General features: G+C 45.7%; 1 protein-coding gene across 2 annotated transcripts; it reads left to right on the forward strand.

Annotated features, from left to right (window-relative positions):
• Positions 1–24,650: 24,650 nt before the first annotated feature.
• Positions 24,651–117,343, forward strand: LOC147125096 (sushi repeat-containing protein SRPX2-like). 2 transcript variants are annotated; one of them, XM_085997287.1, is made up of 12 exons: positions 24,651–24,708; positions 25,054–25,195; positions 74,490–74,573; positions 78,902–79,093; positions 99,051–99,227; positions 100,745–100,871; positions 103,800–103,921; positions 106,013–106,192; positions 109,437–109,570; positions 111,185–111,306; positions 116,266–116,364; positions 116,983–117,343. In XM_085997287.1, exons 2-12 carry the CDS (start codon positions 25,126–25,128, stop codon positions 117,161–117,163), a joined length of 1,488 nt encoding a protein of 495 aa, XP_085853413.1. In that variant the 5' UTR covers positions 24,651–24,708; positions 25,054–25,125; the 3' UTR covers positions 117,164–117,343. The 2 variants fall into 2 exon arrangements, with proteins under 2 accessions (XP_085853413.1, XP_085853404.1); XM_085997278.1 differs by lacking the exon at positions 116,266–116,364.
• The last annotated feature ends 5,966 nt before the right edge of the window (positions 117,344–123,309 follow it).

The following is a 123,309-nucleotide window of genomic DNA, read 5'->3' on the forward strand; positions in this document are numbered from 1 at the left end:
TTGAACCGCTGCAGTCCGTGTGGTGAAGGTTCTCACACAGTGCTGTTAGGGAGGGAGTTCCAGGATTTTGACCCAGCGACGATGAAGGAATGGTGATATATTTCCAAGTTAGGATGGTGTGTGACTTGGAGGGGAACTTGCAGGTGGTGTTCGCATGCACCTGCTGCCCATGTCCTTCTAGGTGGTAGAGGTTTTGGTTTGGGAGGTGCAGTCGAAGAGGCTTTGGCGAGTTGATGCACTATATTTGTAGATGGTACATACTGCAGCCACGGTGAGCTGGTGGTGGAGGGAGTGAATGTTTAAGGTGATGGATGGTGTGCCAATCAAGCAAACTGCTTTGTCCTGGATGGTGTCGAGCTTCTTGAGTGTTGTTGGAGCTGCACTCATCCAGACAAATGCAGTGTATACCATCACTCTCGTGATTTGTGTCTTGTAGATGGTGAAAAGGCTTTGACAAGTCAGGAGGTGAGTCACTCACCACAGAATACCCAGCCTCTAACCTGCTCTTGTAGCCACAGTATTTATGTGGCTGATCCATTTAAGTTCCTGGTCAATGGTGAGCCCCAGGGTGTTGGATGGTGGGGGCTTCGGTGATGGTAATCTTGTTGAATGTCAAGGGGAGGTGGCTAGACTCTCCCTTGTTGGAGATGGTCAGCGTTCCCACTAAGGTGCGTGCACACAGCCACGCAGTCATCTGAAAGGTCCTGCACAGGCTGCTCGCCAACTTTTACATTGTAAATACTGCCCATGCACAGAAATTTAAAGACACCGCGCATTAAAAAAAACAGGCCGCGCAGAACAAAGCGCAGCTAACAGGGAACATTGGAAATAGTCATTGCCTGGCACTTGTGTGGCGCGAATGTTACTGCCACTTATCAGCCCAAGCCTGAATGTTAACCAGGTCTTGCTGCATGTGGGCATGGACTGTTTCATTATCTGAGGAGTTACAAATGGAACTGAACACGGTGCAATCATCTGCGAACATCCCCATTTCTGACCTTATGATGGAGGGAAGGACATTGATGAAGCAGCTGAAGATGGTTGGGCCTAGGACACTGCCCTGAGGAACTCCATGAGCAAGCTCCTGGGGCTGAGATAATTAGCGTTCAACAACCACATCCATCTTTCTTTGTGCTAGATATGACTCCAGCCAGTGGAGAGTTTTCCCCCTGATTTCCATTGACTTCAATTTTACTAGGGCTCCTTGATGCCACACTCAGTCAAATGCTGCCTTGATGTCAAGGGCAGTCACTCTCACCTCACTTTTAGAATTCGGCTCTTTTGTCCATGTTTGCACCAAGGCTGTAATGAGGTCTGGAGCTGAGTGGTCCTGCCAGAACCCGAACTGAGCATTGGTGAGCAGGTTATTGGTGAGTAAGTGCCGCTTAATAGCACTGTCGATGATACCTTCCATCACTTTGCTGATGATTGAGAGTAGGGTAATGGGGCGGTAATTGGCCGGATTGGACTTGTCCTGCTTTTTGTGGACAGGACATACCTGGGAAATTTTCCACTTTGCTGGACAGATGCCAGTGTTGTAGCTGTACTGGAACAGCTTGGCTAGAGGTGCGGCTAGTTCTGGTACACAAGTCTTCAGCACGACAGCCGGGATGTTGTTGGAGCCTTTCCTGTATCCAGTGCGCTCAGCCGTTTCTTGATATCATGTGGAGTGAATTGAATTGGCTGAAGACTGGCTTCTGTAATGGTGGGGACCTCAGGAGGAGAGCGATATGAATCATCCACTTGGCACTTCTGCCGAGTGGATGATTCATATTGGCCTCCTCCTGAAGATAGTTGTAAACGCTTCAGCCTTTACTTTTGCATCCACATCCGCATTATTGAGAATGAAGATTTTCATGGAGCCTCCTCCTCCTGTGAGTTGTTTAATTGTCCACCACCATTCATGACTAGATGTGGCAGGACTTCAGAGCTTTGATCTGATCCATTGGTTGTGGGGTCGCTTAGCATGTCTATAGCATGCTGCTTCCAGTGCTTTGCATGCATGTAGTCCTGTTTTGTCGCTTCACCAGGTTGGCACCTCATTTTTAGGTACGCCTGGTGCTGCTCCTGGCATGCTCTTCTACACTCCTCATTGATCTAGGGTTGGTCCCCTGGCTTGATGGTAATGGTGGAGTGAGGGATATGCCATGTCATGAGGTTACAGATTGTGGTGGTATACAATTTTGCTACTGCTGATGGCTCACAGCGCCTCATGAATGCCCAGTTTTGAGCTGCTAGATCTGTTCTGAATCTATCCCATTTAGCACGGTGGTAGTGCCACACAACACGATGGAGGGTGTTCTCAGTGTGAAGACGGGACTTCGTCTTCACAAGGACTGTGCGGTGGTCACTGCTACCAATACTGTCATGGACAGATACATCTGCGACAGGTAGATTGATGAGGACGAGCTCAAGTAGGTTTTTCCTCGTGTTGGTTCTCTCACCACCTGCCGCAGGCCTAGTCTATGTCTTTCAGGACTCAGCCAGTTCGGTCAGGAGTGGTGCTACCAAGCCACGCTTGGTGATGACATTGAAGGCCCCCACCCAGAGTACTTTCTGTGCCCTTGCTACCCTCAGTGCTTCTTCCAACTGGTGTTCAGCATGGAGGAGTACTGATTCATCAGCTGAGGGAGAGCAGTTTCCTTGCCCATGTTTGACCTGATGCCATGAGACTTCATGGGGTCCGCATTCAATGTTCAGGATTCCCAGGGCCACTCCTTCCTGACTGTATACCACTGTACTGCCCTCTCTGGTCTGTCTTATCGGTGGGACAGGACATTCCCAGAAATAGAGATGGAGGAGTCTGGGACTTTGGTTGAAAGGTAGGATTATGTGCATATGACTATGTCAGGCTGTTGCTTGATTAGTCTGTGGGACAGCTCTCCCAATTTTGGCACAAGTCTCCAGATATTAGTAAGGAGGGCATTGTGGGTTGACTGGGCTGGTGTGCCTCGGTCTGCCCGGTTTTATTCTTAGTATACTGCTTTGTAGCAGTTTGTTACAACTGAGTGGCTTGCTAGGCCATTTGAGAGGGCAGTTAAGAGTTAACCACATTGCTGTGGGTCTGGAGTCACATATAGGCCAGACCAGGTAAGAGCAGCAGATTTCCTCCCCTAAAGGACATTAGTGAACCAGATGGGTTTTTATGACAATCCGATAGTTTCATGGTCACCATTACTGATACTAGCTTTTTATTCCAGATTTATTTAACTAACTGGGATTTGAACTCATGTCTCCAGATCATTAGTCCAGGCCTCTGGATTACTAGTCAGTAACATAACCACTATGCTACCGTTCCCGCTAAATGAAGGGACATTTCCCCATCCCTGCCGATTTTGGCAGGGTCAGTGGCGAGGTCCAGGGCGGGCGCATGGCAAGACTTAAGACAAGATGTGCCGTCCCGTGGATTTTCAATGCCAGTAACTTTAAGTATATCAAAACTGATCAGTTCAGGTATAGCTCAACCTGAACTTTCCAAGTATAAGCTGATGAGAGAGATCATCATCTCATCACATCATGAACTGTACAGCTGGGAGCAAGCAGCCCTATCAAAGGGAAAAAAATCCAGTAAAGTTTTTCAAAAGCAAATCATCTGTGTAATGGTAGGAAATTTTACATATAGTAAATAGTGAATTGATAAACTGCGATTCTAAAAATATCTCATAGTCTAGTCATTTGACTTCATGACTGATGATCAGTACAGCTTGTTCAAATCTGTGGACTATGGTTTATGTGTCAGACTGCCATCTAGTGAAGACTCATATACATCAGGGAGTTTTAGTTTGCAGAATATTTTCCAGCAAGTGCCTCATAGCCCACAAGCACCAAAAGCTGGTAAGAAATACTACTTTTAAATGTGGTAGGATTGGATGCATGCTGCCATCTCCCTAGCTCAACACCAGGAGGCAGTAGCCTCAAGGTTTTACCGGCAAGGTTCATGTTCAGTAATGTGGGGCTGGAATCTCCTCCATGATGGAAAGTTTGGGCATTGAGACTTACTGCTGCCTCACCCACTCGACCTGCATTTCTCTCCCCCGGCCCTGCCACTGGCTGCTCCTTCCCTGCCTGTTACATGCAAATAGTGGCAGAGTCCTGGTCCCCCGTGGATTTCCCTCCTACTCGAGTACTTTGTTACCATGTCCCATAGCTGCTACCAGGAATGTGGGTTAAGCCCCTGGAAGTGGCGGTAACAGCCCTGAGGTTTCCCTGTGGAGGGAAAGGACATTGTAATGGCCTTTTCTCCTTCCACCCTTGCTTTGTAGGCCTCAGTCTGCCCCTTTCACTGTCTGGCTACCTCTTTTGGTGCTGCAGTGGCAGTGTTGGGATTTTGCAGCCAGGCAATGGCAGGCACCGTCTTGGCGGTAGGCACCCGGGTGCAAGCTGGGGTGTACATGCTGGATGAAATCTGACCCAGGAAACTGAGTGGGGGGTTGTGGCAGTGTCACAGGGGCGGGTGGAAGTCCTGTCCCATTGGAACACCACCACTGGGAAGTGAATCGCAGTTGTAACATGCATTATTCTCCAATGCATGGATTCAGATGGTACATGCCTAAATAAGAAGAACCTACTGATTCTTTTTCAGATGCTGATTATTTTTCATATCACAGAGTGTGTTGGAAGATGGCGCAGCATTGGATCAGCTAATCCCCCCCATGTTCTATGTGGATTGTGTTTAGGGAACAGCTACACACAAGTCAGATCCATTGACTAGAACTTTGAATATATAAACACACTACTTTTTCTTTTAATTCACTTGCCCAGTTTTCTGTTTTTTTTCTTTTCACTCCTCTCCTGAAGGCGTTGACTCTTGCTGAGGTACAATTCAACAGGTAACCCGCCAGACCCTTACCCAAGTGGCAAATCATCATAGCCCTATTACTGACCTGCACATTTTAAGATGTAAATATAGCTAAAAAAAGGCCCGACATCATACCTTGCGACTGTGGGCAAAGCATAGCATTTTGCTTGCCCATAAATGAAGAAGTCTCGACCTGGCTTGCTCAAGTTGACATCTTAAAGGCAGATGGTAATTTCTGTCATAGAATCACAGAATGATACAGCACATAAGAAGGGCATTCGGTCCATAGTGCCTGTGCCGGCTCTTTGAAAGAGCTGTCCAATTAATCCCTTGCCCTTTCCCATAGCCCTGAAAAATTTTCTTCTTAAAGTATTTGAAGTAATTATTAAATCTGGTTCCACCACCCTTTCCAGGCAGTGCATTACTGATCATAACAATTCTCTGCATAAAAAATATTCTCCTCATAGCCCCTCTTTTGCCAATGACCTTAAATCTGTGCCCTCTGGTTACCGACCCTTCTGCCACTGGAAACAGTTTCTCCTTATTTACTCTATTAAAACCCTTCATGATTTTGGACACCTCTATTCAATCTCGCCCTACCTTCTCTGCTCGAAGGAGAACAACCCTAGCTTCTCCAGTCTCTCCACGTAACGGAAATCCCACATCCCTGGTATCATTCTAGTAAATCTCCTCTGCAATCTCTCCAAGGCCTTGACATCCTTTCTAAAGTGTGGCGACCAGAATTGGACACAATACTCCAGCTGGGGCCTAACCACTGATTTATAAATGTTTAGCATAACCTCCTTGCTTTTGTACTTTATATGCCTCTGTTTATGAAGCCAAGGATCCCATTTGCTTTTTTAACAGCCTCCTCAACTTGTCTTGCCACCTTCAAAGACTTGTGTACATACACCCCCCGGTCTCTCTGTACCTGCACCCCCTTTAAAATTGTACCATTTCGTTTATATTGCCTCTTCTCGTTCTTCCAACCAAAATGCATCACTTCACATTTCTCTGCACTAAATTTTATCTGCCATGTGTCTGCCCATTTCACCAGTCTGTCTAAGTCCTCCAGAAGTCTGTTACTATCCTCCTTACTGTTTATTACATTTCCGAGTTTCATGTCATCTTCAAACTTTGAAATTATGCCCTGTATACCCAAGTCCATGTCCATGTCATTCATATATATCAGGCTGACTTCTGGGCGGGGAACTTGTCCGTGACATCACATGCACGCTGTGGAGTTAAAGCTCACAGCGTGCGGGAGGTTCCGGGTTTCCCGTGCTCTATTGCCCTGCCCCACCCCCCACCCTCATCCCCGCTCCTGATGGGTCCAAACATAAAAATTCCGGCCGATGTTTCCACTTGTGGGGGAGTCTAACACTAGGGGCTAGAAATATAAGATAAAAACAAAAAATGCTGGAAATACTCAGCAGATCAGGCAGCATCTGTGGAGAGGGAAACAGAGTTAACGCTTCAGGTCGATGACCTTGCAGTTGATGGATTGGCAGAGTAGTCCTCTATTTTTTCAATTATTTCCCTACATGCCAATACTTAGCTTCATTATTTTTCATTGCTGCTCACTTTGAAATCACACTGTACAAAGTGATGAAGATGGGTATTTATTTGGGGTTCCAATTGAAATGAGGAACAGGAATTTGTGAGGGGTCAATAAATGCAGCTACAAAGACCCATGAGGCATTTTAACCACACATGTCACCATCCCAGGACCTGTGTTTATAAATCCCTCCACGCATACCTGGACATATCAGAGGAGACCGATGTTTGCCACCTCTGCTTCACAAGACATCATGCCACAGAATTGTGCCAGTTAATGCACAATGACCTACAAGCAACATTTGTTTCAGGAACGGTGTTCCCTATAGAGGTGAAGGCTACTATTGCATAAAGCTTTCATGCTACCGGATCAATCCAAGCCACCCAGGAGACATGGGCTACATCTGGCAGTCTGCAGTGCACACATTTCTCAGGGAAGTGACAACAATTTTCCTGTTAAAAAGAAGTATTACCTGGAGAGGATGCACATCTTTCACTTGGTGACAGGCTTTCCCCAAGTGCAAATGTTGTAGACCCATGTGAACGAAAGAACTAGCATTTATAAGGCACTTTACAGATTCTCATGAAGCCCCAAACAAATAATTTTGAAGTGTAATCACTGTTGTTATATAGGCAAATAGAGCAGCCTAATTCCACAAATGCAAATGAGACAAATGACCATACTTGAGGGACATTGGTGTTGGTTGAGGGATGAATGTTGACCAGGACATTGGAAGAACTGCCATGGACCTTTTATGTCAAATCCAGTGTTGCCGGAAAGTTTGATCACCACTTTGATGTTTGAACTGGGAGAACCGGAGGTCCTTAACAGGCCAAAAGAGATGACAAAAATATTTAATGTAATGCCAGCTTTTGAAGGTAATCTATCCCCTCTGGGATCAATTACCTTTGATCACTGCAATGTCTGGGACCTTGAGAAGGCCTTGTATCGAACCCACACTTGCTCTCAGCAAGTATGGCTTCTGCTGGGCTAAAGGAATCCATAATGAGTGGACTTCCCAGGGTAGTCCAGGCATGCCACCAGACACGCCTCTAAACTGGCAGATGAGCAGAAGATTCATCTGCCCTCCCCATATCTCAATCTGAGCCAGAGCATAAATCAAAGGGATGCTGCCCTAAATTCCTTTCCCCTTGACTGTGGGCGATCCATTCCGAGTTGTGACTTCTTTTGTCGTGAAATTTAGAGCTCATTATTTTTATTTCAGTTTGATCAGTAATTCAGAGAGACCTTGGAGATGATGGCCTCGATCTTATCTTCAGGGTGTGTTCAATGCTGGGGCGGGGGGTGCAGAGGGTAGAGTTAGGAGCGGGCAACCTGGAAGTATAGGTTTCCCGAACGACCTGCAGTAAAAAAAAAATTCTGTGGGTTTCACCTGCAGCACAAGGCCGTAGTCAAGCTGAGAGCAGGTAGGTGTAGTGCCGGGGTGGGGGTTGATGGTCAGGGGGTGCGATCACGGGCGGAGAGCAGATGGTGGTGGTGGGGACCGATCATTGAGGGTGGGAGCAGACAGATTGAGGGGTGGGATGAGGGTGGGTACAGAGGTAGGCTTGTTGTGCCTGGAGGAAACATCCTGCTCCTCCTGGCCCACAAGCCCTGCAGTAAAGGCACTTACCTCATGGATTCAGCCCTTTCGCCTCCTTTTACCCGCTGGGTTTCCCGAGGCCAGGGATACCTGGCTGACTGTGGTTAAAAATAACATCACTCTTAAAATGAAGGCACGCAGCCTCATTAAAATAATTAAATGACCAACCTGCCTCCTGCGAGCGGATTGGTCACCTGCCTCTTGTCCCGCCTCCGTTAAAACTGGAAGTGGGCGGGTTCGAGGCGGGTTGGGTTTCTGTTGCAAATTTTTAGTTTTTAAACCTCCCACTGGAAACAAACCCCACCCGCTTTTGGGGGTTAAAATTACCCCCAATATGGTCAAATAAAAGTCGATAATAAAATAAACCATGCAATTTAGACATTTCTCCCTCCCGGATTGGCAACTGTGAGTGCCAAAAGCTCCCTTTCCCTTCACTGGAAAATTCCTGTATAATTTTTCAGTTGATCTGCTAACATGTAACAGTTCATGCCATCTAACTTTATCCATATTGTTGTCATATATCAAAGTAATGATTGACCTCACTTTACATTATTTGTTGTAACTCACTTCCCCTCACAGCATTTTCTCACTAGCATGGAAGCTGTGCTTTGCCTTCACTTCTCATGAATTCTTTTACAGACATAATTTAAGCCAAACAGCTGAGTGGAATCAGCCAATTTCTTTCTGTGCCAAATGATAAGTCAGTCTGGCAGAAAACAAAGAAGGAGACTAGAGAATATCCAGATAGTTACATCCTGACAGTATCATTATTTGGACTAGCCTGGATGATTTGGAATTAAATTGCATTCCTAGCCAAGTGAGAGCAATACATATTGTTGCCAATTAATCTGACATTGAATCTAAAAAAAAATGTGCATTTTTAAAATTGTATTTATAATACAATAACAAAACTCTGATGTCAAAGTGTCGCCATATGGGGTTTGAAAACTGGTAACACATGTCTACATCTGTAGGAGAAGACTGTAAAAATGGAGTTTCACCATCAGCAAATCTTACTATACTTGTGATATTATCTTAAAATTCAATGGTCCCATGCTCCCAGCTGGGAGCTGTACTTAAAGCAAGCATGGGTCGGAGGTAGGGTTCCTACACGCTAGTCCCCATTTGCCAACCCAAGATCTCTTTGAGTATAGTTCCCTGTTGGAATCATGGGGTTACTAAATTTACCCAATTGACACCACGGGCTGGATTTGCCAGCGTTCAGAGTGCGGGTTTGGAGGCGGGTCCGCTGTCAAATTGGCAAAGATTGACAGCGGGTAGGAAACCCGCTGTCAACCCACCTCCAAACAATTTTTCCAAGTGTCGGGTCCCCGATTTGCGAATGGACCTGACACCTGCCTATTAACTGTTAGTTGCCAGTAGTTGACAGGCTATTTTTGAATTTTGCCGCTTCTGGCTCGGGCTTCCCGACATCTGGACACCACGCCAGGTAAGTGTGGCGTGTTGTGAGTCTGCTGTAATGTTTCTGGATTGATGACAGCTGCAGAAGTGGTGCGAAGAATCCAGTGTTGCACTGGTGAGTCTCAGAGGAAAGAAAATGTTGGGAACTGCATTTTTAAAACATTTACACTTCTTCAGGTTACAAGTTTTTAAATCCATGTCCAGTGCCATCTCATTGGGAGAACCTCTCCCACTAGTGACAGATCGCTCCTGTCACCTGCAGCTGCCATCTATTCCAGCCTATGGAGGGAGTAATTGGAGAGTCTGGGTGCAAGAGGTCACCTTTTTCCAGTGATTGTCAGTGTTTTCAGCACCTCAATGCTGTTAAACACTGAGAAATCAACTGTCAAAAAAAAATTGTGCATGGTCCCTTTAAGGAAACTGACAGAGGACGCATCATCAAATGATGTCATCTGACCCGCTCCCCCTTAATTGGCCAGCAAGCCCGCAGGGCGGGCTTAACAAGGTCAATCAAGGTAAAATCACGTCTGTGGACCGGATGAAGTTGGGTGCGGGACTGGAAGCTGGAAACCACCTGACTCATACCCTACCCGCCTCTATTGATTAAATCGTGGCCTACATGTTAGCTAATAGTGGTTTTACAACTAAAATGTTTTTGGCTAAATAAATGGTTGCAAGGTGATTGACCGAAGAGTATCACCAATATTAATTTGAGTGAAGTCTTGCTTAATTGAGAATACTTTGTTCAGGTCATAATGATACCAAGATGGTGAACATTACCAGAGGTAAGTCAAAAGGGCAAAAATTCTTAGTTGCAAAGTAATCCTTCTATTCCATTATTTACTGTTATGCTTCATTTAATTCCTGCAAATGTTTCCCTGTTGTTTCTCATTCCACTTTGATTACTGTTTAGACTTGACTATTCCAATGTTCTCATATCCCCCTCTGAATGTCTCTCCGAATTCGGCAAAGTTCTCTGCACCCTCTGGCTCATGCCCCAGGCCTGTATCCACCTCTGAGTGTCTCCCCGAATTTGACTCAAATCTTCTATCCTTAACCCCTGCTGAGGTTCTCTTCTTATACCGTCAATTCAAACCTATGGAGCTTCCCTGGACCTATCACTGGCTGACACTCAACCTTCCTTTCTTTCTCCATAGGGTCTCTCGTGTCACCTGATCTTACCCAGTCCTTCCTTTTTTGTATTTTTCCACAGCAGTTAAACTATTTCAAGAACCTTGGTTCTACACTTAGGCATTTTCCCTATCTGTCTGGTTTCTATGTCGTTATCAGTCTAGTTGTTATGTTTCAGCAGATCCCAGCCTTTTCCAAGGTCCTGCTGCAATGCTCTTTCAATGTACCATTGTTCAGTTATATTTATATTGTAATAAATGTTTGCTCTTTATTTTGTTAGTCAAGCTAAACTCATTATTTTCCAATCTGCCTTTTTGCTAAGCTGGTTACTTTGCCTTGTAAGCTAATTATGATTGTCTACATATATATATATATATATAAAAGAGAAATAAGTATTCACAGAATCACAGAAACCCCACAGTGCAGATAGAGGCCATTCGGCCCATCGAGCCTGCACCGACACATATCCCACCCGATCCCCATAACCCCTACACCAACACATATCCCACTCTATCCCCGTAACCCCATGTATTTAATCACCCTAACACTAAGAGTCAATTTATCATAGCCAATCAACCTAACCCGCACATCTTTGGACTGTGGGAGGAAACCGGAGCACCCGGAGGAAACCCACGCAAACACGGGGAGAATGTGCAAACTCCACACAGACAGTCACCCGAGGCCAGATTCGAACCCGGGTTCCTGGCGCTGTGAGGCAACAGTGCTAACAATTCTTTTAAAATTCGCTTATGGGATGTGGGCATCGCTGGCAAGGCCAGCATTTATTCCTATCCCTAGTTGCCCTTGAGAAGGTGGTGGTGAGCCACCTCCTGGAACTGCTGCAGTCCGTGTGGTGAAGGTACTCCCACGGTGCTGTTAGGTAGGGAGTTCCAGGATCTTGACCCAGCGACGATGAAGGATCGGCGATATACTTCTAATCCAGGATGGTGTGTGACTTGGAGGGGAACTTGGAGGTAGTGGTGTTCCCATGCACCTGCTGCCCTTGTCCTTCTAGGTGGAAGTGATTGTGGGTTTGGGAGGTGCTGTTGAAGAAGCCTTGGCGAGTTGCTGCAGTGCATCTTGTAGATGGTACACACTGCAGCCACAGTATGCCGGTGGTGGAGGGAGTGAATGTTTAAGGTGGTGGATCGGGTGCCAATCAAATGGGCTGCTTTGTCCTGGATGGTGTCGAGCTTCTTGAGTGTTGTTGCAGCTGCACTCATCCAGGCAAGTGGAGAGTATTCCATCACACTCCTGACTTGTGCCTTGTAGATGGTGGAAAGGCTTTGGGGAGTCAGGAGGTGAGACACTTGCCGCAGAGTACCTAGCCTCTGACCTGCTCTTGTTGCCACAGTATTTATGTGGCTGGTCCAGTTAAGTTTCTGGTCAATGGTGACCCTCAAGATATTGATGGTGGGGGATTCGGCGAGGGTATAAATGAATAAGCAATTAGACTATAAAACTACACTCTCCTAGCCAGCCTCCCATTTTCCACCCTCCATAAACTTGAGCTCATCCAAAATTCTGATGCACGTGTCCTAACTTATACCAAGTCCTGTTCAGCCACAACCCTGTGCTCATTGACCTATATTGGCTCCAGGTGCGGCAACATCTCGATTATAAAATTCTATTCCTTGTTTGCAAATTCCTCTGTGGCCTTCTCCCTCCCTATCTCTGTAACCTCCTCCAGCCCTACAAGCCTCCGAGATCTCTGTGCTCCTCCAATTCTGCCCCCTTTCGCATCCCCAATTTTAATCATTGCACCATTGGCAGCCATGCCTAGGCTCTAAGCTCTAGAATTCCCTCCCTAAGCCTCATCGCCTCTCTACCTCTCTCTCTCCTGCTTTAAGACGCTCCTTAAAACCTACCACTTTGACCAAGTTTTTGGTCACCTGTCGTAATATCTCCTTATGTGGCTCAGTGCCCAATTTTGTTTGATGATGCTGCTGTGAAGCACCTTGAGATGTTTTACTACATTAAAGGCTCTATATAAATGTAAGTTGCTTTTGTTGCGTTAAATGTTTGGGCCATCTGTGTTGCCATGGCAATTTTTTTTTGCTGAGAATTATAAGTAAACAATGTCCTTCACAAACTTCTCCTGTGTAACTTGGTTCATTTTTAGCACTCTTGCCTCTAAGTCTCATGGTTTAAGTCCCAATCCCAGACTTGGGAACATAATCTAGGCTGACACTTCAGTCCAGTATTGAGAGACAGCACTCGGAGCAGCGGGAGCAGAGGAGGAGCAGCCGGGTATAAAAACCCACGACCAGCGAGGCCCGAGAGCACTCGGAGCAGCGGGAGCAGAGGAGGAGCAGCCGGGTATAAAAACCCACGACCAGCGAGGCCCGAGAGCACGCGGAGCAGCGGGAGCAGAGGAGGAGCAGCCGGGTATAAAAACCCACGACCAGTGAGGCCCGAGAGCACTCGGAGCAGCGGGAGCAGAGGAGGAGCAGCCGGGTATAAAAACCCACGACCAGCGAGGCCCGAGAGCACTCGGAGCAGCGGGAGCAGAGGAGGAGCAGCCGGGTATAAAAACCCACGACCAGCGAGGCCCGAGAGCACTCGGAGCAGCGGGAGCAGAGGAGGAGCAGCCGGGTATAAAAACCCACGACCAGCGAGGCCCGAGAGCACTCGGAGCAGCGGGAGCAGAGGAGGAGCAGCCGGGTATAAAAACCCACGACCAGCGAGGCCGGAGAGCACTCGGAGCAGCGGGAGCAGAGGAGGAGCAGCCGGGTATAAAAACCCATGACCAGCGAGGCCCGAGAGCACTCGGAGCAGCGGGAGCAGAGGAGGAGCAGCCGGGTATAAAAACCCACGACCAGCGAGGCCCGAGAGCAACGGGAGCAGAGGAGGAGCAGCCGGGTATAAAAACCCACGACCAGCGAGGCCCGAGAGCACTCGGAGCAGCGGGAGCAGAGGAGGAGCAGCCGGGTATAAAAACCCACGACCAGCGAGGCCCGAGAGCAGCGGGAGCAGAGGAGGAGCAGCCGGGTATAAAAACCCACGACCAGCGAGGCCCGAGAGCACTCGGAGCAGCGGGAGCAGAGGAGGAGCAGCCGGGTATAAAAACCCACGACCAGCGAGGCCCGAGAGCAGCGGGAGCAGAGGAGGAGCAGCCGGGTATAAAAACCCACGACCAGCGAGGCCCGAGAGCACTCGGAGCAGCGGGAGCAGAGGAGGAGCAGTCGGGTATAAAAACCCACGACCAGCGAGGCCCGAGAGCAGCGGGAGCAGAGGAGGAGCAGCCGGGTATAAAAACCCACGACCAGCGAGGCCCGAGAGCACTCGGAGCAGCGGGAGCAGAGGAGGAGCAGCCGGGTATAAAAACCCACGACCAGCGAGGCCCGAGAGCAGCGGGAGCAGAGGAGGAGCAGCCGGGTATAAAAACCCACGACCAGCGAGGCACACCAACTCCGCAGCGGGGAGAGAGGTAAAAAATAGTCAGTGTGTGACGTCACCAGGGAGCAGGTAAGTGATTGGTTGGTGAGTATTTCTCTTTTTTAAACTTTAACTCTGTAGTTTATCGTTACTAGAGTCTTTTCTGGTGTAGCAGGTACTGTTGGTAGACTATACAAGAGCCTTAGAGATATCTTTAAATTGGTGATAGTAAATTAATTTAAATTAATTAAGGGGAAAGTCATGCCAGGAGAGCCCAGCCCCGTGATGTGCTCCTCCTGCTCCATGTGGGAATTCGGGGACACTGCCCCTGGTGACTACGTGTGCAGGAAATGCATCCATCTGCAGCTATTAGCAGACCGCATTGAGGAGCTGGAGCTGTGGGTGGATGGGTTGTGGAGCATTCACGAGGCTGAGAAGTTCGTGGATAGCACGTTTAGTGAGTTGGTCACACCGCAGGGAAGGGCTGCACAGGAAGAAAGGAAATGGGTGACCACCAGGCGGAGCAATAGAAGTAGGCAGGTAATGCAGGAAACCCCTGTGACCATTCCCCTCTCAAACAAGTATACCGTTTTGGATACTGTTGGGGGGAATGACTCACCAGGGGAAGGCAGCAGCAGCCAGCTTCCTGGCACTGGGGGCGCTCCTGCTGCCCAGGAGGGGAGGAAAAAGAGTGGGAGAGCAATAGTCGTAGGGGATTCTATAGTAAGGGGAACAGATAGGCGTTTCTGTGGCCGTAGACGTGAATCCAGGGTGGTTTGTTGCCTCCCTGGTGCCAGGGTCAAGGATGTCACTGAGCGGCTGCAGGGCATTCTGGAGGGGGAGGGTGAACAGCCAGAGGTCGTGGTCCACATTGGTACCAACGACATAGGTAAAAAGAGGGATGAGGTCCTGCAGCAAGAATTTAGGGAGCTAGGGGCAAGATTAAGGAGCAGGACCTCAAAGGTTGTAATCTCTGGATTACTCCCGGTGCCACGTGCTAGTGAGTATAGGAATAGGAGGATAGAACAGATGAATGCGTGGCTAAAGGGATGGTGCAGGAGGGAGGGCTTTAGTTTCCTGGATCACTGGGTCTGCTTCTGGGAAAGGTGGGACTTGTACAAGTCGGACGGTTTACACCTGAACCAGAGGGGAACCAATATCCTTGCGGGGAGGTTTGCTAGCACTGCTGGGGGGGGTTTAAACTAATTCGGCAGGGGGATGGGATACAGAGTGGAGCTATAGTAGGGGGTGATGTACAGCCAAATAAGGAGGAAAAAACAAGTCAGCAGGGAAGGCAGAGCAAAGATGTGAAGGCAAAAGGGAATATGGCAGGGCTGGAAGGCATTTATTTTAATGCAAGGAGTCTTGCAAATAAGGTGGATGAACTGAAGTTGTTGTTGAACACATGGGAGTACGATATTGTTGCTATCACGGAGACATGGTTGAGGGAGGGTCAGGACTGGCAGCTAAATATTCCGGGGTATAGAATCTTCAGGCGAGACAGAGGGGGGTGTAAAAGGGGAGGGGGTGTTGCAATATTAATTAAGGAGTCTATTACTGCTGTAAGGAGGGATGATATATTAGCGGGTTCCTCTAATGAGGCCATATGGGTAGAACTTAAAAACAAAAAGGGGTCAAGCACCTTGCTGGGAGTGTACTACAGGCCCCCAAACAGTCAGGGGGAGATAGAGGAACAGATATCAGAAAAGTGTGAAAATAATAGGGTAGTAATAGTGGGGGATTTCAACTTCCCCAATATAAATTGGGATAGTCAGAGTGTGAAAGGCTTGGAGGGAGCAGAATTCTTAAAGTGCATCCAGGAAAGCTTTTTGAGCCAACATGTAGAAAGTCCTACAAGAGAGGGGGCGGTACTGGACCTAATTCTAGGGAATGTAGCCGGGCAGGTGGTGGAAGTGTCTGTAGGAGAGCATTTTGACGATAGTGACCACAATTCGGTGAGATTTAAGGTGGTCATGGAAAAAGACAAAGACGGCCCGGAAATCAGGGTTCTAAATTGGGGGAAGGCCGATTTTAATAAGATAAGACAGGATCTGGCAAAAGTGGACTGGGAGCAGCTACTTATAGGAAAATCCACATCAAAACAGTGGGAGGCTTTCAGAAGGGAAATAGAGAGAGTACAACACCAACATGTTCCTGTAAAGGTCAAGGGTGGGACCAACAAGCAAAGGGAACCTTGGATGACAAAGGATATACAAAAATGCATTAGGAAAAAAAGGGGGGCTTTTGGCAGTTACAAAAGACAAAAGACGGTGGAAGCCCTAGAGGAGTATAGGAGGTGCAGGGGCATACTTAAAAAGGAAATTAGGAGGGCGAGGAGGGGCCATGAAATAACACTGGCGAGCAAAATAAAGGAAAATCCTAAGATGTTTTATAAGTATATTAAGGGCAAGAGGATAACCAGGGAAAGGGTAGGGCCCATTAGGGACCAAAGTGGCAAGCTGTGTGTAGAGCCAGATGAAGTAGGTGGGGTTTTAAATGAATTTTTTGCCTCAGTGTTCACTATGGAGAAAGAAGATGTAGATATAGAAGTCGGGCAAGGGGACTGTGACATACTTGAACATATTAGCATCGAGAGGGAGGAGGTACTAGCGGTTTTAGCAGGCCAAAAAGTGGATAAATCCCCAGGCCCGGACGAGATGTATCCCAGGCTGTTGTGTGAGGCAAAGGAGGAGATTGCAGGGGCTCTGACACAAATTTTCAGAACCTCTCTGGCCACAGGGGATGTACCAGAGGACTGGAGAACAGCTAATGTAGTACCATTATTCAAGAAGGATAGCAGGGATAAACCAGGGAATTACAGGCCAGTGAGCCTAACATCTGTGGTAGGGAAATTATTGGAAAAAATTCTGAGGGACAAAATTAGTCTCCACTTGGAGAGGCAAGGATTAATCGGGGATAGTCAGCATGGCTTTGTCAAGGGAAAATCATGTCTGACCAATCTGATTGAATTTTTCGAGGGGGTGACTAGGTGTGTGGATGAGGGAAATGCTGTGGATGTGGTTTACATGGACTTCAGTAAAGCTTTTGACAAGGTCCCGCATAGGAGACTGGTCAAGAAGGTAAGAGCCCATGGGATCCAGGGGGCCTTGGCGCGTTGGATCCTAAACTGGCTGAGTGGCAGGAGGCAGAGGGTGATGGTCGAAGGTTGCTTTTGTGACTGGAAGCCTGTGTCCAGTGGGGTACCTCAGGGATCGGTGCTGGGTCCCTTGCTGTTTGTGATCTACATTAATGATTTGGATGAGAATGTAAAGGGTATGATCAGTAAGTTCGCGGATGACACGAAAATTGGTGGGGTGGTAAATTGCGAGGAGGAAAGCCTCAGGCTACAGGACAATATTAACGGGTTGGTCAGATGGGCGGAAAAGTGGCAAATGGAATTTAACCCGGAAAAGTGCGAGGTGATGCATTTTGGACGGACAAATAAGGCAAGGGAATACACAATGAGTGGTAGGACCCTAGGAAGTACAGAGGGTCAGAGGGACCTTGGTGTACATGTACATAATTCCCTGAAGGCAGCGGAACAGGTAGATAAGGTGGTTAAAAAGGCTTATGGGATACTTGCCTTCATTAGCAGAGGCATAGAATATAAGAGCAGGGAGGTTATGATGGAGCTGTACAAAACGCTGGTGAGGCCACAGCTGGAGTACTGTGTGCAGTTCTGGTCGCCTCACTATAGGAAGGATGTGATTGCTTTGGAGAGGGTGCAGAGAAGATTCACCAGGATGTTACCTGGGATGGAGCGCCTCAGCTATGAAGAAAGACTAAACAGGCTGGGGTTGTTTTCCTTGGAGCAAAGAAGGCTGAGGGGGGACCTGATTGAGGTGTACAAAATGATGAGGGGCATAGATAGGGTAGATAAAGAAGAACTTTTCCCCTTAGTAGGGGGGTCAATAACAAGGGGACACAGATTCAGGGTAAGGGGCAGGAGATTTAGGGGGGATTTGAGGAGGAACTTTTTCACCCAGAGGGTGGTTGGAAGCTGGAACTCACTGCCTGAAAGGGTGGTAGAGGCAGGAACCCTCACAACATTCAAGAAGCATTTGGATGAGCACTTGAAATGCCATTGCATACAAGGCTATGGACCAAATGCTGGAAAATGGGATTAGACTGGACAGGGAGGGATGGGCGGCGCAGACACGATGGGCCGAAGGGCCTCTTTCTGTGCTGTAAAACTCTATGACTCTATGACTATGATTGTCAAAGGTGCCATTTTTTATGGATGAGGTGTCTGCCTGATCAGGTGGACGTAAAAGACCCCTTTGCACTTTGTGAAGAAAAGTAGAGCTCTCGCGTGTGTCTTGACCAACATTTAGAATCATAGAATCATAGAATCATAGAAAGTTACAGCACGGAAGGAGGCCATTTCGGCCCTTCGTGTCCGCGCCAGCCAACAAAGAGCTATCCAGCCTAATCCCACTTCCCAACTCTTGGTCCGTAGCCCTGCAGGTTAGAGCATCCCAAGTGCACATCCAAGTACTTTTTAAATGTGGTTAGGTTTCCTGCCTCTACCACCCTTTCAGGCAGTGAGTTCCAGACCCCCACAACCCTCTGGGTGAAGAAATTTCCCCTCAAATCCCCTCTAAACCTTCCCCCAATTACTTTAAATCTGACTGGTCTGTAATTACTCAGTCTATCCTTTTCTCCCTTTTTAAACAAGGGTACCACATTAGCAGTCCTCTGGCACCACACCTGAAGCCAGAGAGGATTGAAAAATGAAGGTCAGGGCCTCTGCTATTTCCTCTTTTGCTTCGCTTAACAGCCTGGGATACATTTCATCCGGGCCTGGAGATTTATCCACTTTTAAAGCTGCTAAACCCCTTAATACTTTCTTTCTCACTATGTTTATTTCATCTAATATTTCACACTCCTCCCCCCACGATAGCAATGTCTGCTTTGCCCCTCTCCTTTGTGAAAACAGACGCAAAGTATTCATTGGCCCAGAAATTCGGGTCCCAACGCATGAGTACGCACGGGGTACTCACGCGTGGACCCGATGGAAGTGCTGGAATCTTGCATGCACTACGCATGCGCGGGAAACCGGCACTTCCAATCCTCTGAACCAAGGGGTTCAGAGGTCGAACGCGTGCACGCGGGAGTCTGCGCGTGCGCGTTGAACTTCCTTTATTTTTCAGGCTTTAACGTGCGGGTAAGTCTGTACATTTTAGAAATGTAAAAAGCAGCCATAAGGACTTCATTTTCAAAGGTAAGTGGTCAATTATTTAAAATTAAAACATATTTTCCACAGGTTTTTTACTTTTAAATACTTTAAAGCAAGGTAAGTTTATTTTTAGCCCCGTTTTAAAAAAAAATTATTTTTTTCAAAAATTTTAATTTTTGTTTAAAATAGTTATTTAATGTCATTTATAGTTTATTTACAAAGTGTGATTTAAAAAAAAAATTATTTGAAGGTAAAGTACAGTTTTACAGCCTCAGCATTTATACGTTTTGACAGGTCTATCTGTCAAGACTTATGAATGGAGCATTCCCTGCTCCGATTGGCTGCCTGTTGCTCACGTGATCCCAGGGGACGCTTCGCACTAACTATGCCCCTGGGACATGCCAGCATAGCGCGCCGGTCTCTGGGACAGGCCTCGGAGGGGAATTCCACGCAGGCCAAGAGGTCAACTGCCGGCGCGCTAGGTAAGTGTAGGTCGGGGGCTTGCACCCGCGGGAAGCCCCCGACCTGAATTTCTGGGCCATTAAGAATCCTAACGCCGTCGCCCGCACTGACCGCGCATGCGCCGCCCGCACTGACCGCGCATGCGCCGCCCGCCCGCCCACAGCGGCCGTCCATCAGCCGCGCCATACGCGGGGGACCTCAGCTCCGGACCTCAGGCGCTAGGCAGGGGGAGGGGCCGGAGAGAGGGACAGAGGGGAGTGGGGGAGCGGGGTAGGGGTGGTGGGGGAGCGGGGTAGGGGTGGGGGGGGAGCGGGGTGGGGGTGGGCGAGGGGAGGGAGGGAGGGAGACAGGGGAGGGGAGGGAGGGAGAGGGAGGGAGGGAGGGAGAGGAGGGGAGGGGAGGGAGGGAGAGGAGGGGAGGGGAGGGAGGGATAGGACAGGGAGAGGACATGACAGGGAGAGGGGGGACACACAGGGGCAGGGAGACCAAGCGCCCCAAAATTGCCCTCGCAACGCGGGGCTCCCCAGCTAGTATATTTATAAAACATCTTTGGGTTTTCCTTGATTTTACTTGCCAAGAATTTTTCATGCTCTCTCTTTGCTTTCCCTATATCATTTTTAATTGCACCCCTGCACTTTCTATACAGCTCTAAAGATTTTGGAGTATTTAGCCCTCAGTATCTGTCATATGCCTCCCTTTTTTTTCCTTTATCCTACCCTGTATGTCTTTAGACATCCAGGGGGCTCTAGATTTGTTAGTCCTACCTTTTTTCTTTAAGGGCACGTGTTTGGTCTAAACCCTCCAGATCTCCTCCTTGAATGCCTCCCACTGCTCTGACACTGATTTACCTTCAAGTAGCTGTTTCCAGTCCACTATGGCTAAATCCCCTCTGAGCTTAGCAAAATTTGCTTTTCCCCAATTTAGAATTTTTATTCCTGATCTATCCTTGTACTTTTCCATAACTACCTTAAATCTAACAGAATTATGGTCACTAGCACCAAAATGCTCCCCCACTGATACGCCTTCTACCTGCCTAAAACTAAGTCCAGAACCGCCCCCTCCCTTGTTGGGCTTGCTACATACTGGCTAAAAAAAAATTCCTGGATGCATTTTAGGAATTCCGCACCCTCTAAAACCTTCACGCTAATTTTATCCCAGTTAATATTGGGGTAATTGAAATCCCCTACTATTACTGCCCTATTGTTTTTGCACTTCTCAGAAATTTGTCTACATATTTGTTCTTCTATCTCCCTCTCACTGTTTGGGAGTCTGTAGTACACTCCCAGCAGTGTGATCGCCCCTTTTTTGTTTTTCAATTCGACGCATATGGCCTCGTTTGATGATCCCTCCAACATATCATCCCTCCTCACAGCTGTAATAGTTTTTTAATCAATACCACGACCCCCGCTCGCTATCCCATCTGAAAATCCTGTAACCAGGAATGTTGAGCTGCCATACCTGCCCCTCTTTCAACCACGTCTCTGTAATAGCTATAATATCATAGTCCCAAGTATCTACCTGTGCCCTCAGCTCATCTGCCTTGTTCGCTGTACTCCTTGCATTGAAGTATATACCATTTAGTACAGGCAAACCTCCTTGTTGACTACTATGTAGCCTTTGATTCCTGTGTCCTTCCAATTTGCTTTCTATGTTTTTGTTTTCCAATTCCAGTTTTTCTTCCCTCCCTATTGACTCTATACTTAGCAGCGCCTATATTTCCTAAGGAGGCTGAAGGGATGTAACCTGTCACCCCTGATCCTCTCTAACTTTTACCGCTGCACAATAGAGAGCATCCTGACGAACTGTAACACAGTATGGTATGGCAGCGGTAGCTACTATGACCGGAAAGCCCTGCAGCGGGTAGTCAAAACTGCCTAACGCATTACCGGCACCCGGCTACCGACCATAGAGCACATATACCAGAAACGCTGTTTACGGAGGTCACAGTCCATCATCAAAGACCCTACCCACCCCAGCCACAGTCTGTTCGCCCTCCTGCCATCTGGGAGACGCTACAGATGCATTTGCACCCGTGCGACCAGATTTAGGAACAGCTTCTTTCCCAGGGCTGTCATCCTACTGAACTCCACAAATAAACTCTAAAGCCTGCACATCTGTGTTGTATCCGTGTGTTAATGGAGACACGGAATGCAGGAGTTGGTTTAACAGGTGTTTACTGGACAAAGTCTGGAGGTGAACTAACAGATACAAGACACTATACAGGCTTATATAGCCCGAGTGGCCACTACCGGCATTACAGTACACAGGGGCTCTTAAAGGCACATACACCACAATCTGCCAATGTACTTTATTATGGTTATGTTTATGTTAATGTATTACAAGCCAAATGTATGTTGAATGTTTAAATGTCTTAATCTAAATGTACATTCTCGGGAGCCGCAAGCCTACATTTCATTGTACTGCACTTGTGCACTAACAATGACAATAAAAGTTGATTTGATTTGATTTGATTTGATTTGATCCCCCTGCCAAGCTAATTTAAACTCTCCCCAACCCTTCCTCAACTATTACCACCAATTTAAACTCTCCCCAACCCTTCCTCAACTATTACCACCAAAACAGATTAACTGGTTATTTGTCATCATTGGGATCCAACTGCAATTTTTAATAGGCGGATTCAGCAGGAAGCGGCAGTTAGTTTCTTGCCAGGCCAACCTAGTGAGGGAGTGGACTGGAGCCAGAAGAGGCCCAAAAAAGTAAGTATTAAATTTCTTTTTTAACTTTCCTTGTGCGGAAAGGAAGTTCAAGAGTGCTCCTCTAGGCCCCACAAAGAAAGCTTAATCCTCCCCTACCACGATCCAGAGTGGGGAGTGGGGAGGCTCAGACCTTTTAAACAGAGTGGAACTAGAACTTCAGGCAGCGCAGTAGCTTTATTATAAAAACAGACAATACAGCAACTGTACAATAAGTCAGTCAACATCTGAAAAAAGGATAAGTTAATGCCTCGCATTGGACTGAATAAGCTAGTTTTAGTGGTATTTCTGTTACTTTTCCACTGGCAGTGCTAAATGATTACCGTTAGTGAACTAAAGCCAACAATTATTGTTGTGTGGATCACATTGAACAGGAAGAAATGTCTAAAGGGATTACTTTTTGTTCAAAATTAGAAAAATATTTGTCGATATTTTTTGATAACAGTTATTTCTTTTACCTTGAGGGAGACCTGCTGTTATAATGTTGTTTTTTTTTTAGAACTGTTTTTCTTTCAATGGTTTCACAGTCAGCTTTTGCTAGTTTTTTAATCTGGCATGTCTGTAATAAGGTTAGCTATTGTGGTTTTATAATAACCACAGAACTGCTGCCCACCTTGTGGCAAAACAGACAACAAGTGCTGTAATCTAAATCACTTTAGGGATGAAGATTGACGAGAATGTTGTCACCGAGGAGAAAAATGACTTTGTAGGAACCATCCATTTCTTTCACTGCAGGTAAGGAATTGGAGGTAAAGCCTAACTTTAGTAGACAGTGAAGGAAAATTAAGTCAGATATTGGGACTTAAGGGAATATTATGACATGTTTAATGAGCTCAAAAATCAAGAAACATTTTCAACTTTAAAGAAGCAGCTAACTACTTTCACCAGGAAAAAGCTTCAGGTCAAAGTTAAATGTTTGTTTATTGTCCAGTACACAACAGGCGATCTGTTATGGGACTGAAAGTATGTGAGCAATTAAATCCAGCAAAATCATTACAGGCAGCTACATGTTAAAGTGAGTCAGGTGTATTGATTATCCGGATGTTAAAAGTTAAAAGAAAGCACATCACAGCAAGGCTGATAATAAAGTTGAGCCTGTGGTTTACTTGCAGTAATCTGTGATAAAATGAAAGCACTTATACTGCATAGAAAAACTACGAAATAATGCAACAAACTGAAGACTGGGCTAGTGCGGTAATAATGATATTGGAAAGTCAGATAAAACTTTACATATTGCCTTCACAAGAGAAATTCGATAGCACCGTTAAGTGGGAAAATGACCAGCTACTTACTATTGATAATGTAGTTTCCAGAGGAGAGGGGCAACTGACAGAATTTACACAAACCTGTAGTTTACTGGTGAAGAAAGTAAAATTGACTCCTTTTACTGTTACTTGTTTTTTTTAAGTGGTTTGTCTGCAATGTTACACTGCAGAGGAAAGAAGAAATAATTTGCATTTATAAAGCACCCTATCATATTACTTTAAAAATCTCAAAGTCCTTCACAGAGTGCAGTATTTGTTGTAGGCAAATTCAGTAACATTTTGCATACTGCCCAATCTCACTAATAGCACTGCACTGAGATAACTGATTGGTTAATCTGTCTTTGGTGGCTTTGGTTAAAAGAGAAATGTTTGTCATGACACTTGAATGACTCCCTGCTTTTCTTCAAATAGTGCAATGAGATCTCTAACATCCACATGAACCACCAGAACAGACAGGCAGGACAGGCCTTGGTTTAATGTCTTAACTAAAGGACAGTTCCAAAAGATTGTGTGCTTGAGTTCTAGAATGGGTCTTGAATCAATGATCTTCTGACTCTGAGGCAAGCGTGTCACTGACTGAGCCAAGCAGTATAACCCTATATAGGATCAGCTTTTGGGGTGGCAGACAGTTTGTGACCATGCCAACTGCTGCATAGTGCTCAACCTCTATTATAAAGTGTAGGAAAAGGCAAGAAAAGCTTTCAGAGAGATAATTACCACCATAGGGTCTGCTCTACCTACTGAATACTTCACATTTCTGGGAAGATGTTTGCTGTTCAGAAAAAAAGTTTCAACTTTTTTTTAAACAGTTTTATCCAATCCGATTGCTGTAGCAGGACTTAACATGTACAGGCTCTCATTCAGGACAGAGTACTACACTTTTAAACTCTACCAGATTTTGCTATCTTTACTTAAAAGCTGCTTCCTGTTAACTCATTTAAATTCATAAAGCTACATGATTCATATCCAACACAAAATGTTTTATTTTCCTCGCAGTCAATTAAAGCAACTCTTCAGTGTAGTTTATTTAAGTTACTGGCAATGTTTTATGCATGTACAGTGTAGCTTTAAGGGGCTGCTCAACGCTCCAACAGAATGATGTCATTAGCTCCTCTTGCCAGCTTCCTTGCTTTCCACTTACTACAAACTTCAGGGTTGGAATTTCTACCGTACGGTAGCATGGAAATATAATCTAAAGGTAATTAATTATATTTTGTCAGACCTTGGAGAAAAATTAGAATTTTCCATCCTAACCTAACCGTAAGGATATTTTTCCCCTTTCGGCAGTTGCGGTTTACCCTAAAACCTTTTAGTACTGTTACTGTTTAGAGAAGATTCCTTAAGTTTTTAAGTGACCCTTTCTTCAGCGGAGTAAAACTAAGTCAGTGAGCAATTTTGCTTGTGGTGACTGTCCTAACAGTTGAGCTCCGTTAGTTCAGTGTATGATTTGTGCATTACTACCCTCTTTGGGTGCTGTTATTCACTGCCATGGTGACAACAGCTTTACGGCACAGCTGAATTCTTTTCTTAATCTCATTCATAGATATAACATACTTGCGAGATTTCCAGAAGTTTCAAACAAATTTGAACCAAAGCATTAGTTCAACAACGAGACATGAGAAGACTATTTTTTTGGCTCACTTTATCTGTGAGGGCAGCTTTTGGATATAGATATGGATATGAAGGTAAGTGAGTGAATTTTGTTGATTTTGTTTTTCTTGTGGTTTTGAGGGAATCGATAGGTGTTGGAGAATTTTTCATTTAATTGCAATTTTCTCTGCTTTTTTTTCTGAAACCATTGGTTCCTCTGACGTGCTGCTGCATTGGTGTCAGCAGTCCTCCAGTGTCTCACGTAACTGGCCATTCTGTGGGGTACTACAATTGGGGCTCAGGATCACTCCCCTACTGAGTTCAGCTAACAGCACAGACTGGGAATCTGTTGGTGTTGGGGGGGAGGTGGGGGGTTGAGGCAGAGGGGGGTTGGGGTCTAGGTGGAGGGGGGTTGGGGGTCGAGGTGGGAGGGGGTTGGGGGTCGAGGCAGAGGGGGGTTGGGGGTCGAGGCGGAGGGGGGTTGGGGGTCGAGGCGGAGGGGGGTTGGGGGTCGAGGCGGAGGGGGGTTAGGGGTCGAGCCGGAGGGGGGCTGGGGGTCGAGGCGGAGGGGGGCTGGGGGTCGAGGCGGAGGGGGGTTGGGGGTCGAGGTGGAGGGGGGTTGGGGGTTGAGGCGGAGGGGGGTTGGGGATCGAGGCGGAGGGGGTTTGGGGGTCGAGGCGGGGGGAGGTTGGGGGTCGAGGCAGAGGGGGGTTGGGGGTCGAGGCGGAGGGGGGTTGGGGGTCGAGGCGGAAGGGGGTTGGGGGTCGAGGCGGAGGGGGGTTGGGGGTCGAGGCGGAGGGGGGTTGGGGGTCGAGGCGGAGGGGGGTTGGGGGTCGAGGCGGAGGGGGGTTGGGGGTCGAGGCGGAGGGGGGTTGGGGGTCGAGGCGGAGGGGGGTTGGGGGTCGAGGCGGGGGGGGTTGGGGGTCGAGGCGGAGGGGGGTTGGAGGTCGAGGCGGAGGGGGGTTGGGGGTTGAGGCGGGGGTGTTGGGGGTCGATGCGGGGAGGGGGGTTGGTGTTCGTGGCAGGGGTGTTGGGGGTCGAGGCGGGGTGGGAGTTTGGAGATCGAGGCGGGGAGGGAGGTTGGGGGTCGAGACGGGGGGGTTGGGGGTCGAGGCAGAGGGGGGTTGGGGGTCGAGGCGGGGAGGGAGTTTGGGGGTCGAGGCGGGGAGGGAGGTTGGGGGTCGAGGTGGGGGTGTTGGGGTCGATGCGGGGAGGGAGGTTGGGGGTCGAGACGGGGGGTTGGGGGTCGAGGCAGAGGGGGGTTGGGGGTCGGGGCGGGGGGGAGGTTGGGGGTCGAGGCGGGGGTGAGGTTGGGGGTTGAGGCGGGGTTGTTGGGGGTCGATGCGGGGAGGGAGGTTGGGGCTCGAGGCGGGGGTGTTGGGGGTCGATGCGGGGAGGGAGGTTGGGGGTCGAGGCGGGGTTGTTGGGAGTCGAGGTGGGGAGGGAGGTTGGGGGTCGAGGCGGGGGTGTTGGGGTCGATGCGGGGAGGGAGGTTTGGGGTCAAGATGGGGTGTTGGGGTCGAGGCAGAGGGGGGTTGGGGGTCGAGGTGGGGAGCGAGGTTGGGGGTCGAGGCGGGGGTGTTGGGGGTCGAGGTGGGGGTGGGAGGTTGGGGATCGAGGCGGGGGTGTTGGGGTCGAGGCGGGGGTGTTGGGGTCGATGCGGGGAGGAAGGTTGGGGGTCGAGGTGGTGGTGTTGCGGTCGATGCGGGGAGGGAGGTTGGGGGTCGAGCGGGGGTGTTGGGGGTCGAGGCGGGGGGGTTTTGGGGTGGGGTTTTGCGAAGGGGGATTGGGGGTTTTGGGGTGGGGGTTTGTCAGAGGGGGGATTGGGGGTTTTGGGGTGGGGTTTGTGGGAGGAGGGGTTAGGGGTTTTGGGGTGGGGGTTGTGGGAGGGGGGATTGGGGGTTTTGGGGTGGGGGTTGTGGGAGGGGGATTGGGGGTTTTAGGGTGGGGGGTTGTTGGAGGGGGGATTGGGGGTTTTGGGGTGGGGGTTTGGGGGGGATTGGGGGTTTTAGGGTGGGGGGTTGTTGGAGGGGGGATTGGGGGTTTTGGGGTGGGGTTTGTGGGAGGAGGGGTTGGGGGTTTTGGGGTGGGGGGTTGTGGGAGGGGGAATTGGGGGTTTTAGGGTGGGGGGTTGTCGGAGGGGGATTGGGGGTTTTGGGGTGGGGGTTGTGGGAGGGGGGATTGGGGGTTTTGGGGTGGGGTCGAGGCGGGGGGGTTGGGGGTTTTGGGGTGGGGGTTGTGGGTGGGGGTTGTGGGAGGGGGGATTGGGGGTTTTAGGGTGGGGGGTTGTCAGAGGGGGGATTGGGGGTTTTGGGGTGGGGGTTGTGGGAGGGGGTTTGGGGTTTTGGGGTGGGGGTTTGTGGGAGGGGGGATTGGGGGTTTTGGGGTGGGGGTTGTGGGAGGGGGGATTGGGGGTTTTGGGGGGGGTTGGGTGTTTTGGGGTGGGGTGCGTGGAGAGCATGGGGGTGTACCGAGAGTCTCGCAGCTGGTGGGGAGGGGGCACAGGGCAGTAGAGGCCCAGATTTCCCCTGTGAAGCCTGAAGGAGCAGTTCTGCAGGTAGGGCTCCTCTGAGTTGGAGCTGAGTTGAACTGTTGAATTTCACTAGACCAGAGTGAAGATTTCTGTGACAAATCTTAGCCTTGGTGTCTTGTAACGGGAAATGATTTTCGCTCTCTCTCTCTAGCTTATAATAATAATTCAACTTTATTGTCATTGTACAATGCACAAGTACATGAACAACGAAATGTGATCTTGCAAGCTCCCATGAGTCCAGTACAAATAACATTAACATTAAACGTAAATAGCACCGTCCTGGGAGAAGCAAAGCCGCTGCGTCTGTGCGCGCCGCCATTCCATTTCCACCATTCCTCCTGTCCGACAATCTTCAGCCCAACGCCCAGGCCTGCTCACCAGCCGCCCCTCCCAACGACTCACATTTAATGCTAAAGAAAACCACATGCTTATGAGTAGAATTATATTAAAAATCCAACAGTTAAGGGTGCTAATTGATAGAATTGCTAGCTCTTTGCTTTCTTGTACAGTGCTTTCGGATTTGGTGCTTTTCCATTCAACTCCAGCTTGATGAATTGCCAAAGGGTGATTAGCTAAAAAGTTAGTTGTAAAATATTTTTGATTGAACACAGCTGAGATGTATTGAGGTTATAAAGCTGTGACAGTCTAATGAATTAAAATGAGCATCAAGTGTCACCAGGAGGTTCAGAAATATAGGAAAATGAGAAAAATAAAGGCCTAGAAATTCACTTGGGCGCGGGCAGCTCGCTCGTGCCCAAAAGTTAGCGCTGGGCGGGGAGGCATTAGCGCACGCCGTATATTCGTCTTCTGCGCCCCAATTCGGAAGCGGGCGCTATACCAGGGTGTGCCCACCTCCGTTTGGGGCGCTGCAACTGAATATCAGCGTGCTAGTTGCCGCAGCGCCACCCGATGCGGTGCGGCAGGCTGCGGTACTGCAGGCCTCCTCCTTCTCTTAAGGGGGAGGTGCCTGCAACGGCTGGAGCCCCGATCGCGAGTGCCGGTAAAAGAGCCCGGCACAACGGAGAAGTGCCGGGCTCCACGGAAACCAGCCGGCAATGCCGCGGGGGGGGGAGGTGGAGGAGGCCGGGGAAGGAGGTGCGGGCAGGCGGCCGCCGGAAAAGCGGCCGGCCGCACCTTCAGCTTTAAAGCGCCCCACTATGGCAGCAGGACGGCCCCGTTTTCTGTTCGCTGTTTGCGCCCGCTTCGGAGGAGGCGGGCGCAAATAAATATGGGGATCGGCGCGGTTTCGGGGCGTTAAGGGCCACCGCGCACACCGATGACGTCATCGGTCCCGGCGCAGCGCTAACGGCTACCGCCGCCAATACCGCTGCACTCAATTTCCGCGCTACCACCCTGCCGGCGCAAAAGACCTCTTTAGGCGCTAAGTGGGCGCAAGGCCCACTGAATTTCTAGGCCAAAAGCTTTTGAGATCTGAATGACTAACAGCAATTGATTTTAAAACGTCTTTCTGAGTACAGGCGGTTTGAAAAACTGCAACCCATTCCATCCAGGTTGTTTTCAACAAGTAATCTGATTCTTTCCAATGGGAGGAAAAATGCTTCAACCCATAATTTAATTACCTAACTGATAAAATATTTTTTCAGGAGGGGGGAGGGAATGATAATTAACAACTAAAATTCACAAAATCACTTATCTGACGACAATACAGGAAGCGCTATAAAAATGCTAAAATATAGTTGGTGAGATCTTGGATAAACTGTGGCAGTGATTTGCTCTCGTGTGTGTGTTTCATAACATAACATAGAGATAGGAACAGGAGTAGGCCATTCGGCCCTTCGAGCCTGCTCCGCCATTCAATGAGATCATGGCTGATCCTCGTCTGAGATCATAGCTGATCTTACCAGTTCAGTACCCCGTCCCCGCCTTTTCTCCGTAACCCTTAATCCCCTTAGCCTTCAGAAATATATCCAATTCTCTCTTGAAAATATTTATTGAATTAGCCTTCACAGCCCTCTGTGGCAGGGAATTCCACAGGCTCACCACTCTTTGAGTGAAGAAATTCTTCCTCATCTCTGTTTTAAATGATTTGCCCGCTATTTTTAGACTGTGGCCCCTGGTTCTGTGCTCCCTGGCCATTGGAAACATTCTCTCTGAATTCAGCCTGTCCAGGCCTGCCATAATTTTATATGTTTCGATGAGATCCCCTCTCAATCTTCTAAACTCCAGTGAGTACAAGCCCAAACTATTTAATCTCTCTTCGTAGGTCATTCCCGCCATTCCAGGTATCAGCCTGGTGAATCGCCGTTGCACTCTTTCCATGGCAAGAACATCCTTCCGCAGATGGGGCGACCAAAACTGTACACAATACTCCAGATGCGGTCTCACCAGCACCTTGTACAGCTGTAGTAAGGTATCCCTATTCCTATACTCGAACCCCCTTGATATGAAGGCCAACATACCATTTGCCTTCTTAATCGCCTGTTGCACCTGCATGCTCTCCTTCAGTGACTGGTGCACAAGAACACCCAGGTCCCTCTGCACTTCCCCATCTCCCAATCTATTGCCATTTAGATAATAATCTACCCTCCTGTTTTTACCCCCAAAGTGGATAACCTCGCATTTATCCACATTATAGTGCATCTGCCACGTATCCGCCCATTCCCCCAACCTGTCCAAATCGCACTGTAGCCTCCTGACATCCTCATCAGAGCCCACCCCTCCTCCTAGTTTAGTGTCCCAGACTTTGAATTGGTTAATGTAATGATGGTTTCAAGCTTTGACCTGGTCTTGTTTTTCATTCAGAATACTTGCTGTCTGTTATTCCTTTTGTGAGCTTTCTAACATTTTGCTGTTAAGATTTGTTATAACTAGCCACAATTTATTTACCTTTGTGCTCTATTGCTCCTTGCCAAAAATGCACACATTTGAATCCAGAAGCAAGTCTGCCACTCAAAACGAATTGCTGCTGCTGGGAATGGTTTTTTCACCTGTTTGCAAGGGTATATGAGGAGAATGTCACTGGGGCAGGATGCTTCATCTGCAGAGTATTAGTGAGAGTCAGTGTTAACCCTTGTTGAGGTAAACTCAGAATAAGCTCCTCGTCTCTCAATGGATGACCATCTTCGGAGTTCAGGAAGCTGTTAGACAATAAGCAATTCCTATAAGCAGAAACATGCCCTTCCAATATAGATATATCAACTTTTATTTTCTAAAGGGGAGACTATAGTCTTCCGAGGAGCACAGTTTTGATGATTTATTTTGTGTGCAAACACATTATGGAGTACCAAAGCATGTTAAATCTATCATCATCAAGTTCATGTGATGTTGTTATGATGAAAATGACAGATGGTGGCTTTTCTCTCTCTGGAAGCCAAAAAGATTTGCCAAATCTTTTCATGAGGAAAACAGAGCTCCTTTAATTAAAGCCTGGTATTCCCCTAGCTTTTCTTTCCATTTTGTAACTTCTGCCATGCTACACAAAAATCTGTGTCAAGAGCTCTAAGTTCCAGTGAGGATGTCCCTAAATAGTAAATACCATTGTGGAATGGTTAATGTATGAAGTCAATTTCCTAAGATTCCAAAATTAATTTGACACAGACTACAATAGTAGAAATCAAGAATTTTCTCTCCCCCAAAAGGCTGTGGATGCTGGTACAAATTGAACTTTCAAGACTGAGGTCGATAGATTTTTGTTAGGTAAAGGTATCAAGAGGTATGGAGCTAAGGTGGGTAAATGGAATTGAGATACAAATCAGCCATGATCTAAGTGAATGAGGGAACAGACTCAAGGGGCTGAATGGCCTACTCCTGTTCCTATGTTCCTACAATTCAACTCATATCATTTTTACCTTACCCACCTGGCAGAAACTGGGTGAGAGGGCAGTTGAAATTGCCCAAGTTACTTACCCGCCCTAGAGCTGTGAGGAGCTGACTGGTTTGGATGTTCACCAGCTCACCTGAGCAGGCAGCAAGGCAACTCCCCCAAAGCCAGCGGGGTCCTTTTTAACATATGCGGGGTCCTTTTTATCCCGCATGGGCAACCCAGCGGCAGCTCAAGGCCAGTAGATACCCAAAGATGTAAGTTTACATTTTTTTACTTTCCTTGAGAGGCCAGCAGGAGCAGGGGTGCTCCTCTGGGCCCCACAAGGAGAATGTAGGCACCCCTGCCAGAATCTTGTGCCCCCACCCCCCATTTTGTAGGTGTCCCAACAGCAGTCACTTAGCTGGTCTTGCCGATTTTCTGCTACTTCCCACTGGCTTCCTGCTTGGAACAGGTGGGAGGTAAACTGGAGGCTTGGAGTAAAAGTACCCTGGGCCTCATTTCTGGAGCAGTGGGTAAACCGCAGCTCACCCGTTTTAAACTGGCCTGGAGTTAAAATTGAGGCCAGGATTACAAATTGAAAATAAAGGCATCACTGTTTTGTTCGCGTGTGTCTGTGCACCTATTTTGCCTCACATACTTGGATATTATTGAGTATGCTGAGTTTTTTGTTTTTTATTGATCTGCTAAGTCATTGGTGCTGAATTTCTTCAATGTATCCTCTTTCGTAAACTGGGGTCTGAACATCAGACATGTCCTGTGTGTTCCAAAACAACAGAACATTTACAATCTTATATTAACTGATACATTTATGTTGAGTTTGTTATGTTCATTAATAACTAGTCGTTTTTATTAAGAACAGCTAGCTTTTGCTAGACACTTTATTGAGCACATGTGGACTAGGTACAGTATCTGTAGAGGCCTCCATCTTGACTGCTGCCTTGTGGGTAGCCTAGTGCATCGTGGGTAGCCCACTCTTATATACATACAGCACCACCTAGTGTACCATTCCAGAATGACAGGTTACTGATCATTACATCCCTCTTTCTTTGAGGTTAAACAAAACCAGTATCAATCAATATCAATCAATAACAACATAAACATCTTCAACAGTCAATACATTTTCAAAGTAGTTTTCTTTGTACTCAAAGATTAAGTCTATCAGGCTTTTTTACTTCACGTGTGGATCTTCTCAGCACAGGTAAGTCTGATGTGTTTTCATGAGAGCCTGTATGTGTATTTGAGTTAGATTGTTCTGGTGGTGAGTGACAAGATTCAGTTGTGGCATTGTCATCGATTTGCTCTTCGATAGTCTCTTGTGTTTTTAGGAGGGAATGGCGGTTCCTCCTGAGAATCTGTCCTTCCTCAGTTCTAACACTGTATGACTTTGATCCTACTTGCTCAAGAACTGTAGCTTTCCTGTTCCATGCATCTGGATCCTCAATCCTGACAACATCATCCCTTGTCAATGGTTTCAGAGTTTTGGATGACTTGTCATAGTATGATTTTTGTTTCACCTTTAACAGTTGAAGTCTCTGTCTCAGTTCCTTACTCTGCTTTTCTTTTGCACAGCAGGGTAGCAAGGTACGCAACTTGCGACCCATTAGGAGTTCAGCAGGTGAAGAACCAGAGTCTAAAGGTGAGGCTCGGTAGCTCAGCAGGGCGAGATAAGGATCAGACTTGCTTTCTGTCGCTTTCTTCAGTAGCTGCTTGAGAACTTGAACACCTTTCTCTACCTTACCATTCGACTGAGCATACAAAGGACTGGATGTGATGTGTTGAAAGTCATAATGTGCTGCAAACTGTTGCCACTCCTTACAGTTGAAGCACGGACCATTGTCGCTAATGGCAATCCTGGGAATTCCATGTCTGGTGAAGATGGATTTCACATGCATTATGACACTGCTTGCTGTGGTGCTTGAGAGCAGCGCCATCTCAGGATAGTTAGAATAGTAGTCAATCACTATTAGATAGTCTTTACCATTTAAATGAAAAAGGTCCATACCAACCTTTTGCCATGGTGCTGTTGGTATGTCAGCTACTATCATTGGTTCCTTTGCTTGTTTGTTTTGGTGTTTCTGACATGTCTCACATTTGCCTATCATGTTCTCAATGTCCTTATTTATGCCAGGCCAATAAACAGTGTCTCTTGCTCTCCTTTTGCATTTTTCAATTCCGAGGTGTCCCTCATGAATCCTTTTGAGTATGTCTTGCTGTAGAGCCTGTGGAATGACTATTCTGTTCTGTTTTAGTAATAGTCCACTTGCGACACTCAATTCTGACCTTATGTGAAAAAAGTTTGGACAGGAACTTTTTAGCCAACCATGATGAATGTTCTCTATTACTGTTTGTAATACTGTATCTTTTACTGTTTCTTCTGCTATTTGCTTTGATTTTGTGTCTGACACGGGCAGCGCAGCAGTGACCATACTCACATGAACATCCACGTCTTCTTCAGTAGAGCTCACATGACTCATTGTGGGTGCTCGGGATAGTGCATCTGCTAACACTATGTATTTGCCTGGTGTGTAGATCAGTTCAAAGTCATATCTTTGCAGCTTCATCATGAGTCGTTGAATCCTTGGAGACATCTCATTCAGGTTCTTTTTTATGACGGCAACCAGTGGGCTGTGGTCTGTCTCAACTGTGAAGGTGGGAAGTCCATATATGTAGCCATGAAACTTTTCTCGTCCAACTACCAAGCCTAGACATTCCTTTTCAATCTGGGCGTATCGACACTCAGTATCAGTCATAGACCTGGAGGCATAGGCAGCAGGCTTCCAATCTTCACCCTCTGCTTGTAGCAAGACCGCACCTAGGCCATCTTTTGATGCATCCGTTGACACTTTGATTCTTTTTGTTGGGTCAAAGAAGGTGAGTACAGGTGTGGTTGTCAGCACTGTTTTGAGGTTTATCCACTCTTGTTCATGTCTTTCTGTCCATGCGAACTCATTTGTTTTACGTAGCAGGTCTCGTAGACAGGCTGTCTTGGCTGACAAGTTAGGAATGAACTTTCCAATTAAGTTTATCATCCCCATGATGCGTAGCACTCCTTTTTTGTCAGTGGGTCGGGGCATTTTGAGTATAGCGTTTACTTTTTCCATATCTGGCTCTATTCCTTTACCAGATAGATTATCTCCTAGGAAAGTGACTTCCTGGACGCCAAACTGACACTTGGCTTTGTTGAGCTTCAGTCCATTCCGGCGTATGCTCTGTAGCACTTTAGTCAGTCTCTCATTGTGTTCTTTCAATGTGGCGCCCCAGATGATGATGTCATCAACATAGACCCGAACTCCTACCAGACCTTCAATTATGTGTTCCATCGCTCTATGAAAGATTTCAGATGCAGATATTATCCCGAAAGGCATTCTGAGGAAACAATACCTGCCAAATGGTGTGTTGAAGGTACAGTATTTGGTGCTCTCTTCATCCAGTTTTAGTTGCCAAAATCCTTGTGAGGCATCGAGCTTTGTAAAGTATCTGGCACCTGACATTTCACTGGTGATTTCTTCTCGCTTGGGAATCTGGTAGTGTTCGCGTTTTATGTTTGCATTTAAGTCCTTTGGATCCATGCATATTCTTAGATCATTGTTCTTTTTCTTTACACATACCATGGAGTTAACCCAGTCTGTTGGCTCTTCGAGTTTCCTGATGACTCCTAGTGTGGTCATTCTGTCCAGTTCATTCTTGAGCCGGTCACGCAGGGGTGCTGGAACTCTTCGTGGAGCATGTACCACTGGCTGAGCATCCTCCTTTAGCTGGATCTTGTAAGTGAATGGTAGAACTCCAAATCCTTTGAACACATCCTGGAAATTATTCACTACAGAATCCACCGAGTCATCTGGTCTGCTTATGGCACAGTTTATACGGTAGACTCTCTTGACCAGTTCTAAGTCCTCACAAGCTTTGTCACCCAGTAGTGAATCAAGTCCTTCAGCCACAACAGAAAACATGAGATGATGCACTTTGTCTTTGACTGTCACTTTAAGTCTGCATACACCTAAGCTATCTATTTTCTGTCCATTATAGTCCTTCAGTAGTATTGACTTTTTCTGTATTTTGGGCTTTTCTTTCATATTGTTAATGTCACTCATACTGATTAAGTTTGCTTTTGCCCCAGTGTCTAGTTTCAATGTAACTAATGCTCCATTTACCTGCAGTGGGATCATCCATTTGTCTCTTTTACTGCATTAACTTTATGTTCAGCATTGTTAATTCCTGAGGGCTGCACATTTTCTGTATCCTTTTTGATATTGTCACATGACACCATTCCTACAAAACATGTCTCACTTAAATCAGTGTCCTCAATTACATTAACTCGTTGCCCTTTCTTAGTTTTTACTTTTGAAAAGCATTGTTTGGCAAAGTGATTCTTTCCATGACATTTTTTGCACATTTTTCCAAACGCTGGACATTGTTTTAACTGGTGTTTGTAACCACAGTATTTACAATTAAAAATTCCTTCCTCCGATTGCTTTTCACTTCTGTTCTGCCCATGTTTCTTCCCCTTGTAGGACACAGCACCGACAGCAGCACTTACTGCAATCACATCATCATTGATTTCACTGAAAGTCTTGGCATGCTTTTGAGCTAGCTTGCTAGCTTGGCATATTTTCACAGCAATTTCCAATGTTAGTTCGGTTTCTCTCAACAGACATTCCCTGACTTTTTTATCATGAATACCAAACACAATCTGGTCACGAATCATGGATGCTTTCAGTTCAGAGAAATTACATGTCTGTGCTTTCAGTTTCAGATCAGTCAAAAAGCTATCAAAAGTCTCATTTTGCTGCTGTGTCCGAGAACGGAAGATGTACCTCTGATAGGTTTCATTCCTTTTGGGAGAACAATGTGTATTAAACTTCTTTAGCACATCGTCTAATTTTTCTCTGTTCTCCTCTGCATTAAATACAAATGTATTAAATACCTCTATCACCTGTGGGCCTGCAACCGTGAGCAGCAACGCTATTTTCCTTGCGTCTGGCTTCATACCGTACCCGATGGCAGCAATGTAGAGTTCGAATTGTTGTTTAAAAGTCTGCCAATTGTAGTCGACATTTCCTGTGAGTTTCAAACGCTCTGGTGGCTTCAAATTCTCCATGTCGTGTTGCACAATATTCAGCAGATCTTACCAATCCTGGTACCATGTTATGTTCATTAATAACTAGTCGTTTTTATTAAGAACAGCTAGCTTTTGCTAGACACTTTATTGAGCACATGTGGACTAGGTACAGTATCTGTAGAGGCCTCCATCTTGACTGCTGCCTTGTGAGTAGCCTAGTGCATCGTGGGTAGCCCACTCTTATATACATACAGCACCACCTAGTGTACCATTCCAGAATGACAGGTTACTGGTCATTACAGAGTTGTTGTTTTTTGTGCTCATCAAAGTGAGGGATGCATTGCAAGGAACTGGAACACTTCTCCAGGTTTGCAGTCAGTCTCAACATTAGCATGGACAGATATAGGTTAAAGCTCCTTCTACTCTGTTGCAGCAATGTATCTTAATCCAACCTTCTGGAGAGGAGGGGCAAGAAAATGTGTCAATAAAAAGTGCTGAGAGAAGTGAATAATGTAAGCTTTTGGACTTATAGGGCAGGATTTTCACTAGGCCGTGGAGGTGGGATTGGAAGCGTGTGGGGGGTTAAAATCCTGAAATCGGGGGGCACGAACCCATCCTGCCCCCAACCCGCATCCATGCCAGTTTCAAAGGAGGCGGGTACCTGTCCCGCGCTGGGACCCGCCTACCCGAGGTGGGAAGGGGATTAGTGCCAATTAACTGCCTGTTAACAGGTAGTTAATGGGCAGTTTTTAGCCTAATCCCTATTTTCATTGTTGAAATGTGGGATTCCCGATGACTCCAAACCACACCAAGTTAGCGAGGCGGGCCGTCGGGATGAAGGGCTTGGAGGGGTCGAAATGTCCGGTGTTCAGGTGAGTGCTGGGTGCATGAGTGCAGAGGTAAGTGTGTTTGGTGTGTGTAAAGTGTTTAAAGAAGTTGTACTTGCATTTACTTACCTTTACAGCCTTCCTTCCTTCAGGTCTCGGGAGTCCCTCATCTCACCGGCACAGAAAGCAGAATGGCCGCGATCTGTCAAAAGTTCCAGCATTCATCTTTCTGTTCTGGGGAGATCTCTAAATCATCCTGACAGGAAGGAATTAACTTAGAGTACAGATTGTCAGTGTTTGACAGCTTCAAACAGCTGTCGAACGCTGATATTTCATCTGTCAAAAGGTCTTGACAGATGAAATATCAATCTGTGATGTCACCTGTTGCCGGGTGGCCCTTAATTGGCCTGCTGAGCCCGCTGGGCGGGCTCAACAAGGTCAATCAAGTCAAAATCGCGTGGGTTGGCTAGAACTCGATGGAGGTGGGACTACAACCCCGAAAGTTGTAGACCCGCCTCCTACCCGACTCCTCAATGAAAATCCAGCCCATACTCTGAGTGAAGAAGGCGAGGACACAGGCTTAAAATGACTAAGCCTCACATATTGGATGAAACCTGGGCCCATAATTCTGATTAGTAAGCCTTGATAGAACTCTCACCAGCTAAGAGTTGTGAGAGTTCCGTGAAGGTGTGTGCAGGTTTGGTCACCTTATCTGAGGAAGGATGTTCTTGCCATGGAGGGAGTGCAGCGAAGATTTACCAGACTGATACCTGGGATGGCAGGAATGACGTACGAAGAGAGATTGGATCGATTAGGCTTATATTCACTAGAGTTTAGAAGAATGAGAGGGGATCTCATTGAAACTTATAAAATTCTAACAGGGCTAGACAGACTAGATGCAGGAAGGATGTTCCCGATGGTCGGGGAGTCCAGAACCAGGGGTCACAGTCTAAGGATAAGGGGTAAGTCATTTAAGACTGAGATGAGGAGGAATTTCTTCACCCAGAGAGTGGTGAACCTGTGGAATTCTCTACCACAGAAGACAGTTGAGGCCAATTCATTAAATATATTCAAGAAGGAGTTAGATATATTTCTTAAGGCTAAAGGGATCAAGGGATATGGGGAGAAAGCAGAGACAGGGTACTGAATTTGGATGATCAGCCATGATCACATTGAATGGCGGAGCAGGCTCGAGGGGCCGAATGGCCTACTCCTGCTCCTATCTTCTATGTTTCTATGTTAGGCCCCAAGTAGGACCTCAGACTTTGTGCAGACAATGGCAATCGATTTCAATCTTGCCTTAAAAATCGCATTGCATGTTTTCTTAGGAACTGAAAATTTTTACCACCTATGGAAGAGCATCTGTGGGCCACTCCACCTTAAAATGGTAGATTTGGGGTGGCCACCTCTGAAGTGCCTTTACGCATGTCGGTGGCCACCCCGACCATGCAAATGGCTCTCTTGCTGCAATTTGGGACAGGACCTACAGCTATTAATTTGGGCAGCAGTGAGGCCCACCTCACCGCATTTGCGCTGGCAGAAAAGAATCCATTGGAATCTTGGCCCCTGTCCCTCTTTGTATTCCCCAAGTATACACACACAATTGGAAATGTGGAACAAACTCCTAGCAAAAGCAGTTGAGGCTGAATCGCTTAACTTTTTAAAAAAAAGAGGTAAATAAATATCTGATACAAAAGCAAAATACTGTGGATGCTGGAAATCTGAAATTCTGACGGAAGGTCTTCGACCTGAAACACTCTGTTTCTCTCTCCACAGATGCTGCCTGACCTGCTGAGTATTTCCAGTGTGTTCTGTTTATATTATAAATAAATATTTGCTTGGGAATGAAGTTAGGATTATAGTCTTGGATTAAATACCCATGGGACATGATAGTCCGTCATAATTGGAGCTCCGGGTGCGATGGAGTTAGGGTGATAATATTGCTTGTGGAGGGCAGCAGGCCAAGGATGAATAGTGAAGATGTGAGGGAGAATGAATATTGCATAAGGGTGTTTTCCTTGATTACTTTTGTGGATCAGGATGTAATTATACAGAATGATACCTCAGGAGATTAAATGAATGAGGCAGACACCCTGAAGGAGGAATTGTGCATGATCTGTGGAAGAAGTGGGCTTGATGGGCTGAATGCTTTTCTTTTATTCTGTGCTTTCTTGAGTAACACAATGAACAATAGTGCCATGAGTGTGTGCTGCAGGCATCTATTTTTTTTATTGTGTGTCAATGTAAAGGAAAATCATTTACCTCACACCAGAATTGGCAATGTGGAAATTGCAGGGATGCTGCTGAGACAAGATATAGCCATGTTTCACAGGTATCCAAGCAAGACCAAAAATCCCCAACTGTTGCCTCACATATGTCAAATATCCACTTTTCTTCTAAAGCTCTAGTCTTACTAGTAAAACCTGGGCAGATTTAGAAATGCTTTGACTGGTTACATGATACTTCTAGATGTTTTATAACTGGAATCTCTGATATTTCAGGATTAGCCACCCTGTTCCATTATGTTTCTCGATGCATTTCCTGGCAAGTTATTTGCTTATTCTGAATGATTTGAGATTGGATGTTTTTATGTGAGCGTTTGTGTAAACAACGATACCTAATCCTTCTACTAGAGCTAGCACAGTTTCACTTTCCATCACTGAAGACAGTTAACAATGCCCTTAATGGAGATACCATCAGAGATGTGTATCTTGTAAATGAATCCAAACTTCCCTCATCTCAACATGTTTATGAAGTATCAGTGGAGATATTTGCTGAATTAAAGGGCCACAGTCTTCATAAAAAAAATTGACAAATCCATTTCTCTTAGAAGGGAAAAACCCATTTTTGTCAGGATGATGTCATGTGCTAATAATGCAATTAGCAACTTTGTTAGGATTTACGACATTGCATTTGTAATCAAACAATTAAAGGGTTGTAAAACTATTTCTTCGAAAAATGGTGTTCCTTTATCAAACATTATTGCAACTGTAATCCAAGGTTAGCCAAACAGAATATTAATCACAAATCTTGTTTTGCTCTATTGCTTACTCATGGTTATAGTTCTAATTGAAAATGCTCTTTATCTGAAACTGCGTACTGGAATTGATCATCAATGTAATCAGCTTGCAGTTAATAATTTGTAAACTGTTGTAAATTTTGGGCTGGAACTTGCTGAAAACATAACGGCATGTGAATGACGCATAACATTATTAACGTGCAAATCAACCAGCAAGTTCAGGGGATTAAGAGATACGCTGTGAGTTGCGAATCTCCAGAACTTGCCGGTCGATTTACACCGCTTCGCTGTTTGCTTCGCACAAGCAGTATCTCGCCCTTAACCTCCCATTATTTTTAAGAACTTGCTGGATTTGCACATTAATTACCCATTAAACTCGCCACAGAAAGTCAAGTCTGGTAATTAACAGTGCAAGTATCTTTTAACGATGTTAATGACTGCCGATCAACGTCACTGGCCTAGAAATTGAACAACTTAAACTGTGGAGTTTCATTCCTTCAGGCAATGAATTGTTGGAGATTTTAAAAATATTAAATTAAAAAAAATCTTTCTTTTCCTTCCTGTCTCTATTTTCCTCTCTCTTAATCCAATCTTTCTTTCACTCTCTTTATTTCTCTTTCTGTATCTGATTTGACTCTAATTCACCCATTTTCAGCCATTCCACTGTTTATTTCTTAACTCTTAAATGTCATTGGTTAAGGAGATAGACTGTTGGTCCCGCTATTCACTAAGGTCCCAGATGCCCTGTTGACCTCACCCCGTTATCAAGGTGCAAAACATTTTGAGCTTAAGGGTGCAGAAAAAAGTCAAAATAAACGGTTACCCCGCACCAGCAACATTCGTCCCATTGTCAGGGTTATACTCAAAGATCCAGACCAGCTCTCCTAGTCACCTTGCATTGGGCCAGTCTGATCAGTACTAGCTTGATGTTTAATTTTAATCAAAAGCTTTTCTCTCATTCCATAAGAGACTCCACCATAATAAAATAAAGGTAGATCATCTGAAGAGATAACATCTGTTACAACATTCTTTGTGCCATCGCTCTCAGCTCAGCAGAAAATACGAGTTCATAGAGCCAGAATGGAGGAGACTGATGGGGCAGAAAAGCCAGGTAGGGGAAAGAAGCTATGGTTTCTATTGTTTGCTGGAGTTTCAGGTGCCCAAGAAGGGGAAGTCTAAATTTTCAGTTAGGTGCAGCCTATTGGATACTGCCCCTATAATAGGTAAAGTACGAAGTTAGTAAATTTGCTACTAGTCCAGTTTTGGACTGGACAATCCATATATTCAGGAGTCTGTAAATTTCTAAGAAGAAACTAGACATTGTCTGATTTGTAAAACAGAAGTCCATTTTTCCTTTTTTGTTTTATGATAGAAACATAGAAACATAGAAGATAGGAGCAGGAGCAGGCCATTCGGCCCCTCGAGCCTGCTCCGCCATTCAATGCGATCATGGCTGATCATCCAAATTCAGTACCCGGTCCCTGCTTTCTCCCCATACCCCTTGATCCCTTTAACCTTAAGAAATATATCCAACTCCTTCTTGAATATATTTAATGTATTGGCCTCTACTGCCTTCTATGGTAGAGAATTCCACAGGTTCACCACTCTCTGGATGAAGAAATTCCTCATCCTTTCTGTCCTAAATGGCCTACCCCTTATCCTTAGACTGTGACCCCTGGTTCTGGACTCCCCGGCCATCGGGAACATCCTTCCTGCATCTAGTCTGTCTAGTCCTGTCAGAATTTTATAAGTTTCAATGAGATCCCCTCTCATTCTTCTAAACTCCAGCGAGTACAAGGCCAATCGACCCAATCTCTCCTCATACGTCATTCCTGCCATCCCAGGTATCAGCCTGGTGAATCTTCGCTGAACTCCTTCCATGGCAAGAACATCCTTCCTCAGATAAGGCGGCCAAAACTGCACACAATACTCAAGATGTGGTCTCACCAAGGCCCTGTACAACTGCAGCAAGACATCCTTGTTCCTGTACTCAAACCCTCTCGCTACGAAGGCCAACATGCCATTTGCCTTCTTAACCGCCTGCTGCACCTGCATGTTTACCTTCAGTGACTGGTGCACAAGGACAACCAGGTCTCGTTGCACTTCCCCTTCTCCCAATCTATTGCCATTCAGATAATAATCTGCCTTCCTGTTTTTGCCACCAAAGTGGATAACCTCGCATTTATCCACGTTATATTGCATCTGCCATGCTTTTGCCCAATCACCCAACCTGTCCAAATCATCCTGGAGTTTCTCGGCATCTTCCTCACAGCACACACGCCCACCCAGCTTTGTGTCATCTGCAAATTTGGAGATATTACATCTAGTTCCCTTGTCTAGATCATTAATATATATTGTGAATAGCTGGGGCCCAAGGACCAATCCCTGCGGTACCCCACTAGTCACTGCTTGCCACTCGGAAAAAGACCCGTTTATTCCAACTCTTTGCTTTCTGTCTGCCAACCAGTTCTCTATCCAAGTCAATACCTTGCCCCCAATCCCATGTGCCTTAACTTTACACGCTAATCTCTTATGCAGGACCTTATCAAAAGACTTCTGAAAGTCCAAATACACCACATCCACTGGTTCTCCCTTATCTATTTTACCAGTTACATCCTCAAAAAATTCCAGTAGATTAGTCAAGCACGGTTTACCTTTTGTAAATCCATGTTGACTTTGACCGATTCTGTCACTGTTTTCCAAGTGCTCTGCTATTACATCTTTTATAATGGACTCTAGCATTTTCCCCACTACCGAGGTCAGGCTGTAATTCCCCGTTTTCTCTCTACCACCTTTTTTGAATAGTGGGATAACAATAGCTACCCTCCAATCCATGGGTACTGTTCCAGATTCCATTGAATGCTAGAAGATGATCAGCAATGCATCAACTATTTCTAGGGCCACTTCCTTAAGTACCCTAGGATGTAGATTATCAGGCCCTGGGGACTTATCGGCCTTCAATCCGATCAATTTCCCTAACACCATTTCCCTACAAATACTGATTTCTTTCCGTTCCTCCCTTTCATCAGACTCTATGATCCCCGACATCTCTGGGAGGTTATTTGTGTCCTCCTTTGTGAAGGCAGAACCAAAATATGTATTTAATTGGTCTGCCATTTCTTTGTTCCCCATTATAAATTCCCCTGATTCTGACTGCAAGGGACCTACGCTTGACTTCACCAATCTTTTTCTCTTCACATATCTATAAAAGCTTTTACAGTCAGTTTTTATGTTCCCTGCAAGCTTACTCTCATACTCTATTTTCCCCTTCTTAATTAATCCCTTTGTCCTCCTTTGTTGAATCCTAAACTGCTCCCAATCCTCAGGTTTACTGCTTTTTCTGGCCAATTTATATGTCCTCTCCTTGGATCTTATGCTATCCCTAATTTCCCTCGTTAGCCACGGTTGAGTCACCTTTTTTGTTTTATTTTTATGCCAAACTGGGATGAACAAATTCTGTAGTTCATCCATGCGGTCTTTGAATGTTTGCCATTGCCTATCCACAGTCAACCCTTTGAGTGACATTCCCCAATCAATCCTACCCAACTCGCGCCTCAGACCATCGTAGTTTCCTTTATTTAAATTTAGGACCCTAGTCTCTGAGTCAACTACTTCATTCTCCATCTTAATGAAGAATTCAATCATATTATGATCACTCCGACCCAAGGGGCCTCGTACAACAAGATTGTTAATTAATCCTTTCTCGTTACATAATACCCAGTCTAAGATGGCCTGATCGCTGGTTGGTTCCTCGACATATTGGTCCAGGAAACCATCCCTTAAACACTCCAGGAATTCCTCCTCCACAGTATTGTTACTAATTTGGTTAGCCCAATCTATATGTAGATTAAAGTCACCCATGATGACTGCTGTGCCCTTATTGCACGCTTCTCTAATTTCCCTTTTAATACCATCCCCAACCTCCGCATTACTGTTTGGAGGTCTGTATACCACTCCCACTAATGGTTTCTGCCCCTTGGTATTTCTCAGTTCTACCCATACAGATTCCACATCATCAGAACTAATATCCTTCCTTACAATTGTGTTAATCCCTTCTTTAACCAGCAATGCTACCCCATCTCCCTTTCCTTTTTGCCTATCTTTCCTGAATATTGAATACCCCTGGATGTTGAGTTCCCAGTCTTGGCCACCCTGGAGCCATGTTTCCGTAATCCCAATCAAATCATATTCGTTTACCTCTATTTGCGCAGCTAATTCATCCACCTTATTACAAATGCTCCTCATATTAAGACACAAAGCCTTCAGGTTTGTTTTTTTAACGCTCTTACACCTATTAGAATTATTATTTACTGTGGCCATGTTTGATTTAAACCGTTGATTTCTCTGACTGCCACTTTTGTTTTTCTCCTTGCTATCTTTTGCTTTTATCCTTGTTTCCCTTTCCTCTGTCCCCTTGCTCAGGTTCCCAACCCCCTACCATTTTAGTTTAAACCCTCCCCCAGAGCACTAGCAAACACTCCCCCTAGGACATCGGTCCCGGCCCTGCCCAGGTGCAAATCGTCCGGTTTGAACTGCTCCCACCTCCCCCAGAACCGGTTCCAATGTCCCAGGAATTTGAATCCCTCCCCCTTGCACCATTCCTCTAGCCATGTATTCATCTGAAATATCCTTCTATTTCTACTCTGACTAGCACGTGGCACTGGTAGCAATCCTGAGATTACTACCTTTGAGGTCCTATTTTTAAATTTTCCTCCTAACTCCCAATATTCCGCTTTTAGGACCTCATCCCGCTTTTTACCTATATCGTTGGTACCTATATGTACCACGACAACTGGCTGTTCACCCTCGCCTTCCAAGATGTTCTGCAGCCGCTCTGAGACATCCTTGACCCTTGCACCAGGGAGGCAACACACTATCCTGGAGTTTCGTTTGCGGCCGCAGAAACGCCTATCTATTCCCCTTACAATAGAATGCCCTATTACTGTAGCTCTCCCCGTCTTTTTCCTCCCGTCCTGTGCAGCAGAGCCACCCCTGCTGCCTTCCTCTGGTAAGCCATCCCCCCCAACAGTACTCAAAGTGGTGTATCTATTTGAGAGGGGGATGTCCACAGGGGACCCCTGCACTACCTGCCTGTGCCTAGTACTCTGTCTGTTGGTTGCCCGTTCCCTTTCTGCCTGTCCAACCTTTGCCTGCGGTGTGACCAACTGATCAAACGTGCTATTCACGACCTCCTCAGCCTCGCAAATTGTCCAGTATGAATCCAGTCGCAGCTCCAGCGCCGCAATGCGATCTACCAGTAGCTGCAGCTGGACACACTTCCTGCACACATAGTTGTCAGTGACACAGGAAGTGTCCCTGAGTTCCCACATAGTACAGGAGGAGCATACAATGGGGCCGGGCTGTCCTGCAATGACTTACCCTTTAATTAATTGCAATTAAATTAAATCAAATCAATCCCACCAATTACACTACCATTAAATAGTATATTTAAGGGCACTGGTTTATAAACAGTCCCCGCTACACCATAGAGACTTTAGAAACTATAAACCACAGAGTTAAAGTTTATAAAGAGAGAAATACTCACCAACCAATCACTTACCTGCTTTCTGGTGACGTCACACTTCGATTACTTTTTACTTCTTTCCCTCTGAGATTGGAGATTGGTGAGGCCAACTGGTCTCTGGGGCCTTTAGTACTGTCACCGCTCCGCGATTCCCGCTGAGATTTCGCCTGCTGACGCTCTGAGGCCTACCTGGTCTCTGGTGGCCTTTTGTACTGCCGCCACTCTGCGATTCCCGCTGAGATTTTGCCCGCTGACACTCTGAGGCCTACCTGGTCTCTGGGGGCCTTTTGTACTGCCGCCGCTCTGCGATTCCCGCCGAGATTTCACCTGCTGACGCTCTGAGGCCTACCTGGTCTCTGGGGGCCTTTTGTACTGCAGCCGCTCCGCGATTCCCACCGAGGTTTCGCCCGCTGACGCTCTGAGACCTACCTGGTCTCTGGGGACCTTTTGTACTGCCGCCGCTCTGCGATTCCCGCCGAGATTTCGCCCGCTGACGCTCTGAGACCTACCTGGTCTCTGGGGGCCTTTTGTAGTGGATCAATTAAAAAAACAAAACAAATAAAGTGCTAGATTTTATAGTCCGAATAGTGGAATGCAATTTATAAGAACATAAGAAATAGGAGCAGGAATAGGCCACTTGGCCCCTCAAGCCTGCTCTGCCATTCAATAAGATCATGGCTGATCTTGGGCTCAAAGCCACTTCCCTAACTGCTCCCCATAACCTTTCAATCCCTTTCCTTGCAAAAATCTGTCTATCTCCACCTTAAATGTATTTAATGATCCAGCCTCCATGGCTCTTTGGGGCAGAGAATTCCACATATTTACAACCTCTGAGAGAAGAAATTCCTCCTCATCTCAGTTCTAAAAGGGTGACCCTTTATTCTGAAACTATGCCCCTGAGTTCTAGATTTCCCCACAAGGGGAAACATTGGCCCCGATTTTCGGCTTGTGTGGGAAATGGTCGGGTTTCCCTGAATGTGGGGTTTCTGACACATATAAGTGTCAGCCAGCTCCACGCAATTTTCCCTCAAGTGGCCAATTAATTCCCAGCATGTGGGAAGCCTTGCTAATTGTCCAATTCGAGTCAGAAATCCCCACAGTATGATGTCATCATTCGTGGTGCTTTCAAGGTCCATAGCAAGCACTGCATCCTCTGAAGGCTTCCAAATGAACCATACAGGATGGCAGAGGAGCCTGCAGCAGCTGTGGCCAGTGCCAGACCCCGAGCTGCCTTCAAATTCGACGAGGCTTCACTGCAGGCATTATTGGATGGGGTTAGGGCCCACAGGGAGGTCCTCTTCCCTAGGTCAGGGAGGAAGAGGCCTCCCACTGAGACCAATGCTGCATGGATGCAGGTGTCAGCAGATGCCAACTCGCTGTGAGTCACCAGAATAACCTTGGCATCACATCTCTAACTCCTTCCTTTACTCCCCCACAGTACCATCCAGAGCCCCCATCCTCACTGTGGAGGAGGAAGAGGCTGTGCAGCCAGACTCCTCAGTGGAAGCTCCAACCTCTGAGGGCGCAGCGTCAGCAGAAGTAAGCGCACCCAGCACCAGCGCAGACACTCACACCTCGGGGGGACCTTCGGGACATAGAGTAGTGTTGTCACCTGGTGTTTCACAGCTCACAAGTGAGCCTCAGCAGATTCTGGAGACAGGGACAGCAGTGGAGAGTCCTCGTCGGAGGGCGCAGGACTCTGCCAGCTCAGCTCAGCTGCGCTGCATGTCGACCCTCTGCCTCTGGGTCCATCCGCAAGAGAAGAGGTGATGGATCTCCATGCACAGATGCAGGAGTCTCTGGCAGGTTTTGTCTCCAGGGTTGCTGCGAGTGTGTAGCGAATGGAGGAGTCCATAGCGACCATGAGCAGAGCCTTTGTGGACTCATTGGCGCATGAACGCATCACCATGGAAACGTTGGCAACCTCCATGGAGGAGATAACTCGCCAGGGTACGGAAAACATGGTGAGTGCTCATAAGAGAATGACATCTCTTGAGGAGTGTTGGCCATCTGTTGAACAGAGAAACCAGATCTTCATGGAAGTCCTTCTGAGTAGGACTGCCAGTGCAGAAACGGGTCCCCATGGCCCCCTAAAGCACAGCAAGGTGCTCTCAAGCCACTTCCAAGCGCTGGCCCCTTCTGGCCTGTGCAGCTTCAGGTGAGTGAGCAGCAGCCTGGTGCTCCTGGTGCTCATCCTGCTGTTCCTGGTTCTGCGGCTGCCGCCTCTGCTGCTGGAGATCCTCTAATGGCAAGAAGGGAAGGAAAAAAAGGCATCCCATGCTTCTCGTAGATGCCTCCGCTGAGGAAGCGCTGAGTGAGGGTGGCAAGAGGGGCTTCCCAGGAGATCGCATTGGAGGAGTGTGTGAGGCTCCAACCTTCCACAGCTGTGCCTAATCTTGAAGAAGTAGCCCCAAGCCTGCAACAACAAGGTCCTTCAACATACAAGTGCTGTCCCTTTAAATCGCAGCTTCTCCGATTGACCTGCAGCTGACAGCAAGCAAGCCGGCAAGCTTCACGCCAGGTCTCATCAGCGGGGTTCCCCGCGGGCGGGTTTGATGTGGGGAAAGCCGCAAAGTTGCAATGGCCCCGGAATAACTACCTCAACAAGCTGATAATTGGTAATTAGTGTGCCGACGACCAGTCCCGCCAGTGGCGGCCGGGATTGAAGCGGGTCGCGGGGAAACGGCGGTCCGAAAGTCGGATGGGGCGGGGAATCCGGCATGGGGGGTCCTGGCCCGCTTTTTCGCCGATTTTCGGCCCCCGGCTGCATGAAAAGCTGCCCGATGGCGGCCAGAAAATTGACCCCATCTTCTCTGCATCTACCTTGTTGAACCCCCTCAGTATCTTATATGTTTCAATAAGATCACCTCTCATTCTTCTAAATTCCAATGAGTATAGGCCCAGCCTGCTCAACCTTTCCTCATAAGTCAACCCCCTCATCTCTGGAATTAACCTAGTGAATCGTCTCAGAACTGCCTCCAATTCAAGTATATCCTTCCTTAAATAAGGAGACCAAAACTGTACGCAGTACTCAAGGTGTGGTCTCACCAATACCCTGTACAGTTGTAGCAGGACTTCCCTGCTTTTATACTCCAACCCCCTTGAAATAAAGGCCAACATTCCATTTGCCTTTTTGATTACTTGCTGTACCTGCATGCTAACTTTTTGTGTTTCATGCATAAGGACCCCCAGGTCCCTCTGAACTGAAATCTCTCTTCATTTAAATAATAAATTGCTTTTTTATTTTTTCTGCCAAAGTGGATAACCTCGCACTTTCCCACATTATACTCCATCGGCCAAATGTTTGCCCACTCACTTAACCTGTCTATATCCCTTTGCAGGTTCTTTGAGTCCTCTGCACAACTTGCTTTCCCACCCATCTTTGTATCATCCGCAAAGTTGGCTACATTACACTCGGTCCCTTCATCCAAGTCATTAATGTAGATTGTAAATAGTTGAGGCCCCAGCTCCGATCCTTGTGGCACCCCACTAGTTACCGTTTGCCAACCAGAAAATTACCCATTTATCCCGACTCCCTGTTTTCTGTCAGTTAGCCAAATCTCTATCCATGCTAATATATTACCCCCCAACTCCTTGAGCTCTTATCTTATGCAGTAACCTTTTATGTGGCACCTTATCGAATGCCTTCTGGAAATCCAAATACACCACATCCACTGGCTCACCTTTATCTACCCTGCTCGTTACATCCTCAAAGAACTCCAGCAAAGTTGTTAAACATGATTTCCCTTTCATAAAACCACGCTGACTCTGCTTGACTACATTGGGGCAGGAATTCCTCCCCAAACGCGTGAGTACGGAAGGGGTACTCACGCGTCTGGCTGGAGGAAATGCCGGTTTTCAGCATGCACAGCGCATGCGCTGAAAACCGGCATTTCCTCTCCTCTCACCCAAGAGTTGAAGAGGCTAGCACGTGCGCTGTAGGGGGCAGCGCGTGCGTCTTGGATTTCCTCTGTTTTGGGGGATTTGCGCATGTGTAAAGGCCTCCGGTCTTTACGCTTGTAAAAAGTACACGTAAGTATTTATTTTTACAGGTAAGTGGTGTTTTAGTGCAATTTAGAATTTTTTTTCCCTCAGGTTTATTATTTTAAAGAATCTACAATAAGGTAAGTTTAGTTTTAGACCCTTTTTATTAAAAATTTATTTTTTTCAAAAAAAAAAATTATTGTTTAAATTATTTTTTTAAACTTATTTATACTTAATTTAATGATTGGGATGTTTTTTAAAATTTTATTTAAAGTTTAAGTAGTGTTTTGCGGTGCAGTACTTTTCATGAGTTTGACAGTTCTTACTCTCAAACTTCTGAATGAAGTTTCCCCTCCCCTGATTGGCTGAACAGTGCTCACCTGATCCCAGCCGGCACATCGCACTAACTATGCCGCTGGGTCAGGTTAGCACAGCGCGCCGACATCAGAACCGGGCCACTGACAGGAAATCCACTGCGGGCCAGGTTTCAGATGTTGGCGCGCAGGGTGAGTGCACAACGGGGGCTTGCACGCGCGGCAAGCCCCCGACACCAAGTTCTGGGCCAATATGATTTTCCAAATGCCCTGCTACCGCTTCCTTAATGAAGGACTCCAGCATTTTCCCAACGACAGATGTTAGACTAACTGGTCTATAGTTTCCTGCTTTCTGTCTCTCTCCTTTCTTAAATAGGGGTGTTACATTTGCAGTTTTCCAATTCCACAGAGGTTAAGCTAAATCTTTACAATGCACTGTTCAGACCTCAGTTGGAGTACTGTGTTCATTTCTGGGTACCGTGTTTAAAAAGGATGTACAGACATTGGGGATGGTACTGGGAAGAGAAACAAAAATGATTCCAAGGGGTTAATTTATTAGGAAAGATTATAAAATCTCAGTCTATGGTGTAGAGAGAAAATGGTTACGGAGGACAATGTTAAATTGTTGAGATCGGGTAAACCATGAGTATTACTTCAAAATATGACAGATAAGTCGAACCAGAGGGAAATAATGTTTAAATTACTGTAGAATAATATTAAAATGGATATTGTGAAGACTAAATGGCTGGAATAATTGGCCAAGCAGGGTTGTAAAGACTAAAACAATAGGGCCTTTGAAATGCAATTCGATGCTAGGCCAATAGAGCTAAAATACTAAAGCAGGGACGTTCAGTGGGGCCAAACAGCCTTTGCTTGTCCAAGAATTTTCTTATGTTCTTACGCTGTGACATTAGTTGTAAAGTAATCATTGTATGCTACAGTTTTCAATTAATTTTCAGCAGCAGCAAAATATTCATCAGGAACCACATTATTTTCCCACTATTGCCCAGGGCCTATTCTGCCCCCATCTTGTTTTGGACTTGGCAAAAGTTAGCAACCCTAGAGATTAATGTTAACCAGGAGAGAGCTAGTGTTGGGGTTTAATATGTAGGTTAAAAAGTGTTAAATCTTGCTACAGTGGGGATATTAGAATGCACAACTTTTTAAATTTATTTTGGGGATGACCCAAAATATTCTGCACAAAATATCAAGTAAATTTCAAAGCTTTTTTGACGGTGGTTTAGAAATCAGTGTTGATTATCTCCAAGGGAAAGCAAAGGTTTTTTTTTTTAACCTCTGGTCAGCTGGGCTCATTTGGTAGCATTCTCACCTATAAGTCAGAAGGCTGAGAGGTAAAACCCCATTCCTGGATTTTAGCATATAATCTAGTCTTGCATTCCAGTGTAGTATTGAGGGAGTTCTGCATTTTTGAGGTGGTGTTCTTTGAATGAGACTTTAAAATTGAGTGCATCTCCTTCTTCGGGTTGATGTTAAAGATCCTATGATACTATTTGAAGAAGAGCAGAGATTTATTCTAGTGTCCTGGCCAACACCCCTCCCTCAACCAACACCATCAAAAATATACTGGCCTGGATTTTGCTGTAATAATAACAGCAAGGCTATCAGCGCTCGCCGTTATTACAGGGTAAATCTGACAGCAACTTCTGGGATCCATACATGCACAGATAAACATGGAAATGCAGAAGATGCATTCAGAGATACCTTGCTCCTCCACAGAGTGCGTTCTGCAGACTTCACCGATAGACTCAGCATTGAAATGACTGCAACAGCATGAACTTGGGGTACTTACGGACTCTACTTCTTCTTAGGCAGTCCCTCGGAACCGAGGATGACTTGCTTCCACATTAAAAATGAGTTCTCAGGTGACTGATGAGTCCAATGCGGGACCTACAGTCTCTGTCACAGGTGGGGCAGACGGTGGTTGAAGGGGCGGGTGGGTGGGGTGCTTGGGTTGACGTGCGCTCCTTCCGCTGCCTGCGCTTGGCTTCCGCTTGCTCCTGGCGAAGAGACTCGAGGTGTTCGGTGCCTTCCCGGATGCTTCTCCTCCACTTTGTGCGGTCTTGGGCCAGGGGGTCCCAGGTGTCGGTGGGGATGTTATACTTTTTCAAGGAGGCTTTGCGGGTGTCCTTGAAGTGTTTCCTCTGCCCACCTGGGGCTCTCTTGCCGTGCTGGAGCTCCGAGTAGAGCGCTTGTTTTGGGAGTCTTGTATCGGGCATGCAGACAATGTGACCCGTCCATTGGAGCTGATCGAGCGTGGTCAAAACTTCGATGCTGGGGATGTTGGCTGTAACGTACCTTTAAGTGGGGAACTATCTTTTACAGCTCATGTATACTGCAGTACCGGCAGTGACCACACCTGTATATAGCCCTGAGTAGTAATCTGTACAGATCAGTTCAACTGTGAGCCACGTTGAGTAAACACCTGTTGTACTGTTTCTGCTGCAGTCTGTATCTTATTATACACGGACGTAACATTGGCGACGAGGCAGGTTCGAACCTACCTGCAACTCTGCACCACCTCCCGGGGATTCGTTCCTGGAGATCAGTGGATTGGAGGTCAAGGCCAGAGATTCGAGAATTGCGGGGGAGGCTGTCGAGAGCCAGGCTTGGCTTTCCAGTCGAGGTGGTCCAGCGAAATGGGCTGGCAACAGGTAGTGCGCAGACCCTTCCCGGACAGCGGCGGGCTAGAGCCCGACCGAGCGGCACAGCAAAGGGCCGAGCAGCATCGACGGGGGAGAGAGATAGAGAGGGCAGAGCGCACAGGGCGCAGCCGGTGTTCAGGGGCCGAGCAGCGTCGGAGAGAGGGAGAGAGAGACGCGCAGAAACCCACGAGGACCGCCGAGAGCGGCGTTGGCAGCAGCGCAGGAGAAGCGCGCGAAACCTACAGGGCGCCGCCATTGCCACGAGAACCGCCGGGAGCGGGGGAGGAAGGAAAGCGCGGGAGACGCCATTTTAAGCCATTGGGAGACGCCATTTTAAACCACACCCAAAATGCCGAAGAGTGGCAGTATCACCGCATTTGACAATGAAGTCGAAGATTGGACTACATATGTCAAACGAATAGAAGTGTACTGCAAGGCAAATGAGGTGGCAGATGACAAGAAAGCGTCGGTATTGTTAAATTTAATGGGTGCAAAGACGTATGGTTTATTATGAAATCTAGTAACACCAACGAAGCCAATAGAAAAGAGTTTTGAAGACATAGTAACGATACTAAAGGAACATTTAAACCCCACACCACTGCTGATAGCAGAAAGATTCAAGTTTCACAAACGGAACCAGCATAAGGATGAAAGCAATGCTGATTATTTAACAGAACTGCGCAAACTATCGAAACACTGCCAGTTTGGAGCGGGACTGGCAGATACCTTAAGGGACAAGTTTGCATGTGGGCTTCAAAGTGAAGGAACCCAGAAATGGCTTTTATTTGAAAAGGACCTTACGCTGGAAAAGGCTTTCAGCATTGCGGTATCATATGAAGCAGCAGCACGGGGCGCTGCAGAGATACAACAGAGACTGCAAGAATATGGCACAAACGAAATGTCATATGGAACAGAGAAGTGCTATCGCTGCGGCAGAACAACACATGACCAAAATGATTGCTGGTTCAAAGACAAAGTGTGCAGACAGTGTGGAAAAGTAGGACACATAGCACGAGTCTGCAGGTCGGGAAAGAAAACCAGCTATAAGAAACCTCCCAAAGGAAAGTACAAGAAGGTACATAAGATGACGGAGAATAGTTCAGACGAACAAAAGAGTGATAACGACTCCAAAAGCAGGGAACTGAGTTGTCTGAAACTACATAATGTGATCACAACGGAGGATCACCGAACCATTTGGGTCACTCTCAAGTTAGCAGGAGTCCAGGTAAAGATGGAATTGGACACAGGATCAGCCCTAACAGCCATAAACTGATGGGACTACGAGCGGCTATTCTCACACATACCCTTGAGAGACACAAAAATTATTTTGAAGACGTACACGCGGCAAAAAGTCTACCCCAAAGGAAAAATAAGGATGACCATTATATATAACGGTAAGGAAACACCAAAACTAGACCTGTATGTATTACAAGATGGAAGACCACCATTACTGGGACGTGAATGGATCCAGAAAATACAACTGGATTGGTATTCCATACAGGCACTGACTGTGGCTGACAAAAAGGATGACGACGTCACACCTGGGCGACTGTCAAAGATCCTAACTGACACGAAAGAAGTGTTCCAGCAATGACTCGGAACACTAAAAGGCATGACAGCGACGATTAAAATTGAAGAAAACGCAAGCCCAAAATTTTTTAAGGCCAGACCGGTACCTTATGCGATCCGCCCAGCCGTTGAAGCAGAGCTGGAGAGTCTGGAACATTCAGGTGTACTGTCCAAGGTAGACTGGAGCGAGTGGGCTACACCCATCATCCCTGTGATGAAAAAGTCATTGAGCAGCATGCCTGGGGAACCAAGGAAGGTTCGCATCTGTGGGGACTTTAAGGTAACAGTGAACACAGTCCTTCACACCGTACAATATCCACTTCCGCGGATTGAAGATATTTTTGCCTCGCTATCTGGAGGGAAACGCTTCACTAAGATTGATCTGGCCCAGGCGTATCTGCAAATGGAGGTAGAAGAAGCATCAAAAAAATACCTCACAATCAACACCCATAAAGGTCTCTACCAATACAACCGGCTGGTATTCGGGGTAGCATCAGCTCCGGCTATTTGGCAGAGGGCAATGGAACAAGTCCTGCAAGGGATCCCAGGGACCCAGTGTTATTTGGACGACATCCTGGTCACGGGCGAAAATGACAGTGATCACCTTGCCAACCTGGAGCAGGTGCTCACTAGATTGCAGGAATATGGGCTCCGAGCTAACCGCCCCAAATACGAGTTTTTTAGAAAACAGATCTCGTATTGTGGCCACGTTATCGATAAAGAGGGGTTACATAAGTCCCCAGAGAAGATTGAGGCAGTAGTCAAGGCTCCAGCACCGGAAAATGTGTCACAACTGAGGTCGTTCCTCGGGCTGGTAAACTACTACCATAAGTTCTTGCCAAATTTGTCTACAATACTACACCCACTGAACACCCTACTGCAAACTGGGGTGCCATGGAAGTGGAGTGACGAATGTAGACGAGCTTTCCAGAAGAGCAAAACACTAATCACATCGAAAGAGGTATTGGCCCATTACAACCCAGCATTACCAATTCGGTTGGCATGTGATGCATCACCCTACGTCATTGGAGCGGTGCTGTCGCACAAATTCTCGGACGGCTCAGAGAGGCCAATAGCCTTTGCGTCACGATCACTAACCTCAGCCGAGTGTAACTACGCCCAGATTGACAGGGAGGCCCTCAGCCTAGTGTGGGGAGTGAAAAAGTTCAATCACTATCTGCACGGGCAGAAATTCACCTTGCTGACGGATCACCAGCCTCTTGTCTCCATTTTTAATCCGAAGAGGGGCGTTCCGGTGATGACTGCGCAACAACTACAAAGATGGTCACTTTTTCTAGGGGTGCACCACTGAGATTGAATATAAGTGCACGAAACAGCATGGAAATGCTGATGGGCTATCACGCCTGCCACTGCCTACTGCGGAGGAAGCACCAGCAGTGGATCCTGTCGAAATATTCCATTCGACTATAGTTGAATACCTACCGGTGACTAACGCTTGTATCGAAAAGGAAACCCGAAATGACCCGACACTGTCTCGGGTATATGATTTGACGGTGAAGGGATGGCCAGCACATGGCGACTCACTGTTGCCAGCATTCTCGACAAGGAGAGAACAGCTGTCAGTGTGCCGGGGGACCTTGATGTGTGGATCCCGAGTGGTATTTCCACCCAAGTTAAGGGATAGAGTGCTCAATGAGCTTCATGAGGGTCATCTGGGAGGGGTAAAAATGAAAAGCCTAGCCAGGGCTTATGTGTGGTGGCTGGGAATCGATAAACAAATCGAGGACCTGACCAAGAGTTGCTCAGGATGCCAGAAAGTCCAAAATGCACCACCACAGGCCCCTCTTCACCCATGGGAGTGGCCCTCATCTCCATGGCAATGGGTGCATATTGATTTTGCTGGTCCATTCATGGACTCAATGTTTTTAATAGCCGTGGATGCGCACTCGAAATGGCCTGAGGTCATCAAAATGTCTTCCACCACCACGGAGACAACTATTGCAGCCCTACTGACCATTTTTGCCAGGAATGGCTTGCCAGAACAGATTTGCTCCGACAATGGACCACAGTTTGTGTCCAAAGAGTTCCGGAGGTTCTTGAAAAAGAATGGGGTAAGGCATTACACATCCGCCCCGTATCATCCACCCACAAATGGATTGGCTGAGAGGTTCGTACAAACCTTTAAGAAGGCAATAAAGGCTATATACAATGACAACATTCCGCTGCAGCACAAGGTGGACAATTTCTTGTTCGCCTACCGGAATGCGACACATGCAGTCACCAACCAGGCCCCAGCCATGATGTTCTTTAACCGAAGGTTAAGATCTCGCCTGGATTTGCTCAGACCAAACGTACGAAGAGATGTTGAGAGCAAGCAATTCCAGCACATCCAAGAGAAGCCAACAAGGAGCTTCAATGTAGGGCAACCAGTCTTGGCCCGCAACTACCGAACAGAAAAATGGCAGCCAGGAACAATATGCACACGGCAGGGCCCACTAATGTACACAGTGGACGTTGGGGAGAGCATCGTGAGACGCCATGCTAACCAGATCCTAGAGTCACAGGAACAACTCAACCCCATGCCTCGCCCATACGTACCTGGTGATGAACCCGACGTACAGGTTGCATCTACCCCAGAAACAGTAGCATCGGAAGCTGATGAACCAACTGACGACAGGGGGCCAGAATCGCCTCCGCACCAAGAGCATGACACTCGGGAAAGGCGTTATCCAGAAAGGATCAGGAAGCCTCCCCAAAGACTGAATATATAAATAGACTATTTTCAGCTAATGTTGCATGTTAAAAGTGTTGCTTGTAATTAGTTTGATATTTAATTGTTAAATGAGTGCTATGGTACTGTTAATCTAAAAAGGGAGGAATTGTAATGTATATACCTTTAAGTGGGGAACTATCTTTTACAGCTCATGTATACTGCAGTACCGGCAGTGACCACACCTGTATATAGCCCTGAGTCGTAATCTGTACAGATCAGTTCAACTGTGAGCCACGTTGAGTAAACACCTGTTGTACCGTTTCTGCTGCAGTCTGTATCTTATTATACACGGACTTAACATTGGCCTGAGCAAGAACACTGATGTTGGTGCGCCTATCCTGCCAATGGATTTGCAGGATCTTGCGGAGGCAGTGTTGGTGGTACCTCTCCAGTGCTTTGAGGTGCCTGCTGTACATGGTCCATGTCTCTGGGGCATACAGCAGGGCGGGTATCACTGCTGCTCTGTAGACCATGAGCTTAGTGCTGAGTTTGAGGTCCTGATCTTCAAACACTCTCTTCCTCAGGCGACCGAAGGCTGCACTGGCACAATGAAGGCGGTGTTGGACTTAGTCATCGACATCTGCCCTTGTTGACAGTCGGCTCCCAAGGTATGGAAAGTAGTCCACGTTGTCCAAGGCCTTACGGACTAGTTCTGCACTAAAGACAACTGAAAAATTAGGGCTGGTGCATTTAGCAGTGAGTCTTTAATGGCCTAATAAGTGATAATTACTGTTGGACAAACTCTTGGGCCTTGAAAAATTTATTTTACACTTGTGGAAAAGAAAGAAAGACTTGCATTTATATAATGCTTTCACAACCACCAGATGTCCCAAAGTAGTTTACAGCCAATGAAGTACTTTTGGAAGTGTAGTCACTGTTCTAATATAGGAAACACAGCAGCCAATCTGCGCACAGCAAGCTCCCACATCCTCAATGATGGTGGAGCCCAACACGTGAGTGCAAAAGACAAAGTTGAAGCGTTTGCAACCATCTTCAGCCGGAGGTGCCGAGTGGATGATCCATATCGGCCTCCTCCTGAGGTCCCCACCACCACAGAAGGCAGTCTTCAGCCAATTCGATTCACTCCACGTGATATCAAGAAACAACTGAGCGTACTGGATACAGCAAAGGCTATGGGCCCTGAAAACTTGTGTTCCAGAACTAGCCGCATGTCTAGCCAAGCTGTTCCAGTACAGCTATAACACTGGCATCTATCCGACAATGTGGAAAACTGCCCAGATATGTCCTGTCTACAAAAAGCAGGACAAATCCAATCCAGCTAATTACCACCCCATCAGTCTACTCTCAATCATCAGCAAAGTGATGGAACCTGTTGTCGACAGTGCTTTCAAGCAGCACTTACTCACCAATAACCTGCTCACTGATGCCCAGTTTGGGTTCCGCTAGGACCACTCGGCTCCAGACCTCATTACAGCCTTGGTCCAAACATGGACAAAAGAGCTGAATTCCAGAGGTGAGGTGAGAGTCCTTGACATCAAGGCAGCATTTGACTGAGTGTGGCATCAAGGAGCCCTGGTAAAACTTTAGTCAATGGGAATCAGGGAGAAAACTCTCCACTGGCTGGAGCCATACCTAGCACAAAGGAAGATGGCTGTGGTGGTTGAAGGTCAATCATCACAACCCTAGGACATTGTTGCAGGAGTTCCTCAGGGCAGTGTCCTAGGCCCAAACATCTTCAGCTGCTTCATCAATGACCTTCCCTCCATCATAAAGTCAGAAGTGGGGATGTTCGCTGATGACTGCACAGTGTTCAACACCATTCACAACTCCACAGATAATGAAGCAGTCCATGCCCATACGCAGCAAGACCTGTATGACATTCAGGCTTGGGCTGATAAGTGGCAGGTAACATCCATGCCACACAAGTGCCAGGCAATGACTATCTCCAACAAGCGAGCGTCTAACCACCGCCCCTTGACATTCAACGGCATTACCATTGAATCCCCCACCATCATCAAAATCCTGGGTGTCACCATTGACCAGAAACTTAACTGGACAGCCACATAAATACTGTGGCAACAAGAGCAGGTCAGAGGCTAGGTATTCTGCGGCGCGTGTCTCACCTCCTGACTCCCCAAAGCCTTTCCTCCATCTACAAGGCACAAGTCAGGAGTGTGATGGAATACTCGCCTCATGTCTGGATGAGTGCAGCTCCAACAACGCTCAAGAAGCTCGACACCATCCAGGGCAAAGCAGCCCATTTGATTGGCACCCCATCCACCACCTTAAACATTCACTCCCTCCACCACCGGCATACCGTGGCTGCAGTGTGTACCATCTACAAGATGCACTGCAGCAACTCGCCAAGGCTTCTTCGACAGCACCTTCCAAACCCGCAACCTCTACCACATAGAAGGACAAGGCCAGCAGGCGCATGGGAATACCACCACCTCCAAGTTCCCCTCCAAGTCACACACCATCCTGACTTGGAAGTATATCGCCATTCCTTCATCGTCGCTGGGTCAAAATCCTGGCACTCCCTCCCTAACAGCACTGTGGGTGTACCTTCACCACATGGACTGCAGCGGTTCAAGAAGGTGGCTCATCACCACCTTCTCGAGGGCAATTAGGGATGGGCAATAAATGCTGGCCATGCCAGCGACGCCCACATCGCATAAACAATTAAAAAGTACCCAGCAATGTGATAATGACCAGATAATCTGTTTTAGTGATGTTGATTAAGGGATAAATATTCGCTAGGACACTGGGGATAACTCCTCTGCTCTTCTTCAAAGTAGTGCCATGGGATCTTTTACATCCACCTGACAGGCCTCAGTTTAACATCTCATCTCATCTGAAAGGCAGCAACTCCAACAGTGCAGCACTCCCTCAGTACTGCACTGGAGTGTCAGACTAGATTTTTGTGCTCAAGTCCCTGGAGTGGGAACTTGAACCCATAACCTTTTGACTCAGAGGCAAGAGTGCTACCAACGGAGCCATGACTGACACTAAAATCTCATTCCCTCAGAAGAAAATTAATGTTGCACATTTAATTTTTTTTTTATTTTTTTACTTTTTCTGCTTGTCTCTTTTATCTCTCTCCCTCAATCTCATCTCTATTTCCCAATCATTATTTTGCTTTCTCTACATCATTTAAATCTAATTTATATCTCCTGCTTTATACTTCCTGGTTTGGACTCATGTCTCAGTGAGGAAAGTTCAATCTGATTGGTTGAAGAGCCTTGCTGTTGCTTGTCCTGTTCACATACACCACAGATCCCCTGTAGAGGGCGCCATTGTGGAAAATATGCTGGATTACTGGAAATCTCTGCTGAAAAGCCTGTGAAAGGTCTGTGGACATTTGTCAGCCTTTGCCGCTGATTGCAAAATTCAGGCCACTAATTTGTCATTCATCTCATTGCTATTTATAGGATCTTGCTATGCGCTTATGGCTGCTGTGTTTGCCTGCATAACAATAGTCAATGCCCACTTCAAAGTAATTCATTGCATGTAAAGTGCTTTGAGATGTTCCTGAGAGATGCGATAAGATGCTATATAAGCTTCAATTTTTCTAGCGTTCTATCTTTCTTTCCTACCTTCTTCCCTTCCTTCCTTTACCTGTACAGTATTATGTTTTAGACCAGAGCTGTTCCTTTACATTTTCTGAAGATTTAGGAATTCAATTACTTCAGGGAGTGGACCCTTCTGCAGTTAAGCTCCTGAACTGTGAAGACTGAAGTACTTCTTTGCAACAGACTCTGCATGTGCAATGGAAATCAGTGTATTTACTGTTTTGTGGAATGAGTCAAGAGTTCCTGGTCTCGTCTCCTGTGGGGAGTAAATGCTGATTAATTTCAATTGCATTATTTTAGAGTGACTCAGAGTCTCAGAGGAATAGTTTAAATGCAAAGTCAAGCGAGTAAATACTTAAATTTTCTGTGGAAATTTTCATCGTGTAATTAATTAGAAACACATCCAAACATACATGATCCCTCTCAGGATTGCAGTTCCCTACTGAAAATATATATATTTTTCTACAGCCACATATTTTTCACAGATACATTCTGCTTGCTCTGTCAACAAGATTGGCTTTACTATTTACAAGTGCTATCGATTGTTGGCATGCTATTGTAGCATGAAGGACATCAAAGACGAGCCTCATCCTGTCTTCACATGATGTCTATATATGTGCACTTCCCAGCAGGGACCCCTGGTGAATGATTCGGAGTTGGAGCCCTGGCATTTTCTTTCCTTTCTCCTTAGCTCAGGCACTCTGAGGCTGATTGTAGCGTCCCAACCATTATCCTGGCTGAGATCAGCACAGATTGGGGAGTAAACTTAGAATTATCTGGTCTGTATGACTGAAATAAAGAATAGATTTGCCTTTCTAATCTAGGCTTTATTAACTTTAAAAACCCAGTAGCACATCTTTCAACACCAGTCTCCAACAATGACTAGAGAGAACTGAATTTAAGATGGCCACCACAAATCACCTGACATCCACTACCAATGAGTTTACAACATATATCTCAAGGTAGAAACAAACAACCAATTACAATACTTCTTACTAATACAGAGAACAACCACCCCATTCACCAATCACAATACTTCTTATTAAACATAGGAAATAATCACCACAATGACTTAGTACCACATTTGGTGTACATTTATTCACTGAACTACCAAGAGAACCCCATAGTCAATGCATTTAAGAACTTTTATTTCACTGGCTTTATGAAGAAACCTTGAAGGTCCCTACATCTGGTGTGAACAGGAAACCAGAAAATCTATAATCAACAAACCAAATTTGTTGAATAGTTTAGAAGCTGTTGCCTTAAGTTTGCTGAACCCATTTAAACAGAAGTGACTATTTCTTGTGAACACATTTTAAAGACTTTTTCATAACTTTATCAGATTTATTAACTATTCCTTAACAATGACCCATCACATTATTCTATTCATAGATTAAGTAGGTGAATCAAAACTTTTTTTTTAACCATCAATGACTTGATTCGCTGTGATTTTAAGTAAATATCTTACCTGGATTATTATGTAATATCCTTAGAGACACAGTTAAAGATATAGTTGAAACTTCTATACCATTTTTAGGAATAGGTAAAGACCTTGGGGTAGAAATTCGCCATGGGTGGAGGTGCTAAACGGACTGCTTAGCAGCCTGTTATACGCCTCGCTTAATATTCAGTTCTATTGAAGTCAATGGAGCTGAATATTGGCCGTGGAGTTTAACGGGCAGTCTATTTGCTCTCGCCCGTTACGTGCTACTGCTTAAGATGAATTTATACCCCCAGTAATTCTAACAACCATATTTATAAACATGAACATAAGAACAATAGACGTAGGAGCAGGAGTAGGTCATTTGGCCCCTCGAGTCTGCTCCACCATTCAATAAGATCATGACTGATCTGATCTTGGCCTCAACTCCACTTCCCTGCCCACTCCCCATAAACCTTGACTCCCTTATCATTCAAAAATCTGTATCTCCACCTTAAATATATTCAATGACACAGCCTCCACAGCTCTCTGGGGAAGAGAATTCCAAAGATTCACAACCCTCTGAGAGAAGAAATTCCTCCTCATTTCCGATTTAAATGGGTGCCCCCTTATTCTGAAATTATGCCCCCTTGTCCTAGATTCCCCCACGAGGGGAAACATCCTTTCTGCATCTACCCTTCAGAATCTTATGTTTCAAGAAGATCCCCTCTCATTCTTCTAAACTCCAATGAGTATAGGCCCAACCTGCTCAACCTTTCTTCATAAGACAACCCCTTCATCTCCGGAATCAACCTCGTGAACCTTCTCTGAACTGCCTCCAATGCAAGTATATCCTTCCTTAAATAAGGAGACCAAAACTGTACGCAGTACTACAGGTGTGGTCTCACCAACACCCTGTACAGTTGTAACAGGACTTCCCTACTTTTATACTCCATTCCCTTTGCAATAAAGGCCAACACTCCATTTGCCTTCCTAATTACTTGCTGTACCTGCATGATAACTTTTTGTGATTCATGTACAAGGACCCCCAGATCCCTCTGTACCTCAGCATTTTGTAATCTCTCCCCATTTAAATAATAATTTGCTTTTTTATTTTTCCTACCAAAGTGGATAACCTTGCATTTTTCCACATTAAACTCCATCAACCAGATTTTTGCCCACTCACTTAGCCTATCTATATCCCTTTGGAGATTCTTTGTCGTCCTCACCTATCTTTGTATCATCAGCTACATTACACTCAGTACCTTCATCCAAGTCATTGTAAATAGTTGAGGCACAAGCACTGATCCCTGCGGCACCCCGCTAGTTACAGTTTGCCAACCTGAAAATGATCCATTTATCCCGACTCTCTGTTTTCTGTTAGTTAGCCAATCCTCTATCCATGTTAATATATTGCCCCTAACCCAGCAGCATATTTTAGTTATACATAACACCTTTACTGTAGAAAAATGTCTCAAAGCACTTAACAGAGGGACAAAGAAAGGAGTGGTGGAAGCATTAGGAAAGGTTACTGAAAGTTTGGCCATTAAGATGGGTATTAAGAAGATTTCAAAGATGCAGAGAGAAGTACAGAGGTGGAAGAGTTTAAGAGAGGAGTTCCAGAGAGTAGGGCCAAGGCAACTGAAAACCCTGCCGTCAAAGATAGGGTGAAGAGAGAGTGGGAGATGTATAGAAGGCCAAAGTCAAAGAGGATGGGAGCAGAGCATATCATTGCAGGAAATTTCTGGGATAGGATGGAGTGAGGAAAACAAAAGGATTTGAAGATGAAGATTTCAAGTTCAATGTGTTGTGGAATAGGAAGCCACTGCAGGCCAGTGAGGATGGGAGTGAGGTACAAGTGGGGCTTCGTGCAGACAGAATGTAGACTATTGAGTTTTGGACAATTTGGAGTCTATGGAGTGTGGAAGATGGGAGGCCAGCAAGGAGGAAATTGGAAAAAGAATATCTAGAGGTGATAAAAGCACATATAGGGGTTTGAGTGGTAGTTGGGATAAGGTTGGGGCAGATCAATAATGTTGTAGAAGTAATCAGTATTGATGATGAATAAAATGTGAGTTTTGAAAGTCACCTTGAAGTCAAACAGGTCACTGAGGTTTTGCAGTCTGTTTTGGCCTGAGCATGTGCCTGGCAAGGGATCGGCATTTATGTTGGGTCTGAAAACTCTGGCTTTGCTGTTCCTGTTGTTTAGTTGGACAAAATGTTGACTCATCCATGACTTAATGTCATTCAGACATTCTGCCAGCATAGAGATGATTGTAAGGTTGAGTGAAGCAGTGGAAGGGTAGAGCTGAATGCCATCAACAAGAACAACAGCAACTTGCATTTATCTAGCACTTTTAATGTCGTAAAAAGTCCCAAGGTGCTTCATGGGGAGCGTTAACAAACAAAAATTGACACCAGGTCACATGAGATATTGGGACAGATGACTAAAAGCTTGGTGAAAGAGGTGGGTTTTAAGGAGCATCTTAAAGGAGGAGAGAGAGGTAGAAATGCAGAGAGGTTTAGGGAGGGAATTCCAGAACTTAGGGCCTAGGCAGCTGAAGTCATGGCCGCCCTCAGCACACATACAGAAGCTGATCGCATGTCTGTGGATGGTGTCACTTAGGAACAGCGTGTAGATACATTTCTACCTGTACCTATACCCCTATCTGACCATATTTCTACCCTTTCTCTCCAGATATATACCTGGTTGCCTCCTAAACCCATTTATATTGTCCACTTTAATGACCCCTGATAACTTATTCTACACATCGATTCTGCTTTATATTCTACAGGGCCTTGGTGAGACCACACCTTGAGTATTATGTGCAGTTTTGGTCGCCTTATCTGAGGAAGGATGTTCTTGCCATGGAGGGAGTGCAGCAAAGTTTCACCAGACTGATACCTGGGATGGCAGGAATGACGTATGAAGAGAGATTGGGTCAATTAGGCTTATATTCACTAGAGTTTAGAAGAATGAGAGGGGATCTCATTGAAACTTATAAAATTCTAACAGGACTAGACAGACTAGATGCAGGAAGGATGTTCCCGATGGCGGGGGAGTCCAGAACCAGGGGTCACAGTCTAAGGATAAGGGGTAATCCATTTAGGACTGAGATGAGGAGGAATTTCTTCACCCAGAGAGTGGTGAACCTGTGGAATTCTCTACCACAGAAGGCAGCTGAGGCCAATTCATTAAATATATTCAAGAAGGAGTTAGATATATTTCTTAAGGCTAAAGGGATCATGGGATATGGGGAGAAGGCAGGGACAGGGTACAGAATTTGGATGATCAGCCATGATCTCATTGAATGGCGGAGTAGGCTCGAGGGGCCGAATGGCCTACTCCTGTTTCTATCTTCTATGTTTCTATGCATTATATAAATAAAAGTCCTGCCTGACTTTCCTTCTTTCCTCATGCCTGAAATTCCTGATGCTTGCAATTATCTTAATCGTTTTAGTTCCTTATCCTCTCGAGGACAATAATATCCTTCTTGTGCTGAGTTGACATTTAAAAAATAAATATATACAATATTATAATATATAGATCTATTGTGGATATCTTCTCCAGATCTGAATTTGTTTTGGCCTTTAAAGGTAATGGTACTGCACTGTTAATGGGACCATTTTGATAATGGAATACTGCTCACTGTATTCAGCTCGGAGTTTACATCAGCAATCTACAGAAATTGTTTTTCTCACTGCATTAATTTTTTTAGGTAAATTTTATGGTGACTTCTATGCAAATGTTTTTACTCTGAATAATATTGACATGTTTACTGTGTATAGGGGTGCAATTTTTAGTTTTTCTCTGAATATGCACACTCCTTGTCCCTACAAAACATTTTTGTGGAAATATACACAGTTCTAGAGTAATTTTCAATATTTTTTTTAGCACATTTCTGCTGGCACAAATTTGGTGCTTTCATTTTTGTTTAATGTAAAATGAGTAGAAGTTGGAGCAAGATTGGGTAAAAATTGGAAACCCTAACTTTCAGCCACCGCTTTATAGCCTGAGGGATAAAAACATTGAAACAAGGGGGAGCATTCGAGCAATCCATCATGGAGTGGAGAGTGAAGGATAATTGGGGAGCAGAGTGTTATGGAAGGTGGCAGACTGGAGAATTAAGAAGGCCGGTGGAGCGGAGACTCTGGGATGGGAATTTGAGCTCTATTTCTGAACTGAGTACTTTTCTGTTGAATCAGCTTTCGTTTTGCTAATTCTAACTAGCAGAATTAAAAGTTTATGGTGAGTACATCAATCAAATCACTGCTCAAAAATTAATTTTCACAGCTTTCCATGAAAATGCTCTTTCCCTAACATTGTTTCGCTCATTACAGCTGGAAAATCACTTGAGGTAAAGTTTTCCAACTACTTCGCCCAAGGGAGAAGGGTGGCTGGCTGTGTGACTGTAAAAATAGTTAGCAAAGAACTGTTAAAAACAGGCTCATTAAACAAGAATTCTGACATCCCTCTTTCATTATTGAATATAATGATGTATTTCACTCTGAGAGGGCATGACCTAGCACATCTGAAACATTCCATCACCTGCAGTGGTTGAAGTGGACCCAACAATGCAGTAACAATCAGAAACTGCAGCCCTGTATTTAAAGAGGGTGGGCCCAAACTAGAGAACAGATCATCTTAGTTACAGTTTGCAACATAAAATAACAAATGAATTAGGTTACTTCGGATCAAGGGTCGCCTCAGAAGCATTAACCTTTCTATATCTGTTGCTGAGTGATTTGTTCCAGTATTTCCTGTTTTTATTTCAGATTTCCGGCAGGATCAATTTTAACCCTACTCGCCCAGCGGAAACCAGGCATGTGGGCAGTTAAAAGCGAGTAGGTTAGTTAACCGCTCAAAACTCGCTCCCTTTCCTGCGATCTTAGCTTGCAGGGTACTGCAGGCGGCTGAGGCGGCCGCCTAAAGCGGGAAAGGGCCTCGTGAATTTATGTAAAACCGTCAATAGCGCTCGGATTCGCATTTTAACCCGAGCCTAAGTGAGGACAACTGTCAGGTGAAAGCAGGTTGGCAGCTATCGGGAAGGACAAAGAGGCCCAAAAGATTAAGTCAAAAACTTTCCTTTGTGGCGCCAGGAGGAACAGGAATGCTCCTCTGGGTTCCATTAAAAAAAACTCACAGCCTCCCCTGCCCTGGACTCCTCCGCCGCCCCTCTTCCCTACCACAAACCTTCCCGAGACCTCCTCCCCACCACTTAGCTGGAAGCCAGCAGGCGGTCAAGGGCCACCTGATCGGCAGCCAACGACTGCTCTGTACCCTCTGCCCGCTCAGACTGGTGGCCAAAGGCCTTTGGCTGCCACTCATGGAAACTTAATTGGAGTTAAAATCCCCCCAGTATTCCTGTTTTAAAATTTATCTTTACTAAGGGATTTGGTTGGATGATTTGAAATTTCACAAGGTAATTTTTCATATTCACAAAGCCTGTCACTCCGCTAGCTGAAAATCCAGAAAGTATCATTTATCTCTAACTTGTGTTACCACCTAATGTTCTTCCATCTCCTAAAAGCACTGATTCGTGCTGGTTCCATAGTCCTATGCAGATCCTGCCATTGAGACAGTTGAAAACCAAGTTGTTTGAAGCTTTCTAAATTATGAAGGGAATCAAATTGTAAAAGGCAATTGAAACAAGAGTTTCAAATACTGAGGGCATGGATTTTAAAATAGGAAGTTAGGAGTGAGAAGGGAAGTCAGGTAACATTTTTCAACCAAAGGATAATAGAGTTGTGGATTAAGTTACCAAATAAGGCCACCGAAGCATATTCCTGGATAGAGGAGAGATTGCGAGATATGGTAAGGTAATAATTGAGGACATGCTTGTTGGGCTCAATGGCTCTTTCCAGTTCCTAGACGTTCTTGTATTCTTTTTCTCTCAATATTTTTCTCCTTCCCTCCACTCCTGAAGATGTTTACTCCTTGCTGTGGTATGCTGCAGAGACATCAATCTTCCTCCGATGCCTTGCCCAAGTGGCCGTAATTTGTGTAATAGTTAACGTTGCTAGGCTATCTAACCGCAGGGGACATCACAATCAAACGTGATCCTGTGCTTACCCAATGTTCGCACATACAGGCTTCCAGCAGGGCTCTGTGGATATTGATCAGGAACGGGAACCCCGGCTAATTTTCCCATCCTAATCCAAGACACTGAGGTTAATTGTAGTACTCCTACCACCACCCCAGCTGAAAGCAGTAACTCCGCATGGACCGGGAATCAAAACTGGACCTTCCAGGACTGTATGGCTTACCTAACCACAGGATAAAAGTCCTTGTATTGCAAAATTGAGGAACATGAGTTGGTTGCCACGATCTTTATTATAGTGTCACTGTGCAGTGATATCAACACTGGAGAAATTGTATAAGTGAGATTTATGGTCCTGTGGTGAAATAAGTCTTATAAGTATATACCTTATTCTACCTGTGTATAGTTTCCTATTGTAATCTATTGTAACCCTGCTGTTTTCTTGGTTGGCCAGGAATGCTGATGTACTGTATACCACTCTGCTGTGCCATTGATTGTCCTGATCTGTTACTTCGCCCCTGGCTCCGCCTCCTAGTTCACTTCTGAGAAGCTGGTCAGAAGGCTAACATGTGTGTTCTGTTCTGTCCAGTTCTAAGCTATTAAAAGCCAACTGTTTGAGTTATAACTACTGTACCAGTCTCTGTAGCTATTTAAGGTATATCAATTTTAATAGCTTCTTACTTCCAAGGATGGACAGACTCCTGAAGCCGGAGCGTCTAGACAGTGATCCACATTCGGCGGACGCATCGAAGAAATTCGCACATTGGCCCCGGTGTTTCGAACATTTCATTGCATCGCTCGATGATGGGGCCAACAAACTGGCCCTACTGACTAACCTAGTAAGTCATCGGACTTACTCGCTAATCGAGGACGCTTCTACATACGAGGATGCACTCGTGACTCTCAAGGCCCAATACCTGAAGCCTGTTAACGAGGTGCATGCCAGGCATCTCTTGGCTACCCGCAGGCAACTACCGGAGGAATCGCTGGATGATTTTCTACAGAATCTAAAGGCCCTGGCGAAGGACTGCAACTACAAGGCCGTGACGGCCATTTTGTACCAGGAAGAAGCGGTTCGCGATTCGTTTATATCGGGCCTTCGATCGAATTACATTAGGCAGAGGTTGCTTGAAAGGGACACTGGATCTAAAGACGGCCGTGGCTACAGCTCGATCGCTGGATGTGGCGCAGAAGAACTCCGAGACCTATGCGTCAGGCCATGCGGCCCTCTCAGCCTCGTGCGCGCCGAGCGAGGAGGCGCCATCCTCTCCGCCTGGGCCTCGGACCAGCCCTACACCACGGGAGTCTCCACCCAGCCCCACCACTGCAGCGATGTCCCGCGGACCAAGATGCTACTTCTGCGGGCAGCTCAAGCACCCCAGACACCGATGTCCTGCGAGAGACGCCACATGTTTCAAGTGCAAGAAACGGGGACATTTCAGCAAGGTATGTAAGGGGAATCCCGTACCTGATACAGTCTCCGCGGCCCTACACGTGGTCCCAGAATTTGATACCGTCTCAGCGGCTGCCTACGGATCTACGATAGCCTCAGTCACGGTTGACCAGTCCAGACCACATCCACTATCAAAGTCTATGATGGACGTTAATGTAAACGGACACCCGACGAAGTGTTTAATCGATTGCGGGAGTACTGGGAGTTTTATTCACCCTAGCCTCATCAAACCGTACTCTCTAAAGGTGTACCCTACCCGGAGCAAAATCGCGATGGCATCTAAGTCCCTCACTTCGGAGGTAATCGGTTTCTGTAAAGTAACACTGACTGTTAAGGGCACAGAGTATAAAGATTTTAAACTCCTTGTGTTGCCGCAGCTCTGCGTGAAACTAATTCTAGGCCTAGATTTCCAGTGCCACCACGAGAGCGTCACACTTGCATATGGCGGATCCCAGCCCCCGCTCACAGTTTGCGGCCTCTCCACTTTAAAGATAAGCCCGCCATCCCTGTTTGCGAACCTCGCCCCAAACTGTAGACCTATCGCGACCAAAAGTCGACGGTACAGTTCGGAAGATAAAAAATTTATAAAAGAAGAAGTAGGAAGGCTACAGCGGGAGGGTATCATCGAAAATAGTAATAGCCCGTGGCGTGCTCAGGTAGTGGTGGTTAAAACTAACGAAAAGAAACGGCTCGTGGTCGACTACAGCCAGACCATCAACATATATACGCAACTAGACGCTTATCCCTTGCCTTGCATCTCCGAGATGGTGAACCAGATTGCCCAGTATCGTGTGTTTTCCACTATTGACTTAAAGTCTGCCTATCACCAGCTCCCCATAAAAGTAGACGACCGTCCTTATACGGCTTTTGAAGCAAATGGACGCCTGTACCAATTCCTTCGGGTACCCTTCGGGGTCACGAATGGAGTTTCCGTTTTCCAACGGGAAATGGACTGTATGGTAGATGAGAATGCGTTGGAGGCAACATTTCCGTACCTGGACAATGTTACTATCTGTGGACGCGACCAACAGGAGCATGACCGGAATCTCGCTAAATTTCTAGAGACTGCCCAAAAGCTAAACCTGACCTATAACGAGCACAAATGTACTTTCAACACTACTCGTCTGTGTATTCTCGGCTGTGTGGTAGAGAATGGGGTAATCGGGCCAGACCCTGAACGATTATGCCCACTTAAATAACTACCACTGCCACATAACCCTAAGGCCTTAAGAAGGTGTCTGGGATTCTTCTCTTATTATGCTCAGTGGGTGGCCAACTATTCGGACAAAGCCCGAGCCCTTATCAAGTCGACGTCCTTCCCTCTATCAGTAGAAGTGCAGGAGGCATTCACCAACATCAAACGGGACATTGAAAAGGCCGTGGTATGTGCTGTAGATGAGAGGATACCCTTCCAGGTAGAGAGCGATGCTTCTGATTTCGCATTGGCTGCAACCCTCAACCAGGCCGGGAGACCGGTAGCCTTCTTTTCCCGTACACTACAGGGTCCTGAAGTCAGGCATTCTTCCGTTGAGAAGGAAGCACAAGCAATTATCGAGGCGGTCAGACATTGGAGACATTATCTCGCCGGCAAACGTTTCACACTCCTCACTGACCAGCGGTCTGTGGCCTTCATGTTTAACACGAAGCAGAGAGGCAAGATAAAAAATGACAAGATCCTAAGATGGCGGATAGAACTGTCCACTTACGACTACGATATTATGTACAGGCCAGGAGCACTCAACGAGCCACCCGATGCCCTATCTCGAGGGGTATGTGCCAGCCTTAGTACTGACAAGCTCCAAAGTCTCCACGATGCACTCTGCCACCCAGGAATCACCCGATTGAATCACTTCATCAAGTCTCGCAACTTACCCTACTCCATTGAGGAGGTTCGAACGATGACCAGAGCCTGCCGCGTTTGTGCGGAATGCAAACCCCGCTTCTACAGGCCCGAACAAGCTCACCTCATCAAGGCAACTCGGCCATTCGAGCGCCTAAGCCTTGATTTCAAAGGTCTTCTCCCATCGGTTGATCGTAATGTCTATTTCCTCAACGTTATAGACGAATACTCTTGTTTCCCCTTTGCCATTCCCTGCCCGGACATGACCAGTGCTATGGTAATCAAAAGCCTCTGCAACTTATTCTGTCTGTTCGGTATGCCCAACTATATCCATAGCGACAGAGGGACGTCATTTATGAGTGATGAGTTACGCCGGTTCTTACTATCAAAAGGGATTGCTACCAGTAGAACCACTAGCTACAACCCCCGGGGCAATGGGCAGGTTGAGAAGGCAGTGTGGAAGGCAGTCGTTCTGTCTTTAAAATCGAAAGGCCTACCGACCTCTCGCTGGCAGGAATTTCTTCCCGATGTACTGCATTCCATAAGGTCTCTGCTGTGCACCGCAACAAATGCTACTCCTCATGAGAGGACATTCGGTTTCCCCAGGAAATCTTCCTCAGGTATTTCACTACCCGGGTGGTTGATGTCCCCGGGCACTGTACTGCTACGAAAACATGTGAGAGGTCATAAGACTGATCCCCTAGTGGAGGAAGTACAGCTCCTCCACGCCAATCCTCAGTACGCATATATTCAATACCCTGATGGACGTGAGGATACTGTTTCAATAAAGGACCTGGCTCCGGCAGGAGAAGAGAGAGAGAGCGATGCTGCTAGTGAAGATGCGGGTGTGGAGCACCGTGATGCGCCGCCTGTGGGGGTGGGATGCCCGGAGGTACAAGACGTACAAAACGTCGTTTTGGAAAACCCAGCAGATGCCGGGACGACGGAGGAACCTGAGCAAGTCCCCCAAGAGGTTCCTCGGCCGACGCTACGTCGCTCACTACGAACTGTAAAACCCCTGGTCAGACTTAACTTATAGGAGGGGTGAATGTGGTGAAATAAGTCTTATAAGTATATACCTTATTCTACCTGTGTATTGTTTCCTATTGTAATCTATTGTAACCCTGCTGTTTTCTTGGTTGGCCAGGAATGCTGATGTACTGTATACCACTCTGCTGTGCCATTGATTGTCCTGATCTGTTACTTCGCCCCTGGCTCCGCCTCCTAGTTCACTTCTGAGAAGCTGGTCAGAAGGCTAACATGTGTGTTCTGTTCTGTCCAGTTCTAAGCTATTAAAAGCCAACTGTTTGAGTTATAACTACCAGTCTCTGTAGCTATTTAAGGTATATCAGGTCCATAAAAGAGACTGATTGCAGACCCATTGAAATATACTGGATTGGGGAGGGGGGAAGAACTTGTGCAGTACTTGTAGTAAAATAGTAAACATTTTAAAGCTACTTGTTTCTGATTTTGCTACATAGCAAACAGAGGAACTTTTCCCCCAAGGAGTGGTGCCAGATATTTCAAAGCCGATCCCAATTTTAATCCAAAATTAAGTCTGACTTTAAATGAATGAAACGTGTTAAGATTGAAATGTTGTGTCTTTAAAAAGCCCTTCTATACTTACCCTCTTCTTTAGATCTGGTCTCAGGAGAGAAGGCTCCATGTGCCATTGTGCCCATTTGGATTTGTCCTCAGGTGCCAGTGTCTGTAGGCCAGCTGGAATCCACTGTGTAATATGGAAACTTGGATACAGAAGATAGAAATGTGAGACAGCCTTTCAGTGTTTAGCTTGTGCAATAAAAGGCATTTAATCCAATGGCAGATTCCTAGATCCACATTTCTCACAGGTCTATGATGCCACCTGTTCTCTACAGGCCACATTGTTAGTACTTATGGGTGGAGTCGATGGAAGAGGTATGCATCTGCCAAGAGCTGCAGCCCACTAATGGAAAAGTGCCAGGAGTCACCTATATGGAACTTGTTTCTGGAATAGCTGCTATGAAAGTTACAAATAAACAACAGAACTGTGCTTATTTTTCAGAAATGTTTTATCACAGTGACCTCTTTACATTCCAGTGCTGTTGCTGACAGAAGCCTTGACATTGGTAGCAGTGTTGTAACGTAAGAAAGATGTTGTACTGCCTCCCAAGGTGCCAAGAACCACCTCAAATAGATGGCTTTACAAATGCTGGTGACGTCAGCTGCTATTTTATTCTGGCCACGGTGGTGGGAGGGGTGGCTGAGCATTCAGCCTGGTCATTTTGACCTCTGATGTAATTTCCTGGTGACCTTGTGGACCTTCCCACTCAAATATAAATTTCAAACAACTGCACATGTGCAAGTTTGCGTGTGTGGCGTTGTCTGTTGCTGTGGGTGTTGTGGAATCCACCCCACAATGTAAATGGTATAGTTTCTGCAGCATTTTGAGCTCCAGGATATTAAATACCACTTCAAATTGTTGTGGTTTTACAGAATAAAAAGGACAATCTTTGTTTTAGATAATCAGTGTGTCTTGCAACCATGGAAACCATCACCATATTTAATGATTGGGTAGAGATGCCACTGGATTTAACTGGCTAAAATTGCAAATCTTAGTTTATCAGCACAGTGCATTGGGAAGCTTCCTGCTGCTTGACTAGTTAGGTTTACCTTATTCATTAGGACATTGGCTTGCAGGGTTACCTGGAGCTCAGTGGAAAGAAGGTGCATTTAGTCTGCCAACACGTTCCATGGGCACAAGCCATCCTTCTGTACCTATCCCAAGTGACTGGTCCATCCCTCCTGGCTTCATCAATAAAGTCAGATTGGCTGGCTGGTCATCAACTGGTGTACTGGAGATCTACCTGGTTAATATATCATTTTACAGAATCTGCCAGAGAATTGATTCAATTCTAATCTCTCATTCCCTTTTCCTGTCATCTTGGAGCCAACATGACCCCAAAGGGAACCTGCTTATCACCTCCTCAAGATAGGTAGTACTACTGGACAAGTCCTACTGCAATAGAATATTGCTGAGAGTTGAGCACTATGGGAACAGGCGCTGAATGAGATATATAAATGCGTCAATCACATTGTTCCTTGTTTTCTAGGGTCTGGATATTCTTATACTGGAAGCCATTATGTTGATTACAGAATTCAATATACTGGAAGCAGTTACTATATAGATTATAAAGGTAAGCTGCTCATTTATAGAGACACATATCTGTAATATCACCACTGACGTTTTCGACTGCATCTCACTGCATAATCAAGTTGAATTATTTTGATACTAATCACAATGTTCTGCTATTTATATACATGAAATCAAAATGGATGCTCGTGCATTTATCTTGTTCTGAGAGTCTTGGGAACTTATGGAGAAAAGTTAGTTACAAATAGATACCTTCCTTTCTATTATTTTCCCTCTAATTCTCTCCCCTCCCCACCTGAAGGTGCTGACTCATTTCGGGGTTCTATTGGCACCAGCAATCCTTCTGTACCTCTCTCAAATGGTCATTCTTCGTGTACTTAAAGACTGAGTGTTGGCTGATTGAGTGCAGCTTCTTATTGGCCATTAGTCAAAAATAAGGTATGAAATAGTCTATGACATTTGGAGGCGCTATCAACTGAAAAGGGTAGGAGCTGAAAAGGAAATTAATGGGAAAGTAAACAGAATAGAGATGTGTTCTGGTTAGCAATGCATCTGGAACAATTCTGCTATAGTTACCAGCACAATACTTAAAGTACTGTGTAATGGGACAGTCAATAAACAAAACTCCAGTGATATAACGTATGTGCTCATAAGCAGGATCAAAAAGCAATTCAGGTCACATTGCACACAGGTGATAGGATGAGAAGTCTACACTTGTATCTATGCTGACCCACTTTCTAGTTTACAGTACCCCAGTACAGATTCAGAATCTCGAGCAGTGAATTTGTATTCTGGCTTCATATTAGTATAATGATGGAAGCCAGACACCAAAAGCTATTTTTAAAATAAAAGTTTGGGATACGGCATTGACTGGGGTAACACTGGGCCATATAGATCAGGGGAGAATTTTCTTACAGTTGCTATATGTTGGTGACATAGACATAGTGGGAATCTCTCCTCTTATCACTATTTCAAATAAAGTCATAAACCTGTTCTTAAAGAAAGCTTTTAAGATTTGCTAGAAACAGAGAACATAGAAAATATTCCTACTATATTTTCATTATTATTAACAGACGGAGATCAGATAACCTATATTTGAGAAGGGTCCGGCAGGACTTTGTGCCTTCAAGAGAGATTGGCAAAATAAATCAAATTAAAGGGGGAAAAATTCAATTGTTTGCACCTCCCGTTAGCACCTTAAGAGGGCGCCAATTGGGGCATAAAGCAACTAGCGCCTGGGCGCGGTGATGTTTGTGCCGCTCGCGAAATTAACTAGACATTTTGTGGCGGCGCTAAACACTACTGCCACGATCTCCTGCGCCGGCAGATCGTGACGTCAGTTGAGTGCGCAACGCCCCGTTAGCGCCCCGGACCGGATATTGAGTGGCGCCCCCTGCCTTACCTCCTGCCGCTAGCAACGACACATTGAGGGGAGCGTTATGCTGTCAGAAAGGGACTCGGGGAGCCCTATTTAAAGGCGACCGCTTCCTGCCTTTTTTCCGTGACATTTTTGCACCTTGCATTCTGAGAGAGAGAGAGAGACTTCTGGAGAGAGTCAATGCTGTGTGAAGGAGTTTTGGGTACTGAGCAGCACTTTGCAGGTTCATTTTGATTTGCCCTTCCTTGCTTCACCAGCGCTCTGAGGTAGCGCCTCGCTCCTCGGCCTTTGCGCCTTAAGACAGGTGTGAAGCGCCTGATTTAGTGCTCCAATCACCTCCGGGGCGATAAAAGCCAAGTTTGCCGTCGGAGGCGATAATTAGCGCCAGGCGCTAAACTTTGCACACGGCCGATAATGGCGCCCCAAACGGGGTGATACTGAATTTTTCCCCCAAAGTCTTTTTTCTGATTACTTTGATGTGGAGGCATGAGGTATTCAAATTTCAGTGGATTTTGCTCAGCAGCAAAGAAAACATCAGAATTTGAGGCACAATCTCAGCAACTGCTCCACTCTCTCGGTGGCCCTTTGTTCAATTTTGAACTTTGCAAAAGGTGACAACACTGGCAGCATGGTCGCATCAGTGCTGTGAGTGAGGTGGAAATAATGCTGCCTCGCTGACACCTGTCAGCCTACACTTGTCTGTTGGCAATGTGGCTCCAGTGTCCTCCAAAACTCTAGCTACTGCCCACCTGAAGTGGTTGGACTCAAACTAGTAAATAGAGTGACACTGGGGTAAACTCAGCACCAAATATCATATACTGATCAGGAGTGTTCATACTGGAGCCAAGCTAAACCAATCTATCAGTATAAACCCTTCAGTTTAAAGTGGCCTTTTTGTTGCATATCTATTATAGTGCTAGGTTAGGTTTCCAAAGGGGCTTCTAGTTTGTCTAGCCATGAGTCTCTGACCACAAAAATAGCTTTTGAGTAACTGCACAAGATAATGCACATGCAGTGGCGTTAATTCTGTGATTGCCATTTATCCAAATACAGTTGCTTTGGCATTGCAACTGGTGCCATGAAACTGACCTGGAACATAAAATAATCAAATTCAGAAGATAAGTAGACTGTGGAAATCCCTAAGATACAGCATACCTTGACTTCCAAAAGGCATTTGGCAATGTCCCTCATGAAAGCCTATTAGCTAAAGTCAGAATAAACCCTGGGAAGAGATAAGAAACTGGTTGAAAGGTAGAAAGGGTTAGTGGAGTTATTTCAAGGTGAGGGGCACTAAGTGGGGTGCCCAGGGCTTGGTGTTGAGACCGCTATAGTTTCTCATTTACATAAGTTACCTATCAACAACTCAATGCAAAGTGGTCAAATTTGCTGATGATACCAAATTGGGAGGGACAACGGTATTGGAGGAAACAGTTCAAAAATTAGAGTTGGACTAAATAAACACCTGGGCAGATTAAGGCTAGATGAAATTTAATGCAGGTAAATGTAAAGTAAAGTTGCTTATTTTTACATAAGTAACACATGTACTTTATGAATGGTATTGAAAAAGCAAAGGATGAAATGGAAAGAGACCTACGAGTTTTAATAGACTCTACGCTGAACATGTCCAACCAATGCAGAGCAGCAATCAACACTGCCAATAGACTATTGAACTACATAGTCAAAACAGCAGAATATAAGTCAAAGGAAGTAATGATCAAACTGTATAGTGCTCTGGCTAGACCACACCTTGAACACTGTGCCAGTTCTAGGTTTCATCATAAGAGGTATAGAATATAAAATCCAAGAAATAATGATGAACCTGCATAAACCATTAATAAGACCTCAGTTAGAGTACTGTGTGCATGATATTTCCATACTAGTGGGAAGATATTGAGGCTTAAGAGAGAGTACAACACAGATTCACTGGAATGCTGCCTGATACAAATATGAAGAAATACTAGAAAATTGGATTTTTTTTTGTTAGAACAACACAGTTTACAGAGTGATAGATAGAAGTGTTTAAAATTATGAAAGTATGGGGCAGGGTAGATAGAAGCCGACTGTTCCAGTAGTTGAGAATGAGGGGCCATAGATAAAGATTAAATACAAAACATTTAGAACAGAGAGCAGGGGAAATATCTTTATACAGAGAGTTGTGGAATTGACTTCCAGGGTTAGTGGGCTTACACATGATGAACAGCCACTTGGGTAAGGTACTGGAGGGCAACTAGCACTTGTGAGTCCTACCTCAACAAGAGTCAAAACCTTCAGGAGAGGAAGGCAGAACATTGGAGGAGAAAAGAAAACATGGAGTAAGTGTGCATGGCTCTGTCGCCGACCATACTAACCAATGAGTTATTCCTTTCACCCGTTTTTGCCTTTCTCGCTCAGCATTATACCTTGTTCAAGCCAAGTGTGGCCAGTTGACATGTTTTAACCTAGAAAAATGAATCATGTCAGACAAACTTGAACTGGGGGCAAAATGGAAGAGAAATGGAAAGGAGATGATTTCAAATGTTGCAATAATCAGATTACCATCTAAAACATTGTTATAATTTTTACGGTATCTTAATTTAAATGGATAAAACTGGCTTTGCCCAACTTGCTGACCTGATGGCTGAATGGATAATTACACCCTGTGCTGTGGTGCTGAGCTCTGCAGGTTTGATCCCAGCAGAGGGGGAGATACTATAATTTGCCACGGTTTCTCTAGGGAAGAAAAGGAAAAAACAAGCTCAGCCAGCATTCCCACTTCTAATTGCTGCCTAACATCCCTTGTGGAGGCCAGGTGAGAATAGGTTCAGTCTTGGATGCAATGTCCTCCATCTACTACTACTGTCTCAGCTCAGCCTGAAGAATGGCCACTGGGGGAAGTACTAGAGGGCACTATTATCCTTGGAACCATTCCCCAAAGTGAATTGCTACCTCCAGGAGAAGAGGGGTAAGAAAATCTAAACCGGCAAATCTCTTGAACCTGAACTTACTTTTTCCAGAGCCAAGATGGTGTTATCCATTGAGCATAGAAAACGGTGATGTAGACTGTCGTTCACCAAGGGGTCCAAACTACAGGAGCACGCTCGGAACACGCTGTCAAATATTTTGTGACCGAGGATACAGGCTGTTAGGCCGAAGGCAGCTTGAATGTAGAGTGACCAGGCACTGGTCCGGAATCAGCAGATGCAGAGGTGAGTCTGTGGAAATGTCTTCTTCTTGTAAATCTCATGCTAGTTTCCCCCGATGGCTGAATTGGTAAAGGCAGCTTGGAACTGAGCCATACAAACCAGGAAGGTCCTAGGTTTAATCTTCAGTCTATGCTGAGTTAGCTGTTTTTAGCTGGGTTAGCAGCCTGTAAGCTACCATAAACTTCAGCATTCCTGGGCTTGGAAGGGGGTAAAAGAAATGACCTAGTGTTATCATTCAAGATCACGATTCAATGACTGCTGCTGTAACGTGCACATTTATGGACGCTTGGGGAGATCAGGCCCAGCTGTGATGCCCCAATGGTTGAATAACCTGCTGACATTTTCACGTGAGTGCTCTCACTTGAAAGTGGATACTTGGGCGAGGGAGTGGACAGTGGCCAGCTGTGTGGAACCAGGTCCAGAAGGAGTCAGCTTCTTCAGAAGAAGGGGAAAAATTGGTGAGGAAGAAAAACCTGTTGCTAATTAACTTTTGCTTGCTGGTTGCTTTTCCAATGCTTCCAAAGCCATAAAAAAGGCCAATAGCATTTTGGGTTTTATAAATAAAAACATGAAGTACAGGAGTAAAGAACTAATGATGAAATTGTACAACAAATTGGTTGGGCCACAATTAGAGTGCTGTGTGCTGTTTTGGGTGCTCCATTATAGAAAGACGTTAGACTGGATTTTACCAGCCCTGAGGAGGCAGGTTTGGAGGCAGGACTGCTGGGAAAGTCAAAAAGAATGGGAGCGGGTCCCGAACCCGCTCCCAACCCGCCTCCATACAATCTTCCCGGGAGTCGGGTCCCCGATTTGCACAGGGACCTGACTCCTAGTGGCGGGAAGAGGATTATAGCCACTTAACTGCCTGTTATCAGGCAGTTAACAGGCAGTTAAGAGGCTTTTCCCAATTTTTCGACTGCTGCTGCGGGCTTCCCGACGTTGGGGAACCCCGCCAGGGTAAGTGAGGCGTGCTGTGGGTCTGTTGTTATGTTGGTGTTTGGATGACAGTTGCAGGAGTGGTGTGAAGGATGCAAAGTGACAATGGTTAGTATCAGAGGTAAGGAAATGTTATGAAAGTAATTTTTTATGTGTTTAGATGTTTCTGCAGGTGACAAGCTGTGAAGTGTTTGTGTGGCCTCATTTCATCGGGAGAAGTGACAGATTGCTTCTGCAATCTTAGCTGCAGTTGCCATCTGTTTTATCCTAAGGAAAGAGTAATTGGATAGCCTGGGTGCAAGGGCTCACCTTTGGACAGTGATGTCAGTGTTTGACAGCACCTCAATGCTGTCAAACACTGTCAAATCATCTGTCAAACAAGTGTGGTGTATATGCCTTTAAGAAAACCGGCACATGAAGCATCATCAACTGACGTCACCTGACACCGGCTTTCCCTTAATTGGCCGGCAAGCCCACAGGGTGGGCTTAACAAGGCCAATCAGGGCAAAATAGCGTCTGTTCGTCAGACGTCGCTGGGGGCGTCTAGAACCCGGAAGGCAGCAGTCCCGCCCCCAACTCGTCTCGGTAAGTAAAATCCAGCCCATTAAATCTGTGGAGAATGCACAGTGTAAATGCACCAATGTAATGCCAGAGATGGAAAACTAGTTATGAGGAAAGACTTCAGATACTGGGTTACTATTTCCATTTGGAGCAGAGTAAGCTAAGAGGAGAGAAGACAGAGATTCAGAGAAATAAGGTTGTTGGAGCATGGAATGCTTTGCCACAGGGAGTGATGGATGCAGAGGTTATTACATCTTTCAAGGGAAAATTGGATCACTAGTTGAAGCAGAGGAAGATAAAAGGCTTTGGGGAGAATGCAACATCGTGGGAATAGTTTTGGGTTGCTCTAGCGAAGAGGCAACACAGATACGATGGGATGAATGGCCTGCTTCTCTGCTGTAAACATTTATTGTCTATTTGCTATTGTGGACAGAGAAATTATCACTGGATACAATAGAACATTTTGCCAAAACATTGCAAGTCTGGGAATTTTCACATAGGTCTTATTTCCATATATTGTGGTGTATGAAACCTGTTCCACCTTAAGAGAACTACCTTAAGAGATGTACTACTTTCTCTTGGCTGCTGTATACTGTAATATCGGTGGTGACCACACCGGTATATAAGTGTTGTGTAGGGATTTGCTGGGCAGTTCAGCCCTGACCTCCGAATAGTAAAGACCTGTTAAAAGTTATTCTTGTTGTCTGTGTCCAGTGATTGATCATAAGCATAACTGGGACACACAGACTCAACAGTGGCGACGAGTCCGATCTTACCCTGCGGCAGTTTTACATCCAAGGCAGCTTCGTCCTCAGAACGGGCGTCGAGAAGAGGCATCCGCCCTCATCATCCTGCTGAGCACCATCGCACGGGAGGCATCGAGAACCCGGGTTAAGAAGAAAAATTCTGACCACGAAGCCCTCCATCAGCGACAGGCAGTGATCATCCCTTCTACCACGGTGGTGGGTAAGCCGATCAGCGACATGAGCAGAAAGTCGGCCGCGTTGGCTGTGGAGTAGGGGAGGGAAAACGGAGGAATAAGGGCGGAGAACTCGACCACGGCCGGTAAAAAGGGCCGGGCTGCAATCGAGGCCGAGAGGCGCAGCGACTGGGGCAGCTTAAGGCACGAGAGCCGCGGAGAACTCAAACGCAGCCGGTGTAAAGGACCGGGCTGCAAGCGGGGCTGCGAGGCAAAGCAGCGTCGGGGAATTGAAAACCGCTGGGGAGGCGAGAATGGCAGCAGCAAGGCAATCGCCATTGCAGCCAGCGGGGGAAGAAGGCAAACGCGGGAATCCGCCATTGTAGTCAGCGGGGGAAGAAGACGAGCGCGGGAAAGACCGCCAAGCGCGGGAAGCCGTCATTTTAGTAGGCGGGGGAAGAAGACAAGCGCGGGAAGCCACCATTTTGAGAAAAAGATAAATTTTAAAAACTTGCAAGGATGCCTAAACATGGGAACATTAATACCTTTGATAGTGATATCGAAGATTGGACCACGTATGTAGAACGCATGGAAGTTTATTGTAAAGCAAATAAGGTACCAGATGATGAGAAAGCACTAACCTTATTAAGCTCAATGGGTGCGAAGACATACGGGCTACTGAAGCACCTTCTGTCACCAGATAAACCGGCGGATCAGACTTTCGCGAATATTGTTACTGTCCTGAAAAATCATTTAAACCCCACGCCGCTGATGATAGCAGAACGATTTAAATTTTACAGAAGAACGCAGCTGAAAGACGAAAGCAACGCTGAATTTTTAATTGAACTGCGTAAGCTATCAAAGTACTGTCAGTTTGGAACAGGACTAGCAGATGCGCTGAGAGATAAATTTGTGTGTGGATTGTTAAAAGAAGGAACACAAAAGCGACTGCTTGAGGAGTATGATCTTACGCTTGATAAAGCTGTCACTATTGCAGCATCGCAAGAAGCCGCAGCGAGAGGCACGGCGGAAATGCAGCTACGGTCACCGGAACTCAGCACCAATCAAATGGTCTTGGGTACAGTAAAATGTTATCATTGTGGAAAGACAACGCACGATCAGAACCAGTGCTGGTTCAAAAATCAGGAATGCAGAAAATGTGGCAGGCTTGGTCACATAGCTAAAGTATGCTGGTCAGGAAAGAAGACCAGCAACAAAAAGTCACCGCAGGAAAAGTACAGAAAGGTACACAAGGTGACAGAGAACAGTTCGAACGAACAGAAGTCAGATTCAGACTCCAGCAGTGATGAACTGGGTAGTCTAAGAGTACACAATGTTGGTAAGGAAGCAGACCTCCAAACAATTTGGGTCACACTTCAGATAGCAGGAGTCCAAGTGAAGATGGAATTGGACACTGGATCGGCATTGACGGTCATGAATAAGCAAGATTACAAAAGGTTATTCCCACATATTCCCCTACGGGATACGGAGATTGTATTGAAAACATACACGGGGCAAAGAGTATACCCCATTGGGAAGATAGAGGTAAAGGTGGTCCACAAGGGCAAAGAAAGCTGAGGAATGGACTTATATGTGCTACCTGAGGGAGGTCCACCACTACTGGGACGGGAGTGGATTAGGAAAATAAATATGGACTGGCATTCCTTAAAAGCACTAACGGTAGATTCCGGTAAAAAGGACGATGTCAAACCTAAATGATTGTCCAGAATATTGGACGATGCTAAAGAGGTGTTCCAACAGGGACTGGGAACACTGAGAGGAATTACGGCAAACATCAAGGTTGAAGAACATGCAAACCCGAAATTTTTCAAACCTTATGCGATACGACCTGCTGTGGAAGCTGAGCTGGAAGGGCTAGAACGTTCAGGAGTACTGTCTAATGTAGACTGGAGTGAGTGGGCCACGCCCATTGTTCCCGTCATGAAGCGTTCATCGAGCAACAAGCCGGGGGAACCGGGGAAGGTTCGCATCCGTGGAGATTTCAAGATCACTGTTAATCCGGTGCTTCACACGGTGCAGTATCCGCTTCCGCGGATTAAGGATATCTTCGCTTCGTTGTCTGGTGGGAAACACTTCACAAAGATAGACCTGGCGCAGGCGTACTTACAGATGGAAGTTGAGGAAGAGTCACGCCAGTATCTCACGATCAACACGCATAGAGGCTTGTACCGGTATAATAGACTGGTTTTTGGAGTGGCATCGGCTCCAGCAATTTGGCAGAGGGCCATGGAGCAGGTATTACAGGGAATTCCAGGCACACAATGTTACCTGGACGATATTCTGATTACAGGAGATGATGACGAGGAACACCTTGCAAATTTGGAACTGGTGCTCACCAGATTGAAAGAATATGGACTTCGAGTTAATCGCCAGAAATGTGAGTTCTTTCAGAAGCGGATCTCGTACTGTGGTCATGTCATTGACCAGGAGGGGCTTCATAAGTCTCCTGACAAGATCGAAGCTGTTGTGAAGGCTCCCGCTCTGGATAATGTATCCCAGTTGAGGTCGTTCCTAGGGTTGATTAACTATTACCATAAGTTTCTGCCAAATTTATCCACGGTGCTGCACCCGCTGAATGCTCTTTTGCAGAAGGGAGTACCATGGAAGTGGAGTGAAGACTGTAAGAGGGCCTTTCGCAAAAGCAAGGCATTGATCACCTCAGAGGAAGTGTTGGCTCACTTCAACCCAACGCTGCCTATTCGTTTGGCTTGTGATGCTTCTCCATATGGTATTGGGGCAGTACTCTCACACAAGTTGCCAAATGGCCTGGAGAGGCCAGTCGCGTTCGCATCCAGATCATTGACCTCCACTGAGCACAACTATGCTCAGATACATAGGGAGGCTCTCAGCCTTGTGTGGGGAGTAAAGAAGTTTAATCATTACCTGCAGGGCCAAAAGTTTACGCTTCTGACAGACCACCAGCCGTTGGTATCCATTTTTAACCCTAAGAAGGGTGTTTCGGTGATGACAGCACAGAGACTCCAGAGATGGTCCCTTTTCCTAGGGGCACATCAATATCAGATTGAATTCAAAGGTACAAAGCAGCATGGTAATGCTGATGGGCTGTCGCGCCTGCCACTACCTACAGAGGAGGAGGCACCGACGGTTGACCCTGTTGAGTTATTTCACTCGACCATCATCGAATGTTTACCAGTCACCAATGCAAGTATTGAAAGAGAAACCAGGAACGACCCGACACTGTCCCGGGTCTACGAATGGCCAGCACATGGTGATCCACTGTTACCGGCATTCTCAGCAAGACGAGAACAGCTGTCCGTCTGTCAAGGAACATTGATGTATGGAACAAGGGTGATTATTCCTCCTAAGTTAAGAGAGAGAGTTCTAAAGGAACTGCATGAAGGTCATTTGGGGGGAGTCAAGATGAAAAGCCTTGCTAGGGCTTATGTGTGGTGGCCGGGTATTGACCAACAGATAGAGGATCTGACGAAAAGCTGCTCAGGGTGCCAAAAAGTGCAAAATGCACCTCCGATTGCACCGCTGCATCCATGGGAATGGCCTTCAACCCCATGGCAACGTGTACATATTGACTTTGCTGGTCCATTCATGGACTCCATGTTTTTAATTGCGGTGGACGCACATTCTAAAGGGCCAGAAGTGATTAAGATGACTACCACTACCTCGGAAAAGACGATCGCGGTGCTAAGAATGATATTTGCGAGAAATGGATTGCCAGAACAAATATGTTCAGACAACGGACCGCAGTTCGTGTCAGAAGAATTCCAGAAATTCATGAAGAAGAATGGGGTGAAACATTATACCTCTGCCCCATATCATCCGGCTACAAACGGGTTGGCCGAGAGATTTGTACAAACGTTCAAAAAAGCAATAAAGGCCATGAGCGAAGATCAGATTCCACTACAACACAAGGTGGACAAATTCCTACTGGCATATCGAAACGCCACTCATGCAGTGACAAACCAAAGTCCTGCCATGATGTTCTATAACAGGAGGTTGCGGTCCAGGTTGGACTTGTTAAAACCAAATGTGCGGAGGGAAGTTGAAAACAAACAGTTCCAGCATATAAATAACAAGACCACTTGGAGTTTCGAAATAGGACAACCAGTGTTAGCCCGGGACTATAAAAACGAGAAATGGCAATCTGGAACAATTCGGGCCAGACAAGGACCCCTGATGTACACGGTAGATATTGGTGAAAATGTAATACGGCGTCATGCTGACCAACTGGTAGAATCGAGTACAAGGGTCGAACCCATGGTTACGGCAGAGACAACCGTGGAAGAAGTTAGTGAACCTGAAGCATCTACCTCAGAAGTGAATGTACCTGATGATGATGTCCAATCCATAAGAGACCAACTAGATGAGTCACCCCAGCAACGAGAATCAGAGACCCCTGAAAGGCGTTATCCAACTCGAATCAGGAGGCCTCCTCAGAGACTGAATCTTTGAACTGTTTTGCATGAAGTTGTATATATATATATGTTATTATGTTATGTTAAATGGGGATATAACTGTTAAGCTAAAAAGGGAGGATTGTGGTGTATGTAACCTGTTCCACCTTAAGAGAACTACCTTAAGAGATGTACTACTTTCTCTTGGCTGCTGTATACTGTAATACCGGTGGTGACCACATCGGTATATAAGTGTTGTGTAGGGATTTGCTGGGCAGTTCAGCCCTGACCTCCGAATAGTAAAGACCTGTTAAAAGTTATTCTTGTTGTCTGTGTCCAGTGATTGATCATAAGCATAACTGGGACACACAGACTCAACATATATGTTCCCTTTTGGTTGTGAAAACCATTGCAAACCATTCTGCCACATTAATTGCAGTAGGTAATAAAGATGGCCAGGTACAAATTTAAGTCACATAATTTTTTTATGAAGCTTATCCTTGCTCTTGCCTACGTCTTTCTGTCAGAGTTGAAACCTCCCACCTTTCACCCCTTCCACTTCATGCTCTCTGCCTTTTATTACTTGGGAGCAATATCATGAGAGATACTGTTTCCTTTTGTTCATTGTCTTTCAAAATGAGACAAAACAGTACAATTTTATTTGCACAATATGTCAAAATCTTTGGATGATTCTCAAAAAACTGCAATTTGAAACTCCATCAGCGCACACTCCAATGTAGCAGAACAATAGAGGCCATTCATCGCAGTGAGACATTAGGAACATGTTCCAGGACCAATTCTACGGTTTAGGAAAAAATGTAGAATGGCAGGGTACACAACAGTGGGGAAAATTTCTTGTGCTCTCTTATTTGTAATGAAATTATAAATACAATCTTTATACATGTGCATAAATAGCAAACAGAGGACACCTTACCGCAATCTGTGAATGGGGAGAACATAGCAGTTGTAATACACCCCCGAGATAAAAAGAAAATATTCAAATACTGGAAATCTGCAATAAAACAGAAAATCCAGGTCTGTCATCATCTAAAAAGGCAATTTAATGTTTCACTGAAAACACTTCTTCAGAATTGAAATACCTTCATATTAGCTTCCCTCTGTCACTGCCCATCATGCATAATTGAAAGATCCAGGGAAGACATTACAAATTCTTCAGCTGCGAGCTAGAAAGCTTTTCACAACTCCTGGGATATACCATCATGTTAACGATGTTGGCCCTTCAACATCATCGTGTTCTTGCACTATTGAGATAAGCACCCAGGCCAGTATGTTTGGAGAGGATGTCAGAAAGTCTAGGTGATCACGCTTTACAACATCTATTTTTATAGTTTCAAAAATGTAATGTTCAATTTTTATTTTATTGTTGAGATACTAAGGCCCATGGTGCAGAACACCAACAACAACAACTTGTATTTATATAGCACCTTTTAATGTAGTAAAACATTCCAAGGTGCTTAACCGGAGTGTTATAAAACAAAATTTGACACCGAGCCACATAAGGAGACATTAGGGCAGATGACTTGGTCAAAGAGGTAGGTTTTAAGGAGCGAGCCAGAGAGATTTAGGGAGGGAATTCCAGAACTTAGGGCCTAGGCAACAGAAGGCACGGCCGCCAATGGTTAAGCGATTAAAAGATTAAAATCAGGGATGCTCAAGAGGCTAGAATTAGAGGAGCGCAGATATCTCGGGGAGCTGTGGGGTTGGAGGAGATTACAGAGATAGGGAGGGGCGAGGCCATTGAGGGATTTGAAAACAAGGATGAGAATTTTAAAATCACCAAAGTTGAAAAGAATAGAAAAGATGAAACAAATCAAGAAATAGTGGTTGGTAACACCAGGCTTGGGTTTGAAAGGTTGTTGCATTTCGGTAATATAAAAATGAGCACAAAAGTAATTGTATGAGGAGTTAAATTAACATTCAGCTAGCAGGATTACTAGGGCAAATTACCCATCTCCACTGATGTTAATTTAGCTCCCTCGTGCTTAGTTTCTTCTCCTATTTGATTTTCCCCAATGATATCAGATCAGATCTTCACACTTTACATAAAAGCACACATTTAAAAATATCAACAGAGACAGTCAGGGTAGCAGTTTGGGGGATACAATTGCCCTCAGCAAGCATAAGCCAGCGAGGGAAGAAATCAGTCAGGTTTCCTGTACCTGATCACTATCTAATGATCCCTGCTGGACATGTTGATGTCAGGCGAGACTTGCGTTCAGCTGTGATGCCTTCAATGGTTGAATAGTTTGCGAGCACCTACTGTCCTCGTTTACACATAGAGTTCCAAGGTACAAAAGATTCTGGCACTTGTGGAATCCAATCTCCACCACCACCCACCCCCCCCCAAAAAAAAAACACTGCCTTCTGAAGAGCAGGGAAGAAAATTGAGAAATTTGTTTTAACATTGGAGACTGATTCAGGCTTTAAACTTGGCCTCTGTTTTCTCCAGAACAGATGATATATAATTTTGCAGAACTTAATGTATTTTTTCTTTACAAAGTATCACATCATGTTGAAATGCATTACTGATTAGTAGCACAACCCTCAATTGAAATTGTTGTCCTGAGGCACTTTGCTCGGTATAAGATTTTGCATGAACTGCTGAGTATGGGGAGTGGGAAAGGACAGGAAGTTTAGAACAAATCTTTTCCAGATTTATTCCCAGCCTCGACCAGACTTCAAATAAAATGAATGTCTGAAGTTTGCAGGGACTAGGTTCCATACAGCTTGTGCTGATCGTGCCCCTTGGCACACTTCATCTCTGTCATGTAGCCACTGGTGCTTCCTTTTGTACTATCCCTATGGTCTTGAGTCTGCCGAGTCTCATGAATCATCCGTCTGATTTTCGCTCAGTGATGGAAATGGAAGACTGAAGAAAGAAGCAAATTAAAAAGCAGAGAAGATGGAGGACAGAAAGAAAATGTAATTTGAATAGAAAGAAGATATCAATGTGGATCATAAAGCTTGCTGCCTCTTCCCCACAAAAAAAACAGAGATAGTATTCCAGAATGTTCATGTTTCACCAGATTTGTGGCTTATTATCTCCCCGTCCTTTGGTCGACTGTCAAATTACTTCTTCTGCCCCCAACTGAAAGCAAAGGTTTTGTGGAGAACTGCTGGTACATTGTTTTTCGCTTTGCGGAACACCTCCATTCAGTCCGTAAGGGTGACCCTGAGCTTCCGGTCGCCTGTCACTTTAATTCACCGCTTCACTCCCACTCTGATCTCTCTGTCCTCGGGCTATTGCATTGTTCCAATGAAGCTCAACGTAAGCTCGAGGAACAGCACCTCATTTTTCGATTGGGCACTTTGCAGCCTGCCGGACTCAACATAGAGTTCAACAATTTCAGATAATTATCCCTGCCCCCATTTTTCATGCAGTATGATTTTTGCCATTCCCATTTGCAACATTTTATCTTTCCTGCCTCTTACAAAAGTATAGGGTGTTCTTTCTATTCCTTCCTCCCCTCCTAACCCCGCCCCCCTGTCTCTGCACCTGCTTAATATCTGTTACATCTCCAGCTTTTTCCAGTTCTGATGAAGGGTCCCAGACCTGAAACGTTAACTCTGTTTCTCTCTCCACGGATGCTGCCTGGCCTGCTGAGTATTTCCAGCATTTTCTGTTGTTATTTCACATTGTTTTCCTCTGTTGTTTTGTGTGGCACTGGGAGAACTGTTGAACTACTTATTTCCTTCAGTCTCCCTTTCTTCCTTCAATCAACTCAAACTTGGTGTCACCTAATCACTACTCATGATTTATACAGTCTTCTCTTTTAAGGGTAAAAATTCCAAAGTTGGCATTAGTGAGGTGGAAAGAGTGTGAGAGGACATCAGCCCTACTCTTAACCTATGACCATTTCAATCTCAACTTCTGGTTCAGCTCCGATTTGATTATTCATGACAATGTAAGCAGAATTTGGTGGCTCGCACCTGCATGGCTGGAATTTGAAAGCACTGCTGCAAGTATTTAAAGGGCTGCAACAGCCTCTTAAAGCAGAGTTGAGGCAGGAGTAGTTCCTTGCAAGGTGATGTCACTGAAGAGCTTGGCAGAGCAGTCCGAGCATCACAGCAGAACAGCCAGATCCTGTAGTGCTGTAGTAGAGGTCCTGCTGCATGAGTTGCCTAGCAGGTGAGCTGCCCTGTTTGGAATGCCAGGGTACCCTCCCTACATGAAAGCCTAGGAAAAGGTTTCCCAAAAGTGTTAATACAGTCTCCAGTATCCAAAGACCTAGATACAAATGACCACGGTGGTGTCAAATTTGAAGAGAACTGAGTAACATGTCCCAAACGTGTCCTATTACCAAGTAGCTGGATCAAGTATACATACCACTGACTGTTTCCTCTCATCCTTGGACACCTATACCGTTATGCTGAATGCATCAAATGATAATTTTGGAGAACCTAGCGGTGTTGTACGGCAAGGCACCCCAATCTTTTCAGGCTTCTGAAACAGTGCGTCAAGATCCGCTTGATAATGTTTTAAGATGATTTTGGTAGCTGCATGAGCCTTGTTGTATCTGCACTCAACTTGTGTCTGTGGTTGGTGCAAAAGGTTCATAACCATATCTAAATATATGTGGCACATGATTGTCTCAGAGTGAAAGAATTATGACTACTGCCTGGGAAACTGGCATTTACTTACATGGTCTGGTGTTGATTGTCATTTATCAGCTACATATTGATAGAGTGGAGTTCAGTTCATGTAGGCAAAGGAATTGTGTTCAGGGACATGGTTGGCCACATGAGTACCATAAATAACCCAGTGCGACAAGATTAGACAGCTGCTCCTATTCACTGGGAAAAGTCGACCCTGCTGCACGATGCATTAGTGACCTGTTTAATGCATCTATGCACTGCAAAATAGGCTCTTTTGCAGATGCCTCATCTGGTAATCTACAAAGAGGCACAGGCATAAACGTTGAACATAGTGGTGACCTTTAGTTCCACTGGCATTGCTGACCCTGTGATTAAGGTTGTTTGCAGATCTGTTTGCAACAGATAGCATGACACTTCATTGGGTGTAAAGTGCTTTGAGATGTTCTGAGGTCATAAAAGGTGCTATATCAATGCAAGTCCTTTTTTTCTGTTGAACCTGAGCCTGTAAAGGCAGTTCTCCTTTGACATTGCCAGGTAGTTGTGACTGGGCTTGTAGAGATTGGTACTGCGAGTAATGGCAGATTTGGGCAGTGCAGCTCTGGTACAATCTGATCTCCATAACATCCCTGGTTTTTCTCCTCTTCTACCAAATCAAGTATGAGTGCAGCACTGAACCTAATACCTAATACTATGGTGCCTGGTATCCAGGCCAGAATCTAACTGACCTTTACATGCCTAGTTTCAATGGGCTTGCTCAACACACAGCAGCATAAACTTCAAGATTTTGCACGTTGGCCAATTTGACCGGCAGTTGCATAATATTCAATGGTGTAATGAGACTATCGCACATTCTGTGTAACAACAAGGATCACAGGTGGGCAACCTGGCCCATTTTGTGTGTTGTTTTATTTGAGCAGGGACCTAGTGACTTTATTTGATCTCAAATTCTGGGCCTTGCTCTCTCTCTCTCTATGCTTATGGAACTCTTTCTATCAGCCAGAATTTTTAATCCTCTATTGTTCTCAGCTATGGTGGTGTCCTGTACTTATAGGCCTTGACTCTTCACCTTGATTTCTCAAACAAAACTTACACCACAAGATTAGCAACCTATGTCATTCCTTGCCTAGACGTGGGGACCATGGAAACACCCAATGGACCAACTCTAAGAGCATGACTACCAATGCTGCCTTTCCTATCCACTCTGATGCAGAAGTAGCTGCCTAGGGGACAGCAAGTTTGTGACTGGTTATTTGCCACATTTCACACCTGATTGTTCTGTCTGCAGATTTCCAATAAGAGTTTGTCTAATATAAAAAGTGTAATTGCAATATTTATATTGTTGAAATCCACATAAAATATTTAAAATGAGCGCCAAAGTGTTTATTAGTGTGTTTTATTTGTGTTACTGTTCTTCAAACTTAGGGCTAATCTCTCTCATTGTGAGGCAATAAGGCTGCTCTCTGATCTAATGCTGCAATTCCTCATTATACTGAAATGCAATTTAAATGTCCTCACAAGTGCATTCATATATAAGAGTTCTGTCAGAATTTGACACTTTAGGAGCCTGATGACCTAAATACATGCTCTAAATATGCAATAATGTAGCATCACACAACTCATAAAATTGAGGAAAAATAACTAACCCTATAACATAACCATAACAGATTAATGAGCACAATAAAAAACAAAATTATAAACTGACAAAGGTCAGTCTTATTTAAATAATGAACAAAGTGGGAATGGGAAAATTATAGCAGAAGATATGACAGCAAGCATTTCTTGTTATATAAGAATTGAAATTTATGCTCATCCCTGTTTGGGGCTAAATGTGTGTGTGTGTCTGGGGAGGTGGGGTGGAAAAATCATAATAAGAACATAAGAACATAAGAAATAGGAGCAGGAGTAGGCCAATCGGCCCCTCGAGCCTGCTCCGCCATTCAATAAGATCATGGCTGATCTGATCCTAACCGCCAATCCACTATCACAGAACCATCTCCTGAATCTAACAGAATTAGACACACGAAATAGGAGCAGGATCAGGCTACACGGCCCCTGGGCCCGCTCCGCTACCCACAGGGCCATGACCGATCCGGACCTAGACTCATGTCCAAATTCCTGCCTGCTCCCCGTAACCCGTAATTCCCTTTACTTCTAGGAAACTGTCTATTTCTGTTTTAAATTTATGTAATGATGTAGCTTCTACAGCTTTTTGGGGCAGCATATTCCATGGACCTACCACCTTCTGTGTGAAGTAGTTCCTCCTCATCTCAGTTTTGAAAGAGCAGCCCCTTATTCTAAGACTATGCCCCCTAGTTCAAGTTTCACCCATCATCGGGAACATCCTCCCCGCATCCACCCGATCCAACCCCTTCACAATCTTATATGTTTCAATAAGATCGCCTCTCATTCTTCTGAACTCCAATGAGTAGAGTCCCAATCTACTCAACCTCTCCTAATATGTCCATCCCCTCATCCCCGGGATTAACCGAGTGAACCTTCTTTGTACTGACTCGAGAGCAAGTATGTCCTTTCTTAAGTATGGACACCAAAACTGTATGCAGTATTCCAGGTGCGGTCTCACCAATACCTTGTACAACTGAAGCAATACCTCCCTATTTTTATATTCTATCCACCTAGCAATGAAAGCCAACATTCCATTGGCCTTCTTAATCACTTGCTGCACCTGCATACTAACCTTTTGAGTTTCGTGCACCAGGACCCCCAGATCCCTTTGTACTTCAGTACTTTCCAGTTTCTTGCCATTAAGATAATAACTTGCTCTACGATTTTTCCTGCCAAAGTGCATAACCTCACACTTTCCAGTATTGTATTCCAACGCTTGTTTGAGATCCAACCTTCTCACCCTCTAATTGAATATGGAATTGAACCATGTTATGGTCACTCATTCCAAGGGGATCCTTTACTAGGACATTTTTAATTAATCCTGTCTCGTTACACAGGACCAGATCTAAGGTTGCTTGCCCCCTGGTCGGTTCAGTTACATACTGCTCAAGAAACCCATCCCTAATACACTCAATGAACTCATCCTCAAGGCAGCCCTGCCCAATTTGATTTGTCCAATTAATATGATAGTTAAAATCCCCCATAATTATAGATGTTCCCTTATTACAAGCCTCAACTATTTCCTGATTGATACTCCGTCCAACAGAGTTGCCACTGTTCGGAGGCCTATAGACTACGCCCACTAGTGTTTTTTTCCCCTTATTATTCCTTACCTCCACCCAAACTGTTTCATTATCCTGATCTTTTGACCCAATATCATTTCTCTGTATTACAGTGATTCCTTCCTTTATTAACATAGCCACCCCACCTCCCCTTCCTTCCTGCCTGTCCTTCCTGATCGTTAAATAACCTGGTATGTTTAATTCCCAGGCATTGTCACCCTGCAGCCATGTTTCTGTAATGGCCACAAGATCATACCCATATGTAGTTATTTGTGCCATTAACTCGTCTATTTTGTTACGAATGCTACGTGCATTCAGATAGAGAACTTTCAAAGATGTTTTGTGACACTTAGTTCCTGCTTTTGCCCTTTTTATTACTTTACCTTTTACTCCATACCTTCTGCCCCTTCCTGACATGCTCTGGTTTTTAATTTCCCCACTGCTACCTAAGTCTATGACATTCACTGTTGTCATTTTTATTATTTGCTCTCTAGGAACCTCCCCCCCACTAGTTAGATTAAAGCCCTCTCTACAGCCCTAGTTATATGATCCGCCAGGACTCTAGTCCCAGCACTGGCCAAGTGAAGCCCATCCCAACGGAACAGCTCCCTCCTGCCCCAGTACTGGCATCTCATACCCCTCAGGATTCCATTCCGGTGGAACAGTTTCTTCAAAGATGGTGAACCCGGAGGCAGCACTGTATCAGGGCATTTCTAATAGTAATTGATCTGTCCTTCCTGTAGTAACCTGGGAGGTTATGAGTAACCTGATCCACCAGGTGGTGCTGTGGCAATTGGTCTCCTGAGTTAAGTCTGGTCTGTACTGGTTGTACTCTTTGTTTTTGCTGCCTCATGGCAGAAGCTTTTATGTGCCAAGTGTTGATTAAACCATGTTACGGAGTTAACCTGTGTCCGTCTCCATCTATGGCCACCTCAAGATACCACACTTCCTCCAATTTATTATACTGTGTTTATGCCACCAATATGGTCGCCTCTACATTGAAGAGACCAAAAACAGGTTAGGCAACCATTTCCCTGAACACCTCTGTTCTGTCCATAAGTTTGACGACATTTATCTGTGGCTTATCGCTTTAACTCCTCCTCCCATTTCCACTCTGATTTCTCAATCTTTCACCTTCTACACTATTATACCCAAGATGTTAACCTATCTTGTCTCTTAACAGATGCTGACTAATGTGCTGTGTATTCCCCCCATTTTCTGTTTTTGTTCCGTAATTTACAGCATTTGCTGTATTTTTTTTCTTTTTCTTTCCACCATTTACATTTGCGTACTGCCAGAAGCCTAAATCCCCCAGTTAGCAGGCAGCACGCTAGAGAGTAAATATAGAAACATAGAAGATAGGAGCAGGAGTAGGCCATTCGGCCCCTTGAGCCTGTTCCGCCATTTAATGAGATCATGGCTGATCATCCAAATTCAGTACCCTGTCCCTGCTTTCTCCCCATATCCCTTTATCCCTTTAGCCCTAAGAAATATATATAACTCCTTCTTGAATACATTTAATGAATTGGCCTCCACTGCCTTGTGTGGTAGAGAATTCCACAGGTTCACCACTCTCTGGGTGAAGAAATTCCTCCTCATCTCAGTCCTAAATGGCTTACCCCTCATCCTTAGACTGTGTCCCCTGGTTCTGGACTCCCCTGCCATTGGGAACATCCTTCCTGCATCTAGTCTGTCTAGTCCTGTTAGAATTTTATAAGTTTCAATGAGATCCCCTCTCATTCTTCTAAACTCTAGCAAATATAAGCCTAATCGACCCAATCTCTCCTCATACGTCATTCTTGCCATCCCAGGTATCAGTCTGGTGAATCTTCGTTGCACTCTCTCCATGGCAAGAACATCCTTCCTCAAATAAGACGACCAAAACTGCACACAATACTCAAGGTGTGGTCTCACCAAGGCCCTGTACAACTGCAGCAAGACATCCTTGCTCCTGTACTCAAATCCTCTCGCTATGAAGGCCAATTGCCTTCTTAACCGCCTGCAGCACCTGCATGCTTACCTTCAACGACTGGTGCACAAGGGCACCCAGGTCTCGTTGTATTTCCCCTTTTCCCAATCTATTGCCGTTCAGATAATAATCTGTCTTCCTGTTTTTGCCACCAAAGTGGATAACCTCTCATTTATCCACATTATACTGCATTTGCCATGCATCTGCCCAATCACCCAACCTGTCCAAATCATCCTGGAGTTTCTCTGCATCCTGCTCACAGCACACACGCCCACACAGCTTTGTGTTGTCTGCAAACTTGGAGATATTACATCTAGTTCCCTTGTCTAGATCTTTTATATATATTGTGACTAGCTGGGGTCCTAGCACCGATCCCTGCGGTACCCCACTAGTCACTGCCTGCCACTCGGAAAAAGACCCGTTTATTCCAACTCTTTGCTTCCTGTCTGCCAACCAGTTCTCTATCCAAGACAGTACCTTACCCCCAATCCCATGTGCTTTAAATTTGCATGCTAATCTCTTATGCGGGACCTTATCGAAAGCCTTCTGAAAGTCCAAATACACCACATCCACTGGTTTTCCTTGATCTATTCTACCAGTTACATCCTCAAAAAATTCCAGTAGATTAGTCAAGCATGATTTACCTTTTGTAAATCCATGCTGACTTTGTCTGATCCTGTCACTGTTTTCCAAGTGCTCTGCTATTACATCTTTTATAATGGACTCTTGCATTTTCCCCACTACTGATGTCAGGCTTACCGGTCTATAATTCCCCATTTTCTCTCTACCACCTTTTTTTAAATAGTAGGGTTACATTAGCTATCCTCCAATCCATGGGAACTGTTCCAGAGTCTATAGAATTTTGGAAGATGACCTGCAATGCATCTACTATTTCTAGGGCCACTTCAGTACCCTAGGATGTAGATTATCAGGCCCTGGGGATTTATAGGCCTTCAATCCCATCAATTTCCCTAACACCATTTCCCTACAAATACTGATTTCATTCAATTCCTCCCTCTCATTAGACCCTATGTTCCCCGACATCTCTGGGAGATTATTTGTGTCCTCCTTTGTGAAGACAGAACCAAAGTATGTATTTAATTGGTCAGCCATTTCTTTGTTCCCCATTGTAAATTCCCCTGATTCTGACTGCAAGGGACCTACGCTTGACTTCACCAATTACATCATATCCGTTTACATCTATTTGCGCAGCTAATTCATCCACCTTATTACGAATGCTTCTTGCATTAAGACACAGCCTTCAGGCTTGTTTTTAAACACTTAGGCCTAGAAATTGGGTTGGGGCGCCAAAGTGGCGCAAAAGTCGCCTGAGCGCAGGATTTAGCGCAGCGATCGGAGTGATACCGATTGCCAGAAATTCAGTTTCAGTGCCCCCCGAGGGACACGGGGCGAGGCTCGAGGCGCTCCGCGTCCCTCTTAGGGCGCTGAAACTGATTATCGCAGCGCAACGTGCCGCAGCGCCACATGCTGCGGCACGGCACGCTGCGGTACTGCAGGCCTTCCTCCCACTGTTAAGTGGGAGGTGCCTGCAACAGCGCGATCCCCGCTCACGAGTGCCGGCAAATGAGCCCGGCACCAAGGAGAAGTGCCGGGCTCTCGGGAAACAGCCGGCAATGCCGCGGGGGGGTGGGTTAGGAGGCTGGGGATGGAGGTGCTGGCAGGCGGCCGCCCCACACCTCCACCTTAACTTGCGCCGCTGCCGGCACAGTAAGGCCCCATGAACCGGGCACGGGTAGCAAACGGCGCAACTGCGCCGTTCGCTACCAAATATCGAGAACGGGGCATGAATGGGGCGCTGCGCACACCGATGACGTCATCGGTGGCGGCGCAGCGCAAATGCCTAACGCCACCATTAGCGCCCCTACTGAATATCGTGGGAGACGCAGCCAGTGGCGCTACAGCCACTGAGTGCCTCTTTAGGTGCTAACAGGTGGCGCTACTCACCCAATTTCTCCCCCTTAGTCCTTAGAATTATTATTTACTGTGGCCCTGTTTGATTTACACCCTTGATTTCTCTGCCTTCCACATTTGCTTGTCTCCTTCCTGTCTTTTGTTTCTATCCTTGCTTCCCTTTCCTCTGTCTCCCTGCACAGGTTCCCAACCCCCTGCCATTTTAGTTTAAACCCTCCCCAACAGCACTAGCAAACACTCCCCCTAGGACATCGGTTCCGGTCCCACCCAGGTGCAAAGCGTTCAGTTTGTACTGGTCCCACCTCCCCCTGAACCGGTTCCAATGTCCCAGGAATTTGAATCCCTCCCCCTTGCACCATTCCTCTAGTCATGTATTCATCTGAAATATCCTTCTATTTCTACTCTGACTACCACGTGACACTGGTAGCAATCCTGAGATTACTACCTTTTGAGGTCCTATTTTTTAATTTACCTCCTAACTCCCTATATTCAGCTTTTAGGACCTCATCCTGTTTTTTGCCTATCTCGTTGGTACCTATATGCACCACGACAACTGGCTGTTCACCCTCCCCCTCCAGAATGCCCTGCAGCCACCTCGAGACATCCTTCACCCTTGCACCAGGGAGGCAACATACCATCCTGGAGTCTTGTTTGCGGCCGCAGAAACGCCTATCTATTCCCCTTACAATAGAATCCCCTATTACTATAGCTCTCCCACTCTTTTTCCTCCCGTCCTGTGCAGCAGAACCACCCATGGTGCCAGGAAGTTGGCTGCTGCTGCCTTCCCCCGATAAGCCATCTCCCTCAACAATATCCAAAGTGATATATCTGTTTGAAAGGGGGATGGCAACATATAATGCCTGGTCACTAAATTATACTAGCTAGAGAGACTTGCAAGCTTCTTTGAAACTGAAAACTCTACAGTGCATGTGCTGGCAGGTTTGCCATACCCAACAGAGAGTGTTGTGATGTTCTAAGTTTCAGAGGTAGCCAGAGTGTCCAGTGTGTATGGTGAGCATAACCTGACTGGTACAACTGAGGAATTTTGAAGTGCATTACCCTCAGGGCCAGGATTTGTGTGGCAAGATGTTCATAATCACAGAATTAATAAATCTAGATCTGATGACAGTTTCTTTACTTCAAGATCCTGTTTAGCCTATTGCTGATAAATGGAAGCGTCAATAATATGATATAATTTTGCATTATGTCGTACATGATCCTGATTCAAAAAATTGATAGTGTTCAGGAATGTTATGCATTCATAGAAACCAGCTCGCTGCTGTGTTGACACTGCAAGCAGAATGAACTAGATCATGAACCCCTCAAATTCACAAAACAGGTAAGACATTGAGTGAGTTTTATGTACAGTGTAACTGGGGTAAATCGTCTCTGTTAACACACAAGTGTCTGTAATCCAATTATATTACTTCATGTCTGTTATCTTCCCCAGAGGTGCGTTGTCACACACTTCCGGCATTTCCATATGGATCGTACGTGTGCTCCAAGGGGATACGTATGGATTCCCAGTGTGAGTACATATGTGAGCAAGGATACCAACTGGAAGGAGACAGAATAAGAGTGTGCCTGGAGAACAGCCAGTGGAGTGGGAGTGAACCTTTCTGTGTAGGTAAATTGGACTGGAACCCACTTAGCTCTGTAATTACTGAATTCTTGCAGCTTATAAAAGGAAAGAATGGGTTTTACTCTAAGTTTTGCTTGTAACTACTTTATGATAGGATTATCTGGCCCTATGCTTCAAACACAGTTCCTCAACATTATACCTTGCTTTTACTGATCACACACATTTTAATTAGAAGCATGTTGTAAAAATGTTATTGCCAAAAGATACCAAAAATTCAGTGACGTTTCCAAGAGCTGATGTTTTACTTTCACCAAAGAAGTCTCTGTAGCTGCATTGTGTGTTTTTAGTATTTCCTCTTTGCATTTGAAATTTCTTACTGGTATTATTTCACTGACAATTGCCAGTTAGAAATTACTGTTGGTGATATTAGCAGACAAATGCTTAATTTATTTGCATGACACTTCTTTGACTGCTGTTTTAAGGCCGGCAATAAGTGGGTTAACATCTCTGTTAAAATAGTGGACAGAGGAACAGCGTAAAAAAATTAAAAATTCACCTGGTAATGCAGCTGAGAGCAATTTCTAGCTATTTTTTCTTCTTTTAAACAAGTTTCAAAGTTAAAAAAACCCATATTTTTGATGCCCCGTGCTTGTTAAAGTGAGGGCGTCATTATAGATCTTTTTATCAACTGGCATCAGTATCAAATAATCGCAAATCAAATATAAAATGGCCAGTTGCGGAATAAAAATTCTCTCATTCTGCCCCGTCTGCGTGCCTTAATATACTGGTGTGAATTTTCCTACTTTTAATCCCAGACTCTTAGAGTGAGATTGCTAATTTGGTGCAGATTTGGGAGCAGTTTTCTTGCTGAGGTCCTGTGCCCCACTGGGATCTGGGTTGAAGTTGGCCAAACTAATTTAACATTGAACCAGAAAGAGGAATTTCCCATTGCCTCAGCTGGGCTGGACTAGAATCTGTCAAGAGAGGAGAGAACCAGCTGAGGCAGCAGGTCTCCAAAAGTAAACATTTTATTAACTGACCCAGGAGCATCTTATCAGAAAGCCTAACAGATTGCATAAACTGGCCTATTTACAAACAAAAATGGCTTGATCTTCAGTCCAGTAAATATATATTTTAGAAATATAGAAATATTACGTAACTGAGCCACATACACCAGGAATATCCCAGGCTTGATCTATGGCCCGTGCTGAGTTAGGTCCTCTCAGCCACATGGTGCTGGTACAATTGACATTAGTGTCCCTGAGCTAGCAATGCAAAAAGTCAGCCGGGTTTTATACTCCTGATCACTATCCAGTTAGGCCCTGCTCTAAAATTGCATGTGGGGTCTGTCAGGTGATGCTCCACTCCATTGAATAGTTCACACATTACTCACGGTCAAGATCCACACATGAGAAATGAATGCTTGGACATGCTGCGCGAGAGCTGCTGGCACCTGTGAAACAACATCCAGCATCAGTCACTGACTGCAGGACAGGTGGGATTCAGGGAAACAATTGGAAAGCAAAAATAAAATCTAATTGACAATTTCTTGATTTTAATAGATTATGAACCTCCAAGGATAAAGTGCCCAGGGCCCCGGGAGAAGGTGGCAGAACCAGGGCAGCTGACTGCGCGAGTATATTGGGACTCACCGCGGGTAAAGGATGTGGCTGATAAACACAGCACAAAGTTAGTGTGAGACACCAGACCCAGTTTGCAGTGTTTGGCATTATATTTTTATAACTGGTTAATCTTCCACACCAGGAGCCAAGCCCCAAGTGTATTCAGGTCAACTAGCTTTCGAGGGTGGAGAGGGTAATTGGACCCAGATGCGGCACAGTGTCAAGGGAGGAGAGGGAATTGGAGAAGGAATGGGAGGGGAAGGTGAGGAAAATGGGGCGAGAAGGAGGATGAGGGAAGATGAATTGGGGAACAGGGAGGGGAGAGGGAGAGAAGGGAGGGAGAAGAGGAAGAGGAGAGGGGGCGGATGGAGGATAGCTGGATGATTAGTGATGGGAGAACAGTAGATTCCCAGGGCCCATTTTGATGCTCTGTGAGGGAGGGAGGAGCGATGGGCCAGCAACCCTGCTGAGTGGAGAGACTTGGGAGGGGGGAGGAAGTCTGGATCGATCCATTGTCCTGCTCAGTGGCAAAGGGGCAGGGGATGAAATGCTGATCATGGGGGTGGCAGAAAGGCCTAAAAAGCTGGTCAGTGTGGGGCGGGTGCAGTGCAGAATTGCTGCTCTGCGTGGGGGGAGTTCAGAGGATTCAATGCTTCTTGGTGAGGCGGAACTGAAATAATCCTCAGGTGAGGAGGAACAGGTGAAGGGGACATGGGACAATTGTCAAAGGGAGGTAGCAGGGGATGCAGGGATTGTGGGCCAAGCAGACGGTCTAGCCTTGGGGAGCATGTCGCCGCTGGGTGTCTGCCATAGGGTTATTAACCCTCCAGTATTGTCCTACAATCTCCAGGAACTAAAGAGTAATCTCCTGGACACTGCTGTGAGCAACCCAGGGAAAAAAATAGGGGCATTAAAAAAGATTGTGTGCTTTTTTTTGCATTTTCGGGAAGTGGGAAGGGGGCAAGGGAGAACTATTGGGAAAATTGAGCCAAGAAGGAAAATCTGCCAGCAGGGTTGGGCGAAAGTAAGTCTGAGAGAGCATTTAATGATCCCATAAATTTTTTACATGGAAAAAAATTGTATTTAAAGCAAACTACTTACCTCCTTTTTATTTATATATAATTCCAACATGACTGCTGGCTAAAACAATGGAGGCTGAGAATTAGACTGTTCGACAGTGACACTCGGTGGCCAGAACCTGCAATGGCATGCGGTCTCAATCTGCATCTCAGTATTAATTCTCACTATGCTATCAGCTGTTGTTTTAACAGCTAACATCTGACATTGAAAGCTGCCATCATTGCAGCACTAAAAGACAGAACTGGTATTGCATTCAAATTTTCATATACTTATAATGAGTTTTCTCATAAACAAGAGTTTTCAATGTATTTTGATATGGAATATTGTGACCTACTCACCAATGTTAATATATAATAGATACAACACATTATAGTTGCCTTTCCATTCCCCTCCCTTCATTCCTTTCTCCTCCTCCATCCCTTCCTTCCCTCTTCTTTTTCTATTTCCATTGCGCCCTTCCTTCCACTATTTCTACGATTACTTCATGTATAAGGTTCTGTTGCCTCTGGAAGCAGTTCTTTGTCTAGGTAGCAAGATAGTGCCTCTCCAGTGTCTCTCTCAAGTGATCATTCATCATGAATGAACCTAGATAGTTAAGTGTTGGCAGATGATTAGACCATGGGGATCATTACAGCTGGGCTCACTCTGATCTTCAATTCATACCTACCCACATGAACTTTCCAACAACAATCGGTGTGGGATTCTGGGCACACGTTACTTCTCTTTAGCCCAGGGGCATTAAGGCCAATTGTACTCTACCCCCCCACCCCCACTCCCTGCCCCTCCCCCTCACCTCCCCACCCCTCCTATTAATTAACTCCGTTCAGACTACAGATTAAACATTGGACCTTCAGGATTTGAATGCCATGGTAACCTAGTGGGAAGCACATTTATCCTAACAGGATAGCAGCAGCAGAATTTAAATTCTTCTGCTTCCATGTTTGATACTGCTAAGCAGGGTCCTTGTTTACATACATGGGTCTGGAATTTACGGTTAGTGGCGAAGCAAAGGCGTTCATTGCAGGCCCCGAAGTAAGCTGCCCATAGAGATCTCGTGATCTCTGTGGCGAGAAATTTGCCTTTTTCGACGCGTAAGTGATTTCAGTGCAGTATAGTGGGGATTCCCTAGTGCGAGCTGCTGTGATGTCAACAAGCTGTCTAAGCAGCCAATCACAATGCTGAATTCTCACAGACAGCAAACCAGAAAATGAGAACCTACTTTTATCCGGACTTTAAAAAAAAATATTACAGAGAGCAAAACAAAGATTGGAGCTCTCACATGGGGAAAAGATAAACCTGAAATAAAGATGAACAAAGTTTAAAAAAAAATTCTTTTAGAAGTTTCTTAGAAATTTTAATTTTTATCATAATGGAGAAATTTGACTTGCCACAAAATTAAAATGAGTTTTTCAGGGTCATAATGTTTGTTTGGCAGTCAATACGCTGTTAAAACCCCAGTTACACCTAATCCAACAAGGCCTAATGTTTAATGGGGTATTTGACAGCAATATTACTGCGGGAAAGCCCAAGTTTTTGTCAGTTTTACTGATTTCCTTGATTACACTGATTGAAGTTTGGAGTGGGTTTCGCACAGTGCAGCCAGTGTCGGAGCAGTGAATGACTGACCGCAACTTCAGGATCTCCACGTTTAGATGTGCATGCGCTACATCCTGGAATTGTGGTCAGTTTCAAAGGGGTAGTAATGGCGAACGTTGTTAGTTCGCCGTTATTACCCACCGCAAATTCCGGCGCATGGATTTCCGGGAGCAAGCCAGCAACCTGGCAAGATAATACACCTCAGACTTTGATGCTGTGAACATATAAGTTTGCGAAACTCTTCAGGGGGGACGTGTCAGTTATTCAGATCTGACTGACCGATAATAAACCTCTTCTCTTCCCTCTCATTCTTTTACAGGTTAGTCCTGAAAGGACCACCCCCGGGTTCTGAATTTGGAAAGGGTGAACACATTATTCGCTATGTGGCCTATGACAGAGAGAGGAACAAAGCTTCCTGCAAATTCACTGTCACAGTTCATGGTAGGTTACCTACCCAATACATTACTTCTATTTCATTTTAATACTTTCAGGACTGTATGATATGATGGTACCAACAATAAAAAGTGACATTCTTAGGTGTTCAGTTCAAATGAGCCATCAGGGAAACAAACATTAGAGAAAGTTGGAAATGTACAGTCATATCAACTTGCGATAAAGAGAAAGACATCAGTGGCTGAGATTTTGTGTAAGCAGTGAAAAGCAGATAGGTGAGAAGCAGAAGCATTAGACAAGAGAAAATAAGATAGAAATTATATTGGGAAATACAGGTCAGAGAAGGCCGGGGCTGAAATTCTGATGGGCCCACTCCACCAGCACAAATGCAATGGAGTGGAACTCCTAGCGCTCAAAGCGAAGGCCACAGACCCCTATCCAAAATCCTGGGGGTGGGGTCATTTACATGATTGGAACGGGCCATCTACGCCTGTAAGGGCTCTTCAATTCAGCGGCCTGATCCTCTGGCAAATACTTGAGCAGCCCTGGGACTGAAGGCAGTCTACAGATAATTGTTTTGTTTGCTCCAAAGGGAGTAATTTGCTGAAATATCAAAGGTAATTGATCCTCTCTGCGATCAATTACCTCGCTCAGGGGCCTGTTTCAGGGGCTTGGAAGGCCCAGTGTAAACCTATGTCAGTTCTTAGCTGGCTTGGGTTCTGCTGGCCCTATTGGTTGGTGTAATGGGCAGAATTCCGAGGGTAGGCTGAGAACTTGCCAGACGCTCCTCAAGATGCGGAAGGCAGCGGGTGGAAGACTCATTCACTGGCCCCTCTATTGCCCATAAGGTAAAGCCATCGTTTTTCAGTGAGGAGCTGCTCTCTGGATAGATGAAGTTAGGAAGCAGGCGAGATTGGGGCCATAGGTCGGTGCATTTCAGTCTTGGTGAGATTCTGAACTTAGAAAAACTCTGACATAAGGTGGGTTCCATAGGATCAAAAGAAGCCTGAAGCACTGGAGATAATTCAGAGCAGGAGGTTGTTTGGTATTTAGGAACTTTACTATCATAAATTGTAGAAGCATGTTTTTTTCCCTCCAATTTTGTTTGCCTTTTGTCCTTCTGCTTTCCTGACTGCTGACTCTTGCTGAATTATGGCTGTACAGGCATTCAGCAGCCATCTGGTATCTCACCCAGGTGGCTATTCTTCACGTGTGGGCTTACACAGAGAGTGACGGCAGGCTATTTTGACCGATCAGGATGTCACAGCTGGGTTTAATCCTGCTCTCACCTGATGCCCATGCATTTGCACTTCCCAGCACAGGTCGCTGGGTAACAATCTGGAGTGGAAATGCCCCTGATTCTACCACTCCTAGCCCAGGGTACTTAGGCCAATGGTAATACCCACACTGGTTCCTTGGCAGGCATTTGGTCGCTCACCACAGATTGATGATCAAACATGGGACCTTCTTGGCTCAGTATCACACCAGCCAGGGTATTTATCCACTAAGCCATAGGAGAGCCTTACTGTATATTTAATTAATATAAGGCTAGAAATTGTTGTTGCTGATTTTAGTGGATGAATGCTTAACCTGTTTGCATGACATTCCTCCACTGCTTGTTGAAAATGAATTGGTTAATGCTTCTGATAAAATGGTAGACAGAGGAAAGTTATAAAGCTAAGAATTTGTCCATAAGACTACCAACAATAATCTATATCTTATAACAAATAACCTTCTGGATTGTTTATTGTGGAGAAAAGGAGGCTCATGGGAGATCTTACTGAGATATTCAAGATAATTGCACCCTAGCGATGTGTTTGTGATGATCACAAAGTCTATAACAAAGGGGCATGAACTCAGGCTCAGATAAACAGGCAGTTTGTATCTGACTATTTAACAGAGGGTGGTAAATATACGGGACAACTGCCTGGGGAGGCAGTAGAGGTGGATAGTGTTCAAGAGATATAAGAGATAGAGTGCAGTCTGCTATTTTTAAAATGTGGGGACTGGCCAGATGGACTGCGATGGTCTCTTCCAATCCTTTATTCCTATGTAACTCTACCAATTGCTTGTTACACATCTGCAATGTGTTTCTCACTTTCTACAGTTTGAATATTTATCTATTTCTATGATTGACAGTCAGAAGATGCCCCCTTCTGAAGTCCCCTGTCCATGGTTACATCACTTGTACATCTGCTGGCAATAACTATGGGGCAACCTGCACTTACACATGTGAGGGAGGCTACGAACGTCAGGGCAGCTTCAAAAGAGTGTGTCTGTTTAATCGAAGCTGGTCAGGAGTGACACCATCTTGTGTAGGTAAGTGGATTTAATTTGATATCGGGAATGTGAGACTGCATATCCATCCACAGGAAATAAGCACTCAGGTCGCTATGATGGTGCTGTAGCTTCTTGCATTGTAAATGGAGATAAAGTGAAGTGTGACTGCATGGCTCACACACGTCATCTACATAATTTATGTTTTGTTTACAGCTCATCAATCAGCAGCCACTTTAAACATAATTTTTATGTTCCTAATACTAAAGTTCAATTCACTGTTCTATAATATAACTGCTATCAGTTAGAGACATGATAACACACACAGATACTGAACTAACAAGTCCTAATTTAGCAAGGTCCTGGAGCATGTTTTTTCCATTTCAGGTGCCACATAAGACTTTTATTGATACTCTTAAGTGTCACCATATGGGAGGTTTTTCAGTAGACTTAGTGAAGAAGCAGTCTGATACAGGGACTCTATTGCAGCAGAACCACACTGACCATCACGGTGGGCCTGCAATATAATTGCGACAGTGTGAACTTTTGGCAATTTTATTTCCTTTTTAAAATTAAAATCAAATATTTATCTGGAATCAGTCTTTTTGACATTCTTTACCGTTGAGCATTTCTCCTTTAAGAGGAGTGTCTGTAGGTTTGTAGAACCATATAACATTCTTGTAAATTTTTAAAGGCATATTCTACATAATAAAATTCACTGCACTTCAAAAAATTATTCACTGAATGTGAAGAGCTTTGAGATGCTTTGACCTGATAAGGGGCTATATAAATACAAGTATTATTCTTCATTTAGCCCAACTCTATGCAGTTTCATTAACCATCAGTGAAATTAGCAACAATAAAATAGCTGTAAACAATGCTGCTTTATTTAAAGGCAGATGGACTGTTGGGGCCTGGGCGGAGTCCTGGCTGTTCACTTATGAAACCTCGGTTTGAAAGAATCCCAGGCTGAAAGAATGAAAGTTTCTTCTTTTTCTCTGCCAGATTTGAGTATCTTAAATAACACAATTCTGTGTAGTATCAATCCAGTTCCTAATAGGCCCAGACAAAACAGACACAGGCAACTACAGCCCCTCGACTTCCAAGAGGCTTTTGATAAAGTTCCACACAAATGGCTAAAGAGAGAAACTGACCCAATGCCAGGACGCTCAACAGCATGAACAGCCAACAGAAATTTGCCCATACCATCATTTCCCCCTCTCACTCGAACTCACCAGCCTAGATAGAGTGACTTGTGGTGGTGGGCGTGGGGCTATAGATAACTTAGATGAGGAGTGGGCACTGGGTGCTGCACGACACACAAGGAAGCCAGAGGAAGAGGTAGTTGTTGTAGAGAAGGAGGTTCCTGAGTGGAGGCTAAGGGAACATCAGCCTTGGGCTGAAGAGCATTTGGACAACGATCTCCGGGGCCCTGCTATGAAAAGAAGAATACTAGCAGAGCATCAGACTCATAGAAAAGCAATACAAAGCCTCTCTGAAAACATGCAGCAGATGGCAGGGCTAGAGACAGAGTCCAGTGCCATTCTTTTAAACAGCCTCCCACCTGTTTTGGGCAGAAGTGCTGGGCACACATTTAAAAGCTACCTGAAAATTGAATCATGTGGGAAATGGGTGTCCAAGGTCTCCACCAGATTTTCCTTGCCGACCATCCATTTTTCAGGTGAGAAACAGGTGGAAGGCAGTTGAAAATCCCCCACGTGGTCTCTTTCTTTAGACTGCAACACTTCTTCCCAGACCAAAAATCTCCTCCTGCAGTCACATTTTAAAAAGGTTGGGATACATTCCACTATTGTTCTTCCCTGGCCTCATTCCAGGTGTCAGCTGCAGCTGAGAGGGCAGCCAGCGATCTGATCCAGAATGTCTAGCAGTGCAGATCTGAACTAGGTGCTATAGTGGTCAGGAGATAACTGTTCCACCAGCTTTCTCTCTCTCCCCCTGGGGAAGAGCCTGGCCTCCCGTTGGTATCTGCTTGCCATGGTTAAGCTGAGATCGGCCCCTGTCCTCATTGTACTGCATGTTTCCCAGTCATGTTTTAGAGATTCACTTTCTCTTGGTCAATTTCTATTTGTTGTCACAGTTTTATTCAATGACACTTTTTATTGTCATTTTCATGTCACCTCTTATCTCTTTAACCTCACAGGGCTTCCTCCAACAACAACAACTTGTATTTATATAGCACCTTTAACGTAGTAAAACATCCCAAGGTGCTGCACAGGAGTATTAAAAGACAAAAAATTTGACACCGAGCCACAGAAGGAGAAATTAGGGCAAGTGACCAAAAGCTTGGTCAAAGAGGTAGGTTTTAAGGAGCGTCTTAAAGGAGGAAAGAGAGGTAGCGAGTCAGAGAGGTTTAGGCAGGGAATTCCAGAGCTTAGGGCCTAGGCAACAGAAGGCACCAATGGTTGAGCGATTATAATCAGAGATATTCAAGAGGGCAGAATTAGAGGAGCGCAGACATCTTGGGCGGGGTGGGGGGGGTGGAGGGTGGTGGGGGCTAAAGGAGATTACAGAGATAGGGAGGGGCAAGGCCATGGAAGGATTTGAAAACAAGGATGAGAATTTTGAAATCGAGGCATTGCTTAACCAGGAGCCAATGTAGGTCAGCTATCACAGGGGTGATGGCTGAATGGGACTTGGTGCGATTTAGGACATGGGCAGCCGAGTTTTAGATCACCTCAAGTTTACATAGGGTAGAATGTGGGAGGCCAGCCAGGAGTACATTGGAATAGTCAAGTCTAGAGGTAACAAAGGCATGGATGAGGGTTTCAGCAGTGGATGAGCTGAGGCAAGGGCGGAGACGAGCGATTTAACGGAGGTAGAAATAGGCGGTCTTAGTTATGCTGCACTTGAACTGCAATTTTGATTCTGGGCATGGGCAGGTTTTGCTTTCTCTGTTGCCATTGATGACTTCAGGGAAGGTTTTGGCTGGAATCAGTGAAAATGCAAATTTGTAGTAACTATGGATGGGTAACATCATGACTTTGGGGGAACAGCACGTGAAGAAATCTTGTATGTGTGTAATTGTTCCGTTGTTGCTAAATCTTCCCAGCAGTGTAAACTAGGTAAATTCAGCACAAATGGTATCAATGCATAGCTTCTGTGTAACATAACTGGGCATTAGATAGAGAGTACTTTGTCCGCCATGCACCCACCCTCCTTGGCTCCCTCTCTGCATGCAGTCTACTTAGCAGATTTTCTGAAAACTGAATAAACATATGTCATGTGTGTGACCTGGATGGTAACATTTTGTTTTATATAATTGCAGCAATTCAGATTAATGTTGATGTGAATTCAGTGGCTGCTCTCTTGGACCAGTTTTATGAAATGCAGCGTCTTCTCATCATATCCTCTCCAAGTGCGTCTGATATGTATTATAGGCTGCAAATAAGCATGCTACAGGTCAGTAAATGGGATCTGAAAATCAATACTGATAAGCAGGGGTAAAACCCTCTCATTATATTTCTGTCTATTCCTTGCAGGGGAGGTAGCATCTGGAAACAGTCAAATGATAATTTTATGTTGCATATACATGAATTTGTGTCTCACTAGGATTTAAAATGGATTGTTGTATCCATTCATCATTATGATCAAAAAGTTTGACTCTTCTCAAACCAGCAATTTGCCGAACAACTTTTCATGAAGAAGAGAACCCTTTGAAAAATGTGTTACAGTAGACAGGAAGTCAACGGCCTTTTACAAAAGCTTGCTCCAGCCTCCTCCTGTCCTTCCCCCCCACCTTGTTTGAAAATGGACTGATAACATCAAATAAATGAATGCTCTAAGCTGAGCTTTTCAAATCAACTCGTAGTGAGGTATTATTTGTAGTAAAGTGTAGTACAGTTAAACACTATACCTATTATAGTGATACAAGTCAGCACACAGAAATGTTGAAATAGAGATTTGGTGAATTAACTTTCCAATTAGTAGTATAGATACCACCTGAGCCACAAGTTCAAAGTCAGTCATATTTCTTTTTCAAACAGTCAAAACCTTCTTATAAAATAAAAGTTTCTCACAGACTGCTGAGTGGAGGAAGAGCAAATAGTGTGGCCCTTCCACTGCATGAAAACTGATGGAGGAACTGAAATTCATTATAGAGTAAGTTCAGTGATCCCTATTCTTTAAATTTGTCTCAAAAGATCCAGGATTATTTTTCTTTTAATAAATGGATGGGGTTTGGGAAGTCAAGATAGTTGATCAGTTCCTGTGCCAAGTGTCTCTGTGCTGGATCCACCCAGTTGTCAGTGCCCAGGTTTCATTCTGCTCTTGGACCCTCTCCAGGTACAGAGTCACATGGGTAAAGCAGGCATTAGAGATCAGAGGCAGGCACAGGAGATGGGAGGAGTTGCGCAGTGGAAGGGGGAATCGGAGGCAGAGTCATGGGGTAAGAAGATTAGGAAGGGGAGTTGTGGGAGGGGATGGGTAGAGACACTAGGCTGCCAATCCTCACCAGACATTATCACTGTCTCCTAGCAGTTATGGAGAATTCTGCTCCTGTTGTACTACCTACTCAGGCAAGAATCTTAAGGACAGAAATTCCCAACTTCCCAGCTACATTGCAAGTGGATGACTCTAGCTAGCAAAGTAAGAGCTACCATGACAGGTAGGGAGTCTGCAAAGGTTATTAAGGAAGGATTTCCCTCAGAAGGAATGAGCTGATGAGTGGGTGGGAAGGTGTTCTGAGTCGGAGAGGGGCTGGGAGGATTCTAGACTTGGGGAATAGGCAAATCCAAGTGACAGGGTGGGGAGCAGCATGGCAAATTACCATTCCTGGTATTTTTATCAATGTAGATAATTTTAGAGACTGAAAATGATCATGTCACAGATTAATGAATACAATGGACATCTCTATGATTTTTTGAATCCTAATCTTCCTATTTTATACAATCATTAGAAGATAATAGTTAACTATACTGGATATTTTCCAGGGATAGAGTTGAAAGTTTTTTTTAAGTAAACACTATTAGTAACTAATCTCTCTTGCTGAAGCATGTTGTTTCTGACCTTGTTCAGGAATCTGCCTGTGGTCTGGAACTGAGGCAAATAACAATAATAGAATTGGTTGGAAATCCACCAAGAGCAATAGGACGTATAAAGGAGCAGCAGCTTTCTTTAGACATTGTTGATCAACTCAGGTAAGAGATTGATGCTGCATTTACACTGACTTTTAAATGCAGACTGAATTTTTGATAGATCTATTATAAAATGAAGTTGGTTCAGATAGCTTCGAAGCTGAGCTGAATGATGCAAGAGAACTGCTCTACTTACTTAAAGTGAATCCTCTTTCTAAATGCGATCCATTTGATTGAATAAGGAAAATCAATGGGGAACTCATCGGTAAAGCTTTTAAAGTTGAATGGTTACTAACTTTTCACACAATCCTAAACACTAAGGGCTGGATTTTCAGTTGCTTGCGCCAGCAGTTAGCGCCTTAAGAGAAGTGAATTTCGGGCGCTATGCGTGTAGCGCCCGGGCGCAGCGCAGTTTGCGCCTCGCCCCAAATTAAGTTGGCCGTTAGCGCCGGCGCAAAGTTTTGCGCCCGCCCGGATGCGCGCGCAGAAAATGACGTCACATCCTCGTGCAACGCCCTTTGGCCGCCCCGATTCCAAACTTCAGTCGGACCGCCCCATTGTGCGGCTGGCGGCCGGAGCGTTTGGAAAAAGGAACGCAACACAACCAGCGCGGGCCCCGGGGGGCGCAAATTAAAGGGGACGTACCCTCCAGTATAAAGCCCAGCCATTTTGCAGCAAACACTCTTGTGCAACGCATTTCTGGACACACAACAAGGAGGATAGCTAACTGGCTTCAAGCAGCAACAGCTCAGGTATTTTTGGACTCAGGCCAGAGCGCTGCAAGTGGCCTTTTGGAAATTTGACTGTTTGCCAGGATTTGATGGGGGTTGCATGGGGTGCCAACGCAGAGCTGCAGCGCCATGTCCGTAGGGCTCGCAGACGCATTGTGAGAGGGGCAGCCCTGGCTAGAGGCAGAGGGGGCTACAGGCGTCGGCCACGTAGGCCTTACCCAGTCAGGCTATACCGCCAGCAGCGCTCCTACCTCAACATGAGTGACGTGCGATGTGTTAGAAGGCTCCGATTCCGAAAGGAGGTGGTTGCAGAGATCTGCCACCTGCTTCGCAGAGATCTGCGTCCAAAGCTCAGGTGCAGAACGTCTCTGTCGGTGGAAGTGAAGGTGACGGTGGCATTGAACTTCTATGCCACCGGCTCCTTCCAATCCGCTGCTGGGGACATAGCAAACATCTCCCAGTACGGCGCGCATCGCTGCATCCGCCAGGTGACCGAAGCACTGTTCAGAAGGAGAAGCCAATTCATCTCCTTCCCCATGGCCCTGCAGAGCCAGCATCAGCGCGCCTTGGGATTTGCAAGACTCGGGGACTTCCCCTTGGTGCAGGGCGCCATTGACTGTACGCATGTGGCTTTGCGGGCCCCTCTGGAGCATGGCGAGCAGTATCGCAACAGGAAGGGCTACCATTCTCTGAATGTGCAGCTGGTGTGTGACCACAAGCAGCGCATCATGGCTGTCAATGCCAGCTTCCCAGGCAGCAGCCACGATGCGTTTATCCTGCGGCAGAGTACTGTGCATGACATGTTCGAGGCACAGCCTCCCCCAAGAGGATGGCTACTCGGGGACAAAGGCTATCCTTTGTGTACCTGGCTCATGACCCCGCTCCGCGCGCCCAGGACCGCTGCTGAAGAGGCCTACAACGAGAGCCATCAAACCACCTGCAACATCATCGAGCAAACTATTGGGGTCCTCAAGCAGCGGTTCCGCTGCCTTGATCGCTCCGGAGGAGCACTGCAGTATTCGCCGGACCGGATCTCCCAATTTGTGGTAGTTTGCTGCATGCTACACAACCTGGCTATCCGCAGGACTCAGGCACTGCCACCTGACATTGGAGCAGCACCTCAGGAGGAGGAGCAGGAGGAGCAGGAGGAGGAGGAGCAGGAGTACGTTCCCAGGAGGGAGCGACCAGGGCCAAGGGCCGCGCGACGCCACCTTATTACACGTTACTTCTATGCCCCCTGTCAGGGAATGCATTGTGGCCATGAGGGAAGATGAATGCAGCCGCTCCGCAAGCCCTCAGCCGGCGAAGCCACCAAACACTAACAAGAACAACCATGGAGACTGTATGAATAAAGATAATTATTTATTACACAAAAATGAAAACCCCTTCCCACATGAATCCCCAAAAACAATCAACGGGCCCCACAAAAAGCCCAACAAACGACTCACTCCTACAAACTGGGGAGGAGTAACTCCACATTTGTACAAACCTGGCCTCAACCTCGGCCTTAACACAAAAAATAAGCCCACGAACCAAACAACCATGGGCAAAAGAAAGATGGCCACCGCCATATAAAACGAAAGCTGGCCACACCCTCTACTGAGTGGCCCGCGAGGGCGAGACCTTGTCCAGCCTTTTGCCTCCCCTGCCCGGCCTGCTGCTCCTTCGCAAGCTCTGCCCAGTGGCTGCTGCGAGGCTGGGGGAAGGCGCCTGAGGCTCAGATGTCCTTCCGCCAGATGCCGCTGGGGGGCGGCCTACACGGCCTTTGGGCCTCGAGGGGCCGTCTGCTGAGTGGCGCACCTGAGCCTGGCCAACATCAGCTCCAGCCGCTTGCCCTTGACGCCCCAGTGGGGGAGTGGTGGCGACGGATGGTGCAATGTGGGCAAGCTGGCATCTGGGATGCGCTGGCTGGTGCTGTGGCGCGCTGGCACTCGGCCGGGCCCGCACTGCAGGATCCGCAACAATCAGCCGAGGGGCGGCTCGCTGGGATGCTCCAACGCGGCGGCTGCCCTGGCGATGCCTGCCTGAGACAGCGCGTGTGGCAGCAGTGAGTGCCCCTGTTGTCCTGGTGTGCGCCCGCATCACACCCGCCAGGGTCTTGACGGCATCAGTGAGCATGCGGCCACTCGCGGCAGTTGATGCCCCGAACTCGCGCACACTGGTCGCCAGCGACTCGATGGCCTCAGGCATGCGCCCCACCACGCTCATGAGCTCCGTGTGGCGCCGGTCCGAATCCTCGGCCATCTTGTCCAGCTTCCGCGCCTCCTCCGAGGTGAAGGTGTCCGGACTGGAGTCGCGACTCTCCCGCTGGGCAGCAGGGGACCGAACTAGGGGAACCTTGCCACGTTGGTGGCGGCGAGTGTCCCGATCAACTGCACTCCCCTCTGATCCTTCCCCCCTTTGGGGAGAAGGCCACGGCCCACGCGCACGGCTCCTGGGTGGCTGGACGCCACTGGTCCCAGAAGCTGCATTCCCCTGCGACAGTTGGTCCAGGCACTCGTCCAGTGAGGACGTGTCAATCATTTCGTCCTCTCCTGCGGGACCTGAGTGTTCCCCTGATGGTCCGGCTTGCTCTTGCTCCTCCTCCTCCTGCTCCTCCTGCTCGGAGGGGCTGTCACTGGCAGCTTCAGGGTCCTGGTCGTCACCAGCTGAAAGCAGGAATGCACAAGAGTAGCTTCAGAGTGAGGAGACGGCGTCAGCGAGGGAGTTAGGACTGGTGGTATTCAGCACATTGGTGGGACAGTGGCAAAGGAGGTAGCTCGGATGCGCAAGTGCGACGCGAGAGGGCCAAAAGGCGAGGTCCTTACCATTGCTGGGCAGTGGAGGGTCGGCTACTCCGCACGCTGTGGGCACGACCAGCCGGGCTCCCATGAGCCCACACACGCGCTCCTCCAGGCGAGTGAGCTTCTGCAGCTTGGCGCGGCCTCCCCTGGTCCTGGCACGGGCCTGGTGATTATAGGCAACTTTAGCCTGCAAGAGAAAGGACGGGCTGTAAGTACGGAGTGTAGCCCTGATGTAGTGTGCACTGCCTCCCATGGTGGAATAGCTTGGCCAGAGTGTAGCCCTGATGTAGTGTGCACTGCCTCCCATGGTGGAATAGCTTGGCCAGAGTGTAGCCCTGATGTAGTGTGCACTGCCTCCCATGGTGGAATAGCTTGGCCAGAGTGTAGCCCTGATGTACTGTGCACTGCCTCCCATGGTGGAATAGCTTGACCAGAGTGTAGCCCTGATGTAGTGTGCACTGCCTCCCATGATGGAATAGCTTGGCCAGAGTGTAGAGTGCAGAATGGGCAATTGATGCTCATGACTGTCCCAAAGCTGCTGGCTGAGGGCTGGCCATTAGGACTTTCAGCTCCCTTTGCCCATCATGTCAGGTGTACATGCAAGAATGAGGAGGAGACTGGAAAGGGTACTCACCCTGACAATCCTGGTCAGGTCGTTGTATTTTTTCCGACATTGTTTGTGGGTCCTGGGGGCATCGCCGGTGAACGTCACCCTGTTGGCGATCTGCTTCCAGGCTCTGGTGTATTCTTGGTGGTTCGGATTCCTCCCAGTCTCTGGGAACAAGATCCTGCGCCTCTTCTCCAGAGCTGTCACCATTATTTCCAGATCACCCTCTGAGAAGCGCAGGGCACGCTCACGGGCCTTCTCTGGCGTTGCCATGACTCCCTGGGGCTGAGCAGCAGTGTTGAGGCCTATTTGCAAAGCTGCAGTGTGCAGGGCGTGGCAGCAGACCAAATCGTCCCTTCCCCCTTTAAGGGCTGGTCGGCGCCACGGGGTCTGCTGTCAATCAAAAAATGACCGCACCCGCGCTGCGCCCCGCCTCGGCGCTATCCCTCTGCACCGCCGGCTTAGCGCCTAAAGATAGTAGTGGAACGCCTCTTTTAGCGCTCCACCAACCTCTTAGGGCGAAGCCACTGAATTTCCGGCAAGGGGGCGCAACTTTGGGGCGGGCGCTAACGTTAGCGCCCCAAAACTGGCTATACTGAAATTCTAGGCCTAAGAAACACCTACTGGTCAATTGTGGTCACTCCTTGTCATCATACTCCATGATTTACAATAAATAGTTAGAGGCAGGTTGCTAGTAGATATTTTGCATTAGATTTTGTTGAAGAAGTACACTGAAGAAGTACAGGTGGGCACCTGGAGCCAGACCTGAAATAACTGCTCTGACAGCAGATACTGTTGGCACAAGCTGTTGATATTTTGGTTGGCACAAGGAGCAAAACCTCCATTGTAGGATGGTTTCATCCTGCCCAATGGAAAGATTGTCAGATCATTTATATTACAGGCACTCTTGCCATTGGAGGCACCCCTATAGTAGAATGGAGATATTGGAGTTTAAGCAGTTAAATCTTCATCAGGCAATGACTTCACTGAAGCCTACCAGGTTAAACACAGATTTCTACGACTTTCTGGGGCTTCTGTTTGGAGGGGTGGGGTGGGTGAGGTTGTAGGGAATGGACCTGGACCAGTGCCTATAGTAGGGCAGGCCCATTGCAGAGATGTAAATGAGGCACGAGGGGAATTCCTAGATTCCCAACTCATTTTTCTGGCAACCTGCTTGCTGGGCGCCCCACCACAGAGGCACCCATTGAAACCTAATGCTTCCTGGATGGCCAGCTCGAGTCCCAAATGCAGTCTGAAGGATCCAAGGAAAGGTAGGATCGGCATTTCTAACCACACCGGGATGTTTTGAGCCACTTGTTGCCTAATACTCAACTGCAGGCCTGAGAGCCTTGCAGTTGCACGTGCAATTGCACCTATTGTTGAGGCACAATGCCCAAACAGGAGGCAGGGATGCCCCTGGAGTTTTGGAAAGGAAAAATGAATGTGGATATGGAAAATTTACCCTTTTTTTGCATTTTACAGAATATGTCAATTATCATATTAGTCGCCATCAAGTGGTTCTCTTTGCATGAACAACACTAGTACTCTGCACTTATAAATGATGAAAGTTGTTTTGCAGCCTCAATAACCTCTGCTTCTTTTCTGGTTCTTTTTGCAGACAAGTCTATTATTTATACGGTATGCACTTTAACGTTGTCCTGATTGACAAATATGGCACAGACAGGGAACGTTATATTCAACCTGTCACATCCAGTGAGCTGTTTTCATTCATAGATACTTACCTACTGGAGACAGAGGAAAGGGCTGTCCAACAGCAAAATGAAGATTTCTGTAATTGAAGCTCAAACTTGAGCAGCCTTCCCGACACTTTCATCTGCCTCATCAAATTGTGTGATCTCCGTTTCAGTCTGCAAATTGATCTATACATGTTCATTCTTTCCTTAACTTCCAATAGGGCTATTGCTGTCATGATCCTTTGGAATTGCACGTTTTCTTCCAATAAAAACCACCAAAACTGATTTTCTGTAAAAGTTGACTTTTATAAAGTTGCAGTTACATTAAATGTATATAATCCAAGAACATTTCTGAAAACATAGGAATTTGAGAAAATGTGAAATATGAGAAGACCATTTGGCTCATCAAGCCTGCTCCATGAGATGTAATTTGCCAACCATAGATCTTCCTTAATTTATTTACTTTCCTGAGAGACATGAAGAATCACAAGGAAAGCCTTAGAGAAAACTTGAGACCATTTTCTCCCAACAACTCTGAAGGATAAATTTCAGGTATCAATTTAATATTATAATCTACATTATTCAAAATCAACCAGTTGCATTCCAAAGGTGACATTGCCCAGTTTCCTAGAGGACTGACCAAAGTGTTCCTCAAAGTTTTTGACCTTCTATGCCTACACCCATCCTTTTAACTTTTACTGCTTTTCTTCTTCTTCTTAGGCAGTCTCTCGGAACTGAGGATGACTTGCTTCCACATTAAAAATTAGTTCTCAGGTGACTGATGAGTCCAATGCGGGTCCTACAGTCTCTGTCACAGGTGGGGCAGACGGTGGTTGAAGGGGCGGGTGGGTGGGGTGCTTGGGTTGACGTGCGCTCCTTGCGCTGCCTGCGCTTGGCTTCCGCTTGCCCTCGGCGAAGAGGCTCGAGGTGTTCGGCGCCTTCCTGGATGCTTCTCCTCCACTTTGTGCGGTCTTGGGCCAGGGATTCCCAGGTGTCGGTGGGGATGTTACACTTTTTCAAAGAGGCTTTGAGGGTGTCCTTGAAGTGTTTCCTCTGCCCACCTGGGGCTCTCTTGCCGTGCCGGAGCTCCGAGCAGAGCGCTTGTTTTGGGAGTCTCGTATCGGGCATGCGGACAATGTGACCCGTCCATCGGAGCTGATCGAGCGTGGTCAAAGCTTCGATGCTGGGAATGTTGGTGCACCTATCCTGCCAATGGATTTGCAGGATCTTGCGGAGGCAGCGTTGGTGGTACCTCTCCAGTGCTTTGAGGTGCCTGCTTTTCATATGATCTATGTTCAGCAATTATTTTTAAAAATTAACTATTCTTGAAGGGCGTTCATTCCGATCTGCTATTCTGCAGGAACAAATGTCTTCTAACCCATAGTCTCATTTCCTAACCTAAATTTGCATTTAGCTCCTTTAGTTCTGCAGCCAAAAACCTGCTTATGGCTACATTATGCATTCATTTCAGCATGCTTTAAAGTCTTGGATCGTGCTTCTTAATATTGTTTTTTCTTCAATGTGAAGATCAGTCTGCTGTCATAACTCAGCAGTCTCAGCTCAGTAATCATCCTTGCCATTCTTTTCTGAACCTTCCGTGATGCATCATTGCCATTGTTGAAAGTGAATTGCTGGGATTTCTCACATTATAATACATTCTTATAGGAACGAGAAGTTTGTTAAACCTGACAATTTATAGGAACAAGAGAAGTTTGTTAAACCTGACAATTTATAGGAACAAGAGAAGTTTGTTAAACCTGACAATTTATAGGAACAAGAGAAGTTTGTTAAACCTGACAATTTATAGGAACAAGAGAAGTTTGTTAAACCTGACAATTTATAGGAACAAGAGAAGTTTGTTAAACCTGACAATTTATAGGAACAAGAGAAGTTTGTTAAACCTGACAATTTATAGGAACAAGAAAAGTTTGTTAAACCTGACAATTTATAGGAACAAGAAAAGTTTGTTAAACCTGACAATTTATAGGAACAAGAGAAGTTTGTTAAACCTGACAATTTATAGGAACAAGAGAAGTTTGTTAAACCTGACAATTTATAGGAACGAGAAAAGTTTGTTAAACCTGACAATTTATAGGAACAAGAGAAGTTTGTTAAACCTGACAATTTATAGGAACAAGAGAAGTTTGTTAAACCTGACAATTTATAGGAACAAGAGAAGTTTGTTAAACCTGACAATTAGATCTCAATCCCACCTAGCCAGCTTCTTATTACAATGTTCAATCTCTTTCTAAAACTTGATCTAGTTCCAATGTAAATGTAATCTACTAATGTAAGAAGTCACACAACACCAGGTTATAGTCCAACAGCTTTATTTGAAATCACAAGCTTTCGGAGCGCTGCTCCTTCTTCAGGTGAAGTGGAGAAATGCATAAAGACACAGCTTATATAGTCAGAGAATCATGTCAGATGTTTACAGGTAACCTTTCCAACTGCCATTTATCACACCTCGGCAGAGAGATAATCACAGCAATCAAAGGTGTGAATGGTGTCCAAACAGGTCAGTCAGGGAAACATTACATCAAAGAACAATGAGGTGGGGTCACAAGGGGTCAAATATTGCAGATGCTGGGGTCTGTATGAAAAACAAAAAAAGACAAAAAACATTTTTTTTGGCTGGAAATCACAGCAGGTCCGGCCGCATCTGTGTAGAGAGAACAAGCCAATGTCGACTCGAGTCTGGATGACCAGTACTTAGTAATCTACTAAGTACAGGAATATGCATTACAGGCTGGAAGGCCAAAGACATTAATATGCGTATGAAATCCTTGATTCCTGCTGGTCAAAAGGAATTTTAAAATACTAATACAATTGAATGCAGTCATTGTTATTAAGCGGTTGAATAGTGTTTTTGATAGCTGGCTGGACAATGGTGTCTGGCACTGATCAGTGAATAAACCACCTCATTCAAGTCAAAACATCCTGGGTTATTGACATCCTGATTTTGAATTGACAGCTGTCTGGGGTGGAGACATGGGTTAGACCTGCGAGAAGGGGAAGACTCACTGATTCATTGTAGCTCTTTGATGGGCAACTCTTTAGCTGGAAGCTTCTAAGTGTGAGCTTATCTCAGACTGCCAGCGTTTAGCTCTTCAGCATGTCAGGTCAGCAGAGAGACTGGGCAATTCCAATTATGAGGTAGGGTTTTCCATGCACGAAGTGAACAACTGCTTTCAATGTTTAGTTTTAAGTTGAGAGTTAGTTCTGGTGAAGCAGCTCTGTTTTTCTGATATATTGAGAAGTTTGTAAATTACTGTAAAGGCATTGTTTGTATTGAATACTGTTCATTTATCTGTTCTATGTGAAATAAATTGCCTCTTGGTTTATAGCCTAAGTCTCAGTCTGATTGAGTGTCTGTTCAATCTGCCTACCAAAGCTGCGGAGAATCAAATAGCAACACGTGGTACATTCCTGTAAACCGAAGTATAGTGATAGTGGTTCTCTGGTCAACCTTTATGTCTCACTATCATTTACCTAGATATTGGGCAGATAAATGTGTGTTCTGGTTCATAGGGGACGTGTGGTCTGCTTATGGAAGTAATCGGCGATGCTGAACCCGAGTAGAATATCGAACATAAACCCCCACATCGTATCACCCTCCTTTGTATGATTTATGAACAGAGCAAGATTCAAAGCAAATCCCTTCAGGACTGCTCTGCAGATATAGCCTTACCTATTTATCACCTTTTGCTTTCTACCGAGCCTACTTTAACTGCTGTTATTTTTTATCAAAATGCATCACCTCACATTTGCTGCCATTGAATTCTATCTGCCATTTCTTAGCCCATCTTATCAATATCCCTTTCCAGTTTCCTTTAGTCTTCTAAAGAATTAGCTATACCTCTTATTTTGATGTCATCTGAAAATTTTGAAACCATTTCCTCTAGGTTTATATCCTAACCATTGATATAATGCCTACTCTGTTTCCTCATCAATTTTTAATCCAGTTTGCTATCCCCGCTAATTCCATACCCCTTAATCTTCTCTAGAAATCTCCCATGTGGTACCTTGTCAAAGGCTTTCCTAAAGTCCTAAATGTACACTACATTTCCCTCTTCTACCATGTCTATTACATTGTCAAAGAATCGAATGAGGTTTGTGAAGCACAATCGCCTCTTTAAATCCGTGTTGACTACTAATTATTTTCTCTTTATTCAGATACATGGTAATTTCATCCTTAATTAAAGAGTCTAAAATTTCCCTACTAAAAATGTTCACCCGGATTCGCTCAGTCTTCCTTTTTAAAAATGGTAACCACAGTGGCCATTCTCCAGTTCTCTGGCACACATTCAAAAGTTGGTATTAAATTTTAATTTGTGACAATTTCTTAAGTTTCTAAGATGTAATGAATTTAGTCTAAACAAATATAAATATTTATATCCAAATATTGCAACAAGTATTGCATTTTTCCTGTAGCCAAAAATAGTTTAAAAAAAAATTTAGTTCTAGAATTGTGCAAAATGCTATAAAAGATTCTGGCAGCGTTTAAGGGCTGTAATGGAAGACTTTCAGCAAAGTTAGGGAAAGATTTCAATCTGTAGTGCTAGAGCTTCTCAATTAAAAAAAAAAAATTCTTGCTGAATGTGAAGGATGCTGATGCTAGGATATGAAACACCTTTCCATTTTGGACATTTGAGGGCTGGATCTTCCCTCTCAAATCTGGCAGGAGAGCGGCATAAGGGGGCAGCGAAGCCTATCGTCACTTCCCTGCCCTGGCCTGAATTTTCCATCCCCTACTCCTATTGTGATGAGTTCTTGCAGCACGGTCACGCCTGCTGCATGAAAATACTGGCAGGGAGTCAGGACCTAGGTTCCCAGCAGATTTCCCTCTTGTCCACTCTTCTTACTGCCACTCCACAAGACCACGTGAAGAAAGGTGTCCGTAGTCCTCAAAATTCTTTCAATATACGGAGAGGGCCTAGTATAAGGCCTCTTCTCTCTCCCTTTCGATCCCAATTTATTACCTTTTTAGGCCTCAGTCTTGGCCAAGGCCTAAAAAAAAACTTTTGACTTTAGGGCTCTTCTGCCCCTTTATGTTCCTTTGCTGTCTCTTCACCTCAAGTTCCTCATTGGCGATAGTGCCAATTGTGCGACATGCTTAAAAGTGGTAATGTTGGGTGATGAACCAAAGATATTATATCATTCCCTCTCATGTTGATAAAAGTAATGCAATTGGTTTTAAGCAGCTAAACCAGTCAATTAAAATGCTGATACTTGCTGTGACCCTCCGCCCTGCAATCCTCCCAGCACATTGTCATTGATGTCAATTGATGATCCAATTTGTGTCCTAAATGAGAGACATCTGTGATCTAATAGAATTTAATCCTCAGTCTAACCTTTTTGCTGTTTATGGACTTGTTCTTTTGAAGAAAGATTGAGGTTTGGGTTAAAACTTCATCAGCGTATTTGAAGGCACACTTGACCATAGTTTTTAAGGAGAATTATACAGGTCCAATTACACAAGCCCACTTAATAGTTTGGAGGAGGAACAGTTCTAGTGGAGGGAGGAAAGGCAGATGGGCTTGCATCTCAGCTGTCAGGCCCCACCATAGTCAGCTAGGAATTATGTCACAGGCATAACTACTTGGGCATGTCTGAAGAGTCTGCTTTCACTGCCTACTCTTCAGCAGGGAGGCTGTCGACTGTCACCAAGTTGTACCATCTACTGGAGCCTGCAGACTAGGTTCAGCGTTGGGACAGTCCTGCTGTTGCAGTGAAAGTCACCGCCACTTCGAACTTTTGTGCCGTTACTGGTGACGTTTGCCAGATCACTCAGACATCCATACACAGATGCATTAAGCAGGTCACCACGACCTTGTTTGCCAGGGGTAACATAACAGGGAGGTTATGCTTGAACTGTACAATACACTAGTTAGGCCACAGCTAGAGTGCTGTGTACAGTTTTGGTCACCACATTACAGGAAAGATGTGATTGCACTAGAGAGGGTACAGAGGAGATTTACAAGGATGTTGCCTGGACTAGAGAATTTTAGCTATGAGGAAAGATTGGATAGGCTGGGTTTGTTTTCTTTGGAATAGAGGAGGCTGAGGGGAGACCTTATTGAGGTGTATAAAATTATGAGGGGCCTAGAAGAGTGGATAGGAAGGACCTATTTCCCTTAGCAGAGGGGTCAAAAACCAGGGGGCACAGGTTTAAAGTAATTGGTAGGAAGTTTAATGGGGATTTGAGGGGAAATTGCTTCACCCAGAGGGTGGTGGGGGTCTGGAACTCA

Source organism: Somniosus microcephalus, chromosome 1 (genome assembly GCF_052327205.1).
Source record: "Somniosus microcephalus isolate GS21.2 chromosome 1, FLI_Smic_1.0, whole genome shotgun sequence".
In the NCBI taxonomy this organism is placed as follows: Eukaryota; Metazoa; Chordata; class Chondrichthyes; order Squaliformes; family Somniosidae; genus Somniosus; species Somniosus microcephalus.

Coding starts and splice junctions, on each gene's coding strand:
- LOC147125096 (XM_085997287.1), top strand. CDS start 25,126: ATGAGAAGACTATTTTTTTGGCTCACTTTATCTGTGAGGGCAGCTTTT. Junction 106,193..109,436: donor AGTGACACCATCTTGTGTAG/GTAAGTGGATTT, acceptor ATATAATTGCAG/CAATTCAGATTAATGTTGAT. Junction 111,307..116,265: donor GACATTGTTGATCAACTCAG/GTAAGAGATTGA, acceptor TTTATATTACAG/GCACTCTTGCCATTGGAGGC.